This window comes from Loxodonta africana, chromosome 4 (genome assembly GCF_030014295.1).
Source record: "Loxodonta africana isolate mLoxAfr1 chromosome 4, mLoxAfr1.hap2, whole genome shotgun sequence".
Lineage (NCBI taxonomy): Eukaryota > Metazoa > Chordata > Mammalia > Proboscidea > Elephantidae > Loxodonta > Loxodonta africana.
Genome location: NC_087345.1, coordinates 11,832,695 through 11,976,873, shown reverse-complemented (window position 1 = coordinate 11,976,873; position 144,179 = coordinate 11,832,695). Strand labels below are relative to the sequence as shown.

The 144,179-nt window shown below is 41.6% G+C and overlaps 1 protein-coding gene and 2 non-coding genes across 4 annotated transcripts; all 3 read left to right on the top strand.

Annotated features, from left to right (window-relative positions):
- The first annotated feature begins 44,828 nt into the window (after positions 1-44,828).
- Positions 44,829-44,933, top strand: LOC111747612 (small nucleolar RNA SNORA76). Its single transcript, XR_002783595.1, has one exon. It is a non-coding gene; the product is annotated as a small nucleolar RNA SNORA76 (small nucleolar RNA).
- Positions 44,934-51,539: 6,606 nt separating this feature from the next.
- Positions 51,540-134,108, top strand: EP300 (E1A binding protein p300). Of its 2 annotated transcripts, XM_003419747.3 has the most exons (31): positions 51,540-52,163; positions 75,572-76,209; positions 85,964-86,143; positions 87,299-87,560; positions 88,341-88,454; positions 90,267-90,512; positions 99,686-99,779; positions 100,354-100,491; positions 102,460-102,577; positions 103,249-103,423; positions 106,702-106,779; positions 107,187-107,296; positions 108,967-109,104; positions 109,700-110,137; positions 111,380-111,559; positions 112,002-112,146; positions 113,158-113,276; positions 114,429-114,668; positions 115,343-115,431; positions 117,334-117,414; positions 119,560-119,616; positions 120,263-120,340; positions 121,967-122,034; positions 123,115-123,265; positions 123,380-123,526; positions 124,196-124,309; positions 125,516-125,681; positions 126,628-126,792; positions 127,993-128,154; positions 130,318-130,599; positions 130,808-134,108. In XM_003419747.3, the coding sequence occupies exons 1-31, from the start codon at positions 52,070-52,072 to the stop codon at positions 133,004-133,006; spliced, it is 7,266 nt and encodes a 2,421-aa protein (XP_003419795.2). In that variant the 5' UTR covers positions 51,540-52,069; the 3' UTR covers positions 133,007-134,108. The 2 variants fall into 2 exon arrangements, with proteins under 2 accessions (XP_003419795.2, XP_064139532.1); XM_064283462.1 differs by lacking the exons at positions 108,967-109,104; positions 109,700-110,137.
- On the top strand, positions 122,849-122,956 carry LOC111747609 (U6 spliceosomal RNA). Its single transcript, XR_002783592.1, has one exon. It is a non-coding gene; the product is annotated as a U6 spliceosomal RNA (small nuclear RNA).
- Positions 134,109-144,179: the final 10,071 nt, after the last annotated feature.

The window sequence follows — 144,179 nt, the reverse complement described above, 5'->3', positions numbered from 1 at the left end:
CAGTGATTAAATGCTCAGCTGCTAACTAAAAGGTCAAGGATTTGAACTCACCAGCTGCTCCACTGGAGAGAGATGTGACAGCCTGCTTCCGTAAAGATCCTCCCCCAGAAAAACCCGTTTTGGTCCTGTTAATTCTGACTTATAGCCACCCTATAGGACAGAGTAGAAATGCCCCATAGGGTTTCCAAGGAGCAGCTGGAGGATTTGAACAGCCGAACTCCTTGATTAGCAGCCAATCTCTTAACCATTGGGCCACCGGGGCTCCTCTGTAAAGATTACAGCCTTGGAAGCCCTGTGGGGCAGTTCTATTGTCTTTTAGGGTGGCTGTGAGTTGGAATCCATTCAGCTGCAGTGGGTTTGGTTGGGTGCTACGTTGCCTGTATGATCGTCATTTTGATGGCTGTCCATGAAGTGGAACCATTGTTGAATGATCTCTCCCAACTATGAATCAATAAAGTCATTTCTGATTCTCCCGTGTTGTAAATAATACCGTGATGGATATCTTTCTGCCAACAGCTTCTTCCTCCTTTGGGATCATTTCCACAGGCTATTTTTTTTTTATATTATATCTTCACAGCACAGTCCAGCGTCTGTGTCTCTCCTTGAGACACACAAAAGCAACCGTGGTTAGGAAATATGCATTATAGAGTTGTCTTTGCTTTAACCTACAATGTGGGAAGCCCCTTTCAGATCTGTCCCTGCCCATATCTGATGTCAATTCTGCTGTTTTATTACAAGGTAAAAAAAATCCTGCCTGGGCTGAATTCTGACATTGCTATACCTGGCTGAAGGTAATCAATTAAGGTCTGACTGGCTGTTCCCAAAGGGATGTAGCCTGGGACAAGCCCATAGACATCTTGGGCCGTAGAAATTCTTCCCTAATTGTTCTGGCCTGAAAATCAGGTTATTATGTAGTAGCTGTTACAATTTCTTTCCTTAAAAATTATTTTGTTTCTTGGGGTTTCTTTTTTTTCATCGTAAAACAGGTACTGCATTATAGAAAATTTCGTAACACAGTTGTTCGCTTTTTTGTGGGTATTTCATTTTAGTTTTCTTTTTTTCCTTTATGGATGTATTTTAGCTATTGAACATGATTGAAATCATATTGTATTGGTAATTTTAGAGTCTTCTTTTTTCACTAGCCATTATACAAGAACATTTTAACTTAGAAAATAAATGAATAGAAGCATTTTTCTAAAACAAGCTCTTATATACATACCAAAAAAATTCCAACTCATAGCAACCCTATAGGGCAGAGTAGAACGGCCCCACAGGGTTCCAAGGAGTGGCTGGTGGATTTGAACTGCTGACCTTTTGGTTAGCAGTCAAACAGTAAACCGCTGCACCACCAGGGCTCCGTAATGATTAGAACCAAAACCCACTACCATCGAGTTGATTCCCACTCAGCAACCCTATAGGACGGCGTAGAACTGCCCCGTACGGTTTCCAAGGAGCGCCCGGTGGATTCCAACTGCCGACCTTAATTACAGCTCCTTCACTTTCACTGCCATGCCTTTGACGGTGGTCTAGGGCTAAATGCATTCTTTTACAGTCTTATGCTACAGGAAAGGAAATAGTGCTGCTCTTATATTGCTGTTGAGGAGCAAGTCACACTAGAAGGTGTATCTTGATTTAGCTTTTAAAGTGCTTACAAATAAAAAGTTTGCATCAAATGAGTATACTGTTCCATCAACAATTTTAAATCAAGGGGAAGTTCCACAGAATGAAGATGGACCCCCGGTGGCTAGTGCATACACAATGTACACATATATGCGTACATGTTTGTGTGTACCCCACCTATCCACTAGCTACCTTTGCCGTTTGGTTTCCCCCTATTTCATAAGGCAAACATTTTCCTCCAATTTTTTTTCACATTAATTAATTAATTAATATTGTAGCGCAATGGTTAAGTGCTCAGCTGCTAACCGAAAGGTCAGTGGTTTGAACCCACCGGTGGCTCTGTGAGAGAAAAGACCTGGCGATCTGCTCCGTAAAGATTGTCGTCTTTAGGTGCTGTTGAGTCAATTCCAGCTCATAGTGACCCAGTGTACAACAGAACGAAACACAGCTCGGTCCTGCGCCATTCTCATAATCGTTGCTATGTTCGAACCCATGATTGAAGCCAGCGCGTCACTCCATCTTGGTGACGTAATCATTAAAGATTACAGCCTAGGAAACCCTATGGGGCAATTCTACTCCGTCCTGCAGGGTTGCTATGAGTCGGAATTGACTCGACAGCACACAACAACAGCAAATATATAGTAACAAAATATTTTTCATTTCTACAATCCACACATACAGTTCAGTGACATTCATAAGGCAAACATTTTAATTATGATGATTGAATATTTATAAATATTTTAAGAATATTTATTTGACATTAAAGTAAGATGCAATTTACAACAGCAATGTAAGGATTTAATATATTAAACAGAAGAGATTTGAAGAGTTTACTAATCAGGAATTATAACGCAACAGAAGGAAACTGAAAGCTAACAATTAGCCAACAGCTAATTACATGATAGTATATACACTCTTGACAGAATGCTAAGCAGCCATTACAAATAAGAATCATAAAGACCGTGTTGCAACATGAAAGAACACTTCTGCTGCTTTACGTGAAAAAGCAGAACTAGAAATTTCATGTACCCAACAATTGTTCAGCACAATGCCTAGCACCCAGGAAGTGCTCAATAAATGGTCGATACTATTATTCGTAAGTTGAAAAACCAATTGCCATCAAGTCGACTCCGACTCATACCAGCACCATGTGTGTCGGAGCAGAGCGCCGCTCCACAGGGTTTTCAACGGCTGAATTTTCAGAAGTAGGTCGCCAGGCCTTTCTTCTCAGGTTCTTCTGGGTGGACTCGAACCTCCAGCCTCTTTTGGATAGCAACCAAGCACGTTCACCGTTTACACTACCCAGGGACATGAAAATGGGTATGTCTGTGGAAAAGACCATCAAGAGACTGCACAAAAATTGCTGTGATCTTTGTGCTGAAGGGCTGCGGTTTTTCTTTGTATTTTTAACTAGAAAGTTGGAAAAGATGTAAAACCAACAACCCAATACAAAGGTGGAATAGAGAAATTGACAAAGGCTATGAAGAGACAGTTCTCATAAGTGAAAACACAAACAAGTCAAAGAAATGAACAAATGCTCAGTTTTCTTCATAATAAGAGAAAAAAAAAATTTTTTTTTAATAAGAGAAAGGCAGGTTATAATTACCCTGACTTGTCATTTTAAACCTATCAGATTGGCAAAGTTCAAGGAGTGTGATAACACACCGTGTTCCAAGAGCATAGGGAAACAGGAACTCTCATACCTTGCTCGTTAAAGTGTGAAACGGTACAATTTGTGGCTAGCTATTTGGCAATATTTACTACAGTTTAAAACACACGTGCCCTTGACCCACTGATTCCACTTGCAGGAATCTATCCCACCATCTACTTACGCCTATGCAAAGCAACATGAAAAAGCATATATACGGTGCATTGATGTAACAGCAAATGATTGGAAACGATCTAAATGTCCACTAGCAGAGGATTTGTTTAACTAGTCCATATAAAGTGGGTGGGACAGGAGCCAAACGTATTAAAATGAAGTCTTCAAGGTATGTCATTAAGTGACAGGAGCAAGGTGTGCAAGGTATACGGTATGTTCCCCTTCGTGTTAATAAGAACGTGTTTATTATGCATAGATTGTCTCTGGAAGGACGCACAGAAATCTCTACAGTGGCACCCGGGGCAGAGAGTGGGGAAGAATAGGGGGTAAGGATGGGGAGAAGATAGGACTCGGTGACTGAGGAACAACCAGAAAAAGGCTTCGCATTGCATACCTTTTCTGTATCTTTCAAATTTGTATCTTTTGCCCATATTCTCTATTCAAAAACTAACTAAATCAGGTGACATCCTTTAAAAAAAAAATTTTTTTAAATTTGTTTTTGGTAAAAGTTTATACAGAAAATTAGGTTCCCCTTTAACAATTTCTATCCATATTAATCAGTGACATTGGTTATGTTCTTCAAAATGTGTTCACATTCTCATTATTTCCATCCTGATTGTTCCATTTCCATTCATCTAGCTTCCCTGCCCCTGCCACCCCCTTACCATCTCATCTTTGCTTTAGGGTAAATGTTGACCATTGGTCTCATATAGATGATTGTTTAAAGGAGCACCGTACTCACGGGTGATATTGTTTATTTTATGAGCCAATCTGCTATTTAGCGAAAAGGTGACCTCTGGAAGTGGTTTCGGTTCAAAGTTTAAAGGGCATCTCAAGGCTATAGTCTCGGGGGTTCTTCTAGTGTCTACCACTCCTGTGAGTCTGGGCTTTTTTTTTTTTTTTAATTCGAGTTTGGTTGTACATTTTTCTCCCATTCTATCCGGGACTATCTATTGTGTCCTAGTCAGAATGGTTGGTAGTGGTAGCTGGGCACCATCTAGTTCTTCTGGTCTCAGGATAGAAGCCATGGTTCATGTAGGCTATTAGTCCTGTAGACTAGTTTCTTCTTCGAATCTTTGGTTTCCTTCTTTATCTTTTGGTCCAGATGATTAGAAACCGATAGTTGTATTTTAGATAGCTACTCACAAGCTTTTAAGATCCTAGATGCTAATCAGCAAGCTAGGATGTAGAACATAAACTTTATGAACTATGTTACACCAGTTGACTGTGTTGTCCCAAGTCTATGGACCTAAGCATTCAAACCCAGTAAACCAACCTCACGAGGTGTTTGGTTATGAAATGACATCCTTTTCATTTAAAAGAAGCAAAAATATAATCATCACTCTTTTAAAAATAAATAAAATCATGGCCCTGTAAAATTTTCTTAATCCAGTCTTTTGGAGGTCACCACACCTTGGTGGTGTAAATGGTTTTCACTTGCCTACTTAAAGGAAGGTTGGTGGCTCAAACCTACCCAACAGCTCCACAGAAGAAAGTCCTGGCCATCTGCTTCCATAAAGATTACAGACAAGAAAACCCTACAGAGGTCAGTCCTATTCTGTAACACATGGGGTTGTTATGAGTAGGGATTGACTCACTGGTAATAGATTTGATTTGCGTTTTGGGGGTGGTGTTGTTGTTAGGTACCATTGAGTCAATTCGGACTCATAGCAACCCTGTGTACAACAGAACGAAACACTGCCCAGTGCTGCACCATCCTCACAATCGTGAGACCCGTTGTTGTAGGCACTGTGTCAATCCATCTCGCTGAGGGTCTTCCTCTTTTTCACTGACCCTCTGCTTTACCAAGCTTGATGTCCTTCTCCAGGGACTGATCCCTCCTGACAACATGGGAGTAGAGCCAGGAGGATTTGAGTTGTCAGTCCTTGTTCTGTCTCTGACTCAAAGGGTGACCGTGGCTTCATCAGTACAGCCACAGAATTGGATAAGGTAATCCTTACAGTCCCTTTCACCCTATGAAAAAATTTAAAATTGTTTACAAAAAAAAATTATAAACATTAAAAACTTTTGTAAATTATTATTTTTATTTATATATATGTATGCATATATATTTATGCATATATACATATATACCCCTGTATTTTTACACAAATAACATGCACCTTCTAAGCTTGTTTGCCACTTGCACCCTACCCCCATGAGGCATTTTCATAAGCACCGCTATGGCAATTTTTTTTACATGTTTCTGTAAACACGCACGCACACACACACACACACACACACACACACATATATATATATATATATATATAGCAAAACCTGTGAGAGCTTGAACTCAATGGGACTGCCTTGTTTTTCGAGGTCTCCCAAATTTTCCGCCTTTGACAGGATGCAGTCACCGTTTTTCTATCGGTCTCTATTAAAAACAAAAACAACAAACAAATCATTGCCATCGAGTTTCATAGAACGGAGTAAAACTGCCCCATAGGGTTGCAAGGAGCAGCTGGTGGATTCAAACTGAGGCCCTTTTGGTTAGCAGCTGAGTTCTTAACCACTGTGCCACGAGGGCTCCACTCTCTATTTAGTGGAAAATATTCAAGTTTCCCTTCTCTGACAGGTTTCCACCTTACACCATTTCCAGCTTTTGCAGGTTTTACTGTATATATAGCTAACAAGGAGTTCCTGGTGAATAACACGAACACATCCAGGTAACCCTCACCTAGATGGAAGGTAGAAGACCACCACTTACCTCCCCAGCAGCCCCCTCCAGGCACTACCATGTCCCTGGGCAATCATTAGCCTGACTCTAAAGATCAGTTTTGCCAAGCACAACTAAAAGGAAATCACTCTCCCCCGAAAAACACAACAAATCATCCCAGCACCCTAATACAGTGGTTGCAGTTTTCTTCCAGCCTTTGTCGGATGTAAACACATACTGTGTGTCATTGCCATACACGTTCGTTTCCACACCCTGTTAATTTTTTTGCGGTTATGGACCCCCTAGCAAAATAATCACTGGTATTTGTCTCCTTTCTATTGCCTCTTAATATGTTAAAGGAAAATACCATTGCAGCCATTTCCAGAAAATCACATAGGAGCAAAATAAACACGTGAGCAAACTGCTTAGAATTTACTCTCATCAGATAAAGGAAAATCCGGCGCTGTCTTCTGGTATTCTGCAGCTCACATACCCTCTGAGTGTTTCCTATCTCTTGGCTGTGGTTTCCCTTGCCTTTGCCTGGTGGCTAGAAGGCTGTTGGCTGGCGCTGGCCAGGGGGCGGGCACACATGTGTTCTGAGCTTTACTGGGAGCAGTTGGATTAGCTCGCTTCCTGTTCATGTCAGTTTACGCAGCGGCAGCCAGCCGACAGCAAGATGGATGCAGGAGACGTGGGCTGCAGGCTGCAGAAAAAGTCGCCAGCCGTGCAGTGGGGTGGCTTGTCCCCACGACCCCGTAGTGTGTGAACTAGTGACTTTAATTTCTTACAATCTCTTCCAGTTTGCAGCTTGGCTTATACATTTAGCCTCCCCGTGGAGTTCCACATTTCTTCTGTTGTGAAGGGTGCAAAGATCTCTGGATTTAAGAAGAGTTTGTCCACAAAGAATACAAAGCCAGACACACAGGCTTCCCTCGGTGTGAACCGGCCGGGGTGGGGTTTCGGGGTGGGGGAGGGTTCTTGAGCCCCTGCCCCTGTACGTGTCCCTATTCCCACTGTGAGGCAGCCGCTGACCACACTGACCGCCTGTGTCGTTGGTGATTTATGGCCCTGTGAGGCCCAGCTGTTGGCCTTGAGCATAGCAGCTGCTCAAGGTTGAGCGACCCCTATGTGAGAGACAAGTCATGGGCCGCTCTGGTGCAGTTGCTTCCACTAGGGGTCAAGGCGGTGATCAAGTTGCCAGTCTGGAAGCCAGGAAAAGCTGGAGAACCCTCCCTCCCTAATGTCCACATCCACCTCCTCCGCTAAGGCCCGAAGGTCTGTTCTGTCTGAGGCCTTGGGTGGGACCTTAATGCCCGTCTGGCTGAGCTCAGGGGTTAGGAAGCCTGGCCCAATCCTGTGGGGACGTGCCTGTTGTCCAAGCTTCTCCCCATCTCAGGCTTCAGTGTAAGGGTCGAGAGAGGAAGGGAAAGCTCAGCTGTTTACCGAGGCCTCGCTGTGCGCCAGGCCCAATGCTCTTCTTGGCTTCTCTCATCTAACCCTTGCAACAAGCCAGAGCTCGCCTTTTCCAGGTAAGAAAATGGAGGTTCAGAGACGGTCAGGAAACTGAAAAGGATCACAGAGCTAGCTGCCTGTTTCTGGACCAGAGGTTTTTTTTTTTTTTTTCCATTTGCCAATTCGACAATTTTTATATGTACAATTCAGTGACATGAATTACATTCATCATGTTGTGCAAACATCACCAGCATTTGTTGCCAAAAGGAGCCAGAGTTCTTAAAAACGAAAGTGCCTACTGCGTGCCAGGCAGCTCGCATAGGCTGCAGCATTCAATCTCCCACAACCCTAAAAGGTCAGCCGTACATGCCTCACTTGTGAGTCACCCAGGCAGTGAGTGGCGGAGCTGACATTGTCCCCAGTGTGCCAAAGCCTGTGCTCTTTTTCCTACTTAGCCTACTCCACCCCTGCTGCCTGGGGAGATTTCAGTAGGACCCATTCGGGACAGCCTGGGTCTGCCCCTGCTTCCTGCAAGCACCTTCCTGCCCTCTCAGCTGCATTTCACACACTTGCCCTCTCCTCCTTCCAGAAGGATGCTCCTTTCTTGGCCTGGGCCACTACTCCATCTGGGTTTTTCTTACCCATTGTCGGCTCCTATCCAATCTCCTGCAAACCCTGGTGGTGTAGTGGTTAAGTGCTACGGCTAACTAAAAGGTCAGCAGTCCAAATCCACCAGGTGCTCCTTGGAAACTATGGGGCAGTTCTACTCTCTCCTATAGGGTCACTATGAGTCGGAATCGACTCGAAGGCAATGGAGTTGGTTTGTTTGTTTAATTGAATCTCCTTTTTCAGACCTCCCTTCTTTTCCTTTCCTCAGTGTGGAAGGGCCTGGGGGCTTGACTGAGGACCGTGTTACTTCCAAGCATCTTACCAGTGAGAGCTCACTCATACCCATCTGTGGCCCAGTAACTTCCAACTCCTCGTTTCTTCTGCTCCAGCCCTGCTCTAGAGAGAACACACCCAACTCTTCCCCTGGCAGTTTTTAAATGACTTTATCGAGATATAATTCACATACCATACTATTCACCCATTTAAAGTGTACAATTCAATGTGTTTTAATATATTCACAGTTGTGCAACCATCACCACGATCAATTTTAGAACACTTTTCATCACCCCAAAAAGAAACCCCGTTCCAGTTTGCAGTCACTTCCCATTTTCCCCCAACCTTCCCTTGGCCTTTGCAACCGCTAATCTACTTTCTGTCTTTGTAGATTTGCCTGTGTGGACTTTTCATATAAATGAAACCATACAACACACAGTCTTTGTGACTGGCTTCTTTCACTTAGCATGGTGTTCAAGGTTCATTCATATCGTAGCATGTATCGATACTTCATTCCTTTTTATAGCCAAACAATATTCCATTGTATGGATAGACCATATTTTATTAACCCATTCATCAATTGATGGGCAATTAGGTTGTTTCTACTTTTTTGGCTATTATGCGGCTACGAACGTCCCCACACAAGTCTCTGTGTGGACATTCATTTTCATTTCTCATTCCACCTAGGAGTGGAATTGCTGAGTCGTATGATAATTCTCATATGAGTCGGAATCAACTCGACGGCACTGGGTTTGGTTTTTTGGTTTTTTTGTGATAATTGTACATTTAACCCTCTGGGGACTGCACACTGTTTTCCAAAGCACTTGCACCATTCTACGTTCCCACTACCAGTGTATGAGGGTTCCAATTTCTCCAACATCCTTGCCAACACTTGTTACTGTCTGTCTTATTTCTTGTAGCCATTCTAGTGGTTATGAAGTGGTATCTCACGGTGGTTTTGATTTGCATTTCCGTAATGACTAGTGGGAAACCCTAGTGGCATAGTGGTTAAGTGCTGTGGCTGCAAACCAAAAGGTCAGCAGTTTGAATCCGCCAAGTGCTCCTTGGAAGCTCTATGGGGCAGTTCTACTCGCTATGAGTTGGAATCGACTCGACGGCAGCGGGTTTTTTTTTTTTTTAGTTTAATGACTAATGATGTTAAGCATCTTTTCACGTGCTTATTGGCCATTTATACATCTTTTTTGGAGAAATATCTGTTCAGATTCCTTGCTCATTTTAAAATTGGATTATTTGTCTTTTATTACTGAATTGTGGAAAGTTCTTTATATATTCTGGATATATGATTTACAAATATTTCCTCCCATTCTGTAGGTTGCCTTTTCACTTTCTTGACAGTATCCTTGAAACAGAAGTTTTAAATTTATTATATATGTATTTTTTCTTTTCACCTGTCGTAGTTTCTTTGTGCTGCTATAACAGAAAACCACAAGTGGGTGGCTTTAACAAACAAATTTATTTTCTCACAGTTTACTGTTACCCATTGCCATCGAGTCAATTCCGACCCATAGCAACCCTGTAGGACAGGGTAGAACTGCCCCATAGGGCTTCCAAGGAGCTGCTGGCAGATTTGAACTGGCAACCCTTTGCTTAGCAGCCGTGGCTTGCCGTCGCTCTTAGCCACTGTGCCACCAGGGCTCTTCCCACAGTTTAGGAAGCTAAAAGTCCAAATCCAGGTCGCTGCGTCTAGGAGAAGTCTTTTTCTTTCTGTTGGCTCTGGAGGTGAGTCCTTGTCTCCTTTCTGCTACTGTTTCTGGGTTCTTTGCTGATCTTCACGGGGGTGTATCTTCCCTACCATGATAGGGCCTCATTGACATAGCAAAGAAGACTCAAATAGGATTATATCCGTAAATATAAGATTAAGAATTTATAACATATTTTTGGGGGACACAATTCAATCCCTAACAGTCACTTATGCTCTTAGTGTCATATCTAAAACACCTTTGTCAAAATCAAGTTCATCACGATTTACTCCTATGTTTTCTTTTGAGTGCTTTATACTTTCATTTAGGTCTATAATCCATTTGGAATTAATTTTCATATATAGCATGAGGTAGGGGTCTAACTTCATTCTTTTTCCTGTGGATATCCAGTTGTCCAGCACCATTCATTAAAAAGACTATTCTTTCCCTCATTGAATTGTCTTGGCACCCTTAAAAAGAAGATCAATTGACCATTAAGGTACAGTGTATTTCTAGACTCTCTGTTCTATTCCATTGGTCTATATGTCTGTCCTTATAAAAAAAAAAAAAAAAAATTTATGCCAATATCATACAATCTTTTTTTTTTTGAGAATATACACAGCAAAACATACACCAATCCACCAGTTTTCTACATATACGATTCAGTGACATCGATTACATTCTTCAAGTTGTGCAACCATTCTCACCTTCCTTTTCTGAGTTGTTCCTCCCCCATAAACATAAACCCACTGCCCTCTAAGGTTCCTATCTCATCTTTCAAGTTGCCATTTTCACTTTGATCCCATATAGGTAATTCTTAAAGGAGCATAATGCTCAAGGCAGACATTTTTTAACTAGTTAAACTAAACTGTTGTTTAAGAAGGCTTCAGGAGATATATTTGGTTTAAGGTTTAAAGATTATTTCAGGGCAATAGTGTCAGGGCTTCATCCAGCCTCATGGCTCCAGAAAGTCCATGAGAATTTGAAATTCTGTTCTGCATTTTCTCCCTTTTGGTCAGGATTCTCCTACAGAAACTTTGATCAAAATGTTCAGTGATGGTAGCCAGGCATCATCCAGCTCTTCTGGTCTCATGGCCGAGGAATCCGCTTTCATGGAGGCAATTAGCCACATGTTCCATATCCTCCTTCTATTCCTGACTCTCCTTCCTCTGTTGCCCCGGGCAAATAGACACCAATTGTCTTGCCTTAGATGGCTGCTTGTAAGCTTCTAAGACCCCAGGCACTACGCAGGGAGCACGGAGGTAGAACAGAAGCACTAAATACATTATTAGGCCAATTACCTGGGATGTCCCATGACCCTAAACCTCCAAGCCAAGGAACCAAATTCTGTGAGGTTTGTGGTTGTACATAAGCAGTCTCAGCAGCTACTCTTTTGTTGTTGTTGCTGTAAATATATCTATCACACAGCTTTTGCTAATTCAACTTTTTACAGGTGTACAAGTTATTGACAGCAATTACGTTAATTGACTTGCAGCCTTACCCTTAATCAATGAGATTTTTCCATCACTGTTAACCTCCCTTCTCCCCGCCTGCCCCTTGCCCCTGATAACCACTAATAAATTTTGGTCTCTATTCCTTTGCCTTTTCTTGTCTTTTTATATAAGTGAGGTCATACAATGCTTGTCCTTTCGTGATTGATTTATTTCTCTCAGCATAATGTCTTCAAGCTTCTATTGTAGCATATACCATCTTGGTTACTGTAGCTTTGTCGCAGTAAGTTTTGAAATTGGGAAGTGTGAGTCCTCCAATTTTGTTCTTCTTATCCAAGATCATCTTTGCTATTCTGGGTCACTTGCATTTCTATTTCAATTATAAGATCAGCTTGTCAATTTTTTCGAAAAAGCATGTTGGAATTTTGGTAGTAGTTGTGTTGAATCTGTAGATCAATTTGGCACATATTGCCGTCTTAAAAATAGTAACTCTTCTGATTCATGAACAGGGGACATCATTCCATTTATTTAGATTTTTTAAAAATTTCTTTCAATGATGTAATTTTCAGTGTATAAGTCTTTAACTTCCTTGTTTAAATTTATTCCCAAGTATTTTATTTTTTTCTGATGCTATTGTAAAAGGAATTGTTTTCTTAATTTCATTTTTGGAATGTTCATCACAAGTGTATAGAAATATAGTGATTTTTGTACATTGATCTTGTGTCCTGTAACCTTGCTAAACTTTTTTATTAGTTCTAATAGTATATTTTTAGTGGATTCCTTAGAATTTTCTATATGCAAGATCATGTCCTCTGTAAATGTAGTTTTACCATATTTTTTGCAAATAAAGTGTCCCTTCAGCAACACCCTCCCCCAGGAGCTAATTTTTTTTCGCAGCAACCTGTAGAAGAGGGCTGGCAAGTGGCGCTTCTGAGGGTGCCCTGTGGGGGGGAGGGCTGGAGGGGGAAGGGCACGACTGGCAAACAAACGCAGGAGGCTCACACTATTTGCGTAAAAATACAGTAACTCTTCCTTTCTATTCTGGAGTCCTCTTATTTCTTTGTCTTGACCAATTGCCCCGGCTAAAACCTCCAATAAAATGTTAAATAGAAGTGGTGAGAGCAGACATCCTTTGTCTTCCTCCTGATCTTAGAGGAACAGCAGTCCATCTTTCACCATGAGGTATAAGGCTAGCTGTGTATTTTTTTGTAGATGCCCTTTATCAGGTGGAGGAAGTTCTATTCCTAGCTTGTTCAGTGTTTTTATCATGAAAGAGCGTTAGATTTTCACTCTAGTCTTCGTTTTTTCTTTCCTCCTTTCTTTGGGTTTAGTTTGATCTTTTTCTAGCTTCTAAAGGTGGAAGGATAGGTTATTAATTTAAGATCTTTTTTAATACAGGCATTTACAGTTATAAAGTTCCCTCTGACTAGTGCTTAAGGTACTGTGTAGGTTTTGGTCCTCGACATTTAAAAGGCAATGTTGTGAGGGGGTTAAGATCACAGACTCTAGTACTCACACTCACACTGCCAGGGTTGAAATTCAGCAGTGGTACTTATTTTAGCCTCAGTTTCCTCATCTGCAAAATGGGTATGATGGTAATAGTAATTGCCTCACAGAATTGTTGCAAGGGTTCTATGTATTAATATACATAAAGGACTGAGAATAATGCCTAGCAAATAAAAGCACTCAATAAATGTAGCTAATATTTTTTAAAAGTTTTATCGATGTATGAAAAAGGTCAGCAGTTCGAATTCACCAGCCACTCCTTGGAAACCCCATGAGGCAGTTCTACTTTAGGGTATCTCACTATGAGTCAGAATCGATCCAATGGGAACAGGTTTGGGTTTCGGTTTTTTCACATACCATACAGTTCATGGACTTAAGCTGGTTTTTAGCGATACTTACTTACATTATTACCGCTCCTGGCCCTCTTCATTTTTTCACCACAGATTCATTTTTCCATCTGGAATCATTTCCCTTCAGCTTGAATTAACTTTCTTTAGCATTTTTCTTAGTGTGTATTTGCTAGCAGTCAATTGTTTCAGCTTTTATCTGAAAGCATTTTATCTTTTTTTTCCTTCATTTTATCTTTATTTTACCTTCAAGTTTTTTTTAAAAAAATCTATTTGATTCTTTCTTTAATAATTTATTTTTTGTTGTTGCTGAGAATATACACAGCAAAACAGACACGAATTCAATAGTTTCTGCATGTATAATTCAATGACATTAATTACATTCTTCGAGTTGTGCAAACATTCTTACCCTCCTTTTCTTGAGATGTTTGTGGCTAGTATTATTTATTCAATGAATGTTAATACTGAGTCCCCACTATGCAGCAGGCTCTGTTTTAGGCAGTGGGGTCAGAGTGTTAAAGAAGACTAGGAAGATGATTATACTTTACATTATGTTACACCAGTAAACCAGTTGCCCTGGAGTCAATTCAAACTCATGGGATCCCATGTATGTCAGAGTGGCACTGTACTCCATAGGGCTTTCAAGGTCCCTTTACGTGAGTTCAAACTGCCAACCTTTCCACTGGTAGTTGAACACTGGGGACTCCTGTACATTCCGTTAGATATAAGGTAATTACATTAGATTATGTTATAGAAGACAATCTGCTCTACCAGAGACCAGCTGATCTAATCAATGCAACTACTCCATGACAGCAACGAGACTAGTGTTTGGTCAAACAACTGGGAACCATAACCAAGTGGACACATAAAATTAACTCTCCAGCACTGACATACAATAAACTGCACGTATTTAAGGTGTTCTTTTTGAGAAGTCTTAACATATGTATACACCCATAAAACAAATTAAGATAATGAACATATCCATCATCCTCAGCAAAGCTTCCTCATGTCCTGTTATAATCCGTCCCACCTGTCCTTCCCACCCCCTCCCCCACCAGGCAACCCCTGATCTATCTCCAACCCTATAGGTGAGTTTGCATTTTCTAGAATTGTATGTAAATGGAATCATATAGCATGTGCCTTTTGTCTGGCTTCTTTCACTCAATATAAATGTTTTGAGATTTATCCATGTTGTTTTGTGTCAGCAAGTTATTCCTTTTTATGGCCAATTAATATTTCATTGGATCTACCACAGTTTGTGTATCTACTTACCTGTTGACGTATATTTGGATTGTTTCCAGTTTGAGGTTTTTGCAAATATAGCTTCTGTGAACAGTCAATATTTGTTTGGACATATGATTTATTTCCCTTAGGTAAATACCTCAAACTTTTCTTTTTTTTTTTTCCACTTTGGAGCAAAAAACAGGGATTCTGTTAATAAGTATGTGTGACAAGAGTATAAACCAGGACTAACCCAGGCAAACTGGGATGTATGGTCCTCTTTCGTACACATAGGTATGTGAGGGGAATGTGGCAGAGAAAATTATTTGCTTCCCAGTGTATGTTCACCATTTCTTTCGTAAAAGTAAACCAAGCACATGGCCGCTCAGAATCAACCCATATTTACCAGGCTCTCTTGCAGCAAGGTGCAGCTATGGAACTAAGTTATGGCCATTGGGATGTCAAGGCAGGTGCAGCTGCAAGTGCAATGGGATGTAATGACAGGTACTGCTTCTGGGAAGGGTTTTTAAAGGGAGGGACATGCCGCCTTCTCCCATTTCCTCCTTCTGCAGGCTGGAATGGAAATCTGATGGCTCTGAGATCTTGAAGCATGAGGTAACTTGGGAAAGGAAGATGAACAGGGCAGAGGAAAAGGGTCTAAGGAGCTCCCTGGCACCAGCTGGGGTCCCTGATATCAGCCCCGGACCACACATTTAAGAACTTTTACTTAAGAAAGAAATTCTTGTTTAGTTTGTTTTGGGGTTTTCTAATCCTAATTCTTACAGGTGTTCTTAGTAGCTAGTCATTGATCATTTTAATGCCGTGCATGGCATAGTTGCATATCACTGATCTGGGAGCTGAGTTGTGCAAATCTAACCTGGTCTCTGGCCTTCTTCTCTTTGCTCAGGCCTAGACTATTGTGACTTTCCTCACCCTTCATACCTCCTCTCTCTCCTCAGCCTTTTGCTCCCCTATTCCATGGCAAACTAAGCCCCTCAGCATCGATGCTCAAAGCTCACTCTCTCCACCAGCTTGTTTTAGCCGGAATCCAGCTATCCTGTGAAAGCACCTTGTCCCCACAACCACAGAAGCAGTGGCTCCCGGTTCTCACACCTCCTCTGCCTTAGGCTCTAACACGGCAGCCTCTCTCTGCACATTAAAAACCAGTTGTCGCTGGGGTCTTAAAAGCTTGGGAGCAGCCATCTAAGATACAACTATTGGTCTCCAATCGTCCAGAGCAAAAGAGAAAGAAGGAAATCAAAGACTCAAAGAAGAAACTAGAATACAGGATATGACCCACAACCTCATCTACCCTGAGACCAGAACTAGATGGTACCCAGCTACCATTACCAACTGTCTAATCAGGGCCACAATAGATGGAAAAAATGGAAGAAGAATGTGAAAGAGAACCTCAAACTCCTAAAAAAAATAAATAAATAAAAATAAAACAGATTTACTGGACTAGTGGAGACTGGAGGACTTCCCGAGACTATTGCCCTGAGATACTCTTCAAACCTTGAACTGAAACAAACCCCTGAGGTCACCTTGTAGCTAAATAACAAATTGGCTCAAAAAATAATGAATATCACCCATTAAGTACTGGGCTCCTTTAAAAAAAAATCGCCTGTATGAGACCAAAGGGTCAACAATTACTTTAAAACAAAGTTGAGACTGTAAGGACCCAGAGAAACAAGATTAATGAAAACAGAAAAACCAGAACGGAAATAATGAGAACGTTCACACACTGTGAAGAATGTAACCAATGTCACTGAGCAATTTGTGTAGAAGTTGTTGAATGGGAACCTAAACTGCTGCGTAAACCTTCACCGAAAGCAACACAGTAACATAATATTAAAAAAAAAAAAAAATTTGGTCTCAACCCACCTGGAGCAAATGAGAATGAAGAACACCAAAGATACAAGGTTATTATGAGCTCAAGAGACAGAAAGGGCCGCATAAACCATAGACTACATCAGCCTGAGGCCAGAAGAACTAGATGGTGCCCGGCTACAACCGATGACTGTCCTGCCAGAGAACACAGCACAGAACCCCTGAGGGAGCAGGAGAGCAGTGGGATGCAGACCTCAAATTCCATAAAAAGACCAGACTTAATGGTCTGACTGAGACAAGAAGGACCCCAGAGATCATGGTCCCCAGACCTTCTGTTAGCCCAGGACAGGAACCATTCCCAAAGCCAACTCTTCGGACAGGGATTGGATTGGACTATGGGATAGAAAATGATACTGGTGAGGAGTGAGCTCCATGGATCAAGTAGACACATGAGACTATGTGGGCAGCTCCTGTCTGGATGGGAGATGAGAAGGCAGAGGGGGTCAGAAGCTGGCTGAATGGACACGAAAATAGAGGGTGGAGAGAAGGAGTGTGCTGTCTAATTAGGGGGAGAGCAACTAGATATATAAATTTTTGTATGAGAGACTGAATTGTAAACTTTCACTTAAAGCACAGTAAAAATTAAAAAAAAAATTAAAACAAAACAAAACAAAAAAGTTGCCATGGAGTCAGTGCCGACTCATGGCGACCCCATGTGTGTCAGAGGAGAACTGTACTGCATAAGGTTTTTAAGGGCTGATTTTTTCAAAGTAGACTGCCAGGCCTTTCTTTCAAGGAAGCTCTGGTGGACTCAAACCTCCAATCTTTAGGTTAGCAGCCGAGAACACTAACTGTACCGCCCAGGGACATCCCTTGCTCATTATTCACCATTATCGCCTCAGCCTCCACTTCTGAGGCCCAGGCTTTCTGCCTCATGTCATTTTCTCTCTGTCGTATTCACTGGGAATTTGGGCATCTGGCCCCCAGGCAGGGGCAGGCAGTGGGAGGTAGAGGGGCCTGTGAGCTGATGTGTTAACCATGGGTGCAGTCTAAACTCTCACTGTCATCATGGGGACGTCAGCACCTCCAAAAACTTAATCTCTAACACCCCGTCTAGTTTCCCCACTCTCCCACTCCCAATTTCAGAAGCGTTCAGCCGCGCCATTCCTTCACCCTGAATCTTTCTCCCGTTCTCTCTCCCTCACCTTGTTGTCTTTGTGAGCTGCCTTCCTTGGTCCCCGACTGAGGGCAACCCCATACACAGTGGAACGAAACACTGCCTGGTCCTGTACCATCCCCATGATCGGTTACAGGTCAGACCGTTGCGATCCACAGGGTTTTCATTGAATGACTTTTGGAAATACACCATCGGGTCTTTCTTCCAAGTCTGTTTTAGTCTGGAAGCTCTGCTGAAACCTGTTCAGCATCATAGCTAAGTGCAAAGCCTCCACTGACAGATGGCTGCACATGAGATGCATGGCTGGGAATGGAACGTTCGTCTCCTGCATAGAAGGCAAGAATTCTACCGCTGAACCGTCACAGCCCTCTCTCCTCACAATAGTCAGGCTATTTTTGCTCCCAGGCCTGGACCCCACAGTCAATCTTCTGAACTATTTATTCTCTCACCAGCATGACTAGCATCTTTAACTCCTTTGCGCTCCCTAACCCACTCTTCCTGCCTTCTCTAGGGCAGTAGTCAGCAAAGTTTTTCTGCAAAGGGCAAGCTAGTAAATATACTTTGCTGGCCTTTTTCCCCCTGTAGCAAGAAAGCCGTCATAGACAATAGGTAAGCAAACGGGGGTGGCTGTGTTCCAATCAAATTTTATTTAAAAAGCATGCTTCTCGCTAGATTTGGACATGTCTAGTTGCCTGACCCTTTCTCTAGAGCTTTGTTCCACGAGGCAGTCTTGACACCCTCCTGGTTTTTTAATTTCTTCCTCTATGCCAGTTTCTTCTCTGCATTCCACAAATAGGTTCAAGTCTCTGCCTCTGAATGGAAAAGTAGCTGGAAGGGGAGAGAGAGAGGGCAAGGGAACACCAAAGAGTTTGAGGCTGAATTTAAAGGAGCAGGCAGGGGACTGGAATAGTTTAGGATGAACCTGTACCAAGGCCACGTCCTTGCAATCATCAGACCTAAAGCATTAAAAGAATAAGAAACCAGCTGTTTTACCTATTCAAGTTGTTTCCAGGGCCACATAAGGGTACGTGCATCACGTAGGAGCCCTGATGGTACAGCGGTTAAACATTCAGCTGCTAACCGAAGGGTCAGTGGTTTGAACTGACCAGCCGCTCCATGGGAGAAAGATGTAGCAGTCTGCTTCTGTAAAGATTTACAGCCTTGGAAACACTATGGGGCAGTTCTGCTCTGTCCTCTAGAGTCACTATGAGTCAGAATCAACTCGACGGCAATGGGTTTGGATTTTTGATTTATCATGTAGGATTAGATTTGTCTGACAGAAATGGAAAATCCAAAAATAATGATAGCTTAAACAAGATAAGGGTTTTTCTGTTTTTCTTTTTCTCTTTCTGTAAATAAAAGCTCGGAGATACTCAGTTCATGGAAGAAATGGCACTCCACAATCTCAGGGACCCTGGTTCTTTCCATCTCTTTTGCTGGGTCATTCACACCCCCTGCTTCCAAGATCACCTATGGTACAAAGTGGCTGCTTAAATTCCAGCCACCACCTCTGTTTTCCAACTAGTAGGCAGAAAGCAGAGGTAAAGAGGTGAACATACGCCCTCTGTGGTAGGCAGCCTCTATTATGGCCCCCAGTGATCGCCACCTCCTGATATGCACATCCTTGTATAATCTCCTTTCCCTGAGTGTGGGCTGGACTTATTGATCCCCTTCCAATGAGTAGAATACAGGTGAAGTGATAGGATGTCACTTCCAATATTAGATCATAAAAAGACTGTGGCTTTGGCCTTGGGTGCTTTTTCTGGCATCGCCTCCTCTAGGGCATCTTTCCAGCTGCCGTGTTTTGAGGTAGCCCTTTCTTGAGGCTCATGTGAATGAGCTTGGAAATAGATCGTTTGAGGCCTGTCAATAGCCATGTAAATGAGCCCGGAAGTGAATCCTCCCTTAGTGAAGCCTTATGATGTCTGCAGCCCCAGTTGACACCTTGACCACAGCCTCATGAGAAAGAACTCCCCAGCTAAGTTGCTCCTGGATTCTTAACCTACGGAAACTGTGAGAAAGACATTTTTGTTGTTTCCTGCTACTTAGTTTTGGGTAACTTTTTTGCGACAATAGGTAACTAAAACACCTCCCTTTTACACTGACCAGAATTTGCCTTCACTGATCATACTACCACTGATTGGTCAAAATATAGTTCATAGTCACACCCAGTTGCAAGTGATAACGGGAAGCATAGTCTTAATGGGGAGGGGTGCAAGTGCCCAGCTAAAATTTTAGATTCTAAGGGGGTAAGGGATATTGGGAACGACCTACAGTTTCTGCTGATCCTTGGACCAATGACAGTGACCAGAGGAATGGCTTGAGATGATTAGCTTAGGCCTGAGTTTTGGAACTAATCACTGGCAAGAGGAATGAGCTTATCACGTTGGTTCAAACTAAACAGGATCAAATGTTGGAGCTGGGGATGGGATCAGATATTCAAGATTCTTGTGGGCTACATGGGGAAGGAACAAATACCTGAATAAAAATGAGGTTCTTTTAGGAAGGAGTTAAAAAACAGTTGCCATTGAGTTGATTCCAATTCATGGCAACCTCATATGTTGCAGAGCAAAACTGCACTCCATAGGGTTTTCAAGGTTGTGATGTTTTGGATCATGAGGCCTTTCTTTAGAGGAACATCTAGGTGGGTTTGAAATGCCAACCTTTCAGTTAGTAGTCATGTGCTTAACTGCACCACCCAGGAGGAAGTGGGACATAAAGGCAGGGAATTCAACCGACACTGTCTACTACAGGCTGGCTGTAGGGAGCGTCTTAGTTATCTAGTGCTGCTATAACAGAAATACCACAAGTGGGTGGCTTTAACAAACAGAAATTAATTTTCTCACAGTCTAGGAGGCTAGAAGTCAGAATTCAGGGATCCAGCTCTAGGGGAGGGCTTTCTCTCCCTCTTGGCTCTGGGGGAAGTCCTTATCTCTTTTCAGCTTCTGTTTCTTGGTTCCTTGGAGATCTTATGTGGTGTGGCATCTATCTTCCCCCATCTGTGCTAGATTGCAGCTTGCTTAATCTGCTCTTTTACATCTTAAAAGAGATTGATTTAAGACATACCCTACACTAATACACCTCACAACACATATTTTTGGGGGATACAATTCAATTCCTGACAGGAAGTGATGCCTTTCTTTCCTTCTCATGTTCCATGGTCTCCGTAGGAGATGAGGCAACAGAATCGATATCACGCTTTACCCGCCAACTTAGAATCTTTTCATCAGACTCAGACTCCACCCGAAGGTCAGGACTCACATATCCGGCTACCTGCTGCCATTGGCACATGGCACTTCCACGGGCCCGTCAGTCCCAAGGGCTTCATTAGCCATCTCCCAAAACCTTCACCTTCATTTTCTTCATTAACCCATTCAACAAACATTTCCTGAACATGTATACAGATGGCATATGAAGCCATGGATGTGGACGAGCCTGCCCAGGGCAAGAGTGTGGTATTAGAGGGTTAAGGACTACCTTGGGGAGTTTGGCATTTTAAAGGCAGAGGAGGAAGACTGGGAAAACAAGACTAAGAAAGAGTGGCAAGGGTCAAGGAGGTAAAGGCTCCCCTCCCTGGCGTGTACATCCTCCCTCATTCCCTTCTCTTTCACTTTTCCGGTTGTTCCGCCAGTCTCCTCTGTAAGCCCTTCCTCACTTTGAGTCCCATCTCTGCCCCTTCAGACTTTCCATCCCTCCTGGTGTGAGAGCAGTCCCAGCCCATTCCCATCTGGTGTCACATTTTAGCTGGGTGTCCATGGAACCTCCATATGCTTGGATGGTGTCTTAGTTACCTAGGGCTGCTATAACAGAAATACCACAAGAGAGTGGCTTTAGAGAACATAAATTAATTTTCTCCCAGTTCTGGAGGCTAGAAGTCCAAATCAGTGTCTTGGCTGTGTTGATTCCTTCTATAAGCCTTTCTCCTGGCTCTGGCATCTTCTGGTGAAGCTTAGAGTTCCTCTGATTGCAGACAAACTTCATATGTCCTCTGTCTTCCCCTATGTGTGTCTCTCTCTGTGTCTAATCTGCTGTTTTTATAACTCAGAAGTAATTAGAATTAGAACCCACACTACTCGAGTACGATCAAATTAACATAAAAAAAGAACACCTTATTTCCAAACAGGATTACATCCACAGGTATAGGGGTTAGTACTTCAACTCATATTTTAGGGGGCGGGGAGACACAATATAATCCATAACAAGCGTCTGCTAATTTCCAAGGAATATTGAGGAGGGGAGTGTCTTAGCTACCTGGTGCTGCTGTAACAGAAATACCACAAGTAGATGGCTTTAACAAAGAGAAATTTATTTCCTCATGTTAATGTAGGCTAAAGTCCAAATTCAGGGTGTCAGCTCCAGGGGAAGGCTTTCTCTCTCTGTCGGCCTTCTCATCTATCTTTCCCTGACTAGGAGCTTCTCCGTGCAGGCACCCCAAGTTCAAAGGACGCGCTCTACTCCTGGCACTGCTTTCTTGGTGGTATGAGGTCCCCCTTCTCTCTTTTATATCTCAGAAGAGATTGGTTTAAGACACTATTGAATCTTGTAGATCTCACCAATATAACTGCCACTAATCCATCTCATTACATCATAGTGATAGGATTTACAACACACAGGGAAATCGCATCAGATGACAAAATGTTAGACAATCATACAATACTGGGAATCGTGACCTAGCCAAGTTGACAGATTTTTGGGGGGGACACAATTCAATCCATGACAGGGAGTGAGCTCTGAACCTCTTACAGAGGTGTAAAATCTCAGGTATTTCCTCTTCAGTTTGATCTCTTTCTATTAGCAATTTCTGTAACTGTTTCTTTGCTTAGTTATCAAAGGGCAAACTTATTTTGCCATCATTAGAATTAATTTTCTTTCAACTCCACACTGTCTAATCAACATGAAGAAAACAGATTCCTCCTACTGACATGATTTTGACATGTCCCGTTCACTGAGAAAGGATAGAGTCCCTGGCCTTTTCATCCCAACAATGCATTTGCTTTCCTCTTAGGCATTTTTCATGAAAACAATGAAATGAAAATGCCCCCATCCAACTACCAGGGGAGGGTGGCAGCATTCTGAAGTAGATCTTCTCTGATCTCTAAATTTCTCCTCTAATCTGGGGAGAATTTGGTTCATTCTGCCATACTGTTTAAATCGGAAGAAGGGATAGTACAGTGCAGTGAATTACTTAATATGGCCCTGCTAGCCATATTCTTTGTGACTCCTACAGAATGTTTGGGTGGGACTATGCAAATAAGGTGCTTGTGGCCCACCAAGGGGAGTGGACATCTTGCTGCTAATGAAATAAGGTGTATGGAACCTGTGCTGGTTAAGGTTGTGTGTTAGCTTGGCTGGACCATGATTTCTAGAGGTTTGGCAGTTATGTAATGATGCAATTTGGCAGTTATGTAATGATGTAGTCATCCTCTATTTTTGTGGTCTGATGTAATTGTCCTCCGTTTTGTGATCTGATGTAGTTATCCCCCATTTTGTGGTGTGCTGTAAATCCTAGCCTCTATGTCTGTGGTTATGGTCCAATTTGGGAGTGAGTTGTCTGCTATATCAATAAGGCAGGGTTAGGGTGGGATGTATCTTGAGTCATCACCTTACTAGAGGATGTGACTCAAGTCACCACCCTTACCCCAGTCACCACACTTAACACCCTTATTCAAGTCACACCATTGTACCACCTTTCTCAAGTAAGGGGAGCTTCTTTGAGGTATGATCTGCATCCATCTATCTATCTGTCTGTCTACCTATCTATCTGTCTGTCTGTCTGTCTGTCTATCTATCTATCTATCTATCTACATATGAATGCTCTGGCAAAGCCCTGTCTCTTGTTCTGGAGCCTGCATCTGGCTCATCATCATCTGACCTCTGGCTCTTGGAACTTAAACTAGCAGCCTATTGTCCAGCCTGATTTGCCAGCTTCTGCAGCCTTGTGAGCCAGCAGCCTATTATCTGACCTGCTGATTTGGGTTTGTCAGCCTCTACAACCATGTGAGTGAAGAGAAGCCTCCAGCCTGATGCCCGATCCACGGATTTGGGGTTTGCCAGCCTCCACAATTGCATGAGCCATTTCCTTGGTGCTACGTGAGTTCTGTGAGATGTTGCAGCAAATTATAGAACCCAAAGATGGGAGAGTGAATACTGAGGGGAGGAGTAGTAGTTGATATTAGAGTTGATGGAGTGGTACAGCAGTTTGGGAAAACTGGAGTTTTGGCACATCTTTAACCTCTGCTTCATAGGAACCAGCTTTGTTCTGATCCTTCTAAAAGAAATTATTCATTTAGATAGGTACCGGAAACACATGAGTGTGTGGATTTGGCAGCAGAGATGTGAATGAGGTGTGTTCTGATGCCTTCTCTTTGCTCAATGAGCTAGGAAGTGAGGCCATTCATTGCGAGTAAGGGAGGAAGGAAGGCAAGAGAGTGGAGGGCTGAGCAAAGAGAAGGTTATAAGTAGTCTCATGGAGGACAGGAGAGAGAGCTGACCAAAGACGCTCGGTACCATTCCCAGCAGTGTTAAAGGTGGGTGTTGCAATGGATGACTGAATTTTAAGCTGTATCAGTTTGTCTAGGCACGTGACCTGCCTCTAGTGAACAACTGTCTGGGTGTGTTATGGATTGAATTGTGTCCCCCAAAATATCTTTTGGAACCTTAGCCCCTATACCTGTGGATGTAATCCCATCTAGGAATAGGATTTTCTTTGTTATGTTAACGAGGCCATATCAGTGTAGGATATGTATTAAGCCTAATGGCTTGAGATACAAAAAAAGAGTAGGTTAGACACAGAGAAGCAAGCACAAATGGGGGAAAGACAGATGCCATGTGGAAATGGCCAAGGAACTGGGGAATGCTGAGGTTGCAGAAGCTGAGACAAGGATTTCCCTCCCGTGGACAGAGAGTGCCTTTCCCTAGAGCCGGTGCCCTGAATTTGGACTTCTAACCTCCTAAAGTGTGAGGAAATAAATTTCTGCTTTTTAAAGCCACCCAGTTGTGGCATTTCTATTCTAGCAGCACTAGAAAACTAAGACAGGGTGCATGACAACTGCTTCCTCGCCTCTCTGGGCTAACAACATCATTGTCTACCTAGCTGGAAACCTCAATATCACATCTAGCCAGCCAGCCACTCAACCATCAACCTTGTAGATTCAACCACCTAAATTGTCCTCAAATCCATCCCTCTCGTTTTCTTTCACCTTGTAACAGCTTCTTCATTGTACCCTCTGCTTTTCTTCTCTTTCTCCATTTTCAGACATGCAAATTTGATTGTGTCACTCCCCTACTTAAAGCCCTCCAATGGCTCCCTATGATCTATGGGTTTCATTTTGAGTGCAGTGGGAAGCCATATAAAGATTTCAAGCACTGGAGTGACAATTTTTTATTTACATTAAAAAATATATTTTATTGTGTTTTTAGTGAAAATATACACAGGTAAAACATGCTTCCATTCAACACATCTAAGATATAACTATTGGTCTCCACAGGAGAAAGATGCAGCAGCCTGCTTCTGTAAAGATTTCAGCTTTGGAAATCCTATGGGGCAGTCGTACTCGGTCCTGTAGGGTCACTATGAGTTGGAATTGACTCGATGGCAATGGGTTTTTTGTTTTTTTCAGGACAATAGTCTTGGGGACTCCTCCAGCCTCAATGGGTCCAGTAAGTCTGGATTCTTTAAGAATGTGAAGCTCTTTTCCACATTTCTCTCCCTTTCTATCAGGATCTACCTGTTGTGTCTCTGATTAGAATGTTCAGTAGGTAGCCAGGCACCAACTAGTTCTTCTGGTCTCAAGGTAGAGGAGGCAGTGTTTCCTGGAGACTATTAGTCCTGTAGTCTGGTTCCTTCTCTGAGTCTTGGGTTTCCTTCTTTCTCTTCTGCTCCAGACAAATAGTTAGCCATATGTAAGCTTTTACGATCCCAGACACCACTCACTCACAAAACTAGGAGGTAGAATATAAACTTAAAAACTATATTATGCCAATTTGCTGGCTTCTTTCAGGAGACCATGACCCTAAATCCTCAAACCAATAAAACTAATCCTGTGAGGTGATTGCTTATGTCTAAGTAATATCAGCTTCTGTAGCCCCTTTTTTTATTTTGCTTTTATTTTTTGGTTGTTGCTGTTGTTCCAAAAATTATATATATATATATAACATAGCATTTGCCAATTCATCTTTTTTCTTATGTACAACTTAGTGGCATCAATTACATTAGTCAAGTTATGCAAACTTTACCCACATTTTGTGCCATCTTTCCCATCACCATAGATAAAAAGTGACTACTACCTAGAAAATTACTCCCCTTAACCCCTCCCCTCTGGTAACCACCAATGAACATTGATCTCTCTGTATTTACCTATTCTTGTCATTTCATAATGCTCAGTTTACATTTTAAAAGATCACTCTGGTTTTTGTGTGGAGAATGGATTTGAAAGAAGCCAAAGTAGAAGCAGGAAGAAATAGTGGCCTAGACCACATGGTAGAGGTAGGGATGGAGACAAGTGGATGGATTTGAGATGTATTTTAAAAATAGAGTTGGTAACATTTGCTGATGAATGGGATGTAGAGTGTATAGGAGAGAGGTGTCAAGAGAGACCCCTTACTTCTGAAGACTCCCTAATTCCTTGGCTTCTATAGCACTTAACCCTCCCTCATCCATTACTATGTCTTCTCAGTCTTTTTATTACTCCATATTCGTGGCCAACTTCTTTAATGATGGGGTTCTCCAAGGTCTACGATCTTCTTCTATTCCAATTTTATCAACTCTTCCTGGGGATGTTCATTACCTCTTATCTTCAACTCTTTTTTTTCTTTTTTAAAATTAATTTTTATTGTGCTTTAACTGAAAGTTTACAAATCAAGTCAGTCTCTCATACCAAAATTTATACACACCTTGCTATATATACACCCCTAATTGCTCTCCCCCTAATGAGACAGCACACTCCTTCCTTCCACTCTCTTTCCTCATGTCCATTCGGGCAGCTTCTGGCCCCCTCTGCCCTCTCATCTCCCCTCCAGACAGGAGATGCCAACACAGTCTCATGTACCTACCTGATCCAAGAAGCCCATTCTTCACCAGAATCACTTTCCATCCCATATTCCAGTGCAATCCCTGTCTGAAGAGTTGACCCTGGGAATGGTTCCTGTCTTGGGCTAACAGAAGGTCTGGGGACCATGACCTCCAGGGTCCTTCCAGTCCCAGTCTGACCATTAATTCTGGTCATTTTATGAGAATTTGGGGTCTGCATCCCACTGCTCTCCTGCTCCCTCAGGGGTTCTTTGTTGTGTTCCCTGTCAGGGCAGTCATTGCTTGTGGCCGGGCACCATCTAGTTCTTCTAGTCTCAGGCTGATGTAGTCTTTGGTTTATGTGGTCCTTTCTGTCTGTTAGGCTCATAGTTACCTTATGTCTTTGGTGTTCTTCATTCTTCCTTGCTCCAGGTGGGTTGAGGCCAATTGATGCATCTTAGATTTTTTGGAAGTAGATCACCAGGCCTTTCTTCTCAGGTGCCTCTGGGTAGATTAGAATCTCCTACCTTTCAGTCAACAGCTGAGCATGTTAACCAGTTGCACAACCCAGGAACTCTTCTTAACCTCCTTAAAAAAAAAACCTCCTTAGAGTTGTTTAAATCCGTAGGATTTTATCATGGCAGTACCACTTCCTTGGGTCTCTGTGAAGGTTGAACAATAAAATACACTGGGCAGGTGTTTTCAGAGTCCATCCTTACAAAATATTTGTTTTTAACTATTACAGTGATGCCTCTCTCTCCTCCCCCATCATGCAATCACTAAGTCTGTAGATTCTATGTTCTCAATATCTCTTGAATCTGTCCCACCCTTTCCATTCCCACTGCCATCCTCTGAATCTAGCCTCCCTGATGATTGCAGGAGCTTCCTAACTGATCCTCTTGATTCCATGCTTGGCCCCTTTCAATCCTTTCTCCACATTTTTGTTGTGGCTTTTCTGAAAACCAACTCGGCTCACGTCAGCTTCCGGCTGAGCTGAGCTTCTTTCAGTTCCTCAAATGAGCAAGTTCGGCTTTTCGTTTACAAATGCTGTTTCCTCTGCTAGGACCTCCCGTCCCTCATCTCTCTGAGCCACGTCCACAAGCTGCTCCCTTTTCTTTCCGCTCTCCATGTAAATGTCAGGCTGCCTGTCCCCCCTCCAAGATTCCATTAGGTGTCCCTCCTATGCGTCACTTTCCTCCAAAGCTGTCCCCCGTGGTAGTGCTCATCTCACTTCACTGCAGTGACTGTCCCCCACTAGATTGACAGCTCCATCAAGGCCAGGTCTCTGTCTGTTCTGTTCACCACCATTCCCATAGGCTGGGCCTATAGCAGGTGCTCAATACATTGTAAAATTAATTAATTAATTTACTTTTAATAGGTAATACATGCACATAGTAGAAAATCCAAAAGGTATAAAGGGGCGTAAGTAAAAAATAAGCTCTCTCCACCCTGGTAGCCCAACCACTCACTATAACTATTTCCTTGAGGATCCTTCCATCTATGCAAACATCAGCATATATACTACGGGTACGGTAGCATATTATATACAGTGTTTTATAACTGGCCGTTTTTTCACTTAATGTATCTTAGAAGATAGTCCTTTTCAGCTTATATATAATGAATATTTTAAAACTCTGCATAGTAGACCTTTGTCAAGATGTATTATAAAGAATTTAACCAGTCCTCAACCACTGGATATCTAAGTTGTTTTCGATCTTTTGTTGTTATAAGCAGTGTTGCTCTGGGTGTCTTTGAACTAGTCATTTCACACATAAGCAAGTATATCCCCAGGATAAATTCCTGGAAGTGAAATGACTGAGTCAAATCATACACGCATTTAGTAGTTTGTTAGATATGCCAAGCTGCTCTCCATAGTTCACCAGTTTACACTCCCATCTGTAATATGTGTGATTGCGTGCTCATTGCCGTGGAGTCGATTCTGACTCATAGTGATCCTGTACTACAGAGTAGAACTGCCCTATAGGGATTCCAAGGAGCGGCTGGTGGATTTGAACTGCTGACTTTTTGGTTAGCAGCCAAATCTTAACCACTATACCACCAGGGCTCCATCTGTAATATACTACTAGACATTCTTCACATGCTTGCCAATACAAAATTATCAAATCCCTTGGTCTTTGGCCAATCTGGTAGTGACAACAGGAATGCCATTGTAGTTTTGTCATATCTTTTTATAATTGAAGGTGAGCATCTTATCATATACTTATGATCCATTTGCAAAGTGAAAGGACAAATGCTAAAATGGGAAATGACAAATCATATCAATCAGACAAAGACAAACAAACTCACAGAAAACTGAACAAAAACATGAACTGGCACTTCACCAAAGAAGAAATCCACATGGGCAATAAGGGAAATAAAAATGAAAATGACAATAAGACACCATTACAGACTCATCAGAGTGGTTACAAGTAAGAAGTCTGTCAATATCAAATGTTGTTGATGACACAGAGCAACAAGAAGTCTCATACACTGCTGGCAGGAGTGTAAATTGGTAAAACTGCTCAGAAAAGGTTGGGCATTATCTGGAAAAACTGAAGACATGCACTCCTTCTATCCCTGCAATTCCACTCCCAGTGTATATACTTCTAGAGGAAGCCTTGCCCATGTGCACTAGGAGTTATATAAACGAATATTAAGATCAGAACTGTTTCTGATAGAACGAAAACTGGGAAACCTTAAATGCTCCCCCATAGTAGAATAGAGGAGCAAAAAAAATTGTAGTTTATTAACACAGTGGAAAGCCATATAACAATAAAATGAACAAACCACAGCTCTGTGCATCAACATGGTTGGATTGCATAAAAATAATGTTAAGCCAAATAAGGACGTTACTAAGGAATATGTGAAACTAAACCACTACCCAATGTCTGAGGATGTCTACACGGGAGGGAAGACTTCATCAGGAAGGTAAGGCAATGATACGAACTGGAGTCAACGTGGAGGTTACATCCACAGCGGAGCAAGGGCTATGTGATAGGAGAGGTGGACACGGTGGGAGGCTGTTAAGATACTGGCTATATTTTATTTGCTCACCTGGATGATGGTTACACACGTGTTGGTCTTGTCTTTAAACTGTACATATATATTTCAGGCACTCTGTGTATAATGTATTTTGCAATTAAAAAAAAAAAAAAACTAGCAAGAAAAGGTCCAGAACAGTAGATATATGATACAATTTAAATAAAAAGGAAAAAAGGAATGAAAATATAAAAAAATACATATATATTTGCTTGCTTACATCCGCATGGATTAGCTCTGGAAACATAAACACAAACATGGTAACAAAGATGGTCACTGGTGTGGAGCACTAGGTGACCAGGGGACAGGGTGGAAGGAAAAACAGGCCTTCTAAGTGTTAATTAATATATTATCTAATTTAAAATTTCTAAAACGGTTTTTTAATTTTTCTTCAAAAAAATGAAAATTTCTAAACAAAGAAGACTTTGTATTTCCTTTCCTGTGAACAGTTGTATTCGTTTTCTATTGTTGCATAACAAATTACCACAAATTAAGCAGCTTAAAACAACACATACATTTAATATCCTATAGTTTCTGTGGGCCAGGAGTCTGGGCACAGCTTACCAGCATCCTCTGCTCAGGGTCTCCTGGGCCCTGAGTAGTCTGCTAGCTAGACTGCTCTTTTATCTGGAGGTTTGAATGGGGAAAATCCACTTCCAGGCTCATTCATGTTGTTGGCAGAATTCATTTCCTTTGGCTATAGGACCAAGAACCTCTGGTACTGAAGGAAGAAGTTCAAGCTGCACTGAAGCACTGATGAAAAATAAGGCTCCATGAATTGTCGAAATACCAATTGAAATGCTTCAACAAACAAGCAGAAGGCTGGATACCCTTACTTGTCTATGTCAAGAAACTTGGAAGAGAGCTACCTGGCCTAATGACTGCAAAACATGCATACCAAAAAAAACCAAACCCAGTGCCGTCGAGTCGATTCTGACTCATAGCGACCCTATAGGACAAGTAGAACTGCCCCATAGAGTTTCCAAGGAGGGCCTGGAGGATTCAAATTGCCGACCCTTTGGCTAGCAGCCATAGCACTTAACCAGTACACCACCAGGGTTTCCAAAACATGCATATTTGTGTCCATTCCAAAGAAAGACGATTAAATTTTGAATGCAGAAAATATCAAACAATATCATAAGCTAGTAACATTTTGCTAAAGATAATTGAAAAAATGACTGTAGCTGCACATCAGCAGAGAACTGCCAGAAGTTCAAGCTGGATTAGAGGACACGGAAAAAGGGATATCATGCTTGATGGCAGATGAATCACGGCCAAGAGCAAAGAATACCAGAAAGATATTTACCTGCATTTTTTTTACTACACAAAAACCATGTGGATAATAACAAATTATGGACAGCATTATAAAGAGTATGAATTTCAGAACACTTAATTGTGCTTATGAGGAACCTGCCCATGAATTAAAAGGCAGTTGTTTGAACAGAACAAGGGGTCACTGAACGGTTTAAATTTGGCAAAAGTGTGGGGCAGTGTTATACTCCTTCAGCTTACTTATTCAAACTGTATGTTGAACAAATAATCGATGAAACTGGACTATGTGAAGAAGAATGCAGCATCAGGATTGAAGGAAGACTCATTAACAACCTGCAGTATGCAGATAATACAACTTTTCTTGCTGAAAGTGAAGAAAACTTGAAGCACTTCCTGACGAAGATCAAACACTACAGCCTTCAGTATGGATTATGCCTGAACATGAAAACAAAAACACAACTGAACCAATTAACAACATCATGATAAATGGAGAAAGTATTGAAGTTGTCAAGGACTTCATTTTACTCGGACCCACAATCAATGCCCATGGAAGCCGCAGTCGAGAAAGTAAACAACACATCGTATTGGACAAATCTGCTCCAAAAGACCTCTTTCAAGTGTTAAAAAGCAAAGATGCCAGTTTGAGGACTAAGGTGCATCTGAACCAAGCCTTGGTATCTTCAATTGCCTCATATGCATGCAAAAGCTGGACAATGAATAAGGAAGACGAAGAAGAATTGATGCATTTGAATTATAGAAGAAGAATTGATGCATTTGAATTATAGCATCGGCAAAGAATGTTGAATATAGTGTGGGCTACCAGAAGAAGGAACAAATCTGTCTTGGAAGAAGTACAGCCAGAATGCTCCTTAGAAGCAAGGATGGGGAAATTTGTCTCACTTACTTTGGACAGGTTATCAGGAGGGACCATTACCTGGAGGATATCATGTTTGATGAAGTAGAGGGTCATCGAACAAGAGTAAGACCCTCAAGGAGATGGATTTACAATGTCTGCAATAATGAGCTCAGACATAGCAATGATTGTGGGGATGGTGTGGGACTGGGCAACGTTTTGTTCTGTTGTATATAAGGCTATGAGTCGGAATCAATTCAACATTCAACGGCACCTAACAACAACCTTTAGGGTTTATTCACTACAAGTATCTACTGTTTATTTTTTCCAGGTTGTTTCATACTTTATTTTTTATCACAACTACTTTTTTTTTAAATTGTGTTTTAAGTGAAAGTTTAAAATTCAAGTCAGTTTCTCATAGAAAAACTTACACACACATTGTTATGTGACTCTAGTTGCTCTCCCTACAATGTGACAGCACACTCCTTCTCTCCACCCTGTATTTCCTGTGTCCATTCAACCAGCTCCTGTCCCCCTCTGCCTTCTCATCTCGCCTCCAGACAGGAGCTGCCCACATAGTCTCACGTGTCTACTTGAGCTAAGAAGCTCACTCCTCACCAGTATCATTTTATGTCTTATAGTCCAGTCTAATCTTTATCTAAAGAGTATCACACCTACTTTTGACAGTCCATTTTGACAGATATGTGGATAGAAATAATATCAACAATCAATGCAATTTCACTCATATGAATATTCTGGTGAATATGGAATATTCCAGTGAATGGACAGAAGGTGAGTAAGAATAGTTCTCAGGCTTTCTGTTCTATGGCCAGGCTAGGAAGGATCTATTGTTTCGAGGGAGGAGGGGTTGCCCAGTTTTCTATATTTTTCCTTAACCATTTACGAGAACTCTTATAGCATAAATAAATTAACCTTTTGTTTCCCACCTGAGGTGAAAATTCAATCCATTTTTGATAAATGGATAAATGGCACTGCTATGGATTGAACTGAGTCCCCCTAAAATATGTATCAACTTGGCTAGGCCCTGATTCCTAGTATTGTGTGGTTGTCCACCATTTTGGGATCTGATGTGATCTTCCTATGTGTTGTAAATCCTACCTCTATGATGTTAATGAGGCAGGATTAGAGGCAGTTATGTTAATGAGGCAGGACTCCATCTACAGAATAAGGTTGTATGTTGAGTCCATCTCTTTTGAGATATAAAAGAGAGAATTGAACAGAGAGAAGGGGACCTCCTACCACCAAAAATGAAGAACCAGGAGGGGAGTGCGTCCTCTGGACCTAAGGCCCCTGCACTGAGATGCTCCTAGATCAGGAAAAGATTAATGAAAAGGACCTTCCCCCAGAGCCGACAGAGAGAGAAAGCATTCTCCAGGAGCTGGGACCCTGAATTTGGACTTGGGTTCTGGGTAGCCTCCTAGACTACGAAAGAATAAACTTCTGTTTGTTAAAGCCATCCACTTGTGGTATTTCTGTTATAGCAGCACTAGATAACTAAGACCGACTCTGAATCTCCTACTGCTTCTTCTAAGCACTTTAGCTGCAGCAACAGTGACTTCATCAGGCTTCTGTAAAATCTGTTTTCCTTACCTGGAAAGCTGACCTGAGACAAAGTACAGAGTTTAACGGAGGTTTGAGGATGGAAGAGAATATTAATTTGGACTTGCTGTGAAACTGCTCTTACTCTAACTCATGCCAAGAGGAGTTAAAGAAGTCAGGAAAAGGAAAAACCTCCGATGAGGCTGCAGGTAGGAGGACAAACCCAAAAACCCATTGCCCTCTAGTTGATTACAACTCATAGCAACCCATCTTTATGTCTGTCAGTTTGTCACACTGTGGGGGCTTGTGTGTTGCTGTGATGCTGGAAGCTATGCCACCGGTATTCAGATACCAAGATGGTCACCCTTGGAGGACTGGTTTCAGCTGAGCTTCCCAACTAAGAAAGAATAGGAAGAAGGACCTGGAAGTCTACTTCTGAAAAGAATTAGCTGGTGAAAACCTCATGAATAGCAGCGGAACATTGTCTGATATAGTGCTGGAAGATGAGCCCCCCGGGGTTGGAAGGCACTCAAAAGATGACTGGGGGAGAGCTGTCTCCTCAAAGTAGAGTCGATCTGAATGATGTGCATGGAGTAGTCTTTGGGACCTTCATTTGCTGATGTGGCACCACTCAAAATGAGAAGAAACAGCTGCAAACATCCATTAATAATTGGAACTTGGAATGTACAAAGTATGAATCTGGGAAAATTGAAAATCATCAAAAATGAAATGGAACGCATGAACATCGATATCCTAGGCATTAGTGAGCTGAAATGAACTGGTATTGGCCATTCTGAATCAGGAAATCATATGGTCTACTAAGCTGGGAATGACAGCTTGAAGGGGGGTGGTGTTGCATTCATTGTCAGAAAGAACATTTCAAGATCTATCCTGACATACAACACTGTCAGTGATAGGATAATATCCATATGCCAACTACTAAGGCCAAAGATGAAGAAATAGAAGATGTTTATGGCTTCTGCAGTCTGAAATTGATTGAAAACGCAATCAAGATGCATTGATAATTACTGGCGATTGGAATGCGAATGTTGGAAACAAAGAAGAAGGATCGGTAGTTGGAAAATAGGTCCTTGGTGATAGAAAAAATGATGGAGCCCGAATCATAGAATTTTGCAAGACCAATGACTTCTTTATTGCAAATACCTTTTTTCAACGACACAAATGGTGACTATGCACATGGACCTCGCCAGATGGAATACACAAGAATCAAACCAACTACGTGTGTGGAAAGAGACGATGGAAAAGCTCAATATCACCAATTAGAAGTGGCCAGGGGCCGACTGTGGAACAGACCATTGATTGCTCCCATACGAGTTCAAGTTGAAACTGAAGAAAATCAGAGCAAGTCCACGAGAGGCAAAATACAACCTTGAGTATACCCCACCTGAATTTAGAGACCATCTCAAGAATAGATTTGACACATTGAATACTAACGGCCAAAGATCAGACGAGTTGTGGAATGACATCAAGAACATCATACATGAAGAAAGCAAGAGGTCATTGAAAAGACAGGAAAGAAAGAAAAGACCAGGATGGATGTCAGAGGTGACTCTGGAACTTGCTCTCAAAAGTTGAGCAGCGAGAGCAAAAGGAAGAAATGATGAAGTAAAAGAATTGAACAGAAGATTTCAAAGGGCAGCTCGAGAAGACAAAGTAAAGTATTATAATGACAGGTGCAAAGACCTGGAGATAGAAAATCATAAGGGAAGAACACACTCGGCATTTCTCAAGCTGAAAGAACTGAAAAAAAATTCAAGCCTCGAGTTGCAATAGTGAAAGTCTATGGGGAAAATATTAAATGACACAGGAAGCATCAAAAGAAGATGGGAAAGAATACACAGTCATTATACCAAAAAGAATCAGTCGACGTTCAACCATTTCAAGAGGTAGCATATGATCAGGAACCAATGGTACTGAAGGAAGAAGTCCAAGCTGCACTGAAGGCATTGGTGAAAAACAAGGCTCCAGGAATTGATGGATTATCTATTGAGATGTTTCAACAAATGGATGCAGCGCTGGAAGTGCTCACTCATCTATGCCAAGAAACATGGAAGACAGATTCCTGGCAAACTGATTGGAAAAGATCCATATTTATGCCTATTCCCAAGAAAGGTGATCCAACCGAATGTGGAAATTATCAATCAATATCATTAATATCACGTGTAAGCAAAATTTGTCTGAAGATCATTCAAAAATGGCTGCAGCAGTATATCCACAAGGAACTGCCAGAAATTTAGGCCGGTTTCAGAAGAGGATGTGAAACCAGGGATATCATTGCTTATGTCAGATGGATCCTGGCTGAAAGCAGAGAATACCAGAAGGATGTTTATCTGTATTTTATCGACTATGCAAAGGCATTCAACTGTGTGGATCACACCAAATTACAGACACCTTTGTGAAGAATGGGAATTCCAGAACACTTCATTGTGCTCATGAGGAACCTGTACATAGACCAAGAGGCAGTTGTTCAGAGAGAACAAGGGGATACTGAGTGGGTTAAAGTCAGGAGAGGTGTACATCAGGGTTGTATCCTTTCACCATAGTTATTCAATCTGTATGCTGAGCAAATAATCCAAGAAGCTAGACTATATGAAGAAGAACAGGGCATCAGGATTGGAGGAAAACTCATTAACAACCTCTCTAATGCAGATGACACAACCCTGCTTGCTGAAAGTGAGGAGGACTTGAAGCACTTACTAATGAAGATCAGAGACTACAGCCTTCAGTATGGATTGCACCTCAATGCAAAGAAAACAAAAATCCTCACAACTGGACCAATAAGCAACATCATGATAAACACAGAAAAAATTGAAGTTGTCAAGGATTTCATTTTACTTGGATCCACAATCAACACCCACGGAAGCAGCAGACAAGAAATCAAAAGACAGATTGCATTGGGCAAATCTGCTGCAAAGGACCTCTTTAAAGTGTTGAAAAACAAAGATGTCACCTTGAAGACTAAGGTGCACCTGACCCAAGCCATGATATTTTCAATCACATCATATGCATATGAAAGCTGGACAATGAATGAGGAAGGCTGAAGAAGAAGTGACACCTTTGAAGTTTGGTGTTGGTGAAGAATATTGAATATACCATGGACTGCCAAAAGAACGAACAAATCTGTCTTGGAAGAAGTACAACCAGAATGCTCCTTAGAAGCAAGGATGATGAGACTGTGTCTTACATACTTTGGACATGTTGTCAGGAGGGATCAGTCCCTGGAGAAGGACATCATGCTTGGCAGGGTACAGGGTCAGCAGAAAAGAGGAAGACCCTCAACGAGGTGGATTGACACAGTGGCTGCAACAATGGGCTCAAGTATAACAATGATTGTAAGGATGGCGCAGGACGGAGCATGTTTCATTCTGTTGTGCATGGGGTCGCTATGAGTCGGAACCGACTTGACGGCACCTAACAACAACAACACATCTTTATGGAAGCCGACTGCACAAGTTTTTCCCGTGGAGGGGCTGGTGGATATGGTGGATAGTTTCCATGGAGACACACTTGGATTTCTGTAGTATTGGCAGCCCATGTCGAGTGAGATGTTTGTTGGTTGGAGGATTTTGGAACTGTGGGTTCACTGCTTCATATGCCTCTCGTGACCTCAGCACAACTTAGGGCGATACCATACATTTAGCTGCCCAAAAAGCCACATCACCAGTGCCCATTGTCCAGATTCTGAGCTTTGTGGTGTTTGCTGTGCCAGCCCTGGCCACTCTCCCCTTACGGATGGTTGGACTGCAGCAGAACCAGGGAGTTGTTCAATTATGTTCACATGGGCTTCTTTTTTTTAACCAGACAACCACTCAGAATCATTCAAGACTCAGTTCCTATGCTGTCTCCTAGAGGAACATGAAAACTTCCAGGCCCAGAAAGTCGCGCCATAATCTATGTGTGAACCTGTGCTAGCATTCACACTACAGACTATTGTAGTTTATCCATGAGTATTTACACTTCTCTCTCTTTCACTAGATACTAAGACTCTCAAGGGCAGTGTCTGAGCTACCTACCTAGTACTGTGTAACAAAAATACCACAAGCGGTTGGTTTTAAAGAACAGAAATGAATTTTCTCACAGTTCCGAAACCCAAAAAAACCACACCCATTGCCGTCAAGTCAATTCTGACTTGTAGTGACCCTATAGGACAGGGTAGAACTGCTCCATAGGGTTTCCAAGAAGCGGCTGGTGGATTTGAACACCAGGACACCTCTCACGGTTCAGGAGGCTAGAAGTCCAAATACAGGCACCGGCTCTAGGGAAAGGTTCTCTCTGCCCTCTCTGGGGGGAAAATCCTTGCCTCAGCTTCTCTAGTCCTTGCATTCTTTGGTTCCTTAAGCTCCATCTCCATGTGGCATCTCTCTTTCCCCCATTTGTGCTTGTTTCTCTCTGTGTCTAATCTGCTCTTCTTTATCTTAAAAGTCATTAGGTTTAAGACACAGCCTACACTGATAACAGCCTCATTGACATAATAAAGAAAACCCTATTCCGAAATGGGATTACAACCACAGGTATAACCCCTTTGCTGTCCTCATCGATTTCTGAACTTATAGTGATACCATAGGACAGAGTAGAATGGTTTCTTTGGTTTTCTAGGCTGTAATCTTTACGAAAGCAGACTGCTACATCTTTCTCCCTTGGAGCAGCTGGTGAGTTCGAACTTCAGACCTTTCGGTTATCAGAAAAGCATTTAATCATTGCACCACCAGGACTCCCCTACCTGCTAAAACCAAAAAGCAAACCCACTGCCATCGAGTTGATTCCAACTCATAGCGACCCTAAAGCACAGAGTAGAACTGCCCCATAGGGTTTCCAAGGAGTGGCTGGTGGATTCAAAATGCTGACCTTTCGTTTAGCAACCGAGCTCTTAACCACTGCACCACCAGGGCTCCACCTGCTACCTAAAAAAAAAGAGCTACCTAGGAGTGAGTAAATATTCACTGGGCTGAACCAGATATCTGCATCCTCAGTGCCAGGGCCTGTGAGGGTACCCAGAAGATGCTCAGAGCATGTTTGTTAAATTAGGTTCTAGGAGAGAGGCTTCTCTCCAAGCCCTCTGCCCACCCTCCTCCTCTGGCAGGCTTGGATTAACACCGAGAGCCAATAGCTTGTCACATAGCAACAATAGTAAAGAATGAGCTGCTGCCACCGAACGGAATGGAGCAGACGCTTGCCTGCTGCAGAGAGCAGAGCTATTTTGAGATCCTTTTTGGGTAGAGTCACAGTCTGATAGGTCTACACATTGTGGCTATAGCTACCGCACACGGCATCAGCTTGGGGGTACAAGGCATGGAAAAAATGTCCTATTGGCATAGCAGTCTCTTTTGCCATCCTTTGGAGCACCCTTTTAGAATATAAAGGATCAAATTGTAGGTCACAATTTTTCTCACCTTGAAGTCAATCAGATTTTTGCTTACGGTATTACTATGTTATTATTCCACTGAGTTACTGTGCAGATGTGCTAATTTATAGATAAGATGACCATATATTCCAACCAAAAAGCAGGACCCAGGTTTCAGCCCAAGGAGCCCTGGTGGCACAACAGTTAAGTGCTCAGCTGCTAACCGAAAGGCTGGTGGTTTGAACCCACACAGGGAAAGACCTGGCGATCTGTTTCACAAAGATTACACCTTAGAAAACCCTATGGGGCAGTTCTACCCTGTCACATAGGGTTGCTATGAGTCAAAATCAACTGGACGGCACTTAACAACAACAACCAGTCTCAACCCAATTTCCCAGCTTGGAACACATGGTCCTCTGGTCTGGCCAGATCCTAGTTTTCCAGGATCCCGTGCTGCCTGGGCACCCTCACTTGCGTATGCTCCAGCCTTGGGGATGTCTCCAGGCTCCCACGTGGCAAGTGCTTCTGCTCACAAGTTGTCCAGCCATGTTTGCCTTGAGGGAACTCGGCCACTATCTCCGGTAACTATCTCTATGAGTTTCTCCCCAACTAGATAGTGTTCCAAAAGGACAAGAACAGTGTCTTCTTTCAATCCAGCACAGTGCCAAGCACAGAAAAAATGCTCAATAATGGTTGGTCTGGTGTATAAAGAGTGCAAATTGCTTGGTTACCTTAGGTTTCCCTGGCACAATTCCGTCCCAGTAGCTGGATGCCACACCTAAAAATGAAGGAAGTTGTAAGTTCTTGTGGTTGCTTTTCGTAGCTTGGGCTACAAAAGATAGTGTGTGTGTTTATGTATAGAATTTCCTCTTCATTTGTTCTTTCATTCGTCTATCCATTAATCCATTTCAATGATCACTTATTGACTATGAATTTTGTGCCAGTTCCTGTGCTAGGTACTAGGGACTTAAGGAAGACTAAGACCTGCTTCCTGCCCTAAGGACCCAAAGGTTCAGTAGTAAGAGGTTCCTGTACCTCAGTTTGGGGTCTAATTAAGGACATTTCACTTGCTTTAGACCCCCCCCAGGTTTCCAGATTGTTAACAAATGCAAACATTTATTTCCATTCCGGTGCAATTATGCAGAATCTGAGTCAAGTTATGCAAGATTCTAAGAGAGAAGGAGGTTGGGTGGCCACCCTAATGGATCTTACCATGTCTTTCTCAGGGCCAGAAAGTCCTTAGTATAGTAGAATAGATGAGATTGGGGTGGTCAAGGACGTCCATTCATTTGTTCAAGAAGTTTGAGTTGAGTCTCTACTATATGTCAGGTCCTGAGTTAGGGGCTGCGAAGGGAGAGACCTAGGTCTCAGTTGTCACAGGGAAAGGAAAACAAGGACCCAGGCAATTAAAACAGTGTAAAATAGGGTGTGATTCAGAAACACAGGGTTCTTGCCATAGGAGAGTAAAGCAGAAGGCATAACCAGGACTTGGGGCGATCAAGGAGGGTGTTTCAGTTACCCAGTGTTGCTGTAACATAAATACCACAAGTGGGTGGTTTTAAAGAATGAAAATTTGTTTTCCCACAGTTCTGGAGGCTAAAAGTTCAAATCGGGTCCTCGGCCATGTGGATTCCTCAGCGTTCCTTGGTTCCTTGGCTTGTGGACGATTCTTACATGGCTTCTGTCTTCTCCCATGCATGCCTGTCTCTGTATCTAATCTCTTCTTTCTATAACTCAGAAGTGATTAGTTTTAGAATCCAACCTGCTTGGGTATGATCTAATGAACATGACAAAGAAAACCCTATTTCCAAACAGAGTTACATCCACAGGTACAGGGGTTAGGATTCCAACACATATTTTGGGGTGACACGATTTAATCCATAACAGAGGGCATTACAGAAAAAAAGAAAGTCTGGAATTGGAAGGGTGGCTCAGAATTAGGTGGGTTAAAGGTGTGGGGGTGGTGAATATTTCAGGCAGAAGGAATATGTGTGTGAATGTCCCAAGGACAGAGAGCATGGTGCAAGCAGAACAGAAATAATTCCACTTGAGAAAAATGAGATACATAGGCAGGAGCCCTTTCCTGCACACGGAACATTATCCTAACAGCAGAGAGGAAAGATTGAAGGTTTAAAAAAAAAAAAACAATCCTTTTGGGTTCTGATTTCAAACATCCCAAAAATTTATCATGTAGAATGAAAGCTCCTCATAACACTCCTCTCACCACTTTAACAGTTTGGTGCATGTTCCCTCAGATTCTAATCTGTTATTATTAACTGTTTTTCTTGCTTTTAGGTGCCATCAGGCTGGTTCTGACTCACAGCAGCCCTATTTACAAAACAAAACACTGCTCAGTCCTGTGCCATCCTCACAATCTTTATTATGCTTGAGCCCATTGTTACAGCCACTATGTCAATCCATCTCCTTGAGGGTCTCACCCTCTGCTTTACTAAGCATTACGTCTTCTCCAGGCACTGATACGTCTGATAACATGTCTAAAATATGTGAGATGTAGTCTTGCCATCCTTGTTTCTAAGGGGCATTCTGGCTGTACTTATTCCAAGAGAGATTTGTTCCTTCTTCTGGCAGCCCGTGGTATATTCAATATTCTTCACCAACACCATAATTCAAAGGTGTCAATTCTTCGGTATTCCTTATTCATTGTCCAGCTTTTGCATGCATATGAGACAATTGAAAACACCATGACTTGGGTCAGGCGCACCTTAGTCTTCAAAGTGACATCTTTGGTTTTTAACACTTTAAAGTGGTCTTTTATAGCGGATTTGCCCAATGAAATATGTCGTTTGATTTCCTGACTGCTATTTCCATGGATGTTCATTGTGAATCCAAATAAAACAAAGTCCTTGACAACTTCAATATTTTCTCCACTTATTATGACATTGCTTATTGATCCAGTTGTGAGGATTTTTGTTTTCTTTAGGTTGAGGTGCAATCCATACTGAAGGCTGTAGTCTTTGATCTTCAAAAGTAAGGACTTCAAGTCCTCTTCACTTTCAGCAAGCAAGGTTGTGTCATCTGCATATCACAGCTTGTTAACAAGACTTCCTCTGATCCTGATGCTCCGTTCTTCTTCATATAGTCTAGCTTCTCGGATTATTTGCTCAGCATACAGATTGAATAAGAATGGTGAAAGGATACAACCCTAACACACACCTTTCCTGATTTTAAACCACAAAGTATCTCCTTCTGTGTGAACGACTGCCTCTTGATCTATGTACAGGTTCCTCATGAGCACAATTAAGTGTTCCAGAATTCCCATTCTTCACAATGGCAACCATAATTTGTTATGATCCATACAGTCGAATGTCTTTGCATAGCCAATAAAACGCAGGCAAATATCTTTCTGGTATTCTCTGCTTTCAGCCAGGATCCGTCTGACATCAGCAATGATATCCCTGGTTTCACGTCCTCTTCTGAATCCGGCTTGAATTTCTGGCTGTTCCCTGTCAATATTATGCTGTAGCCGCTTTTGAAAGATCTTCAGCGAAATTTTACTTGCATGTGATATTAATGATATTGTTCGATAATGTCTGCATTAGGTTGGATCACCTTTCTTGGGAATAGGCATAAATACAGATCTCTTCCAGTTGGTTGGCCAGGAAGCTGTCTTCCAAATTTCTTGGCACAGACAAGTCAGCACTTCCAGCACTGCATCCATTTCTTGAAACATCTCAATTGGTATTCTTTCAGTTCCTGGAGCCTTGTTTTTTATCAATGTCTTCAGCGCAGCTTGGACTTCTTTCTTCAGTACCATCAGTTCCTGATCATATGTTATCTCCTGAAATGGTTGAATCTCGAACGATTCTTTTTGGTATAGTGACTGTGTATTCCTTACATCTTCTTCTGATGCTTCCTATGTCGTTTAATATTTCCCCCTTAGAATCTTTCAATATTTCATTTCAAGGCTTGAATTTTTTGTTCAGTTCTTTCAGCTTGAGAAATTCCAAGCGTGTTCTTCCCTTTTGGTTTTCTATCTCCAGGTCTTTGCATGTGTCATTATAATACTTTACTTTGTCTTCTCGAGCCACCCTTTGAAATCTTCTGTTCAGCTCTTTGACTTCATCATTTCTTCCTTTTGCTTTAGCTACTCGACGTTCAACAGCAACTTTCAAAGTCTCTTCCTACACCCAATTTGGTCTTTTCTTTCTTTTTAATGACCTCTTGCTTTCTTCATGTATGATGTTCTTGATGTCATTACATAACTCGTCTGGTCATTAGTATTCAACGCGTCAGATCTGTTCTTGAGATAGTCAGGTGCTGTATACTCAAGGTCGTATTTTGGCTTTCGTGGACTTGTTAATTTTCTTCAGTTTCAACTTGAACTTGTATATGGCCTTATTCCAACTGATGATATCGAGATTTTCCATCGTCTCTTTCCACAGCTGTAATCGATTTGATTCCTGTGTATTCCATCTGGTGAGGTCCATGCATATAGTCACCATTTATGTTGTTGAAAAAAGGTATTTGCAATGAAGAACTTATTGGTTTTGCAGAATTCTATCATGCAATCTCCAGCATCATTTCTATCACCAAGGGCGTATTTTCCAACTACCAATCCTTCTTTGTTTCCAACTTTTGCATTCCAATCACCAGTGATTATCAATGCATCCCGATTGCACGTTCAATCTGTTTCAGACTGCAGAAGTTGGTAAAAATCTTCAATTTCTTCACCTTTGGCCTTAGTGGTTGGTGCATAAATTTGAATAATAGTCGTATTAACCGGTCTTCCTTGTAGACGTATGGATATTTTCCTATCACTGACAGCATTGTACTTCAGGATAAATCTTGAAATGTTCTTTTTGATGACGAATGCAACACCATTTCTCTTCAAGTTATCATTCCCAGCATAGTAGATGATCTGATTGTCTGATTCAAAATGGCCAATACCAGTCCATTTCAGCTCACTAATGCCTAGGATATCGATGTTTATGCGTTCCATTTCATTTTTAACGATTTCTAATTTTCCTAGAGTCATACTTCGTACATTCCAGGTTCTGATTAGTAATGGATGTTTGCAGCTGTTTCTTCTCATTTTGAGTGGTGCCACATCAGCAAATGAAGGTCCCGAAAGCTTGAGTCCATCCACATCATTAAGGCTGACGCTACTTTAAGGAGGCAGCTCTTCTTCAGTCATATTTTGAGTGCCTTCCAGTGTGGGGGGCTCATCTTCCAGCACTATATCAGACAATGTTCCACTGCTATTTATAACTTTTTCACTGGCTAATTTTTTTCAGAAGTAGACTGCCGGGTCCTTCTTCCCAGTCTGTCTTAGTCTGGAAGATCAGCTGAAACCTGTCTGCCATGGGTTACCCTGTCGGTATTTGAATACCAGTGGCATAGCTTCCAGCATCACAGCAACACACGAGCCCCCACAGTACAACAAACTGACAGACGAATGGGGGGTTTGCCACTACTAATCACTAATAAACTTTGGTCTCTAACTTGTTGTTGTTGTTAGGCGCCGCTGAGTCGGTTCCAACTCATAGTGACTCTACACACAATAGAATGGAACACTGCCCGCTCCTGGCCTGTAGACATTTTGTCTCTATACATTTGCCCATTCTAGGTATTTCATATTAGTGAGATCATAAAATATTTGTCCTTTTGTGATTGACTTATTTCGCTGAGCATGAGGCTTTCGAGTTCTGTCCATATTGTAGTTTGGATCAGACTTTGTTCATCCTTACAGCTGAGTACTATTCCATTGTATGGATACACTACATTTTGTTTATCCATTTATCCACCGATACGTACTTAGGTTGTTTCCACTTTTTGGCTATTGCAAATAGTGCTGCAGCGAGCATTGGTGTACATGTGTCTGCTCACGTTGTTGCTTTGAGGTCTCTCGGGTATATGCCTAGGAGTGGAATTGCTGAGTCATACGGTAGTTCTGAAGGCATCCTTAACCTACATTTAATGCCCTACAATTGATTAAATTTTAATTTGATTTGGTTACATATAATTTGAAAGCTTGAATATTGAAAGATTCTATGGACAAAACATTGAATTACAGCAGTAAGCATCAAAAGAAGATGGAAGACCCCACAGCGGTGCTGGGGGTTAAGCTGCAACACCAGAGCATGTGCTCTCAAATAACTGAAGCCGCCAATCCCCTGCAAGGTGGGTGGCCCTTTTAACCATGAGCAACACAATGGCTGGCAGTCCAAGCAGGTTACCTGGGGTGCGAAGTTGCCCGGGGGTTTGCGACTTAGGCCTCAACCCTCAAACCCAGAGCTGAAATGTCCTACAGAAACAGGTGGCTATAGTAGGCTTTGCTACCTATTGTGCCCTGTGTGTGTGCCCCTGACATTCCTCTGTTCTCCTTTCCCTAGAGAAGCAAAACCAGTGAAGCCCATGTGTACATATATAGATATGTTGTCGTTAGGTGCCATCAAGTTGATTCTGACTCATAGCGACCCTATGTACGACAGAATGAAACACTGCCTGGTCCTGCATCATTTTCATTACCATCCTTGCTTCTAAGGAGCATTCTGGTTGTACTTCTTCCACGACAGATATTTTTGTTCTTTTGGTAATGTATTCAATATTCTTCACCAACACCGTAATTCAAAGGTGTCAATTCTTCTTCAGTCTTCTTAATTTATTGTCCAGCTTTCCCATGCATATAAAGAGATTAAAAACACCATGGATTGGGTCAGGCACACCTTAGTCTCCAAGGTGACAACTTTGCTTTTTAACATAGAAATAGAGAGAGAGAGAGATTTAGCTCAAAGAAATGACTCACGTGGTTGTAGAGGCTGCTAAGTCCCAAGTTCGTGGATCAGGCATAAGGCTGCAGGCCTCTCCTGACTCATGTACCTGCAGGGGCTGAGGAACCCAAGATCGGCAGGTCAACAGCAGACCACTGGCTCACAGGCTGCAGAGGCTAACAAATCCCAAGATCGGCAGGTAAGTGTCAAGTCTCAAGAACCAGAGGTCAGATGATGACAAGCCAGATGCAGGATCTAGACTGAGAGCCTTGCTGGAATATCCATTTATATACTGGAGGCAGGCCACACCCCCAACAAAGCTCCCTTTCAATTGATTCACTGCTCACAGCAGATCTCATTATGGAGTTGATTACATCATTAGATAGCTGCCAAATTACACCATCACATAACTGCCAGACTACATCATAACTGCCAAACTACATCATAACTGCCAAACCACAAGGGCTTGCTACAACCTCACTGTCTGTCTGGAGCCGTCATCCTTTAACGGAGAAGAGAGACATGCAGTTTCAGTTAAACACTGTGTGGGATGGCCTTTGCTTGAAAGTGGGGTGGGGATGAGACTCAGGGCTTTGGCCTTGACCAGTTTCTTAGGGCCATGGGGTACTTGGCAGGAGGTGGTTTCGGTCTTGAGCTGCTTGATGAGTTTAACTCATCTGGCCAAGTTGTAGCCACAACCTATTTACAAAAACTACCATGCAGGACAAACTGCTTATTTGAATACTACGTCATGCAAGTGTTTAAAGCTTTGGGCCAATTAATCTACGTGGAGGTAGGGGGCTAGAAGAGTGGATAGAAGGTTCCAGCCCAGAGGAAGAGTGGGGGGAGGGAGGAATATGAATCAAACCAAGGAACACCATGACTTCCCCCCAAGAGACAGTCTCCAAGTGTTCCATGCTCACCGCTGTCCCGAAACACCAAACATTTTGCTTTTTAAGCTTAAAATGGCAGGTGAGCTTCCTTACTATAAAGGAGAACACTGGAAGTTTCCAGAAATTTAACGAAGCCTATATCAAGCTATGGGCTAAGAAGTGTGTGTGAAAAATTGTCTGAAGAATTTTGACTGCAATTCAGAGAAGGATTCTTCCAAGTTTAAAAGAGTGAGAAGCAACTCTCCAAAGACTTCTTTCAACCCTATAATTTTATTTTTTAAAAATGAAATAAAGGTCTTGGCAAAAAAAAAAAAAAAAAGATGGAAGGAATACACAGAGTCACTATGCCAAAAAGAATCAGTCAACATTCAACCATTTCAGGAGCTAGCGTATGATCAAGGACCACTGGTATTGAAGGAAGAAGTCCAAGCTGAACTGAAGGCATTGGGAAAAACAATGGGAAATACCACTTGAGATGTTTCAACAAACCAACATAGCACTAGAAGCACTCACTAGCTTCTGTCAAGAAATTTGGAAGACAGCTACTTGGCCAACTGACTGGAAGAGATCCATATTTGTGCCCCATTCCAAAGAAAGGTGATCCAACAGAATGCAGAAATTATTGAACAGTGTTTTTTTTTTATCGTTAATATCACACATAAGTAAAATTTTGCTGAAGATCATTCAAAAGCAGTTGCAACAGTACGTGGACAGGGAGCTGCCAGAACTTCAAACTGGATTCAGAAGAGGATGTAGAACCAGGGATATCACTGCTGATGTCAGATGGATCCTGACTGAAAGCAGAGAATACCAGAAGGATGCTTACCTGTGTTTTATTGATTATGCAAAGGCATTCGACTGTGTGGATCATAACAAATTTTGGATAATATTGGGAAGAATGGGAATTTCAGAACACTTAATTGTGCTCATGTGGAATCTGGATATAGACCAAAAGGCAGTTGTTTGAACAGAACAAGAGGATACTGTGTGGTTTGGGATCAGGAAAGCTGTGGTTAGGGTTGTATCATTTCACCATACTTATTCAATCTGTTATGCTGAGCAAATATATGATCCGAGAAGCTGGACTATATGAAGAAAAACAAGGCATCAGGATTGGAGGAAGACTCATTAAAGACCCGTGTATGCAGATGACACAACCTTGCTTGCTGAAAGTGAAGAGGACTTGAAGTACCTACTGATGAAGATCAAAGACTACAGCCTTCATTATGGATTACATCTCAACATAAAAAAAAAGAAAACAAAAATTCACACAACTGGACCAATAAGCATCATGATAAACAGAGAAAAGATTGAAGTTGTCAAGGATTTCATTTTACTTGGATCCATAATCAATGCCCATGGAAACAACAGTTGAGAAATCAAACGACATATTGCATTGGGCAAATCTGATGCAAAAGACCTCTTTAAAGTGTTAAAAACCAAGTTGTCACTTTGAAGACTAAGGTGCACTTGACACAAGCCATGATATTTTCAGTTGCCTTATACGCATGAGAAAGCTGGACAGTGAATAAGGAATATCGAAGAAGAAACGATGCCTTTGAATTATGGTGTTGGCAAAGGATATTGAATATAGCATGGACTGCAAGAACAGACAAGTCTGTCTCGGAAGAAGTAAAGCCAGAATGCTCCTTAGAAGCAAGGATACTGAGACTTTGTCTCACTTACTTTCGACATGCGGTCAGGAGTGACCAGTCCCTGGAAAAGGACATCATGTTTGGTAAAGTAGAGGGTAGTGAAAAAGAGGAAGCCCCTCAATGAGACGGATTGACACAGTGGCCGCAACAATGGGCCCACGCATAGCAAGGATTGAGAGGGTGGCGAAGGACCCGGTACTGTTTCATTTTATTGTACATATGGTTGCTGTAAGTCAGAACCAACTTGATGGCACCTAACAACGACAACATCAAATATATAATCCAGGGTGATGATTCAACTCTACTTTTTAAAAGACATCTAAAGTCTCATACTGATTGCATTCATGTGATCCTTATTTCCCCAGCCACTTCCAACATGGCTGACTTCAGGGTAAAGGGCCAGAGGAACAAATCCCAGGGAGAGAGGCAGCATTCATCCTAGTTCCCATGTAGAGAGGAGCCTTCCCTCCTGGCCAGGTCCGTGGCCCTTGACTCCTTCTTTTAGCAGAATTTTCTCCTGTGATATTACTCAGGTCTCCTTAAGCACGTTCTTGTACCCACTCACAGTTTGGCCAGGGCGACCAAACGTTTGAATGCTATTTAGACTCAAGTTGGATCCTCTGCAAAACTAGGCAAATCTTTTTCCTAAGGTCAGAAACTCTTCAAAAAACCAGGTGAATTCCCAAAGCCAACTCTTCAGACAGGGATTGGACTGGACTATAAGACAGAAAATGATACTGGTGGGGAGTGAGCTTCTTGGCTCAAGTAGACACATGAGACTATGTGGGCAGCTCCTCTCTAGGGAGGAGATGAGAAGGCAGAGGGGGACAGGAACTGGCTGAATGGACACAGGGAATACAGGGTAGGGAGGAGGAGTGTGCTGTCTCGTTAGGGGGAGAGCAGCTAGGAGTATATTAAAAAAAAAAAACAAAAACCAAACCCAGTGCCCTCCAGTAGATTCCGACTCACAGCAACCCCATAGGACAGAGTAGAACTGCCCCATAGAGTTTCTAAGGAGTGCCTGGCGGATCTGACCTGCCAACCCTTTGGTTAGCAGCCATAGCACTTAACCGCTACGCCACCAGGGTTTTCCAGGAGTATATAGCAAGGTGTATGTAAAATTTTGTATGAGAGACTGACTTGATTTGTAAACTTTCACTTAAAGCACAAAAAAAAATTAAAAACAAAACAAAACCAGGTGAGCCAAGTTTCCAGGCATCCACATTTTTCCTCTGTGCTCTTCACCATGAATGTGGGTTTAAACTGTTGAAAATAACCGAATCATTCCAGAAAGCCAGTTTTGACCTTACCCCTATATGTCGGATCCATCTGGAAACAACTTTAAGGTAAAGAGGATGCTATCCTTCTTCATTTGTCTGCTTTTCACTACAACTTGGGCGATTGAGGCCTGGATGTCACATCATAGAATTCATTCTTGTGGGGTAATGTGAGTTGCTCCCTTAGAATTTTCCTTCCTAGGTTCTTATTCATTTTCACCCTCATTCATTTAAAAATCAAACAAACAAAAACCACACACACACCAAAACAAAAGTAAACCGAATAGTATGAAAATGCCGACTAAAGAGCATGAAATTTGAAAGATTAGAAAAAGCTTTTAAGCATCATCTTGGTAGATAATGGTTTAGGGGTTCCCTTGAGGCCACTTACAAATCTTGCCGCTTCCTCAAGGACCAATTTCCCCAAGGTGAAACACGGCGACCCTGTATTGTGTAGGAATGTGAAACTGTGCGTGCATCCCTTGGCTGCAAAATTGTTCGGTCACACACACCACATTTTCTTTACTCATATTCACCCATTTCCCGCATCGTTCCATTACTACATTTTTGCTTTTTTATAGAATTGCATTATCTTTAAGACACTGCCTAAATCAAATGTGTTCTTTTATTAAGCTAGTCTTTTTTTTTTTTTTTTTAATTGGGAGTGGGTGGAAAGAAGTACCCCGAAACTTCCTCAGGTACCAGGCGTATTCAGAAAAATAACTTAAGATTCCGAGGAAGACTGTTGCCTAGTAGGGGCGTGTGGACACGTGCTGGAGAAGAAATGAATTTGCGTCTGGTCCTAAAACATCCTTTTACTGCTGTGATTTCTGCTGATTATCAATATAATATATCCTCGTTGCAAAAAAGAAGGAGGGGGGGATACAGAGAGAAAATGGAAAGCACCCCGCATCAGTGTGATTTTGGGATGTGAACTGCTCCCCTCCGGACAGGTGATGGAGGAGAGTGCGGACGCACTGGGTGTATGGCCCGGAATACCGGGTAGCAGGGTACGCTCTTGCTTGGTGGATTCAAGGGAGGTAAGGCCGACTGGCCGCTCACGGGCCCAGGGAGCAGGGCCATCCCCATGGGCGCTCCTATTAAGCCACCTGTGCGATGACTTGGCGCCTTCCCTGGCGTAACTCCTGGGCTCCGTCACTCCTGGTTCCCACCGGTTCCTACGCACAGACCCAACCCAGGCACCTTCCCCCGTAACTGTCCACCGACCGAAAATAGATTCCGAGTTCGCCCTCTTTCCCCCACCCCCCCCTTAAAATCCTCCCCTTTAAAGGGAGCCACCGGGTGACGCCGGGGGAGTTTGCGGAAGCGCCAAGCGCGTTGAGGCCCTGGGCGGGTCCCGTGATTGGAACTGACCCCGCCCCCGGCTCCTCTTCCCCCATTGTGTGAGCCTCTAGGGCCTAGGCCCCGCCCCTCGCCCCTCCCTCCCGGGCCCCGCCCCGCCCCTTTTTTCACCCCCTCCCTTGGCTCATTTCCGGCGCCGCTGCTACCGCTAGCCCGTAAGGAGGATTCGGCAGAGGGAAGAAACAACAGCCGCCATCTTGTTTGTGTGCTAGGCTAGGGGGGAGAGAGGGCGAGAGGGAGCGGGCGAGAGTGGGCAAGGAGGACGCCGGGCTGAGTGCGAGCTGCGGGAGCCAGAGAGTGCGGAAGGGAGCCGGGCCGGAGAGAGGCGACAGGGTCGAGACAGTGGCAGGGGGCCCGGGGCGCACGGCCTGGGCGACCCCTCGCCCCCTCCTGCCCGCACACACCCCCACCGCGGCCGGGAGCCGGGCCGGCGTCGACGCCTAGGGGGGACCATTACATAACCCCGCGCCCCGCGGCGCCTTCGCCCGCCGCCTAGGGCGGCCCGAGTGGAGCCTCGGGGGGCGGGCGCTCCCGGCCCCGGCCGTATTTATTTATTTTCCGCGGGAAGGGAGGGCAAAGGAGGCGAGCGCGGCGCGAGGAGAGGCCGCCTGCGCCGCCCTCCGGAGCGGGCCTCCTCGGTGGGTTCCGCGTCGGGGCGGGCGAGCGCCGCTGCTCGGCCCGGCCCCCTCGGCTCTCTGCGCCGGCGGCTCAGCGCCGGCGTCCTAGCTGCGCCTCCGCCGCCCGGCCGCCAGCGCCCGCCGCGCGATGTGAGGCGGTGGCGCCAGCCTGGCTCTCGGCTCGGGCGGGCTCTGTGCGGCCATTAGGGGCCGGTGCGGCGGCGGCGGCGGCGACGCGGAGCGCGGCGGCGGGAGGAGGGCTCGGAGGGTGGGGGCGCAGGCCCGGGAGGGGGCACCGGGAGGAGGTGAGTGTCTCGCGTCGCCTCCTCCTCTCCCCCCCTTTCGCCCCCGCCTCCTTGTGGCGATGAGAAGGAGGAGGACAGCGCCGAGGAGGAAGAGGCTGATGGCGGCGGCGCTCCGAGAGACCTCGGCGGGGCAGGGGCCGGCCGTGGCGGGCCGGGGACTGCGCCTGTAGAGCCGCGCGTTCTCGGGAGTCGGCCGCGGCGGACGCGCTCGGCGGCTTCGTGCTCTGCGCCTCCTGCGGGCTGGGCCCAGGCCCGGCCCCTCGCACTTGCCCCTACCTTTTCTGTCGAGTCCACATCCCTCTTCGGCCGCCGCGAGCCGGCGGAGAGAAAAAGGAACTTCCCCCACCCCTTCGGGTGCCGGCCGAGCCCCCCAGTCCCACCCCAGGGAGCGGGGCGGGGGCCCCGGGCCGAAGAAGAGATTTCCCGAGGATTCGCCTTTTCCTCGCTTGTATCTCCGAAAGAATTAAAAATGGCCGAGAATGTGGTGGAACCGGGGCCGCCTTCAGCCAAGCGGCCTAAACTCTCGTCCCCGGCCCTGTCGGCGTCGGCCAGCGACAGCACAGGTTAGTCTCGGGCCCGGCCTTCCCCGGCCCCTCGCACCTTTCTTCTTCCATCTTTGCTTCCTTTCTCTCTCGCCCTGGTAGCCTGCCTCTTGGCCCGAGTCCGTCGCAGAGGTATCTATCTGAATGAGCTGGTCGGAGGCGGCCGGGAGCCCTACCATTTTCTTTGCCTCCTAATCCATTCGTTGCAACACTCTGTGCTATCGATGTGTGTTCTGGAATTAGAGCTCGGAAGTGGGTGCTGTAGAGAAATGGCCTTTATTGTAGCGCCCATGCAGTTTTAGTTTGGGGAAATGCCAGCGCATTTGTGTGCAAGGGCTTTTTTTTTTTTTCCCCCGGATTTTAGTTTTAATTTTTTTTTTTTTGATGGTGTTAAATGAGAAATCGCGAATCCTTTCTCCTTGGTTGCACTCATTCTGTTTCCTCTACTTTCCACTCTTCAAGATTTCCTCTCCTTTGCAGAAAGATTTTCTGCGGAGGATTAGGGCGTGAAAAATCGTGGTTTCTTTTAATTTTTAATTTTTGTGTGTACGATTTTGGATTTTACGTTTAACGAGAGGTTTAACAAAAATTGGTCTGACCTACTATTCTTAGGGTTTTTTTGTTTTGTTTTTTCTTTTTGCTCTGAGAGTCAATATGGAGCGCAGTTCATTTTACATCTCCCATTTTTTTGTTGCGAGGCCAAAATGTCTGAAACTCTGGGTTTCCTCACTTGGGAGGAACAGAGATATTTTTGCAGTTTGTATTCACTTTCTCTTTTGGGGGGAAAGAAAAAAAATAAAGGATTTTGTGGAGTTATGTACCTGGAAATCAAGGGTAGAAGTTGAAAGAGTCCCAATCTGCAACAAACATGAACCGATTGTACAAAAGTGAAAAATGAGGTTTGGGCCTGGGGGCGGGGGGTTGTTCGTATTCTCTCTTTTTTTTTTTCAACCTTTTAAGCATATTCAGAGATTGAGATTTTAGTTTGAAAGCCCTGCAAATTCTTTACTCAGTTGTGAACTAGTCTTTTGTCGTGAGGATTCAGGAACACTTGTCTGCCCATCGCCCCGTTCTCTCCCTTCTCACAGCTAGTTTCGTGGTGCTGTCCTGATGGTCACCGGCCTTCCCGTTCACTGCCGTAGTTGTTTGAGATGCCAGGATAATGAAGAGGGAGAATGGCTGGCCATCTGACAGTCCACAAGATGTTCCCCTTACTACGGAGCATCTCTTTAAAAACTCCCCAGAACAGGCTCAACGTCATCCCTCCATCTGCCAGTGAGAATGCATAATGGAGTTAAATGTACCCTTTGAGTTTGTAGAGAACTTCCAGAGCATGTTTCTTACGAGGCTGCATTTCCAGGAGTGAAAATGTGAGGAAATGGCAAATGCTTTGAGTTTCTTTGCTCTTCGGAGAAAGATGCTATATGACAAGTTTAGGATAACCTGCAGTTTTGTTTTGTTTTTTAAGTAGGAATCATGCAGAGTTCCTTTACCTAAGGCTTGTAACATTGGCGCTGCATGAACTTTGTTCTGTTCTTATGCCCTGAAGTTTCTGTAGTCTTCAGGGATTTTTTTTTTTTTTAAGCCTCCCTCCCCCTGCCCCGAATTTTTATACGTACACACATACAGAGTTTCTCGTTGCAACTTACTAAAGTGTCATTTAGAAGGATTTTTTAGACCACCTTTAGACATATTTTCACATGTAGATTTTTGCGTTATCTCTTTAGTCATTTTCCATTTTTGTGTGATGTGGTCATGGATTTTACATTGGAGTTGGCTAAGTGACTTTGGGATAGTGTAGGGGTAAACTTTGCTTTATTTTCGATGAGTCCTGATTGAGCAGTTTAGTCTTGGAGTAAATGCAAGCCCCAAAAGGAAGGATGTGCTCTGATGTTCAAAACTTCTCTTCAGGTGCACTATTGCATTCTCCCTGCACTGTGTACTTGGACATGTACGTCTCACTCACCTGGCTAATACATAAAAACCCTTCTGTTACTTGGAATATGTAGGAGTTCTGAGTGTATGAAATGGCTTTTTTATTATAAAAAATTATTTTTGTAATAAGAAATAAACCCTTAACATTGAGACTAATTCAGTCACAATTAGCACTAACAGTTTATCTTAATGTTATTTATTTTTCTCTAAATTTCGTAGTGAGAGTTATTATTTTTCTCTGTTCTGAAGAATTCTGTTACAGGAATTCTTCAGGATACAAACCAGTTTGGGGTTTTTGTTGGGGGAGAGGTGACTAGAGAGACAATACTGTCCCTCCGTGAACTTATTTCAAGTCGGGCACTGTTACAGTTTTTTTTGTGTGTGTGTATACAGCAGTGTGTAGTAGTAAGTTTGCAGGCAACTTTTAATGGAGGTACTTCACTTTTTAAAACTCTAAATTTCAGACATACCTTCTACGTTTTGACTTTTGAGTTGTCACCTGGATTTTTCATAAATGTGAAAGAAAGCTGTTCTTTGGTACTGACTGTGGTTTTCATCTAGAACTGGTGAAAATAAGGCAAAAATCCTAGGCTCCAGAAACTTTTTTAAAGAACAATGAAGGCTTGCGATTTTTGAACCTTCTAAGAGTGTTGAACACGCCAGTTCTGTAGGAAAGAAAACTGGAATCCGGTTGGGCTGACATGCTAAAGGGTTACAAAACAAATCAGCGTTTAAATCCCAACTTCTGGTTAGGTACTGATGCAGAATAAAAATGATATTTAATACTTAAAGATTCTTCTAAGAAATTTCTAGGTTGAGTCAGATAGCTTGAATTAAGTTCGGGTGTTATGCTTTGGGATGGGGGAGGAAGAGAGACTTTAGGTTTTGCACCTATATGCTCCTGGTTCCACATTTACAGTTTAATTTGGTATGGTTAAGGCAAAACAAATTATTTGTTAAACGAAATAACTTTGTCCTACCCTTTCCACTCCAAAAGATGATAAAACCCATTTATTTGTAAAATTATTGACCAGAAGAGGTAGTAATAGGTAAGTCCTGGATTATCCTGTTCTTAATAACCTTGAGCGATAGAAACGAAAAGGATATTAACGTTACCTTAATTGTTCAGTGAACATGTTCTGTCACTGCTTGGCGAATGCTTCATGCCGTCCGCACTTAAAGAACAACTCCGGAAAGGTGGCTTACAGTGTTAGGGCCTGGCGTGTGAAGTAGGGAAAAGATCCTTCGGGTCTTGGTACAGTTTTGTGGCCCTACAACATGTCAGGATTGGCTTGGCTTTTATGCCTATTTTTATTTTTCATTTCAAAGGCACAGAGCAGAGAATAAAATGTACTTGGATTTTTAGTGGCAGGTTGACAACTAGATTAATATACACAGTAGAAAAGTGGCAAGAATTCTTAAATGTTAGTTATACTTTCTCGAGATACCATCGGATATTAGCGGTTCAGCAGCGTAACCAAAACGTTTTGGTTGGAGGCCACTCTTTTTTCAGCTCTTAAACCTGTGTGATACGGCATTTTAATCTTATTTCTCAGGTATGAGTGTTTACATTAATTCTGCTTCTAGAGTCTTTGAGATGTGGCTCCTTGGTTCAGTGAGGTATTGCTGGATCTCAGTATTAAATTGCAAAACATTTTACTGAGTGTCTTGAACTACTTGGGCCATTGCTTATTCTTGAGGACCCTGTGAGTTAATTTATAGGGCTTCAAGAGGATTATCTGCGGTAGGTGGTGAGGTAGAGTGACTTTTTTTACGTTGTAAATCGTGTATGTGTTGTAATTGGGGTGACGTCTTTTAGCTGGAGTTTAGACTGTATTGCAGAGTTCAGAAATGAGGTGGTGTGTCCATTGAATGGATGACGGAGAGAAGGGAGAAGAGGGTTCCTGTCTTGGTTGCCTTTTGTCGTTTTCTCTCAGTTTTACTCTACTTGTCTACCTCCTCTTTAGTATAAAAAGGGGGGAAAATGAAACAAGGAGTTGAAAATTAATGCTTAAGTGGTGTTTGTAAGGATATTAAGTGGTGAATAGGAAAGGAAAAAAGAGTGGGAAGAATGTTGCAGATACAAGTGGGAGTGTAAAATACTTCTTTCTGGCGTATTTATAAAAACAGTTCAGGACTTGTTCTTCCAATTCATACACCTAACAATGAAAAAATAAGACGTAATTCTTCTGTGTATTTGTCCAATTTTAGGATTTCTTCCATTGAGGATTTTTGAAATTGAATTTTTTGAATGTGGGAAACATTAGTAAAATTAATGGGCAAATGAAATTTATGTTATACCAAATGTAAAAATTTTAAAACGTTAATTTCCAAAAACCAAACCCATTGCCATCTAGTCAATTCTGACTCATAGCGACCCTATTATAGGACAGGGTAGAACTGCCCCATAGAGTTTCCAAAGAGCGGCTGGTGGGTTTGAACTGCCGACCTTTTGGTTAGCAGCCATAGCACTTAACCACCACACCACCAGGGTTTCCAACATTAACTTAGCAGGTGATTTTTTTTCACGTGATGGGTGGTAATTTTTTTTTCCTGAAATTGCTCAGTTCTATTCAGTATCGAACAAAGAGGTTTAAAAGAATAAGTAGTGATTACTGTCTTGAGGTATTTGCGTATGTGTATTTAATGTAGATCTTTTTTATTTCTTTTTAATGCCAGGAGGAGTAATTTAGTTAAAGTGTGAGAGAGAAGATAAAGTAGAAATTGCTGGGGGAAAGTGAGTGGTTAAGAGTATGAATTTTGGAGTCAGACTGTTCGAGGTTGTATCTCAGACCTGCCGTTGTTAACTGTGAACCTTGGGCCAGTTATTTTAGCCTGTCTCAGCTTCCTCACCTGTAGTATCTGTTTAAGGCTTTTGTAAGGCATACTGAGAATTCTCTTCATAAAATGCTTAGGATAGTGCCTGCTGCTGCGTAGTATGTGTTCATTAATAACTATTTTTAACATTACTGGTAAGTATACTGGAAGGAAAGCAGTCATCTGTTGTTGTTGCTGGAGTTTTTTTTTATGGGTAGGAGAGATGAAGAGAAAGCCGAGTGCATGAAGTTGAGAGAGTAAAGTTGAAAGTAAGGCTTATGGTGCAGAGTTAGCCTGTATACCAGCCATCTAAGCACAAAGTTTGGGGGTGAGTACAAAAGAATATGGGAGCAGAGATTAAAATAAGAATAAAAGTATTATATATACTGTCACGCAGGGTGTCTTGTATATGTAGCTGAGCAAGCAGGTAAGGCATGATGAGAAATCAGAAAGCAGATTGTTCTCATTGGAGGTGCTCAGAAAGAAGAATAGGAATAGCATTTTGCTAAATTTTGTAGTTGGATGCTATTTTTTCTATATTTTATTGCTTGCCTGCTCATAAAAGAACTTCTCTTATGAAGGAGGATGGAGGAAAGCAGGAGTAGTGCCAAAAAAAAAAAAAAAAGTTGCCGTCAGGTTGATTCCAACTTTTAGTGACCCAATAGGACAGAGTAGAACTGCCCCATAGGGTTTCCAGGGAGCAGCTGTTGGCTTCAAACTGCTGACCTTTTGGAACAAGCTCTTAAACACTGAGCCACCAGGGCTCCAGGAGTAGTGCAGTACCTTTCAAAACTTTTTTGACCACATCCAAGTAAGGACTACAGTTTATGTGTAGAACCAGAGACTGCACAAGTGAGCAAACAGTACCCACATTACTTATATGTACTCTGATATTTTCTATTGCAATTCATTTATTTTAAAGTGCTGGTTGTGACTTAATGTATTGATTTCATGAACCATCTCTGGCTTATGATCCACAGTTTGAAAAACACTGGCTTAGAGAGGAGTTGATAAGCTAGCAGCTGTCCTGTATTGGGCCAGTGTTTTCTGTATGCTAGGCACTTATCCTCAGTACAGGGAATACTCTGATAATCCAGACAGACGTCGCTTCCTTCCTAAAGTTTATAGATAAAGGGAGAAAATCGACATCCAACAAGTCTGGTGTAACCAGCACTGTAATTGGAAAATACAGTCAGTGTACAGGGGCATCTAATCTAGTGATTAGTTCTGGAGCCTGGCTTGAGGAATTGGAGTCTGATCTTGAGATCTGAAGGATAAGGGGGTTAGTAGAAGTGAGTCAAGGAATATGGCCTGTTCAGGGAACCTGTTAATTCCGTACAGCTGGGGAGATGGCAAGAAATATGACTATAAAGGAGAGCAAAGGGCCACTCATTCAGAACTGACATTGCTTTGGGGAGCTTAGACTTTCCACTTTAGGTGTTTTAAATGGATGAGGCAGCATTATACCTCAGTTGAAAGATCGAAGTGAAGACTAGGCTGGAAGGGAGCAGGAGAAATATGGCGGCCAGGAGACCAGTGAGATGGCTGTTTCAGGATTCCAGTTGAAGTGAGGGTGGCCTGGATTAGAAGAAAGAAGTGGAAAGATTTGAGGGAAAGTCTGTGATTGACAGAACTTGGTGATTGATTAGATCTTGGGTAGTAAGATGGGAGGCTGACTAGGTGACGATGCCATTCATTAAGATAGAGAACGTAGAAAAGAAGTGTTTTTTCTGTGTGTTGTTGGGGGGGGTGGCAATGAGCTAAATTTTAAGACATTTTAACCCCTTCGTAAGCCAGTTGTTTTTTCTTTTTTAATTTTTTATTCTATGTGTTTTCAGTAATGAAAGGCTTGCCGAATCATTGAGTTTGTTTGAATTTTTGGGAGGTGATAATGGTTTTTGTTTTATGTCTCATTCTGCAAATCACACTTGGAGCTCAGAGGTACATATTTGTACCAAATGAAAATTACCCCCCAAAAAAACTTTTTTCAAAATTCATGTTTTTCCTACCAAAAATGGAATGATTCAGCACCACCTCATACGATTCCCTGTAAAAACAGTAATTTCCGGCACACACCTGTGTTTTCCGGTTTAAACTGTTACATAGGGCCCTGCCTACCATCAGCACCATACTGTCAGTGGGACAGCAGCTTCCTGATGAAGCCCAGAGGCACAAAAAGTAAGTGGTAGCTGTATATACCACCAGTCCTGAAACAGTTAAAGTTGTGTGGGTCTCCTGAATGAAGTGTAGCCACTGTTTTCATTTGGTTTGCCTTTATCTCCTGTTAGCCAGCAAACATTGAAAACCTACCAGGTGTTAGGCACTTGGAATGTAAAAATGAATCAAGATACCCTTTCTCCTCTCAAAGCGTTTAGCATCTGGTGGGGTTGATTCACATGCACACACAATTCTCCTGTAAGGTACATTCTACCTGTATACTGATGTTCATTGCAGCACTGTTCACAATAGCCAAAAGGTAGAAACAGCCTAAAGTCCATCAGAAGATGAGTGGATAAACAGCGTGTGGTACATACACACAGTGGAATATTACTCAGCCATAAAGAGAAATGAAGTCCTGATGCAAACTACAACATGGATGAACTTTGAAAACATTATGCTGCGTGAAATAAGTTAGTGACAAAAGGTCATGTATTGAATGATATTACATATGTGAAATATCTAGAATAGGCAATTGTATAAAGATCAAAGTTAGTGGTTACCAGGTGCAGGTGGGGAGGGAGAGGGGAGGGAAGGTTCATCACTTAGGGGGACACTGAGCTTCTGCTAGGGGTGATAGAAAAATTTGGAAATGGTTAATGGTGACGGTTGAACAACATGATGAACATAATGTTACTGAATTGTACATGTATAAAATGTTAAAATGGCAAATGTTTTGTTACATGTATTGACTCCATTAAAAAGAATACTCTGATCAAAGTTTTAAAAATGTTCTGGATAATGGCAGAGGTTAGGCATTATCTCTGACAGGGTGGGCTTGGAGAATTGGGGAAAACTTCACAGAGAAAATGTGTATTCGAATGGGGCCCTGAAGGTAAATTTCCTTTTCTTAGAAGTAGGAAAGTTTGGAGGAGTATTTCGGGTGGAACAAATACAAGCAGTTGTCTAACGTAGCTGGAAGATAGACTGTGTGCCGGCGTGTTTTCCTGGGAGATAGATGGAAAAGGACGTTGGAGTCCTATTACAGAAATATGTAAATATCATTTGATGTTTATTTTATCAGGAGAAAGATTTTAGGAGCAGGAGAGTGACATGGTCAGAGGTAAAATTAATTCTGGGGTCGCTTTACAGGATCATTTACAGGGAGAGAACCTAAGTGACAGGAAGACCAGGAATGTGTCCTTTATCTCTTGAAATGAGCTTATCGTTCGCCTTAGAAGGAAGGTCCAGATTTTGTTTGCCAGTTGTCATAAATGTAGGAAATGTAAGAGCTGCCAACTGAGAAGCCATTCACACTCCCCTTTGCTCTTTACAGAGATGCAATTTTTAGGTTTTTTTTCTGGGATGTTATGATAGCTTCTCCATCTGGAATTACCTATAGGTATTTCCTTATACAAACGCTGGTCAAGCAAACAAATAGTAGTCTCACTGCAAAGCTTCTCACAAGATTGTTGCCACTGCCCTAAATCAAGATGTGCTCAGTAGTTGTTAAGTTGGCATGCAATTCAAGTTTAATATAAACATGTTGTTGAGCTCTGGTGGCATAGTGGTTGAGAGTTCGGCTGCTAACCAAAAGGTCGGCAGTTCGAATCTACCAGGTGCTCCTTGGAAACCCTGTGGGGCAGTTCTACTCTGTCCTGTGGAGTTGCTATAAGTTGAAATTGGCTCAACAGCAATGGGTTTGGTTATTGAGTTGATTCTTAAGGATTTTAAATAAATAAATGTCCCCATCTTGTAGTTAATTCCACACCAAGATGCATTACTATGCTAATAAGTGGATAAAGAACGAGGCAGTCAATGTAAAACCTCTAAAAGTGGGTCCCAGGTCACATTCATGATCTGTTATGACCCCCATCTCTTTAAATTTTGAGACCTAGCTTAAATGTGTTGGGGTTTAAGAATAAACTTCAAGCCAATGTCTTCCCAAAGTATAGGTCCACATTTTGAGTCATGATTGCAGGCAACGTTAAGAGTGCATATTTTGGGAAATTTACTTGCCTTTTTGCCCTTTGAATATATTAGATTTCAAAATTCAGCAGCTGCCAGCCTGCATAGCTTTGTGATGCTGAATAATTTAATATCGGTTATCATCTTCTATCCAGACTGGTATAAAACTCACAAGTTGTTTTCTAGTTGCTTTAGAAAGTTTTAGGAGTCTTACCTATCTGTCTGTCCAGCATGGGTATGTATTTTGTTTGTCCATCTTTCTCTCCTTGAAAGGTGGGGTTTTTCTATGATTAGATTAATTCTGCTCCATCTACAGAGTATTAAAATACTATTTTTAAAATAATCTACTGAATGGAGTTTAGGAAAGTTGTTTTAATCTGATATGCAAAATTGCCTCATTTTAAAGGCTGCAGTGTTTTAAAATTTCGTGTTTTTTTAAGCACTCTGAACAACTGAGTTAATAGAAGAGTAGGAGCATCCCAAGCTAATAAGAACAGATCTTTGTGGGATTAATAGTGTGGTGTGATGGATCCCTTTTATATGGTCTTGTAACTCCCACCAAATGATTAGGTGGGACTATGCAAATAAGATGCTTGTGGCCCACTGGCGGGATTGGACAGCGTGCTGATAATGCAAATAAGATCCATGGAACCCTAATGGGGGGATTGGTCAGGTTTGCTGTCCCGCTAGGCTTAAGGGAGAACCAATCCCAGAGCAGAGGGAGACCTCACTATGACCAAGAAGGAAGAGTTAGGAGTGGGATGCATCCTTTAAACCCAGGATCCCTGCACTGAAAACCACCTATACCCAGGAGACAGAGAGAGAGAGCACTGTAACATTGGAGACGGTGAGAAATGGTGACAAGCAGCAGCAGCAGGACCAGGAGATCAGCAGGAGAAAGCATGGTGGGCTTCCTGGCCTACACAAGGAGAAAGTTGAGCACTTTTAGGCAGGGGGCTTGCAGGCAGAGTGGGGTGCTTCTGGGTACTTGTTGGCGGAGCTAGGCTTGCTGACCCACTGAGCTAGATAGAGAGCTGAGTGCCTTTGGGCCGAAGCTTCCTGACAGAGTGGGATGCCTCTGGGCACTTCTCAGGGGAACTAAAGAGCTTTGTAAAATTTGCCCAAGCAGGGCAGAGGCTGGAGACCAAGGAGAGGCCTGCCTGTGGGCATGGCCAAGAAGCTGTCCTGACCAATGAACTGTATCTGGGTCGTTCCTAATCCTAAATTGTAACCTGTTACTTCCCTAATAAACCCCATAATCGTAAGTATTGCCTGTGAATTCTGTGTGGCCGTTGCAACCCAGCATCGAACCCAGTAGAGAAGAAGAGAGTGCCATGGGAGGGGCAGCTCGTGTCAGAATTGGTTAAAAAAGTTGGAGAGAAGAGCTGTGTCTGCCCTCAGCTTCATAAGACTCAGCCTTGCTTGGGCTGATGCTGATGGTGATTCTCGTCCTGTCCCGTCTCGTCTTGTCCCGTCCCCCCGCCCCCCGCCGAAGCTAGGAGGTGAGACAGCTCTGCCACATCATTTTTACAGATAGCTTCACAGTTAATTAGACCAAAATTAGAAGGGTTAAAGTGATGTAGATTTGTTTTTTAATCATCGTCTTTTTTTTTAAATCTCTAATCCCTAACCTGGACTAGGGCTCTGAGTGTTCTAATCTCTGCCCACCTCGTCAGCCTGAGCCTTCACTCACTTTGTGGCCCCTACTTTAAGTTTCTTTCAGTTGCTGAACTGCCCAGGCTTCTCCCCCATCTTTAGGTTGTTTGGGAACCCTGGTGGCATAGTGGTTAAGAGCTACAGCTGCTAACCAAAAGGTCAGCAGATTGAATCCACCAGGCGCTCCTTGGAAACCCTATGGGCCAGTTCTTCTCCATCCTGTAGGGATCGCTATGAGTTGGAATTGACTTGACGGCACTGGGTTTTGTTTTTTTTTTTTTTTTTTAAGGTTTTCCACACGTCCTGTCCCGTCTCTCTACTCTTCACCTGTGTAGCCTCCTACTTATCCTCTGACATCACCACTGGGTTAGATGAAAGAAATGAAGGTTTTGAGATCTGTGGATGCCTGTTCTTTTTAAAAGCATTTTAATGCTGCAGAGTAAGCTAGCCGAAGGGAAGAGAAGCAATGGGTGGATTTTGTCTTCTAAACGGATACTTGAGAATTGGCTCATTTTAAAATACGTTAATTAGTGTAGGTATTTTGCTTACTGGCCATACATAGTTCAAGAGCAGAACTGAGCTAATTTAACTTCAGATTACCTAAAGTATGAAAATAAGCCTATTTAGTCAACAAATAATGTTTGAGCATCCTCAGTGAAAAAACGTAACTAGAAGAGGTATTATTGTGCATTGGAACTTGATTTTGAACCAGAATCATTTCAACTTATATTTTGCATCCAGTTAAGTAACTGTTAAAAAAAAAAAAAGTTTCTTATTTATGCTCACAGTATAATATTTGAGATTACAGTGGTGATCGTCCTAAATTTGAAGGCTCTGCTTTCGTTATGTATTTTGTGGGGTAATACTTATCTAATTTCTCGTGTATCATGGAATTATCTTGATCTTTTGACTTTTAGAAAGGCTAAGTAAGCTGAGTATGTATTTTTAAAGGGATTATTTTGTTAAAATTGCTGTGAGGACCACAAGCAATATAGAAGACGTGAAGAGTGACCTACAGAATCAGCATGTAATAAAGTATGCTTTAACTCAGTACTTGTTTGCCATGTTTAATCTAAACTCAGTTGTTTTTGTTTAAATTGTCTCATTGCTAACACACAGTTCATTGGATAAACCTCATGTTCTGCTAAACTTTCAAATTAGATTTAAATCTGTTGGTCAGATTTTGCATCACTGTATTTGAACTGAATGTACACGTAGATGAAGAAACATTTTACGTGTACTCATACTCATTTTGCATGTGGGAACTTGTCAGTAAACTGTTTGCTTGGTAGAAGTGGCTGCTGCTGATGTTGATCGGTTGATATTTTAGGAACTAAATAGGAAACATCTTACTGGAGATGGTGTGAGTTGATTCATTTCAACAGTCATTTGTGATACTGTTTTGCAATATTTGTCATAGATTAGAGGTAATGGAATAAGTTTCAGGTTTTTAAATTTCTGATTGGAAGAAATGGGGGGATGTAAGCAAATTAAAAATCAAGAGCTTACCTTATTATCTAGAAAAAATACTCACTGTGTTTTACTTTCTTATCTCCTACTTCTCAGTCCACTGAAGTCTGGATTTTGCCCTTGCAACTCCACTGAAGCTGCCCTTACTCTGATTATTCGTTGTTGAGGGCTTTCGAGTCAATTTCAGCCCCCAGTGGCCCTGTAGGACACCGTAGGACTGCCACGTAGGGTTTCTTAGCCTGAAGTCTTCACAGGTGCAGATCACCAGAATTGAGGCAATGGAAGTTAGAATTTAGTGAGACTGAAGATAAGGGACTTGACACCAACTTATTTCAGGAAAACTCAGATAAAAGAATTTTAAATGAGAAAAACCTAATTATGTGGGACTCTATAAAGACAAATGTCCTACTAGTGACTGGAGTATCAGAACAGGGGGTATAACAGAAAATACAGAAAGAATTGTTGTAGATTTGTTAGTAGAGCGGCTGGTGGGTTCAAACCACCGACCTTTCATCTAGCAGCCAAGTGCTTAATGGTTGTGCCACCAGGACTCCTCCGATCCCTCGTTATCTCCTGTTAACCCACACTTAGTGGGCTCTCTCGGGAGCGTGGAGCACCAGTGACGGTTTCCTTCCTGGAACCTTTTAGTCTCCAGGTCAGTATTCCTGGGAGGATAAGGCTGAGGGTGTTGGGCTTCAGCATCCTTTGCTGGTTAAAATCCTTATAGATCACTGTCCCTTAAATACTAGTGTTACCTGTGGTCCCTTCTGTGGGTCTTTCTTGTTTTGCCTCATAAATACCATCTGGTCAGTTTTAACTCCTTCTGTGACTCATAATTCCTTTATGCAGACCTTCTCTTGATGCTCCAGAACTGTCATTAATGAGGTACCCACTGGACATCTCCACATAGGTATCCCAACAGTGACTTTTCTTTCATATCCTTATGTTTTCCTCTGCCTCTCTAGATAACCCCACCTCTATACCCTTTGGTTGTCCAAGCCAGAAACTTATATGTTGTCTTTGTCTTTTCTGTAACCCTCTTGTCTGCAGTCTGAGATGAATTCTTCAGATTGTGCTTTTTTGACACCTCTGCCCGGTTAGTACTTCATCTGTAATCTGTGTCTTTCATTATTTCTCCCGCAGTAGCCCCCTAAGCACTCTCCTGCACTCCAGACTTGTCCCTGTCCAACTCAGTCTTCATCCTGTTGACCCGAGCAGTCTCTGTTAAATGCAAGTTTGTTCCAGGGCTTCGAACCTATTCAGTCACAGCAGACAAAGCGAAACAGGGACAGACACAAAGTTTTACAGTTCGGCAGATTTGGCATGGTACCTGGAACAGGAAAAATTACAGGTCGAAACCCTAGGATGGAAGACTCAGAAGAGGTATAGGGAGCCGTTTCAGGAGCCCGACACGTGGGATTGGATTATTGGCAGAACTGTAGAAGAGTGATACACATTCTAAGTGGCATGGTTGGCTGCCATCTTTTGAGCGGGGCAGCGCTGCTTCAAACTGTGCTCAAAATCCAAGGGCAAGAGATTTGGTTGCAGTGGAACTTACATGCTGCCCTTGTTCTCTGAAAGAGAGATTGAGTTTCTAGCAGGGCTTTGACCTGTAATTTTTCCCATTTTGGCTGTCTTTCCAGTTCATGGTAATATTAAAAATCCAGGTCTATTGTGGTGATACTTCCTTAGCCATTACTGAACCAGGCAGAGCCAGTTTGAAGCCCTGGTTTGTCCATATCATAATTCTTCTTAAAAATCTTTCAGTAAATCAATTTTCTCCCCAGAATAAAAATCTAAACTATTATATTACGGAACCCTCTAGATTGTTTCTTGTATTTATTGAATTCATCTGAACTGATCTAATCCCTCTGCAGGTCAAGTTGAGAAGGGGGCCTGAGAAGGAGATTTGGAGCTTGATTTTCCGCCCCCTCCTTGAAGGAGAGGGAAGGAAGAACCTGAGGAGCTTAGTGATAAAGGCATAAAATTCAGGCTTGTTGGTGTTAAGGCCCTCAGCTCAGCGAGGATTTGTGGAAATTATGACACTTAATTTTTTTATTGTCTCTTCATACATATCGCTTTTTGTTTGGGGCCTACTTTTCTAGTTTTGGACCACTGGATTTCATTTACTGTTTATAATAAACTTCGGCTAAAGACATAATCTCATGTTTAAGTAACCTGTTTATAATATGCTGTTCAGTTCACTGCTTGTGAATCTGTTAGCACGTTTTTTTTCTGGGAAGCCCTTGCAGAAATATCTAACAGGAAAAGGATGGAAATTTGGTGACCAAAATAAAGTCCACATACTAGGTTTTTGCACTTTAGTACTCTAAACTGTACCAGTATAGAATTGACTAAGAGTTTGGGTAGTTTTTCTTACTCTGGAAATACTACTTTAATTTCTATTAAAAAAAAAAAATAGCAGTTTAAAATTTTCAGAAAAGTTATAGTAGTCACAGTCCTCATAATGTTCAATAATCTAAAAAAAACTGCTAAAAATGAAGTCTTGTAGGTTCCTCACATAGAAAGAACATTGGCCTGGGATCCAGGGGACTTTAATAGATTCCATATCCAAAAACAGAGTTGTATTATCTAGGGGAAGTCAGTGTTAGCTTCAGTTGCTGTATCTGTAAAGTGAAAGAATTAGTAGTTTTCAAACTTAGGCGCTTCCTGAGAGGGGTAAAGTGCCAAAGGTCTGAGGAAGATGAACTCTCATTCTCCCAGTTCCTCTTCACCCCATGCTGTTCTGCCTCCAGGTAAACTTGGGAACCATTGTACTAGATGATTTGGTAGGATTCTTTTCTCTGCCCCGTTTGGTTATAATAGAGTTCAGAAATCCTGATCAGACAACAGGACATAGAGGATTTAGGCATGTCACACTTGACAATAATGGCAATCCTCAAAAACAAAGAAGAAATTCTCCAATCTGTTGGATGATTGGCTCTGCTGAAAGCTACAGGGCTAACGAAATTGTGAGAGGAACCTATATCAGATGTGGATAGATTGTTAATGACATACACTGAGAATCAAACGAAAGAGCTAATTCCTCTCAGTACGTTGACGATCACTGCTAAGGCACAAAGCTTGTTTGAGATGCTTAAAGAAAAGGCATTTTGAGGTGAGTGCTGGCTCTGGGTGGTGCAAGCGCTTCAAACAACGTTTTTTGCTGTATAACGTGAAGGTGACTGATGACCGCTGATGGGAATGCAGCAGCAGAATTCGTCGAAAGCTTTCTTAGGCTGAGTTCTCTAGAGGAGCAAAACCAGTGAAGCGCGTACCTACACGTATATAGAGATTTACCTCAAGGAGGTGGCTCACGCATTTGTGGAGGCTGGTAGGTGGGTCAGGCGTCAGGCAGAAGGCTGCTGGTTCACAGTGTTGCAGGAACTGATGACTCCCAAGATACGCAGGGCAGAGAGAAAGCAGCTGGCTCGCGTCCCAAGAACCAGAGGTCAGAGGATTATGAGTCGGGTGCAGGATCCAGAGAGCTTTGCCAGAACATCCATAGCTATTAGATACAGGCCACACCCCCAAGGAAACTGATTGGCTTTCAGCTGATTGCTGCACACATCACAAAATGGAGGGTGATTACATAATATCTGCCAAACCACTGAGAATCGTGGCCTAGCCAGGTTGACAGCCTTAACCATCACTGTCCACCCATTATCAACTTGGCACCAGTACAAAGCTCCTTATAATCTCTAAATAAAGACAAAATATAGTCATACTTGCACCTAACATGATACAGCCATCACACGTACAACCAAAAACACACTGGTCCCGTTTATATCTTATATTTTATAATAAGTAATGGAATGAGGGAGGGAAGAAAAAGATTTGAGAGATGTATATGCATGCACACATACACATGGTCATAGCTGGTGTTTAGAACTACTTTCTTCTGCCACCCATTACGTTTTCTCTTCGCCCTCAGCAAGCACCTCAGCTAGTCGTGGTTCTTTGCCTGGTGGGGTGACCCAAACCCTCAAAACTGAAGGGTTATGGCCATTAGTTGTCATATCAGAATTGGGTTGCTATAGTTTTCCATTGGCTTTAATTACAGGGCATCGTAGTAGTAACAGACGTCCTGAGGGATCTCCTGTAGTCTAGGCATACTCTTCTTTACGTCCGTTATGTAATATCAGTCCGATTTCCTCCTGGTAATCAGTATCATTCACACCAGCCAATACGTTAAACTGCCTTCTTTGCCTAGTGATCCAAAGGCATGAGAAGCCCAAAGTGGCCTGGTAGCGTTCTCAATTCCCAGTTCAATAGAATCAGTGTCGTGTAATTGGCGTCAGTTCAGAGCCTGTGTAGTAATCTCCAAAAAGTCCGATTATTTCTTTTCCCCCAATGAGCAGTCACTCTGATAAAAGGCCGTAGATCTCTTTGGGGAAGGATGGGAGAAAGATTAACAGTATAAATTTTTGACAGTGTAGCTGGGTCCTTCCTCAAGGGGACTTGTCCTTCCCTTCATTCAAGGGGTTGTAGGTCTGTAACTGGCTCAAGTCTGGGGATTGATTGAGGGGCCATGACCGTTCTGACAATTCTAGGTAGACTGCCATTCACTTGAATTCTCCTGCTTGTACAGATCAAGTAAATACTTGGTAGATTTCCTACGTATTTCGCTCCTAGGGACAACGTGACCAAGTAGTCAACACCGTAAGTCCACACGAGTCAGACTATTCGATTACTGCTTTGAACCTGCTTTCCATTACAGCAACCATATGCACCTTGTCCTTGGCAATTAAGTGCCAACACTTAACCCTCCCACCAGGAGATCCAATCAGCCACATTGTAGTTAACCCAAAAACCAAACCCACTACTGTCGAGTCAGTTCCGATTCTTAACGACCCCATAGGTTTTCCAAGGCTGTAAATGTCTGCGGAAGCAGGCTGCCACATCTTTCTCCTGCAAAGCTGCTGGTGGTTTCAAACCACTGACCTTTCAGTTAGCAGTCAGTCGCTTTAACTACTGCACTACCAGGGCTCCTTCCATTATAGTTAGGTGTTTTGATTCAGTCAGAGCAGTTCCAACTGTCAAATCTGACTTACATAAAATTGCAATCACAGTAGTCTTCAGGGGTACTGGGGCTTCCTTCACCAATTTGTTCCTCACCGTTGTGAAGATATGTCCTCTGGGCACTCTGTGGATGGATGTCTGGGTCCAACCTAATAAATCCACTCTTAACATACCAATTTTGGTTAGCCTTTGGATACTTCTACAGTATACCAAGGCAGGTCTGGCATTTCAGCTTGATTAGTATAGTCCACTGCTTAATCCATGTTTCAGCACACCAACCAAATAAACTGTTAGATCCTTTTCTGACCTCTCGCGTTGAAACATTGAATGAAGAATCTGTGCTGGCTCATGTCTGAAGAACCAGAGGTCAGAGGTTGACGAGTTGGATGCAAGATCCAGAAAGAGCTTTGTGGTAACATCCATAGATATAGGATGCAGGCCACACCCCCAAGGTAGCTGATTGTCTTTCAACTCATTGGCTGTACACATCAGATCACAAAATGGAGGATAATTACATATATGTGCCGAACCACTGAGAATTACGGCCTAGCCGTGACTGACACACAACCATCACAAAACGTCAGATAAATTGTTAGGTGCCATCATAGTGACCCTATCATACACAACGGAATGAAACACTCGCTGGTGCTGTACCATCATCACAATTGTTGGTTTGTTTTGAACCCATTGTTGCAGCCCCTGTATCATTCCATCTCATTGAGGGTCTTCCTCTTTTTTACTGATCCCTCTACCTTACCAAGCCTGATGTCCGTCTCCAGGGACTGGTCCCTCCTCATAACATGTCCAAAGTAAGCAAGATGAAGTCTCACTGTCCACGCTTCTAATGAGAATTCTGACTTCTTCTAAGACAAATTTGTTCATTCTTCTGGCAGTGCATGGTGTATCTGATCATTTGTGCCAACACCACAGTTCAAAATTCTTCGGTCTTCCTTATTCATTGTCCAGCTTTCACATCCGTATGAGGCTATTGAAAATAACAGTGGCTTGGGTCAGGCACACCTTAGTCCTCCAAGTGACGTATTTGCTTTTGAAAACTTTAATGAGACACTTTGGAGCAGATTTGCCCAGTGCAGTGTTTGATTTGAGTGCTGCTTTCGTGGCATTCGTGGTGGATCCAAGTAGAATGGAATCCTCGAGAACTTCGATATTTTGTCCATTATCATGGAACTAATTGTAGAGGGAGGTTATATGTTCCCACTAATTTTTAATATGGACAAAACTTCCTCATTCTGAAAGCGAGTGCCTGAAAGGACCTTCATCCGTGATATGGTGTTCACACAATGTCCAAATCACAACGTATTTCACAGAACGTATTGTGGATGTTGGAAACCCTGGTGGCGTAGTGGTTAAGTGCTGTGGCTGCTAACCCAATGGTTGGCAGTTCAGATCCGCCAGGCGCTCCTTGGAAACTCTATGGGGCAGTTCTACTCTGTCCTGTAGGGTCGCTATGAGTCAGAATTGACTTGACGGCACTGGATTTGGTTTTTGGTTATGGTTTATTGTGGATGTTAAGTGACGTGTGACTATGTATAATTATAGAATAGCTGTAAGTACTTTTAATTACATTCGGCAAATCTGCAAAAGACCTCTGTAAAGTGTTAAAAAGCAAAGATGTCACTTTGAAGACTAAGGTGCGCCTAACCCAAGCAAGCCATGACATTTTCAACGTCCTCATACGCATGCAAAAGCTGGACAATGAATAAGAAAGACCAAAGAAGAATTGACACCTTTGAATTATGGTGTCAGCAAAGACTATTGAATATACCATGGACTGCTGGAAGAATGAACAAATCTGTCTTGGAAAGAATTACAACCAGAATGCTCCTTATAGGAGATGTTATCATCAGGGAGCGGTCCCTTGAGAAGGACATCATGTTCACTAAAGTAGAAGGTCAGCAAAAAAGAGAAAGACCCTCGAGGAGATGAATTGACACAGTGGCTGCAACACTGGGCTCAAGCAAAACAGCGATTGTGGTGATGGTGCGGGGCAGGGCAGTGTTCCGTTTTGTTGTACGTAGATAGGGTTTCTATGAGTTGGTACCAACTCTTTGGTGCTTAGTAATTCATTCCAGTATTTATTTAGTGTACATAATACATAATAAGTCTCTGTGCTAGGTGCTACAGGAAATGTAAACACCTATTAAACAAGACCCTAAGCCTCAAGCTGTTTATAATCTGGTAAAGAAATAAGATGGATTCAACCTATTAAGTAGGTACTTTCCTATAATACAGAGGTAGAAACTGGGTTTTTCTTTGTATGCTTTAGAATTGTCTTGTTTCTTGGAAAAACTCTATTAGGATTTTGATTGGCATTGCATTGACTCTGTAGACTAACCTTGAAGAGTTGGTATCTTTACGTAGTATTGAGGATTTCTAACCAGGTGTTTGGGAGATTATTCTATTTATTTAGATAGTCTTTAAAGTTTTATAATTTATACCCATTTTATAATTCTACGGTGTCACAACTTTTTGTAATCATAAGTTACATTTAAAAAATTATTTCTAACCATTTTTTCGTGTACAGAAACAGTTTACTTTTTTTATATTTGTTGCCTATCCAGTCATTTTGCTAAACTGTCACTATTTTCAATAATATGCATGAATTTTCTATGTTGACAGTTAAATCATCAACAGTAAATACTGTTTCTTCCTTTCTGGTCACTTTACTTGTAATTTTTCTTGTATTGTTGCCCTAGCTAAAAACCCAGTATAATATTGAATAGAAGTCGGTGTCGTGGGTATCTTTGTCTTATTCTGATAATTAAAGAGACTACTTTTAATTATGGTCTATTATGCATATTTGCTGTTTTTAGGTTTTGGAAGAAGCCTTTTATCAACTTAAGCTTCCTTTTAGATTATGGTTTTGTTTGTTTTTGAATTATAATTGGGTATCAAAATTTATCAAATGCTTTTCTTACAGCCAATGAGTCTTTTTTTTTTTTTTCCTTTGTTAATATGATGAGATGTTTTGGTGTTGAAATCCCCCTTTCCTAGGGGGATTCCTGGAATTATTCCAGTTTATGATGCTGCATTTTAAAGACACTGATGAATTTGACTTGCTCTCTTTTTTTTTTTTTTTTTTTTTTAAGGATTCTTCTGTGCTCATGAATGATTGGCCTGTGATTTTCTTTCCTTGTACTGGCGATGTGTGATTTTTAAAGTATTATTTTTTTCTTCCTAGAAATGGTTGTATGAGATTGAATTGCCTTTTCCTTGAAAGTTTGATAGGACATGCCTGTAAAACCATCTAGACCTGGTGTTTTCTTTATGGAAAGATTAACCAATGGCTCCTTTTCTTTCATAGTAGTAGGATTATTCAGGCTTTCTATGTTTCCTTCTTTTAAACATTTTTAAATGAAAACTTTCAATTTGGTAGAGAAACTAGTTTAAAGAACTCCCATATACTCATCACATAGTTTCAAGTTGCCAGTATTTTGTCCCCATGAGTGTTGTTTCACCAGAAGGACTTCACTAGGCATCTCTCAGTAAAAAAGATTTATTTTTAACATAGTTATTACTGTCTTTATCCTGTTCAACAAAATTAATAATTTCTTAATACGGTCTACTACCAAGTCCATGTTGCTATCCTAATTCTCTTTCAAAAATTTGTTTTTATGGTTGGTTTGTTTGAATCAGGATCTAATCAGAGTCCATATAAGGACATTATAGTACATCTGGTTGTTGAATCTCTTATTTGATAACAGCTCCCTCCTCTTTTTTTTTTTTTTTCCTCCTTTTATAAAAGACATTGATTTGTTGGAGAAAGGCCATTAAAATGTTGTGGGGGAGAGTAATTGGGAGTGTGTAGCAAGGTGTATATGGGTTTTTGTGTGAGAGACTGACTTGATTTGTAAACTTTCATTTAAAGCACAATAAAAATTATTTTTTAAAAATGTGGGACATTTATCTTGTATAATTTCTTTTTTATTAAGGTTTGGTGAGTATTTTCCCAGGAATTTGTTCATTTTTGTCTGTATTCAAATTTTTGGCTTAAAGTCTATCTTCAATTAATTATATCTAGTATTTTTTTCTTAACTTCCCAGAAGCTTATCTTTTATTACTCTGGTCAAAGAACCAACTTAGGTTTTATGGATAGCCTCTCTATTGTATCTGTTTTCTCTCTCCTTGAGAATTGCTTTCATCTTTGATCATCTTTCTGTTCTTTTTCTAACATATTTACTTGCTTGTTATTTTTAGCTTCATTTTCTAATGTAAGCCTCTAAGTGATGAAATGTAGTTTTTTTTTTTTCTGTGAGATGTAGTATTGTTATTATTACTCAGTTTCTTTTGTGACTTCCTCATTAATCACTTGTGTGTAGGTATGTTATTTAAATTTCTAAATGGGGGCAGATTATTTTTTTCCTATATATTCGATAATAAGAATATGCTGATGATGGGATATATTCTTGGATATTCCAAGAGGAACAGGGAATGCAAAATTGCACATAAAATATCCCAGTTTTGTAAATTAGGAGGAAATAATGAAAATATATCACATTGTTAAGCAATTGTCTTTGAGTAGTGGGGTAACAGGTGAATTTTTTATTTAAAACTTCCCTTATATTCCCAAACTATTTGTAATACATATTTTTATGATGGAGGGGCTGATATTTTTCAAAAGGAAAGAGGAAATTATTCTATAAAAGTCTAGACTCTAAATTATGTTGAGAGCAGTCAAGCATGACCAGATGCTTACTGTGTTGGGCATTAGGCAAGGAGTTGGTATGTACAGTGGTAAGACAAGCTTCTTCCCAAAAATTGCAATCTGGGTGCCCAAGTGGAGTGAGGAGTGGTGGTGAGGAAGAGCTCGCAGAGGTAGGGAGACAGGCACACACAGGTAATTTCAGTTCCATGATAGAATGGTACAAAAACACAGGCAGGCCATTTAGAGGAGAAGGAGTCGTACCTCTTTACCCAAGAAACGAAGATTAATAGGTCCAAGTTCAGGTAGTCCCCAACTTTAAACGGGGTTCTATTCCGAAGACTCTGAGGTCAGTTGGTTTTGATATAAGTCAAATCCCTCTTTTTTTTTTTTTTTTCTTTATTACCAGTATTTTTATAATCCAGTCTGTATTTGCCTTTGGGGGTTGGAAACATTATGTATAAACTTACAGTTACGATGACACCAGCTGCAACGTTATAGTAGTACGTATTACTAAGACTTAAAAAAAAAAAAAAAAGGTTGTAAGTACAGTTCATTATAATTCTCACATGTCATAAGTTGGGGACTACCTGTAGATCATTATTAAAGCAGGTATTTTGTTCTGGACTGTTTTTTAATAGCATAATCAGCTGTAGGTTCAAGTAAATATAACTGTTAATAGCCAGATTGCCTTTTGTAATGTGAAACTGCTTGGAGAATTAAAATGATAGAAAACTCAAACTCCTCAATCCGTATCATAGGTTCATACAGTGGTTTTTAATACGGGGCAGTTTTCCCCTCCATGGGATGTTTGGCAGTGTCTGGAGACGTTTTTGGTGTCACAATTGGAGTAGGAATGCTACTGCCATCTTAGAAACCAGGGGTGTGCTAAGTATCTTAGAATGCACAGGACAGCCTGTCCTCCCCCCACATCAAAGAATTACCTACCCAAAGTGTCAGCAGTGCTGAGGTTGAGAAATCTTGGTTTAACCTATAATTAGCATGTAATTTTATGTAGCAGCAACAATGCCCCCTTTTTGGTGGCTGGGAGTGGCTTGTATGTTGTTGAAGAAGCCAGAGGCGTGGTTTTGTACCCTGTTCTGGCTAGCTGTTGGTTAATGAAGAAAAACTGTTCTGTTGCAGGCTGTGGGTCATTTGAGAACAGCTTCATTCAGTAGAGGGCCTACTTGTGGCAGGCACTGTGATAGGAGCTGGTATAGAATGGTGGGCAGCCCTGTACAGTGACACTCAAACAGAATGTTCTACACATGATGGGTCGTTCGTATCACTTTTTCATGTAGTATAATATCGTAAATACTTTGTTTTCCATTTCCATTCTTAGTTTATGTATAGACAAGTTCTTTTTAACCTCTTCTAAAGAGCTTTTTTTTTAAAGAGCTTTAGAATACTATATAGCTTAGTTGTATGTCTATTTTTCATGACTATCAGTACACACTTGCAACAACCCATTTGTAATGGGCATTGTACTAAGATTTGATCCTTTTTTCCCATGGTCTTACCTTAGGTGCAGTTTCTTAAGTGTTTAAACCTGTTGGTCTAGCTGAATACTCCCAAACATGTGTTTTATATTATTACATAAGAAACAATACAAATAATAAATACATAGTATTCCATGGAGTGTGGATATGATTTCTAGCTGCTCATCAAGAACAAAATACAGAACAGTTTCTAATTTTGGTTTGTTCAAGCTTTAAACTTAATCTTTCTTCTTTGCTTTTAGATTTTGGCTCTCTGTTTGACTTGGAGCATGACTTACCAGATGAATTAATCAACTCTACAGAATTGGGACTAACCAATGGTGGTGAAATTAGTCAGCTTCAGACAAGTCTTGGCATGGTACAAGATGCAGCCTCTAAACATAAACAGCTGTCAGAATTGCTGCGGTCTGGTAGTTCCCCTAACCTCAACATGGGGGTTGGTGGCCCAGGCCAAGGCATGGCCAGCCAGCCCCAGCAGAACAGTCCTGGATTGGGTTTGATAAATAGCATGGTCAAAAGCCCAATGGCACAGGCAGGCTTGACTTCTCCCAACATGGGGATAAGCACCAGTGGACCAAATCAAGGTCCCACGCAGTCCGCAACAGGTATGATGAACAGTCCAGTAAATCAGCCTGCCATGGGAATGAACACAGGGATGAATGCTGGCATGAATCCTGGGATGTTGGCCGCAGGCAGTGGACAGGGGATGATGCCTAATCAAGTCATGAACGGTTCGATTGGAGCAGGTCGGGGGCGACCTAATATGCAGTACCCAAACCCAGGAATGGGAAACGCTGGCAGCTTACTGACTGAGCCACTGCAGCAGGGCTCTCCCCAGATGGGAGGACAAGCAGGATTGAGAGGCCCCCAGCCTCTTAAGGTAAGGACAGCCTTGATTTATGTGTATTAGCATGCTTTTGAGGGTCCCATGATGGTGGGAGGGCTTGAGGTCAGTTGTTCATTTATTTTTTTACTGTTCAAGTTTAATCTTCTCAGATGGTGGAGCATTTCGCACATATTATATACAAGGGATCTACTGTGTTGTCACAGCTTTTAAGAAGCCCTTATTCGATGGCACTGGGTATATCAGTTTTAAGTAAAACATTTACTTTACAACTGACAGGTATTCTGTAACTTCACAGGTTGTTCCAAATGATTGCTAGCTAATTCCTGTACTCACTGGCACAAGTACCGGAATATTTTCATCTCACTCCTAAACCCATTGTAGCCTTCACAGGCTCTTATAAAAATATCGTGTTAAGATATCTGGCATGACACTGTCTCCAGAAACACATTGTATGTTCCCACTGCTTGGGATATCCCTGGTCTTTAAGAGATTTCTTTCCATAAGAGGTTTAGTAAATGCTATTTTTATTTTTATTAGTGAATGGAAATTAAGGTACATTCATTTACAGTGAAACTTCAGCCAGCATTCCGTGTGTTTCAGATTAATCAGATTTTGGCCATTGTTTGAAAGGCTTTTATTTTAAAAATCCTACTAGCTTAGCTTTATTAAGTAAGCAGATATTAAATATATATTTTGAAAACCTTTTAATCTCTTAAATATGTGCTCTGTATAAATAATTAAAACTTAATTAGCACACATACATTTGTCTTTATTCCTCCATATTTTCCCTATGTACTCCTTCATAAAATGGGATCATACTATAGTTGCCAGTGCCTGGCATGTAGTTACTTAATAAATTTTTATTGAATGAAAGAGATGGCTTCACCAGGAAGGTGGTATTGGAGATGGGCCGTAAAGATGGGTATGGTAGCATTTTCACAAGGGTTCAGGAGCAAGCTTTCTCTATAAATCTAGGCAGGCATTAGGAGTTCTGTGTTCCTGAGACTCTTGATGGTAAGAGAGAGTTCAAGAATGAATTTAAGACATAGGAGGAATCAGGGTTGGGGGCACTGAGGTCACATGTGGCTATTTGAAAGCCCTTCAACGGTTTTTTGCTGTTCAGTAAAAAATACTGACTAGTGCTTGATACATCTTAACTTAGGAAGGGGTTCTATTTAGCATCCCTTCTCTGTAGAATTTCCTTTTCTGGCACTTTTATGTTGCTGTATCAGTGTGGTTTATTTTAGAATATTTGGAGTGAGAACCACAAATAAGACAGCCAAATGTTAAGTACCTCTTCTGAGTTCTAAGAACATAGCAGTGAAGAGAAAAAAATCCCTGTCCTCCTGATGTCTGTATTCTTGGGAGAGGGGGAGGTGACAGACAGACAATGCTCATTTATTCATTCATCAAGTGTTTACTGAGCCCTAGCTTTGGTGCTGAAGATGGAGCAGTCAGTGAGCTCCTGCGCTTATGGAACTTACTTTCTAGTGTGCATATAAGATATAAATTTACATTATCCCAGGTAAGGGCGCTAAAGAAAAATAAAGTAAGGAAGAAGGCTCGTTGGAAGAATGCCTAGACAGGGTGGGACTCTGTTCTGTTTATAATCTAAACCACAGATTTTTTTTTTTTAATTAATTTTTATTGTGCTTTAAGTGAAAGTTTACATATCAAGTCAGTCTCTCATACAAAAATGTATACGCACCTTGCTATATACTCCTAATTGCTCTCCCCCTGATGAGACAGCATACTCCCTCCCTCCACTCTGTCCTCGTGTCCATTCAGGCAGCTTCTGGCCCCCCCTGCCTTCTCATCTCCCCTCCAGACAGCCAGTGTCAACACAGTCTCATGTGTCTGCTTGATCCAAGAAGCCGTTCTTCACCAGTAACATTTTCCATCCCATATCCCAGTCCAATCCTGTCTGAAGAGTTGGCCCTGGCAATGGTTCCTGTCTTGGGCCAACAGAAGTTCTGGGGACCATGACCTCCAGGGTACTTCTGGTCCCAGTCTAACCATTGAGTCTGGCCTTTTTACAAGAATTTGGGGTCTGCATCCCACTGTTCTCCTGCTCCCTCAGGGGTTCTCTGTTGTGTTGCCTGTCAGGGCAGTTATCGTTGTGGCCGGGCACCACCTAGTTCTTCTGGTCTCAGGCTGATGTAGTCTCCGTAAACCACAAACTTTTTGCGCTAACAGTATTTCAAGGACTGGGTATATAACAGTGAACAAAACAGGAAAAAAAGATCCCTGTCTTCATGGAGCTTATATTTTGGTGAGAGGGGAGAATTTAAATATAAAAATTTTATTATCAAATTGATCATTTCTCTTTTAAATGAATCCCATCTACATTGTGTATTTACAAATTCATACTTGTAAAGCCTTGTAGAACAAGAACAGCTCTGTAAGTCTTTAATAAATATTGTTTAAGTTACAGAGATTTAAGGTGATACGTCTGTGTGATATGCAAAAAAGTACTTTTATAAACAACTAATTTTCTCTCTGTGGTAGAAAAAGCAAGTCATATTTTCCTATGGAAAACGTAAATAAAAAATTCAAGTCAGTGTTCAAATTGTTGGCCAGTAGTTGCACTTCCACTGTACCAGGTTCTAAAATTATCTGGTACAATTAATTATATTTCTTCCAAAACTTCTAAGAGAGTTAGATGATATTTAAAAGTCAAAAATTAAAAACAAGGAAGTTTTCAGTGAGACTTGATGACTTGAATCCTGCTGGCAAATGGTATTGGCTTTTGTACGTAGTTTTTTTTGTGGACGAATCTTTGTTTTAGGATATGCAGGCAGGTTGTGCCATTATGCTGTGGAAGTCTTCCAAAGGCCTGACTAACAGTGGTCTATGGGAAGAAACTTGGATTTCACCTCCTTTTACCCTCATCTTTCATTTTTAGTAAGCACAAAATAATGAAGGCCAAAATAAAAACTGTCTTAAAGTTGCTTCTTTTTGATCAGTTGAGGAGGATACAGTAGAAGGCAGGCTAGTGCGCTGATGTTGAACTGTATCACCCGGGCTAGGTCGGAGCTGTACCGCAGCCTGCCTTCTCTGTGGCTGTGTGCTGTGACTGCCTGCTAATCAGTGCACTCTGAACTTGACAAGGCAACGTGTCTACCCTGCAAAAGTGCTGCTGACAAAAGAAAGAATTTTTGAAAATCCATTTCCTAATTGGTTCCTTTTAGCAGTTGATTCTATAAAGATTACAGCCTTGGAAACTCTGTGTGGCACTTCTACTTACTGTGTGCATTAGAGTTGCTGTAAGTCAAGATCGACTCAACAGCAGTGGCTTTTTTGTTTGCTTTAGGTACTTTAAGTGGGGGAGGACAGTAAAGTGAACTAGTAAAAGCATCATAGTTAATTGTGTGAACTGTGGAGCTCTACACCTGGGTTCAAAATGGACTCAATCCACTTTAATAGTAGCTACATTACATTGCCAAGTTGTTAGCAGGATCTGTTTTCCTTTATGTGGAACAGACTTATAATAGTAGGAAGTAACCTACCTCATAGGATTGTAGGAGAGCTAAACGAGTGTATATAAGTTCTTAGTAGCACATAGTGTTTATTATTAGGATAGTAGTAGCCATCAAGGGCTTATTATTGCTGTTTCCATTATGTGATGTCTTTAAACATTTTTTTAGGGAGGAAAGTTTAAATCTACGTTACAGAGTTAGTTGAAATCTTCAAAAGTATAGTTCTCAGCTGTAATGGGGAAGGTGAACAACACCCCGTGAGCAGCAGTTGGCTGGAGGATTATGGGGATGCATGAGTCGGAATCGACTCAACGGCATTGGTTTTTTTTTTTTTTTTTTTTACTAGTAGAGACTTCAGTTGGATTAATACTGTATAAATGTCACGGAAGGTTTTACCTTGTTTGGTGGAACTAATGCATTTCTACTCAAGAAGTGTTACCCTGGGGTGTTCTTGAAAGAAAATTTTCTTCTCGGAAGGAACTGGTTTATAATTAAGGAGACAAGATTCAGAATATTATTAAGTAACAATATCAGACCATATAACTGTACCTAAATTATTTTTAGGCTCTAAATATCAAGAAGATTCTGGATATTAATAGGTATTTAATATGCATCAGGGCCATTAATTGTAACAACACCCTGTGAGGATCCCTGGTGGGCAATAGTTAAGAGCTTGGCTGCTAACCAAAAAGTCAGCAATTAGAATTCACCAGCTGTTCCTTGGGAACACTGTGGGGCAGCTCTGCTCTGTCCTATAGGGTCACTGTGAGTCAAAATCAACTCGATGGCACCCGGTTTGGTTTTGCCCGTATGAATAGATTTATTCCCATTACACAGGTGAGGGAACAGGCTCGGAGATAAAGACAGTAACAGTGGAGCTGACATTAGAACTCTCGACTTTGACTTAAAAGCCCGTGAGATTAATCACTACAGTATAATGCCATTCTAAACCTACTAGCTAAAAACAGATACGAGGTTTTCATGGTTGATGCAACAGCGGACACCTCCCAACTTGTAACCTTATATACGAGCAATCATTGCTAGACTGAGACCTGTGTGAGTGGAAGCCAAGCTTGTTTCTATAATGCTGTCCATAATCCCGCATTACTGACCCCTGGCCTTTTGCAAAACACAACCCTGGAGCATCTTTGCATATCACTTTTCAGTTCTCCTTGCTCTGTAGTCCTAGATCTGGGGAAAAATAAAACAAATCTTAACCCCCTTCCCTAATTCTGGCTGCCTCACATACTGTAAAGAGGTGTGTGTTACCCACATCCAGATAGGTTCATAACCAAAATTTCATATAATTTGTGACTGATGAAATTTAAAATAAAAATAAAAAACTTCTGAACCTCACTCATTCAAATGAGTATTGGCCTTTGCATTAATATCCCTTTTTTTTTTTTTTCTGGAGGCGGTCAGAATGCTAATGGTGCTGGCACAGTTTTGGAGCACCTTTAAAGTTAACATCATCCTCATCTGTTTGTGATGGATTTTGCCATCTGTTCTCATAGAGTATCTAGCCTGTGCAGCTTTAAATTAAGAGAGTGATGACTGCCCTGTCTGTGTCCCTGTTTTAGAAGAGAGCCTGAGTGGCCTTGGACAGGAAGGAAGGACTAGTTAGGGCACCATCAAGTGTAAGCTGGCGTGGGGAGGAGAATTGATGTTGGGGGAAGGCTCTTGAATGCCGTGTTCTATGAGTTTAAATAGAAGGATCTCATGCTCACATTTACAATTTGGACAGGTGTGGTTTTAGGTGCGGCACACCAGTTTAAGAGGACAGGCACTAATGAGGTAATGCAGCCAGAAACTAAGGTGATGGTGTAGGAATACAGTAAAGGGAATGAATTGAAAAATAGGATTTGATGTTGTAGATTCTGAGAGATCACTTGTTCATCATCGTATCTACAGTACTGAACACAGTACCTGGAGTATTACGTGGGTACAGATACATAACGTTGACATTTGTCTAATCTAAGATCACTTGTTCATCGTCGTATCCGCAGTACTTAACACAGTACCCAGAGTATTACATGGATACAGATACATAACATGGACATTTGTCTAATCCAAGATCACTTGTTGAGCATCGTATCCACAGTACTGAACACAGGACCCAGAGTATTACATGGGTACAGATATATAACGTGGACATTTGTCTAATCCAGTAGAAATGTCTGAAAATAGTTCTGTTTTTATTCCTTAGTAAAACCTGGAGTCACACATACATTGGTTTATATTACTGTGGTACCAGCAAGTCTTATTAAGGCTTGCAGGGACTTTTGTCCCACATGTTAAATGTTCCTAAATTGTTATATATATTTTTCCTGTTTATTTGTCAGTGATTGTCACTATCATGTGTTTTTTGTGTTCCCGTTCCCTAAATTTCTGCTTTGAATGTATTGGGAGTTTAGAAGCAACCTGTAGAGTCAGATTTTTAAAAAAGAAAAGTGATTCCCTACAGGCCCTTTCTGAGATTCCGTAGTGAAGTCCTTTACATCTAATTTTTGTCTTAGATGCCTAGGGCTGTTTGCAGCTTCCTGGTCCTCTGCATTTTTAGTTTAGGTGAATATCTGTATCGTTGTGGTCCAGGTAGGTATTTGGACATCAGCAGCACATTAGCTGTGAAGAGAGCACAATCAAGTAACTTTAACCACAGTCTAGCAGAAATTAGTATACTCCCTTCCTATTATATTTGGTGGGCAAGGGGGCAGAGGGGGCCTGTGAGGCAGAAGGGGTAGCAACGGGGAGATTGGTTGTGTTTCACTTTCTAACTCTGGCAGCAGACCTCTGAGGGAGACTAAAAAACAAAAGCCTGAGAGTCTTTGTTGGTCAGGATGACCAGAAGTGTCAGGAATGAATTACTGCCAGCTTGACCAGCCAGCCGTCAGTACAGTCTTTGTTTATGTAAGAGTTTTTAGGTAATTGAGGAACCCCACAAGGTCAGGACTGGTTGAAATTCAGTTAGTCTGGGCGAGGCAGGGTCCATGTGAATAAACATGAACTGATAGATTCTGTGCTTATTAAGAAGAGGTATCAAGGCAGGTTGCAAGTTCCAGCATTTGATTTACTCAAATAGTGGTCTCTTAAAAGCATAATTTATTAACTATTGGGCTTTTTTTTTGTATCATGCGGATTCTATGATAAAGTGGATTTCATATCCTTTGTTTTGAATTTCAATCACATGTTAATAGAAAACACAATGAAGTGAATGTAACTCCCCTAAGTGTTGTTGTTAGGTGCTCTCAGTCAGTTTTTCAACTCACAGCAACCCCACGTGTTAACAGAGGAGAACTGCCCTATAGGGTTTTCTCGGCTGTAATCTTTATGGGAGCAGATCACCAGGTCTTTGTCCCTCGAAGCCGCTGGGGGAGTTTGAACTACCAGCCTTCCCGTTAGCAGTGTAGGCTGTGCATGTTATTGGAACCATATTAGCATAAATACTAGTACTTCAACTGTAGCAGCAGCAGCACTTGCAGCCACATTGAAAACTACCAAAAGCAGCCTGAACTTAGAGTGAACCTGTTTCTGTATTTGATTGTTCCCGAGATTGTCGTGGCCAGATTCACTTAGGAAATTCCAGTTATTGGAAATTGAATCAACAAGTTTTTTACTCTGGATGCTTCCCATTTGGGCAGCCCATTCTTCTGTGCCTTCATCCAGACTTGCCACCTGCCTCCGTCTCACTCCCCAGTTGTCTTTGGAGCATTTAGGCAATTTACTTAACTTCTCTGAAGCTCTGAGCGCATCTAGGAAGGGAAATACAAGTGTTCTGTAACTTTTTTTTTTTTTTTTTTTTTTGCCTTTCCACTACAGGCAAATCTTTGAGCTGATAAAAGATTCGTATTCATATTGATTTGGAAGGTATAGATAATGTATAAGATTTAAAGAACTGACTTTTATTTCCTGAGGCTCTTACTTATTTTTTGGCTTTTAGATAGTTTCTGTTTTCCTGAATCAGTGAGCTATGGTATTGATCAAGCTTAGGGTGTCTAGATGTTGAGGCTTCAGAGGGAAATGAACTGTGGTTTTTGCCCTTTTGTGCATGGTCTGGAATAGAAGAGGCACACATTTAAACAGATTGTCACCCATGCTGTATTATAAACAAAGGCATGAACACTTGTGGCAGGGTGCAAAAAGAGCTCTTTAATGCCCAACAGAGTAGAAAGCTGCCTCACAGAGGTGGTAACATTTGGGAAATGTATCTTAAAGGATGACTAGAATCTGCAGCTGCTTCTTAATTATAGGTTGTACCAGCTAAGCAAACAACACAAAATGAAAATTAAATTGCCTCAAAACCAACAGAGCCCCGTTCTGCTCATAAACTTGGGGTCGCCACAAGCTGCAGGCAACTCAGCACCACTGGTTTTGGTTTTACCAATTTAGTGTTTTATTTCTTTATAGGTTAGCCTCAAGGAGTCAAATAGGAAAGGAAGTGTGCCACCACTTATTTTAGGGCAAAGGAAAAGCTTAAGGCAAATGCTGGAGACTCAAGCATGATGCTCCCAGTTTCATAAGTAATGAGTTTAAGAGGTAGTAGGATACTCTGAAGGAGCCCTGGTGGCACAATGGTTAAGCACTTGAATGCTAACTGAAAGGTCGGTCAGTGGTTCAAACCCACCAGCTGTTCCACGGAAGAAACGTGTGGCAGTCAGCTTCCATGAAGACTGTAGTCTTGGAAACCCTATGAGGCAGTTCTACTCTGTTCTATTGGGTCACTTTGATTCGTGATCAACTTGAAGGCAGTGGGGCGGGAAGATACCCTGGAGAAATAATTAGACCTCATGAAGGCCCTAGTATACTGTGTTTGTTCCCTTATGAATAGAAAGAGGCAAAGACAGAAGGTAAGGAAACCTCTTGGAGGCAGTCTACACAAGCAGTGATAAGGGGCTTGAATTAAGACAGTGACAGTGAGAATGGACACATGGGAAGGATTTTAGGGAGTATGTGTGTATGCTAGATGCAGTATTTGAAGTATCCTTTGACAGGACTGAATCTGGCAAAGAGGATTGTACCTGGCAGAGAGAGGGGTGGAATCCACCTAATGTGACTGCTGTTAAGTGAGCACTAGCGGTGACTTCCTCAGTTTCCATTCGGAGTGCTTGCCTTGTGTTTCTAGTAGGTGATGACTGACTTTTAGTTGGGATCCTATGGGGAAGAATAGAATTGAAGGGAGTACTTCTAATTTTATATTTAAGGTATAAAGGTGACCCCAGTTTGAATTATTCAAATATTTATTTTGGGTGATTTTTTAAAATGATTGTAACAGTAAATTTCATCATTGTTATCAGTAAAACATTTGACCTTTGAATAATTAATACTGTCCTTTTCGTTAATCATTAATACAGTATGATTGCCCTAATGGGCTTTAATAAATACAGCAGAAAAGAAACTACTTTTTAAAGTACGTAGGGTCACAAACTCAAACTATTTTAAGGGCGAAGCAGGTAACTTAATGAATAGCTAGGCTTAAGACCACAAGGAATTCTGTAAATTCTGGAGTTTGCATGTTTCATACATCTAAAGGATTCAGGTTCACAAGGCTTAAAAAAAAAAATACACCATTGGGCCACTAAGTAAAAAAGGATCTGTCTCCCACACCACCTGTTCGCTGCCTTTTTTATAAACAAAATGCTATATGATGCATTTGAATGCTTTGAACATGTCAAACTATAATTTATTTAGGGGTTAGATGGTTTATTAAGTTGAATTGAATTTATGAAATCATAGTTAATTTGAACATTAAATGAAAGTACATAAACATAGTGTCATGTGTGACTTGATGGAAGTAGCACATCTTGTTTAGTAGTTTAATGAAAATGCTGATAAATTTTTCTAAAACACCTTTATCTCAAATATTTACAGAAAATAGCTCTAAATTTATTGTACCTCAGGCCCCTAAATTTTGATTTTGAAAATGTGATTATTTTCATGAGCATACTTTCATGCAGCCTGTTTTATAATAAGCAGAGAAAATTTTCTTTATAAAAAGACTCAATACAGTATTCTGTATCATATAGTTGTTAGGAGGTTTGATTCCCAGCTCTGCCATTTATAAGCTGTGCAGTCTTGGGCAAGTTACTTAACACCATGGTGTCTCAGTTTCTCTTGTTTTTATAGCTCTTATCTCCTAGGGCTGTAAAAATTAAAAGAGTTAATACACAGGTAAATGCTAAGACATACAGGAAGCATTCAAATAAATGTGTACTTTTTTTTTTAATTGTCTTTTTAAGTTGGAAAGGGAATGATAATGTTGTCCATTAAGATGTGAGAGGGAACTTCATTTCTCTTCTGTTTGTTACTCTTAGATGGGGATGATGAGCAACCCCCCTACTCCTTACGGTTCGCCATATACTCAGAATTCTGGACAGCAGATTGGAGCCAGTGGCCTTGGTCTCCAGATTCAGACAAAGACTGTACTACCAAATACCTTATCTCCATTTGCAGTGGACAAAAAGGCAGTTCCTGGTGGAGGAATGCCCAACATGGTGGGTAGCAATCTGTTACAAACTTCTCTTAACAAAAGAATTATATTAAACTTTTCATGCCTTCTGTTATACACAGAGTATATTTTTTTTTACTATACACATAAGGTTTATACACACTAGAAACCTAAGTAAATGTGTAATGGACAACCCTTGTGAGCAGGGAGGCAGTGTTGTTTTGTTCCTTGTGGTATTGATCAGCGAGGGTGCTGATCCAAATAGGAGCAAGTGAGGCTGCTACAGGGACGTTTCAGGGACCTGCCATCTATCTAGCAGATTCTGCTTGTGAGCACTTGGGTAGGATAGGAAAAGTGAGGTCTTTCCCTTCTTGGCCAAAGGACTCTGGCAAAGGATCCCAACTCTCGATGACCATATCTACTGATTTGTATTTGATATTACTGCACACTCGAAAGGTTTTAAACTATTGTTGTAAACTGATTTTTGCCATGGAGAAATTTCAGAAGCTTCTAACATTGCTTTTTTTTTTTTTTTAAAAAGCAAAACCATTTCTAGTTACAAATGTGTTAAGTAGTCTGCACTCAACTTTGGAAAAAATTGCCTGTGATGATTTTCTCTCTCTCCTCTCACGTGTTTAAGTTTCTTGTTGTATGGTCATTGAATGCCTGCATTCCAGATGGTCTGCTAAGTACTGGAGATAACAGAGATGGATAAAACATGGCATCCCTGTCACGGAAAATAATATTAAATATTTGTTTTTTTATTGGGAAAACAAAATTTCTTCCTGAGATTACAAAAACTAATTTTTTATCCAACCGAGAGGCCCCTGCTGAGTCTACCAAGAAGCTTTCCATTCTTTAACACCTAGTGTGGATAGGCTCTTCTCTGTGAGTCCTGCTCTGCTCCTTCTCTCCCACCAGAGGTGGCTGTGTCCTTATCTTTGCTCCTGCTCTCTGTTCATTTACATACTGGTGTTGTAGTAATTTATTGTTTTCTCACTGTATTGAAGTGCTTGATGGTAGGAGCCATACTTTGTCTTTGAATCCCCTGTGTCAAAAAAGGAAAAAAAAAAAAGCCTGGCATATGTAGTCTGTCGCCCATAAAGGCTTTAACTGAAAATGTCCAGGTCCCTGTTTTATTAAAGAGAGAGCACACTGTGACACCTAACACTGAATGTGTCTTTATTGTTACACCCCTAAGGGCCAACAGCAGGCTCCACAGGTCCAGCAGCCAGCCCTGGTGACTCCAGTAGCCCAAGGGATGGGCTCTGGAGCACACACGGCTGATCCGGAGAAGCGCAAGCTCATCCAGCAGCAGCTGGTTCTCCTGTTGCACGCTCACAAGTGCCAGCGCCGGGAGCAGGCTAATGGGGAAGTGAAGCAGTGCAACCTTCCCCACTGCCGCACCATGAAGAATGTCCTCAACCACATGACCCACTGCCAGTCAGGCAAGTCCTGCCAAGGTGAGTGGGCTCCCAGGGTTGGTGTACGTGGTAGATAATGTTTCTAGATAAAAATACAGTCAGAGAGAAAAGAGGAAATTTGATCACGTCGATTTCGAGATCCCATTTTTTAATAGGATCTTTGTGTTTAAAAAAACCAAAAACCCATTGCCATCGAGTCAGTTCTAACTTGTAGTAACCCTATAAGACAGTACAGCTGCCCCCACAGGGTTTCCAAGCGGCTGGTGGATTCAAACTGCTGCCCTTCTGATTAGCAGCTGAGCTTTTAACCTCTGCGCCATCAGGGCTCCTACTAGGGCATGAAAAAGTCAGGGGTCTTCCCTTTGGTGATGACCCTCATTGACTTTGATTGACCCCAGCATAGCATACTTTAAATACTGTTGAAGATTTGCTGTCATAACGGCAAATACTAAACAGTGTTACCAAATCTAATACAATTTTTGTATTTACAGAGTCATTAAAAATCTTTTTATAGGCATGTGTAGTCATAATACTGGTTTCGAATATCTTAGAATAAAGTAGGTTGTACAGCATACTGTTTAAAAATTCAGGCTCTGCGGCCAGGCTACTGGGTAGCTGTACGACTTTGTGTATATTCTTTAACCATTTTTTGCCCATTTTCTTCACTGTAGAATGTATTAATAGGAGCTACCCTAGAGGGTTGTTAAGAAGATGAGATAAATGAGTACATCTGTAGCATTCACTAAGTGCTCAATAAGTGCTAGCTGTTATGAATATTTATTAATATAAAGATATAACCTGCACTTCTCTTCTCTTCAGTGGCACATTGTGCATCTTCTCGCCAGATCATCTCACACTGGAAGAACTGTACAAGGCATGATTGTCCTGTGTGTCTTCCTCTCAAAAATGCTGGGGATAAGAGACATCAACAGTGTAAGTGAGGAAATCTTTGAAGCTTTATACCAAAATGATTTTTGGAATTTCACCAGTGTGATTCGATGGGATTTTTGAAGTACTTTCTGATTATGGGAGGTTCCTATTACTGCCTGATACGGTCACACTGTGTTGACAGAATGTTTTTTCCTTTCCGTTAATCTACGTCCCATTACCTCGTATCAATGCATGAATTGAACTGCTGGTTAGCTAAAAGAAGATCCAGAAACTTTTAGTATTCATGCTTATTAAAACACAGTTTGTCAGATTCTTTCTTTCTGCCTAGTCACATTGGAAATGTTTCATTTTTAAATCCGTGCAGGCTAAGCTGCTTCCCCCCATTATTTGCCACATTCTAATTAAAACATAAAAAGATGGGTATGGAAGGTATGGTGGTTATACTATTGCGAAGTATTAATAGAAGGAGATAAAGCACTGCTGTACCTGCTCTGGAATCACAGGTCCCTACCCAGTGGTATTAGACAGGAGAACTGAAGGAGTGGTGCAGAGGTTTTCAGATGATGTCATGACCTTCAATATTCGATGAAGTGAATTTAGTTAGGTTACTGGATATAAAAAAAATCAGTGATTTTCTTACGTATAGAAAAAAAAGGTGGGAGAAACTACCCATTTAAAATAGCAACCAAAAAAGTGATAAATAGGAAACTTCATTACTAAATGAGCTTTCTAGGAAACTCCATATATTACTGAATGACTACAAAAACAGATTGATTAAATGGAAGAATAAATGCCAAGATCTGGATGAGCAGGCTTGATACTGTTTTAAAAGTCAGTTTTATACACTCTCAATGAGATTATTTAGGGAAGTTAATAAAGTGATCTTGAAGTTCACCTGGAAGGACAAATCTGTGCGAATATCCAGGAAAACATATAATAAGGAGTATAATAAGGTAGTTTTCCCCTACTGAATTTAAAGGCATAAAAATTACACAAGTTTGATACCTGCGGGAAAGTACCCAGGTTAGTAAAAGAGAATAGAAAAATTCAGAAGCATTCCAGTGTGTGCACACAGAATTTATTGCCTGCAAAAGGCCGTAATTGAAATTAGTGAGAAGACTGAAAAGCCTTACAAGAACCAGGCAGATAAGCTGGTTTCTCTAAGGCTCCTACGACGATAGGGAACTTAATGCTCCATTTTAAAAACTTAAAAATTGTTGCTTCAGCATCAGGCGAGGTACTGTTCTCTCTGTGACCTAAGTATTTAGATAGTTTGAAATTATTTTAATAAGAAAAAAATGGAGGTCATTTTTATAATCCTGGAATGGACAAGAGTAATATAAAGAGATGGTTTTAGAAGTACAGCTACCACGTCTCCTCTCTGGAAACAAACTATTAAGCAGGGTTGGAAGAGAAATTTGGAAGTGTATGTGCAGCATGCAGAAAAGAGATTCTTAATAAAGAAATCATAAGTGGCCAGTAGAAAATGGAGGATAGTTGAAACAACCCCAAAAACACAGCAATGTTCACTTTTAAGAAATAAGATACCATTTCTCCTGTCGTGTTGGCTAAAATGATAGTACTGCTGTTGACATTTGTATGACCCTTAGACCCTCATACCCTTTTGGTGGGAACACTGGTGCAGCTTTTCCTGGCAGTGATCCCCCTTGATCCATCAGCTCTGCATCTAGAAATTTTTCCAAGTAAATAATGGGAGACAGGATACATGTACTGAGATGTTTCATAATCACATGAATGATAATTCTGTGTTTTTTTTTTTGAGATTCATTCATACACTTTGGTCTTTCCTGTCGCTGTCTTTAATGTTGGAATACCATTTCTTTTGTCTTCTAGCAATTTTGACCGGAGCAGCTGTTGGACTTGCAAATGCAGGTTCTCTAGGGGTGGGGCAGCAGTCTGCCCCCAGCCTAAGCACTGTCAGTCAGATCGACCCCAGCTCTATAGAGCGAGCCTATGCAGCCCTTGGACTGCCCTACCAAGTCACCCAGATGCCAGCACAAGCCCAGGTGCAAGCGAAGGGTCAGCAGAGCCAGCAGTCTGGGCAGTCTCCCCAAGGCATGCGCCCCGTGAGCAACATGAGTAAGTTTGCATGCTCCTAGTAACAGGCGTGGCATTGCTCGTGTGTGTAAGTGCTCTTTCCAAATGCAGTACTCACTCCTTAACTTAGTTTAAGGTTAGTTTCTCTTGCTTTGTTTCTGTCTACTTGATGGATTTTTGAAATTTTTAGTTACAGCATAAAAGGCCCTTTTTAAGTCATCTACCAGAGTACCTGCTAATAGTTTATATTCTCCGGATCACTTTATGCAGATATTTGGCTATATTTGCAGGTATGGGATCACATACATTATTCTTTAACAGGGTAGGCGTTTTTTCTCTCGTAATACTCAATGTCTCCTTTTGTATAGTACTTCGTTGTATATAATAATCGCTTGCAGGTCGACATTTAGGTTTCCAGGTTGTTTTTGTTTTTTTTCCCCTGCTTTAAACCCCACAACAGAAACGTCCCTTGTTTTGGTTTAAAATGTGCAGAAATGAGTGTGTTATCGTTAATACTGCTTTTCAGATACCTGGCGGGGAGTCCCTTTTGAAATAGTTTTTGAATGCACTTGTTTGCCTTATCTCTTCTTGTGGTGTGACTGGGAGGGGAGGGGGAGAGAGAGAGGTTTTCTAATATCCTGACTTTTTTATTTTGGGCATATTTGTTTCTCTAATTGTATATGATAAAATGGGAGAACTTTGCTCTATGATTATTGCTTTGCTACCAGGAAGTTGAACATTAAAAAAAATTTTTTTAATAGTTACATATCCACTGCTAATGAGTCTGCAGCCTTTGATACCTTGCCTTTTATTATGAAATCATGTATTCTTGATGGTGAAGTTTTGCTTAGCTAGAAAGTAGTCTGATTCTGAATAATCTACTGTGTATTTTCCTATGATACCCGTTTTCACCCTACTGTTGGTATTCACAGTAGGCTTTGGTTTCTGACCATTACTGTTTGATCTTAAACGAGGGAATAAAATTGGGCACACTGCCCTTAACAAAATGTAATCTTACTAGTTTTTGTTGTTTTTAATTTGTAAGATTACAGGTAATTTTACATATCCAGTATGGAACAGTCATTCTACTGTCCAGAAATAAACATAGTTAAAATTATCTCACCCTTCAGGTTACGGTCTCTGTGTCTGAGATGTCTCAGTTATGCTTCATATACTGTTTTATAACTTGCTTTTTATTTTGAGCATTTTTACGTATAAGTGGAGGTCCACATCATTCTTGATAATTACATAATACTAATCTTCTGAGAGTCCCTGGGGGCCACGGACGGTGAAGTGCTTGACTACTAGCCGAAAGGTTGGCAGTTCAAACCCACCCAGAGGTACCTAAGAGGACAGGCCTGGCACTCTGCCTCCAAAAGGTCATGGCCTCGAAGCCCCTGTGGAGCAGTTGTGCCCTGCACACATGGGGGTCGCCATGAGTTGGAATCTACTTGAGGGCAACTAACAACAGATCTTTTACAGTAAGATTTTTATCATAACTCACTAAATACTTGGAAGGATAGATCAGTTTATTCTATAATTTTTTAAATTGCTTCTTTAATTTTTATAAAAAGAAATCATATAGTTTTTCAAATGTTTTAGTACAGCAAATTTACTTTTTTCTCTTTCTCTTCCGTAGTGTGTTCTGTTGCACCCATTTTTACCATTTCTACTTCTTGTATTGACAGTCCAGGCATTCTTCTTCCTTTTTTTTTTTTTAACTAATACTGTAAAAGTATTTGAAATCTAATGATTAGTTTTTTAGCACAGCTTGAGCCACATACTGTAATATTTTAATGATACTATTTTTATAAACAGTGCTCAACAAAGACTGTTCTCTCAAAGTTAAAATTCTGAGAGTGGAAAAGCAGACCCTTTGAGCCCCACCAGTTTGTTTTGATTTTTAATAATTTGGATCCAAGATGCCAGTGGTGGTGTTAGGTGCCATTGAGTAGATTTTGACTCATAGCAGCCTTATGTGTAACAGAATGAAACACTGCCCAGTCCTGTGCCATCCTCAAAACTGTTGTTATGCTTCAGCCCATTGTTGCAACCACTGTATCAGTACATCTCGTTGAAGGTCTTCCTCTTTTTCCCTAACCCTCTACTTTACCAAGCGTGATGTCCTTCTCCAGGGACTGGTCCCTCCTGATAACATGTCCAAAATACATGAGACAAAGTCTCCCCATCCTTGCTTCTAAGGAGCATTCTGCCTGTACTTCTTCCAAACAGATCTGTTTGGTCTCCTGGTAGTCCGTATTCTCTGCCAGCACCATAATTCAAAGGCATCAGTTCTTCTGCAGTCTTCCTTATTCATTGTCCAGCTTTTGCATGCATATGAGACAATTGAAAATATCATGGCTTGGGTCAGGTGCACCTTAGTCCTCAAAGTGACATCTTTGCTTTTTAGCACTTTTTAAAGAGGTCTTTTGCAGCAAAAGACCCACAGTGGAATGCATCGTTTGATTGCCTGACTGCTACTTCCCTGGATAGTGTCAGGGAATTTCTGATTTCTTCCAGTCAGCTTTGTAAGTCAAATTTTGCAGTCATTACTGAGACTATTTTAGCAGTGTTAGCACTCTGTCAGACTGGTTCTTTAATATACCTTAGAGTCTTCATTCCTGCCTTTTTGGTGTTCACTGCTTGATCAGTTGATTTCATTCCTGAAAGCGTTCTCAAAAAGGGATCATTTCTTGTTTTTAACTAGTCAGGAACTTAGATAAATTTTTCTTAAATTTCTGTGCCCTGTACCCATAAACCATTTTGTGTTTTTCACTATTCAGTGACAAGAAGTGTTAACTTGCTAAGTAATCATATGACCACTTTCTCTGAAAAACTGGACCAGGAGGTGGAATGAGGAGAGAACCTGCCTTTGCGGGGTTGTTTTTAGCTCTTCTGTATTAAAAGTACATGCAAAAGAGTGAGGAACAGAAAGATGGACCTGGGGTCTTCCTTTTTCCCCCTTTTCTTTTATATCCTTTGATTTGGACTTCAGATGGTTCTTTCTCTCCCTTTCCATGTTACACAGAGTGCCTCTTGCCTCTTTCTTTGTGTTTAGGATCTTGTCCCAATGCAGTTGTCTACTCCTGGCCTGAGTTTTTGTTTTTAGAATTGGGTATTTCCCATTCATCTTTCAGACTAATGTGTATAGTTCCTTTTCCTCTCCTTTTATAGTATCTGTGTATGTACATTTGTATATACCCACAAAATTATTTGGACATTAGCTTCTTGAGATTTCTTTTTTTCCCCTTTCTTAGTGTGTTTATTTTAGGGTCAGGATTAAGATTAATCAAATTTTCATCTCTCTCTCAGTTTTCAGTGAGCCAAAAACCTCTAGAATACTTCATTCATTTCTTCTGCTGTTAGAGCCCCCTTCCCCTTTTTTTAAATTATTGTGAAAATATGCATAACAAAAACACTCAACCTCATCAGTTTCTACATGTACAATTCAGTGACACTGATGACATCCTTCAAGTTGAGCAGCCATTTTCACCATCCTTTTCCAAATCCTTCCACCACCTTTAACATAAACTTGGTGCCCCCCCCCCGCTACCCCCACCACCACCACCCCCAGTAAAAACTCCTTTTTTCCCCCCTTCCTCCCACCCTTGGTAACCACTGATAGTCTTTGGTTTATATGTTTGCATGTTGCATATAAATGAGATCGTATAGTAGATCCCATCTTGGTCTCTAGTTTTGAAAACTAAGTATGACAACATGCTCTACTTCCCAGCGTAGAGTTCCTGTTTACCAAAGAAAACCCAGATAGGCAAAGGCTACTTACGCTGTATTTTTCCTTTTATACCAGAACCCTTTTTAATAATGAGTGCTATATGTTCATGTTGTGTGGAAGGTGTCACTTTGTATTTTCATTTTCTTATGAATTCCCTGAAGCCTGTATAAATAAAGGAAATAATCAAAATGGAGTCACCGTGACTGAGTCTTTAAAGGGTTTTAAACTTCTATAAAAAAGCACTTATTGCATATTATAAACAAGTGACTGCTTTTTCACATCACAACAAAATCTTAAGCAATTTATTTTAACCAAAATTTTATATTTTTTGCTAATGTTTATATCAGAGCTTTTTGACTATAAATGCCTTTTTCAAGTTTTTTAAGTGATTCCTTAAATCTTCTGTCTTTATTAGAATTTTATAATGGAATTTACTGGGATGATAATAATTTTATATTCTTACAGTTGATGATGGTCATAAATATGGCCCTGGAGTTTCAGCTTGATCTTAACCTAGTACCATATTCTTGGAAAAAGTAAAGAAATATACGCAATTGTTAAAACCCAAATAAGTACTGATAAATCTGTTTTCTTACCGTTTTCATGTCTCTTACGAGTTTGAAATACTAGACAAAGCTGTTCTCATTCACCAACTACCTTTATTTTAGGATGGCACTTGGGGGTCAGTCGTGATCTGGTAGGCTAAATTCATGAATGAGACCATGTTTTGTCCTTAATGGTGTAAGATTTTTATCTCATCTGTAAACAAAAGCAGTATACTTCGATTTATTTGGCAACCTATAATGTTTAGCTTGGATGTTAACCTACTAGTAATTGTGGAGACAAGATTCAAACCTCACTAATTGGATCACAGAGAACATGCCCCTACCCAGTGTGTGTGGAACCTTGAAACATCACAGGGCTTAAAGATAGGACTCTGACTTCTTTACGCCTTTTATCGCCAACATATACCATCTTGATCATCTCCTAGTAGGAGCTCAGAAAAGGCACATTCGCTGAACTCACACAGAAAGGCAGAGCTGGAGCAGAAATCAGTGCCTTTCAGCCGATAACGCATCTGACGCTGGAGCCAGTGGTGGTTCAGTGGTGGATTCTCACCTTCCATGTGGGAGACCTGGGCTCCATTCCCAGCCAGTGGACCTCATGCACAGCCACCACCTGTCGGTGGAAGCTTGCATGTTGGTTGATGTGATGCTGAAAAGGTTTCCGTGGAGCTTCCAGACTGAGAAGGGATAGCAGGAAAGACCTGGGAAACGAGTGCTTAGTTGTGTCACGTCTCACTCAATCACTTACGGTATTCTTGGGGGTCCTGCCAAGAGCATGGATTGGGTATCTAGTTAAAAATCTAAGACAAAAACTTTGTTTAGGAAATTAGAACCATAAAAAAGTATCCCTCCAACAGAAACTTAAAATCTTCTAGGTTTTTCCATCGTACTTGCCACAGGTCTAAGGTAAAGGTAAGAATTTAGTAACTACTTTTCCATGTTTAAATCTGAGTACAATTTTTTCCCCTAGATTTCTTTTGAAATTTTCAAACCTATATTAAAGTTAGAATAGTCCAGTAGCACTATATATTGTATTCTTTACCTAGACTCACTAATTTTTAGTATTTTTGCCACATTTGCTTTGTTTTTATGTAAACCTGAGACATCCTGACACTTCTGTTTCAGCGTATGTCTCTTGAAGAAAAGGACATTGTTTTCCATAACCACAATACCAGTATCACACCTGAGAAATTCAACATTTAGTTTAATAATTAGATCCAGGTGAAACATTTTGGGGACAAATATGTCATAAATGGTGGTGTGAATGTGATCAGTGTTACTTTCAATATAAAAAATTCTTGGGACTCTTTTTTTGCCTTTAAGTAGCCTTTATAGTATCTTAGTTTTCTTTTTATTGCCGACCTTCAAATTATTGATTAACTTACTCTCTTACAGCCATCTTATGAAAATTCTGGAACTGTTAATACCAAGAACTTGCCTCTTGGCTTCGTTTTGTATGCTCTCGTTTGATGTAGCTGTAATCTCTAGTTGATGCTCCTAGACTGTCAGCTCTTTATAAAGAAAAAATTTATGTTTATGAGTCTGTGTCATCTTATCTTTACCTGAGGAATACAGTACAGGTTTCCCCTGCTATCCAAAAGCAGGATGTCCCTGTGAAACCTTTCATAAACCGAATGGCATAAAGCAGAGAAGCAGTTTTCATTAATTTATATGAGAAAAATTTTTTAGAATTCCCAGACCCAAAAAAATAACATACCAAATAATACCAAGTAACATACAAAGCCTAAAATAATACTAGCATATAGTGAAAGCAGCAATGATGTAAGTACACAGCCTAGGTAGGAATCATGTCTATACAGTATAGCATCACTTCCCAGAATCAGGAATCTAGTGAGCACACTGGGAGGTTGGGAGGTGGTGGTAGTAGCCTAGCTGGCAGTGGCACACGTGCCTGGGTTGAAGGGCCAGGATTCGAATTCCTCAGAAGAGTCCATTATATTAACCGTATGTGCCAGGGCGTCTTAGTTGTCCTAGGGCTGCTATAATAGAAGTACCACGAGTGCGTGGCTTTAACAAAGAGACATCTATTCTCTCACAGTCTAGGAGGCTAGAAGTCCTAATTCGGGGTGCCAGCTCCAGGGGAAGGCTTTCCTCTCTCTGTCAGCTCTGGGGGAAGGTCCTTGTCATCAAATAGTCCCTTGATCTAGGACTTTCTCAGCACAGCGGCCCCTGACCCAAAGGACACACTATTCTCCTGACTATTGTTACTTGGTGGTATGAGGTCCCCATGTCTCTCTTGCTTCTGTCTTTTATATCTCAAAAGAGATGGACCCAAGATTTAACCTAATCTTGTAGATTGAGTGCTGCCTTAGAATCAACTCGACGGCACTGGGTTTTTTTCATTAACATAATATAACTGCCCATGATCCCACTTCTTTAACATCGTACAGGTAGAATTTGTAACACATAGGAAAATCACATCAGATGACAAAATGGTGGACAGTCACACAATACTGGGAATCATGGCCTTGTCAAGTTGGCATACAATTTGAGGGAACACAGTTCAATCCATAACACGAGGGATGAGCCCTACAGTTAGAGACACCACGCTTGCTCCTGGCGGGTGGAGGGATGTGCGCACAACCTCTTTAACAGCTTCCAATTCTTGCCCTTTTTTGTAAAAGCAAAATTCCTCTTCGGTTTTCTTTCGGTTATTGAAAACAGGTACTAATGTAGGTCTTCCGTAAAAGCTAAGTGGGGTAAAGCGAACTTCCGTAAAGCGGGGGTTACCTGCACTGGGTAACTGGATAAAGAGCCCAAGTGAACATGTATAGTCACACTTCGTTGGGAAAGTACATACACAGTTCCAGTTTGGAATTGCAGGTGTGTCTCCCACTGCGGCAGAACTGGCTGTAGTGCTGGAACGTCTCACAGGTTACGCATTTTAGGTACCTGCGATGGTCAGGGGCAGTTGAGCAAATGGTAAGCAGCATTCATTCAGTTGTGCGATGTGCTGAAAAAACGGCCGTCTGTGGTCCTTACTCTGTAACATCATCTAGTTGGACTGAGCAGGCAGATTAAGTAGACAATGCTACAGTTTCTCCTGACTTAGGTTACAAAGATTTGGTAGCAGGGAGAGGAAGAGGGAATCCTTTCTGGGGCTTAGAATTCATTTTTAGGTATTTTATTTCAAAATTAGAGCTTTATTAATGTAAGCACTCAGTGACCACGTTCTTAATCTTCTAGTTCCTGTTGAATTCAGGTATTCCATAAGTTACGATTTTACTGGTATGAGGTCTCTTCTAAAGCTTTGACAAAAGTGTAGTTTCACTAGTTTTTGGTGTCATTAATTCTGGTTTTTTTTTTTTTTTTTTTTTTCATTTCCTCCTGAGCAAGTCTGGCAGTGCCAGCCATGTCTGATTTCCTACATTCTTGAACTCCCAAGTGAAAGCTCACTCTTGTGGTCTTAGATGCTAGCCTGTGTAGGGATGGTCCTCAAGTTATGATCGTGCTGTCGGTGGCAATCATACGCTGAATAGGAAACGGACCTGGAGACTTGGGCGAGAATGTTTTGCTGTGTTTTCATGTGCCATCAGAAGGCAGTAAGAGAAGCAAGTTCACATATAGTGCACTCACTTTTTTATTTACCTCATTGCACTGTTTTCTCTGCCATCAATAAAACAAATCTATGTTAAGGGTGCATAATTTTTCTAAAAAGGACTTTGTCCATATAGAATGTTTGCAGAGACAGAATTGTGGACGACATAGTTTTATTTCAAAGGGGCCACTTCCAGCAACTCCAGAGAGCTGGCCTGCTGCCTTCAGAAGAGAAGTGCTGCCTAAGCATTCAGGGAGTATGGATGAAGTCAGCCACCGTATTCTTCATTAAACATTGCTGAAAAATGTGCACGTTATTTGCATTTTGGTAGGAACATGTTCTGTTAACTAAAATAAGGTGTATATTAGTAGACTTGGGTATCAAAAAGGTTTTTAACCACATGAAAGTTTGGTTTAGTGTTAATATTGCTGCTGGTTGTTTGTAGTTTTAAAGATACAGCATTTATTAAAATTGTTAATTGAAGAAGCAATGCTGCACATAGAATTATTCAAACCATTTAGGAGTGTTCAATAGAAAATATTTCCCTCTCAACCCAAACACTGCCTCTCACCCCCTGCTCTAGGGCACCGTACTTAGTTTCCTTATGCCCTTGCGTAAATTTTCTGTGCTTATAAAAGCATAGGCACATGTACAGTTCGAATCCCTGGATTGTTTGTTTCCAGTGTTAGTTGTATGTGTCTCTGTATACATATGTGAGTATAACTGTAAAACAAATGATCAGAAGTGGAGATTTTTAGTGAAAGAATACATGTACGGTTTTTTGTTTCTGTTTGTTTTTGGGTCGTTGTTAAAAAAAAAAGTTAAGCAGGTGCCAAATAGCTCTCCCAAGAGTTTGTTTTAGTTTACACACTGATGAATTTTGGTTGAAATGTTTTTTTTCCTGTATTGTTCTCATTCAGTACGTGGTATTCTCAAACTTTAAAAGTATTGACAGTTTAAGACATGAAAAGTATATTTGAAGTTCTGCTTTAACTGTTGCGTTCATGTTTTGTGGTGGTCCGGCTGTCATGCTCTCCTCTGTGGGTGGCCGGTGCCTCTCCTGCCAGTTTCCGTCCTGCCTGGCAGATCCGGGAGGGTACTTGTGTGTTAACCTTCACATGTGTGTTGCTTGTTATATTGCTGGTGGTATTTGTGTTGCTGATTTCTTTTCTGACTTGTCATCTGTCTCTTGACTTATAGATGTTGTCCTTGACGGCGTCAGAGTTTTGGGTCCTGACTTTGAAAGGATAAAAATTTTGTGTAACATTTTCTTCTAGTATTTTTATAGCTTTTCCTTTTTCTTTGTTATCGGTATTTAAAATATTCTCTTTTTTTTTTTTGTATTGTTTTGACTTAGGTGCTAGTCCCATGGGAGTAAATGGCGGTGTAGGGGTTCAAACACCCAGTCTTCTTCCTGACTCGATGTTGCATTCAGCCATAAATTCTCAAAAGTAAGTTTTATCTTGGGTTGGCCCTGTCACATTTCAAATATTTGTTAGAATTCCATATTTGAGTCCTTTATTTACTTTCCATGATTTGGAGGTATTCTTGATGACTGCAGGCAAACAGCCTGTTGGGGTCCCTCCTTTGGGCATTCCACAGCCTTAATTTGAAATTGTATCAGTTATCTAGGGTAACTTACGCTTTCCCAAATACAGTAGGAAGTTGTAAGGTTGCAGCTGCTTAAGCAATAAGTCTGCTCTCTCCCGTTACCTAAGGAGTTCCCTAGATGAGCTGTATCAAAGTTTTAGCTTAGACCTAATTTATAACACACAAGTCTTCATCCTCCCCTCCACATAGAGTTGCTGGAGGTTTATGTCTTACCCTTGCACAAGTACAAACACATACACACTTTTTATAAATGTGGTCACATGCTTTTCTCACCCAGACTTCTTTGCGTAAATAGATTCCTCAGACTGTATTGGCTCCAGTGCGCACTAATCACTGTCAGCTGTACTTAAACAAGATCTTCTTTCGCCTACTCTTCCTCACTGACCTATTTTATGATTCCTTTTTTTTATAAAGCCCAATGATGAATGAAAATGCCAGTGTGGCTCCTCTGGGTCCTATGCCAACAGCAGCTCAACCATCCAGCACTGGAATTCGGAAACAGTGGCATGAAGATATCACTCAGGATCTCCGAAATCATCTTGTTCACAAACTGTAAGATGTGGGCTCGTTTTATTGATAAAGAGTTAAATCATATGAGCACTCTTTCACTCTGCCGGCCGCTTAACCACCAGAGGCATGTTACTGATTTTTCCCGTAGCCTGGTCCTTGGTGGCAACATTTCTGTTCCTGTTGCGTTCTTGCTTCCCATTCTCTGCCTCTTGTCGCTCAGTTTTTCTCTTCACCATCACTTTAGGAGTCTTTCAGCTTTAACAGGGTGTAAAATATTATCTCTTCCTAGTGCCAGGCACATAATTAGTAATCAGTATGTTGTTTAAATATTGTTCATTTCAGTGCCACTGTCTTTGTAAAACTCGTATTTTACAAGGAAGACCATAGGCATCAGCTCATTAAAAATGTTGGCAGTGGCAGCATTCTTTTCTGTTATTCCTGATAAAGCTTTTATTATGTTGACAAGTTAAATCAGGTATGGTGATCTGTAGTCCTCCAAATGTGCATATGCCAAGAGTTTGTGAAAACACCTTCTGTACTACATTGTAGAGTTGGTGTGTGCCAGGCACTTTGCCTCGTAGATACTGTCTTATTTAATAAAAAGAATTCTTGTCAGATAAAGAAGAAGGAACTACATAGAGTGGCAGAATTTAATTGGACCCAAGATCAGAAAGATAGAGCTTGGATCATTTGATGGTAGAGCTTAATTTTCTGAACAACGTGTAGCGTGTGCCACTTGGGGAAGGCAGTTTTTACTTCCCCTCCACTTAACAGAGGGGCCGCTTTTATTCCGTCCATGCTCATTATTGGCGTGGAACCATGTGACCTAACTTTTAGCTTCTTAATTCATTTTTGTTACATTCTAAAATGTTAGCACTAAATAATAGAATTTGACGACGAAACTCAGAGATTTTAATGAAACGAATTAATAAAGAATAACCAAAACAAAGTATTACTTTTGTGATAAAGTGGTCAGAAATTTTTATTTAATATACAAAGAGATTTGATTATTTGGGATTGATCATATGATTAACTTTAAAAGTTTATTATAAGCTTGTGAATTTTCTACCAACTTAAGTAATCTTCTAAACTTCAATTTCTGCCTTCCCCATCTGGTTCCATAACACACTATGTAACTGAACATGAGTTGTCCAGATAAAATTAGTGGCTGAAAATCACATTTGTCAACTTTAAGAAACTCTAGTCTAGTGGCCACAATTTTGAAAGACGTTGCTAGAGAGTGAAACACTTTTAATATAGCAGAATCATTATGCATTTTGCCTCCTCCGGTTTAAAGTTCTAGATCTTTTAAGATTTTGTAGTGTTCGTTAGGATGTATTTAACTTAGCTGAGGAAATGCAGAGAGTAGAAAGAATTGAAGGCTGTTGCTATTTGGTGCCATGACAAAGGTTAGGTCTCCTCACTTCCTTTATGGAAATATTAGCACAGTATAATCTTTCGCTGTACATTTGGAGGGACGGGCACCAGCGAGTATTATTATGGAGTAATTTCTTATATTTTGATCAGCAAAACCCCGTCTTCAATGCAAGGAGACAATTTTATTTCAGTTAGTATTTTTTTCTGTTTCGGCATACCTCCCTCTACCCAATTTTTTTCTTTTATCTAATACGTCTTATTGTATAAAAATGAGAAAATACCAATGTTTTAGTTTTTTAATATAATAAAAAATAAATTGTACTTAGAGTATACTATTATACTTTCGTATAATGTAATTAAAAGTTTAGTAGGAGTCCTAAGTACTCAGCTACTAACCAGAAGGTCAATGGTTAGAACCCTCCTGCAGTTCTGTGAGAGAAAAGACCTGGTGATCGGCTCCGGTAAAGATTACAGCCTAGGAAACCCTGTGGAGCAATTACTCTGCCCTGTATAGGACCAGTAAGAGTCAGAATCGACTCAATGGCACACAACAATGAAAAGTTTAAAGAATTGTATGTTTCCATGATGTGAGTGAAAAGCTGATATTATAGCGATAGTTTTTTCTATTCCCAGTGTTCAAGCCATATTTCCTACTCCGGATCCTGCTGCTTTAAAAGACAGGCGGATGGAAAACTTAGTTGCTTATGCCCGGAAAGTAGAAGGGGACATGTATGAATCTGCAAATAATCGAGTGAGCATCAGCATTTTCTTATCTATATACAGTCAGAAGTGGACCTGTTCTGGTTGTTTAAATTTGTCCTGTTCTTTAACATTTATAAGTAATACTGTGTTTCAGAAAAGGGACCTTTTAGCTGTCCTGTCTTATTCTTCACTGACATCCAGTCAAGATAAGAAAGCAGTTGTCTTAAAGCGTGTGTCACCAAGTATCTTAGACTTGTCCTCTTAATAATGCAGTGTGCTCATGTAGCACTTTATCTTGGTTGTCCTTCTGTCAGCCTAGAAACCAGCCCTGTGCTGTTTTCACTAGTGTGTGGTGAATCAGCTGCCCAGCACATCTCAAGTAATAGTCCCACTTCTCACCATCAGTTGAATTTTCTTTTTTAAATTGGCTCTTAAAAATGTAGCATACTGTCTGTATCCTGTAAATTGCCAGGATGTACTTAGTAAACCTGCTTTGAGAAGTCATGCTTTATTGTGTAGGTTCATAATAAAGCTACCAGTCGCACGATCATTCCAAACATGAGCCATACTTGTAATGATTTAAGAAGGTAGATTAGATTTTTCCACTTTGAGTTTCTGCTTTCCTCTTTTAAGCTAATTTTCTATTCTTAGTTTGTTTTTTCTGTTACCTGGTGGTAGTTTCTCTTTTTCCTCCTCTCTTATTTTACTTCAAAAATGTAGGCAGAATATTATCACCTGCTAGCTGAAAAGATCTATAAAATCCAGAAAGAACTAGAAGAAAAACGAAGGACTAGACTACAGAAGCAGAGCATGCTACCTAATGCTGCCGGCATGGTACCAGTTTCCATGAATCCAGGGCCTAACATGGGACAGCCGCAGCCAGGAATGACTTCTAGTAAGTGCTTTATGATTTATTCTCTCAAAGAATTCCATAGACTTTTACTAACTTTGTTCTGAGACCCTGGCTTTCATGGGCACTCATTGACTTGGATATTAATAGGCTGACCAGATTCAGAGGCTCTACAGAGGCTTTCCTTCTTCCTACACACAGTTGTTGCTTACGTTGCAGCTCTTCTTTACACAGTCTGTCCCAAGGCTAAAGACTATTTAGTTTTTTAGAAGTATACTTTAAAATTATATCTTGACAGCTTTGACATCTCAGTTTTCTCAGCTGGATGAAGTAAACAGATAAGGATTATTATGCATGACCTAATTCATTCTTGACTTACTGGGTTCCAAGCAGTGGAATCTGGAGTGGGCACACAACAATGAGCAAGAACACAGGGTACTGAAATGCTGTGAGAAAGGCTATGATGAAGGCTAGGGCACGGAAAGCTGTTTACCGATAGGAAGTGCCAGCAGATACCAGCTCTTAGGTCATCAGTGGATTCTAGATAGGCTGATCCCCTCAGCCCTCGCTGTAGTAAAATGGGGAACCATTGGTGGTCCCTGGCCTTCAGCAGCCTCATTTGTTAATTTTAGTGTGCCAAACAGATAACTATTTTCTAATTGGGTCACGAGGTGAGAACAACTAGGAAGAGCAACAGCACTCCTGGCAGAGAGAACAGCATATATGGAGGCCCACTGCTAAGGGAGCACACAAGTATTTTTCGAGTGTAGTTAAGAGTAGGTGGGCAAGAGACAGGGCCGCATGAACCAGAGACTACATCATCCTGAGACCAGAAGAACTAGATGGTGCCCAGCTACAACCGATGACTGCCCTGACAGGGAACACAACAGAGAACCTCTGAGGGAGCAGTGGGATGCAGACCCCAAATTCCCATAAAAAGACCAGACTTAATGGTCTGACTGAGACTAGAAGGACCCCAGTGGTAATGGCCCCAGACCTTTTGTTGGCCTAGGACAGGAACCATTCCCGAAGCCAACTCTTTAGACAGGGATTGGACTGGACAATGGGTTGGAGAGGGATACTGGTGAGGAGTGAGCTGCTTGGATCAGGTGGACACTTGAGACTATGTTGGCATCTCCTGCCTGCAGGGGAGATGAGAGGGTGAGAGGCTGGCAAAATGGACACGAAAAGAGAGAGTGGAGGGAAGGAGTGGGCTGTCTCATTAGGGGGAGAGTAATTGGGAGTATGTAGCAAGGTATATATAAGCTTTTGTGTGAGAGACTGACTTGATTTGTAAACTTCCGCTTAAAGCACACACACACAAAAAAAGTGGGCAAAGAAATGTGCAGAAATGAGAAAGTCAAGTCTAGAATTGGGGAAATGGCTTCAGTGCTGATATTTTGAACTAGGGTATAGAGATAAGTGAACACATTTGAGATAGATGAATTTGGTAGAATTAACTTGGTTCCAGGTGAAATTTGAGTCAAGTATGTATTCTGTCAGATACTAAATTATATTCTTATGTTAGTGTAAAACAGTGTGGTACTGATGTAGGCAGGAACAAACAAATACTAGCGGAACTCGGTAGCCTGAAGTATACACGTTGGCCTTTAGCTTGTACTCACAGAATGAGATCCCATGGGGTTACAGTGAGTTGAAGATCCACTTGATGGCATCTGGCAACACCATATCCCATACACAGAAATTAATCATAGACGAGCCGAGAGTTTTAAAAACAAGAGCATTACACAGAAAACTAAGGAAATATGAAATTCAAGATACCAATCTCCTTAAAATAAAAAACATTGCAGAAGAAAAACCAGGAAAGGATATGAAGGAAGAAGTAGCAAAATCAGTATGAGATATCTGTTAAATAAATGTAAAGATATCTGGAACTTGTGCAAAAAAATTAAGACCTTTTTAATTTTTTTATGTTTTTTGGTTTTTAGGAATTTAATTCCAGGTAGTAATGGTACAATTGCACGAAAGTATTTATAGTAGCATAATTTATACTATTGAGACATTTGAAACATCCTAAAAGTTTTCCAGTATTGCATTGCAAAAGCAACCATATATCTGTACATTAGAATAATGTCATCAAGGCGCCCTTAGTGTGTTCCGTTTATACCCAGTGGTAGAAAAACTGACCAGACCTAGGCAAGCATCAGAACCCTTGACTTAGAGGTAAAGGGGAGGGTGTGGCTGAGAAAGTGACAGTCCCACCTACACTATTGAGCACACACACCCAGATAGGGCTGCCCCTGTTCGCAGGTAAATTTTTGAATACAAGGGAAAGTCATAATCAGCGTACTAGAAAATGCATTTGAAGAATTACTGCAGAAAACAGAAAAATTTTGAAAGAAAAAATTTCCACACAAAAGGAATGGAAAGACAACAGGGGATAAGAAAGGAGCTGGGAGTACTGTTGTCATCATTGTTGTTAGGTTCCATTAAGTTGGTTCCGACTCATAGCAACCCAGCGTACAGCAGAACAAAATACTGCCCGGTCCTGCACCACCCTCACAGTCGTTGCTATGTTTGAGCCCATTATTGCAGCCACCATGCTGACTAAGCTTAAAAACCATATTAGCAACAAAAAATATGAGATTATATGCAAGATTTAAAAAGCTGTAAAATAAAGTGGAAAAGAACAAAAATCCAGTCAGTACACAGATAATAACTATGAAAAGCAGCTTTTTGAGAGAACCAACAGCCTAACAATGTAGGTGCTGTTAGTCCTGTTTTACTGCTGAAGAGCTGAGGTGTAGAGAGTGTAACTTGTCCATGATCTCACGGTGAAGTGGTAGAGCCAAGATTCAAACCTGGAGCTGCCTCCACAGCCTTCTCCAACACATTAGGATATGATGACTAAAACAAAATTACAATTAAAAAAGTTTTAAGTAGTAAGAGTATATTTCTCTTGAATATTTTCGTGAAATAAGCTGAATCGACCAGTCAGAAATGTGTTCTGCAGAAGCATCCAGAAATAAAACCAAACCATTAAAAAATAAATAAATAAATTTGGCAGGTAGTGGCTTCATTTTCATGCTTAGGTTTTACATTCTCTTCCTGGGAACACTGTGAAAGGACTCTGGTTCCTAAGGAATGTACTAAGGTCACACTATTTGGAGGTATCTTTTTTATATTTCTGAAGTTAACATTTTCTTCAAGTTCCTGTGTAATGTAGTGCTCTATTCTTTTGAGAATCAGGCTGAATTTTCGCAGATCCTGTTAAAAGATCTTTGGTGGGGCTTTTTGTTTTTGTTTTAAAGAGAAGGGCAGCTGGGTCCTAAATGCTTTTCTAACCCTCTTTTCTATTCTAGATGGTCCTTTACCTGACCCGACTATGATCCGTGGCAGTGTGCCAAACCAGATGATGCCTCGGATAACTCCACAACCTGGTAAGCAATGAAAGAAATCCTGTGCCCTACCACAGTTCTTTCAAGAGGGTCTGTGGTGTACTACAACATTATGGCTGCCCCCTAGTTGCTGTTTTACGCAATCACCCACTTGAGAAGCCAGAAAGCCTCTTCGAGTTGGAGCTCAGGGAGGAATAGATGATAAAGAGGAGGCTGATGGGCAGGTCAGGAGGCACATAACAGTAAATGATCAAGCATCCACTTAGGAACATTTGGCCTAGATGGAATTTACTGACGAGTGTTACCTTTGATTAAGAAGCCCTATGTGAATTAACAGTGCCCTTCGCTCATCCATTGTGATAAAATGGTTTTGAATCAGAAAAAACTCTTCCCTTTATTCTCTAATTCCATGGGGGTGTTGAGATCTAATATTGTGTACCTGTTCACAGGTTTAAATCAATTTGGCCAGATGAGTATGGCCCAGCCCCCAATCGGCCCCCGGCAAACCTCTCCCCTTCAGCACCATGGACAGTTGGCGCAGCCTGCAGCTCTCAACCCGGTCAGTTTAACTTCTCTGGGTAATCTGTTTAGCCTTTATCTGATGGTATAAACATTTAAAATATCTTTTTTCTTTGTTCCTACTTCATAAAAATTCTCACGTTTGTTTAGTGAGCTCTAAGTGACTTATCGACGACCTGATTGTTTCTGCAATTCTGTTGTACTTGACCCTTAATGTAGACAAAGCAAATGCTTTGCTTGTGTTTGGGAGATAAGAATAGGTATTTAAAAGAAGTGGAGAAAACTAAGTTGTATACCATGATTAAGTAGTGAATGCTAAACAATCCTTAATTTTTTCAACCTAGAAATTTGGTGTTTAGGAATTTATTCTAAGAAATAATCGAGATATTATAAGGAATAGTGTGAAAAGGAATAGTGTGAAAAAATTCACTTGGAGGATTTTGTACTGTATCCTCTGTACTGAAAAAGTGGTCATGTCCTGAATGTAATTAGAAGATTCATTATGACAAAATTATGGTACATCTGTAAATCAGGATGTTGTATAGGCAATAATTTAATAATTTATGTAATGGCATGAAAGCTGTTTGTGGCTTTAAAGGGAAAAGCAGGTTTCTAAAGAATATATCCTATAGAATCCAGTACAATTGAGACCTCTGATAAACCTATGACTTGTTAATCCGTATAAAATAAACACTAAAAGAAAGATTTACATCTCAAGCACTGTTCATAGTTTAAAAATCATAGTACTAGAGAGCTGATCAAAACCAGCCAGCCCCCTGCCCTTGGGGTCTCACTATTTTGTAGCCTGCAGACTTTGACTCAGTCACCTCTCTTCCCTAATGTTTGACTTCCCCAAACCCAGAAGCTCCCCACACAGCGAACTGCCTTTTGCACAGGAATGGAGGGGCAGCTACCTGGTTCCAGAGACTGTGAGGAGGGCCTCTCAGCATCATCCATCTGGCTCTCCTTGTTGGTCCCAACCCTTACTCTATCACAGTTAACTGGTGCCTCCAATTTTTGAGCCTTTTTGGGATTATCCAGCGTTACTTCTTGTTATCAATCTGTCGTATTTAATGAGGAATCCTAGTTGTCATTTTAATCTGTAGACAAATGATTTTCTTAGATTATAAAGTTTTTAGCCTTTGATATGCCACATTTCTTTCCTTTATTAAAAAGCTTGGTTTGTCTAGGGCAGTTGTAGAAATGAAATGTAGCAATCTTTAGAGCGTTTGTGGACCATGTATGCTACCAGGTTTGGCTGTATCCTGGAAGATTTTGTGTGTACCCCCTCTGGAGTCTTGCGTTTTGTGCTGTAACAATAGCACCAACATGACCAAAGAGCTCATGACACTGATTCACTCTCCTGACTTGACAGGGTATGCACATAAACAGCCTCTGTGTCTTAGCAGAGTTCCAGGTGCATTTGTGTACCAACAGAATTGGCACTTGTCTTTGCCTACTTGTTATTTCTTGGGAGGAGGCTTAGGTAAGCTATGAGGCTGTTTCCCATTGTCTTGGCAGGAAAGTCAATTGTTCTATCACTTTCTTCTTTCCTCAACTTTTCCCCCCACCCTTCATCTATTGTCCTCTCTTCCCTTCTCTGCTCACTGAGCCCAACAATAGGCCAGGCCAAAGCAGTTGGGTGATTCTCATTGTAGAATAACAGTGTGATGACGTGGTTTGGTGCTGTTTGTTTTTTTTTTTTTGCAGCCTATGGGCTATGGGCCCCGTATGCAGCAGCCTTCCAGCCAGAGCCAGTTCCTTCCCCAAACTCCGTTCTCAGCACAGGGAATGAATGTATCGAATATGCCTTTGGGGCAGTCCAGCGGTCAAGCACCAGTGTCTCAAGTATGTCTTGGAAGTGGATTTTTTACTTTTTCGTGGTTTTTGAAACTTGTCTTGACCCAGGTTTTTACAGGGAAGTGTGACAGCAAATAGTGGATGATAGCAGTTGATTTTTTTGAAATAACAGTTATGGATTTACGGTATTCTGAACATGCAGAGATTACTCTGTGGCATAACAGTAGTGTGAATTGTTACAAACTAGGAAATAGGCTTAATTGATGGTTTTCACTGTTCTTTAAGTAGCAAATGTCCTTTTTATAAATGAAATCTTAGTGAGGACTGCAATGTAAAGGAAAGAGAGAAGTGTAAAGTCTAAAAAGCTTAGGAAATTTCCAGAAGATTAAGTCCTTACCTCTCCCATGGCCCTGCAGTGGATGAGGTTGTCCGGCTAAATGGCTTGACGTCTGCTTTGTTCAGTTCTATGTTGACTGTGTTATCCAAAGATAGGCCTCCGGTAACAAGATTTTTGAGACATTTTGGAATGGGGCATTGCCAGTTTCTGTTTGATCACTTTGTATCCTAAATGCACATAACCTACATGTGTGAAACATCTTTACTGTTCTGAATTGACACCTTGTTTTGTTTTTCATTTTAACAGGCACAAATGTCCAGTTCTTCCTGCCCAGTGAACTCCCCTATCATGCCTCCAGGTTCTCAAGGGAGTCACATTCACTGCCCCACTCTCCCTCAACCAGCCCTGCATCAAAATTCACCATCTCCTGTACCAAGTCGTACCCCGACCCCTCACCACACACCTCCAAGCATAGGGGCTCAGCAGCCACCACCAGCAGCGATTCCAGCCCCTGTTCCTACTCCTCCAGCCATGCCACCTGGGCCACAGTCCCAGGCTCTCCATCCCCCTCCAAGGCAGACGCCTACCCCACCAACAACGCAACTTCCTCCCCAAGTGCAGCCTTCACTTCCTGCTGCTCCTTCAGCTGACCAGGCCCAGCAGCAGCCACTCTCACAGCAGAGTACAGCAGCCTCTGTTCCCACCCCAACGGCACCATTGCTGCCTCCACAGCCTGCAACTCCAGTAAGCAGAGATTGAGGTCTAGGTGGAATCATTGAAACTATAGAGTTCTATGACTTCTGTGCTGTTTCTGCTCTCTTGTTTCATTTCCTTTTGTTGTCTCACCAGTTATACTGGAATCTCTTTTTGGTTAAAGGGACTTGCTTTTCCCTTTTTTCTTCCTGTACCTAGCACAGAAGGAACTCAGAGGTACTTGTTTAGGTCTGACTTTGACCATGGTATGTTTCATGCTGTATTGAGACCTGTAGGAAAGTCTCTTTCTGCTTATTTCGTGTATCGCTTAGTGCGCTCCATGTCTTTGACATAAATTTCAAGAATCTTTTTTAAACGGTGTGAGCTCTAGTACTCAGAGTAATGAAAAAATCATGTGGCATTGAGTCCCTGTGGCCCTGTGTTAGGAAATCATGATCTACGATGAGGGGGTTGTGGGCTTGAAACAATTTATAGCTTCCTTGTGTGAGGTTGGTTATGTATATAGCAGAAATCAAAACTCTCAACTAATAGTTGAATCCTTGCTAATAGAACTCTATGTGTCAAAGCTTAGAACTTTTTCCTTGATCATTAATGCTGATATTTTAGTTCTCAGTCATGTTGGTAAACTGGGAAGTCCTGTGAGTCACAGCCACCTCATAAAATACTGTTCACTGGCAACTGGTTTGTCCTAGCCTCTGAAGGGCGGAGTGCAGAATGATATTCACCTTGTTTTATTCTATGTAGGCTAGTTTTTCTGAAAATACTAACTTCTCATCACTGAAAGGCGTAGGAAAAAAAATTACCAGTTAGTGTTGCATCCTCAATAAGTGCAAAGGAAGTACCCATTAGAACGTGATGGTTCAGTTCATTGTATTATTCTCTCTCCTTTTCTGTACGTTTGAAACTTTCCCTAATGAAAAGTTAAAGAAGATGGCCAGCCACCCTTATTTTTTTCCCTTCCATTTCTGTGTGAGTAGGAGCTCCCAGAGGAACCCCCAGCCCTCACACATGGCCCCAGAGTAGTGGTTACTCAAGAAACTTTTGCTGGCTGCCTCGCACAGTTAGCCAGCATCTGCAAGTCCTTCAGCTTCCTGTTCCTAAGCATAATTTAATAAAAAGGGGTCAAGTAGACAGAATAAGTGAAAGCATCATAAAGGGAAATAATGATACTGGCATAGAAATAGGTGGTTAATCCTACCATCCTGTTCTGCATCTTAAATTCTAGTTGTATAATTAGCCAACTTGTGGTGTGTTTTTCTGCCTCTTGTCCAGCTTTCCCAGCCAGCTGTAAGCGTTGATGGGCAGGCATCAAACCCTCCATCCACTAGTAGCACCGAAGTGAATTCTCAGACCATTCCTGAGAAGCAGCCTTCACAGGAAGTGAAAATGGAGGCCAAAATGGAAGTGGATCAACCAGAACCAGCAGATACTCAGCCAGAGGATATTCCAGAGGTAAGAGTAGGACAGTTATTTCGACTTGGCTAGGACCTCAGTCTGTTGTTGTTAGTTACTGTTGAGTAGGTTCCAATTCATGGTGACCCATGTGTTACGGAGGGAAAATACTCCATAGGGTTTTCTTGGCTGGTAGCCTTAATGGAAGCAGATCACCAAGCCTTTTCTTCCACAATATTGTAGGTGGGTTTGAACCACCAATCTTTAGCAGTCAAGCACAAACGATTTACACTACTGAGGGACCTCGGAACCTCGGTATAGAAACTCAGTTTTTTAAAAAAATCAATATTTTGGTAATTAGGGCTCATTTAATTGGTTCCTACGTCAGACAGGGTCTTCAGATACGTCCACAGGGGAGAATAGTGAATAAAATAATGGTGGTACTCTTGCTGCTTCCCAGTTGGGTCTTGGAAGTCCTAAAAAGTCCTGCTTTGCCCTTTAGACTAAAACAGAAGACTGTAAAGTGGAACCTACAGAAACTGATGAGAGAGGCACTGAATTAAAAACTGAAATGAAAGAAGAGGAAGACCAGCCAAGTACCTCAGCCACCCAATCATCTCCAGCTCCAGGACAGTCAAAGAAGAAGAGTAAGTCTTTTATGCTCTGTATTCCTGGAGATGGGAAAAAACTAAATGCCTGGAGTAGAATGGGATCGGGCGTCAGAAACTGGCCTTAATGGGATTTCATTAAGCTTGGAGCCCTGGGCCTGGCCTTTGCATTATTATTAATGTTGGAAAAGAAATTTTTTTTCCTTTAGGTATGTTGACCTGCTGCAACCACTGGGTCAGTCGTACCATCACGTACCATCATTTCTTCAGGTTGGGTGGGTGGTAGGTAGGTGGTTAGCAACCTCTGGAAGTTACCTCTTTCTAGAAGAGAGAAATTGTTCAATAATATTCTTGACTAAAATGCTGCATATTATAGCAATAATAGTAACGCTTACCGTTCAATTACTGTGTGCCAAGCAATCTACCATGTATCTGCATTGTCTTATTGAATAACTTCATAAGAGCTCTATTATGTTATTGTTCCTGGAGTACAGGCAGGAAAATGAAGGCTTAGCAGGGTTACTCAGGCAAACTGATTCGGAGTCTCTGCTCTGAACCGTTCTGCTAGAAAGCAGTGGATCAAGTTGAGCAAGCAGAAATCTGTATACTAACTCATGTATAGGAGTAGAATGTCTTGAAGCTATCCAAAAAAAAAAAAAAAACCAACCCCGTTGTCATCAAGTGGGTTCCGATCCATAGTTACTCTATCGGACAGAGTAGAACTGCCCTGTACGGTTTCCAAGGACGGCTGGGGGATTCAAACTGCTGACCTTTTGGTTAACAGCTATAGCACTTAACCACTGCACCACCGGGGCTCACTTACAGCTAGTCATCCCTTAAGCGGCACAGTTAAGATATCTCAAGGTCTGCTGTTACGTGGGCGCCACCTGGGCGGGTAGCACTTCTCCCCTTCCAGGTGTTAGAAATGTGCCCCTGGTGGTAGTTCATGGGGACAGTTTGTGTTTTGTGATTCTTGAAGTGCTTTTAGAGGATCAACCTGAATGTTTTTCTTTTGTTTAATTCATACTAATTTCAAATATACTCTTAAAGTTTTCAAACCAGAAGAATTACGACAGGCACTGATGCCGACACTGGAGGCACTTTACCGGCAGGACCCAGAATCCCTTCCCTTTCGTCAACCTGTGGACCCTCAGCTTCTGGGGATCCCGGTAAGTATGGGGTGGTGCTTCTGGGCTGGTTGATTGGTTGGTTGGTTTTAATGTAACAGCTTTATTGAGATGTAATTCACATACCACAAAATTTACCAATTTAAAGTGTACATGCAGCTCAGTGGTTTTAGTATAGTCATAAAGTTGTTCACCCATCACCACAAACAGTTTTAGAAAAATTTCATTACCCCGAAAAGAAACTCTATACCGGATAGCAGCCACTCCCCACTTTCTCCTAAAACCCCCTCCTCTGCCATCCCTAGGCAACCACTAATCTCTTCCTGACCCTGCATTTGCCTATTGTGGGCATTCATATAAATGGAATCATACAGTATATGACCTTTTGTGTCTGGCCTCTTTCACATACCTTGTTTTCAAGGTTCATCCGTGTTGTAGCACGAATCAATACCTCATTCATGTTCATAGCCAAATGATATTCATTCCATTGTATGAATATTCTGTTTTGTTGGGTATATCCTAGGAGTGGAATTGCTGGGTCATATGGTTTCTCATTTATTTTTATCATTTGCGTAGCAGTAGATCATGACGGAAAAGATGGACCCAAGTCAGCTTTGTCTGGTGTGTAAAGGCAACTTTTTTAAAGTTGCCTTTACACACCAGACCGGTCAGGTTTAACTTGAAGATATAAAGTGGTTATTGAATAAGGTGGCCAAAACTCTTCAGAGAAGAGTGCTTCCATGGGTGAAAATAATTTAGGAACTTTTTTTCCTGTTCTTCTGTCTGACTAGATGGATCACTGAAGCAAGTTCTGTGCACTGTTTCCTCATTTGTAGGCCCTTTCTAGTATGAAAATTTTTAAGGGTCTTTGCCTTCTTGGTATTTGACCTAATGTCACATACACCACAGTGACACCTCTGGAGTAACCTCGTAGACCGTCAGCCTGCTGTCTGGAAATTCTGCAGTAGCTCTAGTGGATACTTCTGTTAGTTACTCTCCGCTCTCTGAGCAGCTTCAGTATCTGTGTATGCTAACAACTGGAAAAAGTGTGCACACCAGCTAACTGGGAACATGGACAGCTCAAAGACTCGACGTGATCTGGAGTATTAGTGATGATAATAGGATGACACTCCAGCTGCCTTAAATATACTGGGACTCTTCGGTGATGTTGTTTGGTGTCACTTGTCTTTCTAGGATTACTTTGATATTGTGAAGAGCCCCATGGATCTGTCTACCATCAAAAGAAAGTTAGACACTGGACAGTATCAAGAGCCATGGCAATACGTGGATGACATTTGGCTTATGTTCAATAATGCTTGGTTATATAATCGGAAGACATCACGGGTGTACAAATACTGCTCCAAGCTGTCTGAGGTCTTTGAACAAGAAATTGACCCAGTCATGCAAAGCCTTGGATATTGTTGTGGCAGAAAGGTAAGAGATTTTCAGACCCGCCTTTTAACTTTTTAGGGCACCTAGCCTGTAGCAGCTAGGTTAAGAGAGTGCGCTGCTTCTGACTCTGACAGGGTTTTTCTCGTACTGCATCGTTTGTACCAACTTGCACCTGCCACGGTAATACCTGTTTGCATCCCTGCACTTTCTGTAGAGATGCTTTTTGCATAGATGTTAATCGTATTGAAAACTCGACCAGTTAGAACACTGAATCACTAGACTGTAATCTAAAGTAGGGACTTTATCATACTCATCTGTGTGTGCACGTTGTCTGGAATGTGCTGGCTTTTTTGTGTGTATAAATTCACATTGTTGAGCTCCCCGTGTCCTGTTGAGTTCTGCGGTAAGTTATGGAGGGGTATGACTGCTAAGCCTGTCTCAGGGTGGTGAAATAAAATAGTATTATTGACTAAATAGTATGCTTAAAAATTGTTAAAATGGCAATTTTGCTATTATAGATATTTTACCACATTTTTTAAAACTTAAAAAAAAAAAAACTTGAATGGTTTTAGTTCTATGAACTACTTTGGAACTGAAATAGCCCCGTTCTGATTAACATATATGAGGACGAAGACATTACTGACTTTTGTTTCTGATTTGCCAGTGTTGTAGGCCTTCAGGCCTCTGTGCTATTTAACAAATGGTTTCTTTTGCAGTTGGAGTTCTCTCCACAGACACTCTGTTGCTACGGCAAGCAATTATGCACAATCCCTCGTGATGCCACTTACTACAGCTACCAGAACAGGTAAGCACAGCCATGTGTGGACACGTGTCCCATGTCTAGGCACAGCATGCAGATGGACCAGCGCAGATGCAGTCATGGTTCACATGTAACTTGCTTGAAACAGCTGTACCACACAAGTTCCGTTCTCTGCTTTCTGCCTTTGTTTGCAGAATTATAAACTTCCCTAACACAAAGTAGCCTTGTGTCAGGTGTCTTGGCCCTTATTTCTGTAAGGGAGGAACCCAAGGCTTTCTGAGTTGGTGGCAGAGGTAGGACTATGTCCCAGGCCCCACTTCTCTTTCCGTCATTTTGTTATATATAGCTCACCACTGCCTCAGACAAAACCAAGAAGATTTTCAAACTAATTAGTCTTTCTGCTTGCCCGTGAAATAGTTGGTGGCTTGTCTCCTTGCCCAAAAACTACCCAGAAAATGTGAAACTCAAGCTTGTTAGCCCAATATACCTTTTTGGAAATACTTCCTTTCTGTGTGGCCTAACCCTAAGTAGTTCTTCTGGGAGTGTATGAAAACAGGACTGCATAGGTTTTGCCTTGCATCTGGTAAGCAAGTAAAAAGGAGAAACTCAAATACCTACAAAGATTGGCATCTGGCAGGATGGTAGGGGCTCTAATAAACTAGCCAATTCTGTCTTACTTTCCCCTGCCCAGTCAACTGCTGTAGTCACATAAATCCCATTCACTAATCCATCATGACAGTCACGGTTTGCCCCGTTTTCAGTAATCAGCCCCCAGTGTAGCTTGCAACTGTACTCTTTATTTGGGGCTTTGATACAGTCATAGCAAGGCCAGGCAGTTTATTTCTTTAATGATTCCGAGCCTGTGGTGTTGGTTTTTACTGAACTTGTGTGCTACAGATGTATTTTCTAGCCTTTTTTTTTTTTTTTTCTAGTCACTTAAACTTTTTTTTTAATTTACAAAAAGTTAGGTGCACTCTTAATGCTTTATAGTCATTAGAATCCATGGTTTCTTACTCAGTGAAATCTGGGAAAGGTAAGACTCAAGTTGTTGGCAACACCTTATGTTCAGAAAAGTAGTAACAGCTGGCGTGAAGGTTTCCTCATATTATAGTCTTGGGATTTGTACTATCAAATCGGTACAAGTATTCTTTGTACCGAGGTATGTGTGATCCGTGCACCTGCCCCTACCACAGCCTTTCTCTGCCTGTGCCGATCGGCAGCTCTAGGCAGTATTTCTTTAACTGCTTGTGCAGGCTTTTCCATGAAAGACATTTTTTTACCGATATGGCTTCCTTGAGTTTGATTGGTGACTTGCAATCCCCAGTTGTTTTTAGATGATCATTTCCTGCTACCGCATCCATAGTGGATTTTTTTTCTTCTTTTTTATGTTTTTGGAAGTGGGGAGATCTGTGTGATTGCTAGGATTAGGTGGTGGCCAGAGTGGCAGTTCTCCCCTACCAGTATATTATCCCTCTTATTCCTTTTGACCATTTGTACCAAGTAGCATTCATTACTGAAATGAAAGGGTGTGGGTCTGTGTAAGTGGAACTTTTTTTATTTGCTGTAATCATTTGCAACTTGTGATCCCATTTGAGATATTTAATGCTAATCTGTTGCTTTGCCTTGGCTTTCTGCTTTGTGTTGTCCTGTCTTGCTTTTATGTTTTTTGTTGTCCTGCAATCCCTCATTTCTTTGTTTGTTTTGTGTTTTTTTTTTTCTCCCTCATGCTTGTCGTTGTCTGCACTTGGCTTTGATTGCAAAAAAAAAAAAAAAAAAAACTGTGGGGCCCATAAATCTGCATCATTGAATGTCCTTGTCGCCGTTGATGACCTGCTCTCTGCTCCCGTCCCCCTCCTTGGCCTGCTGTGATTGGTGGCTTCGTTGCTTGGCTTTGGCTGTGTTGTGTGAACGGAACAGTTCACCCCAGTATGGCCTTCTTGCCGACAGGTATCATTTCTGTGAGAAGTGTTTCAATGAAATCCAAGGGGAGAGCGTTTCTTTGGGGGATGACCCTTCCCAGCCTCAAACGTAAGTAACTGCATTGTTTTGAAAAGTGCTGAATTATTTCTCAGTTTGCCGTCAGGTGATGATGTTCAGGTTTCTAAGGAAGAAATCATCTGATCCAAAGCTACATTGTCCAGTATGTTGGCCATTAGCCACATATGACCATTTATAGATTAAAATTACATAAAATTAAAAATTGTTCCTCAATTGCAAAGCCTCGCTTCAAGTGCTGTGCAATAGTCAAGTGTGCCTAGTAGCTACCATATTGGGAAACGCAAATAGAGAACTTCCCGTTAGATAGCACTGATCTAGGGAATACATCAGCCTTGGACAGCCATCTTACAGGTAGTGAAGGTATTTCTTTTATAAGGAAACGATCAGCTTATCTTTTAAAAACTGAAAGGTTAATGCAAGGAAACTTCACTATTAACTGTTTTGAGTTTAAGGGGAGTTAAACTAATCACCACCTTACGGCCTTCTAGTAGGTGAACAGAGCACTTAAATCATTTTAATAATTAAGTAAATTTAACAACATGTAAGATTAGACGTTTATTAAAGTGACTTATTAGAGACTCATTTAGTTTTTTGGCATCCCAGAAGCTCATATTGTTGGGTAAATCTGTCAAGGAAAATTTTCAAACATAGCCTGAGCTGCCTGATAGTACTTCAGATCTCTAAGATTCAGTTAGATGCCAAGAGACTGTATTTCCTTCTTCCTAACCAGACTTGGATTGTTTTGTTACGAAGGAAAGAACTGTTGAGTGTAGTTTTAATATTTTTCAGGTTCATATTTTCTGGTTTATGCTATAATAAACAGAAGCTGTTCAGAACGTTACTTAAGAGTAAAAGTGGAATGATGGAATTGTCATGTCACTGGTAAAAACAGCTTCGGAGAAAAATTGGTTAATTTCTAAATTGGGTTTTAAAGTTGTACTTTCCTTTCGATCACTATTGAAATAAAATACAGTAGAGTCTGGGAGAGTAGATACTGAGAACCCTTGAGCCTTAGGGGAGACATCTGACCCTTGGCTAAAGCAGGGAAGTCAACTCTAGTATAGGTTTTCCTAATGTAGGAAGGGCGGTCAGCCTTACAGTTGAAACTGTACCGTGGCCTGCCACGTGCTCTCAACTTGAGGATGGGGCATGTCTGTAGAGTACAGAAAGCTCCCCCTGACTGAGCGGTTCTGCAGTGGGCATGAGATTCTGCATTTCTAACAAGCCCCCAGATCCTTCTGGTGCTGCTGGTCTTCAGACCACACTTTACCTTCAGCCATTCAGGAAAATGCCATTATCAGTGTAGCTGTTGACATGTCCTCATTTTGTTGGGAGGAGTCACAGTAGTCAAAAGTGAGCCCTCTCTACGTGAAGTTGAGCCTAGATAGAGAATGAGAAGACTGTCCGTTTCTTTCCCTTATGTAGTGAGGCTGTGAGTGGTGTGCTATGTTAGGTTTCAGGATGGGAGGCCATGTGAAATTTTTAAAAATAAGTACTATGAAATACAGAATTTTTACCCTTCAAAATTACCTTTTTTGGGGAACGATAAGAAACCTAAAATACATGTTCTTAATGTTGAAGTTTTCTATTGATAAAAAAAGTACTTGACTAGACTGTCTTTCAAGGAGTATTACGTTTAAGTAGCGGTTTACCTCCAACTATAAGTAACATCTTTGGTAGCTCAGTCTAGAAACATTAAAACTATAAAAAGGTGTAAGTACCTAATACCAAGAGTAACCAAAAAAAAAAAAAAAAGTACTGCCATCGAGTTGATTCCTACTCATAGCGACCCTGTAGGACAGAGTAGAACTGTCCCGTAGAGTTTCCAAGGAGCCCCTGGGAGATTCAAACTTCGGACCGTTTGGTTAGCAGTAGCACTTAACCACTACGCCACGAGGGTTTCCAATACGAAGAGTAGTAGGCAAGATTTTAAAAAATGAAAGAAAGAACCAGTATTCTAGTTCTTCCGAGTTCTCCGTTTTCTGTAAGGGGAGATAGGTTTCCTATAAAGTCCTTTCTGAAACACAAGCATTTTGTGTTAGCCAAGAATCCCCTTGTTGATGTATATTCGTAAGAGGATTTAAATAATCCATTTGAAGCCTTAGATTTGTTGCCTTTGGTTTAAGCATCTTTCTGTATCACATTTTCTCATTGTGTCTTTCTTCTCTCCTGTAGTACAATAAATAAAGAACAGTTTTCCAAGAGAAAAAATGACACACTGGATCCTGAACTGTAAGTAGTTGTAGAATCTGTACTTCGGTTTCTTTCCTTCTCACTCTGCTAGTTTGTGTGGTTGGTCAGACGATTCTATGCTCGTGGGCTAAATCTTCACAACCCTAAAGTAGCTGGTAAAAATGTGGAAAACGTGAAGGTACTAGGGCTGTTCGCCTGTATTACAGTTAATATGCATTTCACTAAATTGAATAATGTTTTGGTGTGTTATAGGCCCAAATGCAGCACCAAACAACTTCTGCTTTGCTATATCAGCACATTGCTAAAGAGCACCAGGAAGTCTGATCCCTACATTTTCCTAGCGCGGGGTTTCTAGGGAGGCTGTTCACAGCAAGGAGCACTGAGATATGTGCCATATTCTAGGTGTTCTAAAGATGTGACTGGATGGATGGTGGCATCTGGAAGTTGTAGCAGCAGTGATCTCTCACTCCTCCCTGCCTTTCTGCAGTCACATTGCAAATGCTCACATTTAATGACCGAACTTAATTGGTTTTGAAATTTGCTCTGTCTGTAACAGCGAAGAGATTTTAAAAAACAAACATCGTGTCAACTCCTTGACTGTCTTTTGAGTTGTCTGAAGTCAGGGGACATACTGGAGGTTAGTTACAAGTCTGGTGATTAATCTGCCAATGGGCTTGCATTCCAGGTTTGTCGAATGTACTGAGTGTGGAAGGAAGATGCATCAGATTTGTGTCCTTCATCACGAGGTCATCTGGCCAACTGGGTGAGGCTCCCAAGCAGTATTTTCTCTAGGATTTTCCTTATCACTTAGTTTTTCCTTCTTTGCCAAGACTATCGTATCTTCAAAGTTGCTGTCTTTAAAAATTGGTTCTATAGGCTAAAACAAAAAAAACAAAGCCATTGTTGATTAAAAAAAAATAATTAAAATTCAGTTTGAAAACATTATATATCCTAGAAATCAAGATAAAAATAGACCTTGCCTTGTTTTAATCCACATACATATATTGCATTCTGCTTTTTTTCTTTGTGGCATGTAATGTTGGCTTTTGCAGCAGATCTTCTTAATTTTTAATGAGTACATGACAACACTGACGTAATTAATGGGCTTGTTTGCTTTTTAAATTGTTTTGTAGTTAAGATTTATCAAGAAATCTTAATACCTGGAAACTGGTAAGCAGGTGTTAGATGCAGTTAAATTTACCAGATTTTGAATGTCATTTATACTGCAGTAGAAAAATGAGAAGACACAGAGATAAGGAAGGGGTGGGGGCACCTCTTTTCCTACTACCGAGAAAACATCATGTCGTGAATGGAATATTAAGTGATGACCTTGGTGAAGGTCTGATTTTTACACTTTTTTAAGGGAGATAAGTTACGTGGCTGTAGTCAAAGCATAATTGTCGACGCAAGGCAGCAGAGTTACGTAAAAATGACTAGATACAGACTTTAATGAACAAGCTGTTCTTGGACTCTAAGCTGTGTTTCTGAATATTCACCACATACTTGTCCAAGCTGCAGGTATCAGCAGCTTGGATAGCAACGGGTGGATTTTTTGGTCCGCTGTGACACCAATTTACTGCTATGGGCTGCTCCTCACTCTCCAGGAATGGGTTGATCCCAGCTCTGTTCCGAAGGAAGGTGGGAGCTGGGCATGAAGTGACTCCCCGTAGAATGAGAACTCCACACTGCCCTCTGCTGTTCACGGACTCACTGTTGACGTGGGTTTGGAGGTTATAGAAAAGCCATTGCCATCGAGTAGATTCCAACTCATAGAGATCCTATAGGACAGAGTAGAACTGCCCCATAGGGTTTCCAGGGAGTGCCTGGTGGATTCAAACTGCAGACCTTTTCGTTAGCAGCCAAGCTCTTAACCACTGCGCCATCAGGGCTCTATTTTAACAAATTTCCAGAAAATAACACTGAGGAAAATTGCAGTAGGTGACATTTAGTGGCTGCTTAGTATTTTCACTCTGGTTTGTCTTTAAATGTGCTTTTTAAATGAACTTAAGAGGAGTCAGCTGGTTGGAGATAATCTTTTTTATTCCTGTATTAATCTTGCTTTTTTAAAATTTGAAATAATAATATTTGCATCTTATTATTTGTCCTAAAGTACCCCGTTTCAATTTACAGCCCTTGACCCTCTTTTTACGCATATTCCGTTTGTTTCTTCTGTTTTTTATATTTCTTCATAGCTCTGCCTGTTTTTCAGTTAAATTAATCTTTTTCAAAAAGCTTTTTATTTTGGTTGCATTTATTTTTCATTATATATTTAGAAATATTTCTTCTAGGTTGTCTTTTTGAATTTTAATATTATTCAGAAAATAGGTTTTGTTGTGTAAAATACTTTAAATGCTTCTTTGCTTAAACAGAGTCTTGGTTTATGTTTTAGATTTGTCTGTGATGGCTGTTTAAAGAAAACTGGACGAACTAGAAAAGAAAATAAGTTTTCTGCTAAAAGTAAGTTTTATTCTTCCAAGTAAATCTTAGCAAAACTTAACCGAGTTAAGAAACGGTTCAAAGCGATGAATTCCTTTGCTTCACCCTTACGTAAAATTGCTTAACTAGAGTAAAAATCAAATTATTCTACAATGTATTTAAAGTTGAACCATAATGTATTTTTTGGTGTGAAAATAATTCATTAGACCTGAGAAAAAGAAAAATGTCTAAGGAACAGGATTTGTAAGATGAAAGATGTGTTTTTTTTTGAGTCCTGCATTTCTCCTTATTTGGGGCATTTTCTGGTGTGGGCCAGATGTGCCATTCCTTGAGTGACTCCCTCAGTATTGTCCATACCATCCTGCTTTAGACCTTATGTGATCTTTTCAATTTTGGGGGGTGGGGGTCAAATTTTATTGTACAAGCAGTTGATATCAGTAATCTTATTATAGTATTTGGTTTAATTGGTTTTGTAGATGCCTTTGCAGTATGTGGAAACCCTGGTGTCATAGTCATTAAGTGCTATGGCTGCTAACCAAAGGGTCAGCACTTTGCCCCTTGGAAACTCTATGGGGCAGTTCTGCTCTGTCCTGTAGGGTCGAATGAGTCGGAATCGACTCGACAGCACTAGGGTTGGTTTTGGTTTGGCTGCAGTATGTGGCCTACAAATTGCTTCCTGTAATATTTTTTAGAATGTCCAACATTTGTTATTTTAAAATATTATTGGAATGTAGGCATTTGTTGCTTTTATTTCCTTTAACTCTTCCAAAAATTGGAAGTTTTTCAAGATAAAAACTTAGAGAAAATGAAATTTAAAAATTATCGATTACCATGCATGTTTCCGCAGCACATATACTGAAGTTGGGTTGATACAGAGAAGATGAATTAGCATGGCACCTCTACAAACGCGATAACGCAAATGTGGGAAGTGTACCACTTTTTTTTTTTTTTTTTAAGTATTAATTATCTTGCAGACTTTTTAGAAATCCAGCAGGTTATCCTGTTTTTATTGGAAAGAGAGAAATGACGTTTGAGATTGAGCCTTAACACTGTCGATGATAAGTTTGTACCCCAGTAACTGCTGAGCTTTTATGTTCCTAGGGCTGCCATCCACCAGGCTTGGCACCTTTCTGGAGAATCGTGTGAATGACTTCCTGCGGCGACAGAATCACCCTGAGTCAGGGGAAGTCACTGTTCGGGTTGTTCATGCTTCTGACAAAACTGTGGAAGTCAAACCGGGCATGAAAGCAAGGTATCCACTAGTCATCTCCCCTTTCTTCTCCTGGGTCCACAGTTGCTCACAGGGTTGGTGATTCCAGTATGAGTGAGATGCGTTGTGGTTTTCCATCCACTCTCCACCTCACAGGTTTGTAGATAGTGGAGAGATGGCCGAGTCCTTCCCATATCGAACCAAGGCCCTCTTTGCCTTTGAGGAAATCGATGGTGTCGACTTGTGCTTCTTTGGCATGCATGTTCAAGAGTATGGCTCGGACTGCCCTCCACCCAATCAGAGGTACGACTGACTCAGATTCCTGTGGCTGCCTTCTGATCTGGCTCGATTTTCAAGTTGTAATATGTGAAAAAGCTTAATGGGCAAAGAAGTGTTGGGCGTGCTTGGTTTGGAAATCTCACGTGTCCATGTGATAAATAGAATTGTCTGTAGTGTTGACATATCTGAACGGAAACTGGGAAAACAGTTGCTGCTCAGTTTTTGCTCTTCTGTAGTAACAGTTATTACTGTTACGAACATGAGATTTGAATAGCAGCCTGAAATTGGGAATGGGAGGCAAACTCCTACTTTTCAGAAAATGGGCTTAAAATCTAGACTACGTTAAATAGCTGAGAGAACGTTGTACAGATGGGGTAGACTATGGTTTAGAATTTGTCTCCAAAATAGTGTAAGACCAGAGTAAGAATGCTGCCAGAGGACATTTGCATCAACGAATACTGACTGATAAACTGTGTGCCAGGCACTGCTAGGTACTAAAAATGTAACAAAGAAGCAGACTTACTGACTTCCCAGAAGGGTTCATAGTTTAGTCATTTACCTAACCATAACACTGTATGACGAGCATTACAAATCGTGAGGTGAGCAGAGAACCCAGAAGAGAGGAAATACGTTTTTAGTCACATAAATAAGAACTCACTATATGACTTGGTTTTTCTTCTCCCTTTGGTATAGGAGAGTATACATATCTTATCTAGATAGTGTTCATTTCTTCCGTCCTAAATGCTTGAGGACTGCAGTGTATCATGAAATTCTAATTGGATATTTAGAATACGTCAAGAAATTAGGGTAAGTATATTGATAATAAATGCCATTTTTCAAAACCATTAGTGTGGTATTGTAGTGAGACATAGGTTAAAACATGCCAATATATAAACCTTTGCTAATCTGAAGGCCTGTTTTTCTCACCTTGGTTTTTTATCTAGGAGAACTGTAACCTCAGCTTTGTTAATGTTGTCAATAGGAAAGAAATGGGCACTTGGACCACAGCTGGGCCCCTACCCTTAAAAGGCCTTTATGTTCTTGGTACCAGATGAATTTTAACTTGTTCAACTAAGCGTTTGGGGACAATTTGATTGGAACGTTTTGTTGCTCATTTGAGGGCCACGGCCTTAAACTACATTTGGTGCTTTCACACCTGGATGTCAAGACCAAAAACACGCCCAGCTCTGGAACTAGAAAGATTAGACTACACCCACTCCTCACTTATTGGCATGATTAGGTTACAAAGACCAGGTCATTATGCAAAAATCAGCATTATGCAAAAATGGAGGGTGACCATATCAGATCACAAAATGGAGGGTGGCTACATTATTATTAACTAATTGTCAAATTACATCATCACAATACTGCCAAACCACTGAGACTCATGGCCCAGCCAAGTTGGCACATAACCTTAGCCATCACAGTCAACATTACTCTCGCCTCACATCTCAGGGCTCGTTATTGCCAGATGTACATCATTAATGCACAGAATAGTCAGATAGTAGGTTTTTTCACTGTTGTCCTAAATGCAAAATGTCAGATAACAAGATAGTAAGTGAGGAGTAGGTATAGTTCCTTACCTTTAAGGTATGTATGTCCTTGAGAATATCTCCCACCTCACCTTCTAGGTTATTCCTCTTAAGAATTTGCATTTTGTTTAACTCGCCTGTTAAATTGGGTCCATTATTCCTTTGCATTGTATCCTTCATTTGGTCTTAAAGTGCAAATTTGGTATTTTTAGATCGAGAGGTCAGTCATCACTTCTACGTCTGAAATTCACAACATTCCTCCATAACCTCCAAAAAGAAGTAGCCAGTGTGAGCGCCATTATTAGTGCTGTGGGTTGTGTGTACTCTGGCCTTCTGATCTGCAGCTGGGTTGTATACTTTGTGTTATCATTGGAGAAATCATAGGTTTCTATATTGGCTCCACCTCGTGGTTTTAAAAATAGCATTCTTTCCAAAATGGATGATCTTTTTTCTTGAATATTCCTTTTCTTTGTGTTGGTAGGTATACAACAGGGCATATCTGGGCGTGTCCCCCAAGTGAGGGAGACGACTATATCTTCCATTGCCATCCTCCTGACCAGAAGATACCCAAACCCAAGCGACTGCAGGAGTGGTACAAAAAGATGCTTGACAAGGCCGTGTCAGAGCGTATTGTCCATGACTATAAGGTCAGTTGGTGCCTGGAAATAGACTGATAAAATTGGACATCTACGAGTCTTGCTGCTTTGTATTGTCTCATTTAAATGCTGTAACAAAAACCATACATTTTTCTCTAAGTCATTTGTAAAATTATGCTGGTATGTTATTTTGTCTGATTTTTAAGATGAAGTATATATGACAAAAAAGTTTAACAACTGTTAAATCCAGTCAGTTAAGTATATCAGTGTTCATCGTTCTCTTTATTTTTCCGTATATTTTAAATTTTTCAAGGTAAGAAAAACCAGGCTTTTAAAAACTTAGAGATCAACATACCCGTTTAAGGATGTGAGTAACTGAAACTATATTCTTAATAGCCATGTTAGTTTAAAACTTTATAGGATATCTCATGATACGAACTTGAACTACTGAAAGTCTCATGTTTTACTCATGGGGAGGAAAAAATCCACTGGATCCATTTTTCTCAAACAGCCCTGCAAATCCTTCTGTAGCCATACAGTTTCCAGTGGCCGTAGTCCAGGTTGCCTTGAACATAGTTTTCCGTGAAAGTTGCTGAAATTTCAAGGATGGGGGTGCGGAGGGGTTGCTGTATAGCACACTCCTGCCCTGAGGAGTAGCGAAGGCTGCAGTGTGTGTGGTGCTATGTCGCCCTCTGATGTCCTCCTAGCAGGCAGATTTGCCACCTGGTTATGCAGAAGCAGATAACCTCCCTGTCCTGGTGGGTAGAGGAAGAGAAGACCAGAAGTTACTGACTTTAAACAGACCTTTTCACGGTTTATGACACTGAATGTCCTCCTGGGTATGCAGTTGAGGAATAAGATACTCTCCCAGCTTTGGGAAGGCATGTTTAATCCTTCCATGTTTCCTGTGTGTTCAGTTACTGTGGCTACTTCTGTGTGATCCATGCTGTGGGGAAGAAAAAACAAGTTCCTTATTTGTATGTGGGTATTTTTACAGGATATTTTTAAACAAGCTACTGAAGATCGATTAACAAGTGCCAAGGAATTGCCTTACTTTGAGGGTGATTTCTGGCCCAATGTGCTGGAAGAGAGCATTAAAGAACTGGAACAGGAAGAAGAAGAGAGAAAGCGAGAAGAAAACACCAGCAACGAAAGCACAGACGTAAGGGCATTGCATTTTCCTTTCAGCTAACCTTGGTTTTGCTGTATAATCCAGAAATGAGCTTGATTAAACTTGCAGCTTGTTCTTAGGTGGGAAAGAGCTTTTTCAGGTGGGCTAAGATAGAAAGTATTACAGTTCTGTTTCAGTGGTTTTAAACCTTTTTTAGCCCCAGACCCCTGTTAAAAAGTTGATTTGTTGGACAGAAACTCTGAAAAACTGATTGAAGATGACCTATGTAGAGCAGATTGGCAAACTACTTTCTGTAAAGGACCAGATTGTAAATATTTTAGGCCTTGCAGGCTATATACTGTCTCCAGCATGTGCGGGGCCGGGGTGGGGGGAGTGGGAGCAAAGTATGAAAACCACACTTAGCACACTAAAACAGACCTGGGCCAGAGTTTGCCAGCCCCTGTCTAGAACCTGGCTGGGTAGCAGATTGTCTGAGGACCTTTTCCTGCTCAGTTATTTCCCCACAGCGTCTCTCGAATTGTTCCCGTCCTGTCGTGTCTGGCCAGGTAGTGGTGTGCGTGCCGAAGTTGCCCCTTAAGTACTCTGTTAAACAATGCTTTGTGGCCTGATAGTTTAAAATTTCATTGACTAAATGGTTTTCAGGGTTTTTTTTTTGTTTTTTTTTTTAAATAGCTAAAAGGTTGCCATCGACAGGATACAGTAGAACTACCCCATAGGGTTTCCAAGGAGCGGCTGGTGGATTCAAACTGTTAACCTTTTCGTTAGCAGCCAAGCTCTTAACCACTGTGCCATCAGGGCTCCTCTTTAATAGTAGGGCATAAAATTTGAGAATGTGGGTGGAAGGAGACAAAGCCCAGGTCTTCTGGTGCCCCAGTTCCATCCACTACCCGTCACTCCCACGCAGTCCTTGTTCCCTGTGTCCAAAGCTGGGGTCCGCTCACCGGAGGGGTCTATAAACTGAAGACTCTTCCAGTCAAGAAAGGTGAAGGGGCAGCCCTTGCCTTAATAAAGAGTCTCACTGCAGGGGTTCTTTATGGGGGAAAATTAGACAAAAACATTAGTTTTGAGCTATTATTAGAAATAATTTAAAAGAAGAGAGGACGAATGAAGAGAGCAGCTAGTAAGACCTAAGATTATGGGCTCTAGATTTGAAGAAGGGAGAATATTTGCACCTTCAGTATTGTTTCCATGAAAACTTAACATTTCTTGTCCTCTTTGTGCTACCTGCAGGTGACAAAGGGAGACAGCAAAAATGCCAAAAAAAAGAATAATAAGAAAACTAGCAAAAACAAGAGCAGCCTGAGTAGGGGCAACAAGAAGAAGCCCGGCATGCCTAATGTGTCCAATGACCTCTCCCAGAAACTGTACGCCACCATGGAGAAGCACAAAGAGGTAAGATGCGGCCCCAGGAGTGAACACAAATGTAGGGTAGGGCTTTTAGACACTTCCTACCAAACCATTTAAAATTCAAAAGGAAGAAATCATTTGACTGGTAAGAAGGAAGCAATGAGGATGGTGAGAGTTGGGGTGGTAAGGACAAGAAATGTTACGGGTTCTTTGGTAGCTGTTTTAAGTCTGCATGATGTTGGATTGTGGTGTCTCAGTAATAAAAAAAAAAAAAAAAAATAGTTACTAACAATTCATAGTTATAGGTATTTCAAATATTAATTAAAGCCACAGTTGGGAAGGGCCCTTGGAGTTTATTGTAATGGGCTTGGCTTTAGATTGTGGACACACAGTCTGATTTGTTTATCTGAAGATGATGCGTGCACTAGGCACTGTTAGGATCTGGAATCTGCAGTTGTTGGTGTAGGTTGTAAATTCAGGTATCGATTTGGCTATACTGTGATACAGGGTAGAATCAGCTGTGATGGTTGTCATTGGAGGAGGTGCCCTAGAGGCCCTAGAAAAGGAGAGCTGTTCCTTGTTCTTCCACTTAGAGAAATGAGGGACCACCCGATGGGATGGGTTGTTACAGGCATTCCTCTTCGTAAGATTCCATGCTTTCCCACAATGCTCTTCTCTTACTATGTGAGTGGTTTCTTAGACTCACAGTCTCAAACGCAGTATTAACAAGGTCAGACACAAGACACAGTCATTGACTTCCAGCATCAGTTGGAGAGGTCTCTGCTCAGTGTGTGCTCTCTTGTCTTATGTTCTTTTTCTAGAAATATATCTTATCCCAAAGATAAGGCAAGCATTGCCACCCAAACACATCATAAGTGTTTCTGCCAGCTCGCAGACATTTTCACAGTCTGTACAACTGGTAGGATAGAGAGTAGGCAGGACAGCAGTTTCTCACAAGTTCCTAATTTCTTGAGGTGGTGTTTTTTGTTTTATTTTTATGTAGTTGTATATCAATAAGTTTCAAATACATGTATAATACCAGCTTTCTGTTACAGTCTTTATACTAATAGATACGGAAATTAATGGTTGTTAGCGAGTTTTCAAACTGCCATGAACAGAAATTTTACTGTTTCAGCAGCAAGGACTAAGGAAGTTTTTGTTTTTATCCCTCCCCCACGGCCTTTTTTTTTTTTTTTCTCCTCAGTGGTCATATTTATGTAAGTACAACAGTACTCATTTACTAAATTAGTATGCATAAAATTGATAGGTACATGATCAGTGAAATGTGCATTTAAAATTACAATTGTATTACATTCAATTTCTGTCATAACAAAAGTATTCTAAATCTTTAAGAAAACACACACAGTCGTTCTGAACACAGTTATATTGCCATCTTAAACAACTACCACTGAATTAGAAGCAGGGATCAGAATTTCTCAGTAATCTAATTTTCTAACTCCAGGAAGAAGATGGGCTTTTGTGTTCACAATTTTTTACAAACCCTAACTTTTCCACCAATGTTTTCTTTTAAAGTTGCAAAACTATGGAAATTTGCACAGAGAACCCCTGTACCCTTTGTGTAGAGCAGCTACTGTTTTACCGTATTTTCTCCGTTTCTGTAATCCCAGCACGTGCCTGCACAGTCACACTACAGTTTTCCACTGGGCAACTTCCTAGTGCTGCACTGGCATCTAATCTAAGGGCTGTACCTTCTGTTAAGTTGCCACGTCTCTAGTCTTCTTCCATTTCACAGAGCTCCCAGCCTTGTTCCCCTTCATGGCGTGGGCGTTGTGTTGAAGAGTCACAGTTGGTTTTGCAGAACACCTCTCAATTTAAACTTGTCTGATTTGTGTCCTTGTGATTAGATTGAGGTTAAACCATGGATTACATCTGAAGATATACTTCTTAGGCAGAGTGTCTGCTATACATGTGCTGTACCTGAGCTAGACCATTTGAAGGAATTCTTGAATAAGGTAGAGAGGATTACAAGATGAAAATTATAGGTCCGCTGTAGTCTGTCTCAAAGAACAGACCAGGATGTGTGAAGCAGAAGGGGGGAGGGGTCAGTCCTGTCATGGTGCTGTCTTGTAGAACTGACTTGAGACATCACCAGTCTCAGTGTGGTCCAGCCTGCTCACCTGTCCACTGTTGATGACCCAGTGTGTGGTGCCCTAGTGCCGAGTCACGACCAGATGTTCTGTTTTGCAGGTCTTCTTTGTGATCCGTCTCATTGCTGGCCCTGCTGCCAACTCCTTGCCTCCCATCGTGGATCCTGACCCCCTCATCCCCTGTGATCTGATGGATGGCCGCGATGCTTTTCTCACTCTTGCAAGGGACAAGCACCTGGAGTTCTCTTCCCTGCGGAGAGCCCAGTGGTCCACCATGTGCATGCTGGTGGAGCTGCACACGCAGAGCCAGGACCGCTTCGTGTACACCTGCAACGAGTGCAAGCACCACGTGGAGACACGCTGGCACTGCACCGTCTGTGAGGTAGGCACCTGGGTGTGGAAGGAGAGCGATGCCAGCATCAGGTGTGAGCTAGGCCCGTGGGGCCGACCTGGCCTCACTTTCAAGTAGTGGAGCTGAAGAGACTAGTTTCTGTTCTGTAAAAGGTGGCTTTTGGCCCAAACAGAACATCTAAAATGCTTTTGATTGACTTGCATCTTGGAGGGTTTACCCGTGCTGTGTTTTGTTCCAGGACTATGACCTGTGTATCACCTGCTATAACACTAAGAACCACGACCACAAAATGGAGAAACTAGGTCTCGGCTTAGATGATGAGAGCAGCAACCAGCAGGCTGCGGCCACCCAGAGCCCAGGAGACTCTCGCCGCCTGAGCATCCAGCGCTGCATCCAGTCTCTGGTCCACGCCTGCCAGTGCCGCAATGCCAACTGCTCCCTGCCCTCTTGCCAGAAGATGAAGCGGGTTGTGCAGCACACCAAGGGCTGCAAACGAAAAACCAATGGCGGGTGCCCCATCTGCAAGCAGCTCATTGCCCTCTGCTGCTACCATGCCAAGCACTGCCAGGAGAACAAGTGCCCGGTGCCATTCTGCCTGAACATCAAGCAGAAGCTCCGGCAGCAGCAGCTGCAGCACCGCCTCCAGCAGGCCCAGATGCTCCGCAGAAGGATGGCCAGCATGCAGCGGACTGGTGTGGTGGGCCAGCAACAGGGTCTGCCCTCCCCAACGCCTGCCACTCCAACCACCCCGACTGGCCAACAGCCAGCCACCCCACAGACCCCCCAGCCCCAGCCCACCTCTCAGCCCCAGCCCACTCCTCCCAACAGCATGCCTCCCTACTTGCCCAGAACTCAAACTGCTGGCCCCGTGTCCCAGGGCAAGGCAGCAGGCCAGGTGACCCCTCCGACCCCCCCTCAGACTGCTCAGCCACCCCTTCCTGGGCCCCCGCCTGCAGCAGTGGAGATGGCAATGCAGATTCAGAGGGCAGCCGAGACGCAGCGCCAGATGGCCCACGTGCAAATTTTTCAAAGGCCAATCCAGCACCAGATGACTCAGATGGCCCCCATGGGTATAAACCCACCCCCCATGGCCAGAGGTCCCGGTGGGCATTTGGAGCCAGGGATGGGGCCCACAGGCATCCAGCAGCAGACACCCTGGGCCCAAGGAGGATTGCCTCAGCCCCAGCAACTACAGTCTGGGATGCCAAGGCCAGCCATGATGTCAGTGGCCCAGCATGGTCAGCCCTTGAACATGGCTCCCCAACCTGGATTGGGCCAGGTAGGTGTGAGCCCACTCAAACCAGGCACTGTGTCTCAACAAGCCTTACAGAACCTTCTGCGGACTCTCAGGTCTCCCAGCTCTCCCCTACAGCAGCAGCAGGTGCTTAGTATCCTTCATGCCAACCCCCAGCTGTTGGCTGCGTTCATCAAGCAGCGGGCTGCCAAGTATGCCAACTCAAACCCACCACCCCTCCCTGGGCAGCCGGGCATGCCCCAGAGCCAGCCAGGGCTGCAGCCACCTACCATGCCAGGCCAGCAGGGGGTCCACTCCAACCCAGCCATGCAGAACATGAACCCCATGCAGGCAGGTGTCCAGAGGGCTGGTCTGCCCCAGCAGCAGCCGCCGCAGCAGCTTCAGCCCCCCATGGGAGGAATGAGCCCCCAGGCGCAGCAGCTGAACATGAATCACAACGCCATGCCTTCACAGTTCCGAGACATCTTGAGACGACAGCAGATGATGCAGCAGCAGCAGCAGCAGGGGGCAGGGCCAGGAATAGGCCCGGGGATGGCCAACCATAGCCAGTTCCAGCAGCCGCAGGGAGTCGGCTATCCCCCGCAGCAGCAGCAGCAGCAGCAGCAGCAGCAGCGGATGCAGCATCACATGCAACAGATGCAGCAAGGGAGCATGGGACAGATGGGCCAGCTTCCCCCAGCCTTGGGCGCCGAGCCCGGAGCCAGCCTGCAGGCCTACCAGCAGCGGCTCCTGCAGCAGCAGATGGGGTCCCCTGCTCAGCCCAACCCCATGAGCCCCCAACAGCACATGCTCCCAAACCAGGCCCAGTCCCCGCACCTACAAGGCCAGCAGATTCCTTCTTCTCTCTCCAATCAAGTGCGCTCCCCCCAGCCTGTCCCTTCTCCACGACCACAGTCCCAGCCCCCTCACTCCAGCCCTTCCCCAAGGATGCAGCCTCAGCCTTCTCCACACCACGTGTCCCCACAGACCAGCTCCCCACACCCCGGACTGGTAGCTGCCCAGGCCAACCCCATGGAGCAAGGGCATTTTGCCAGCCCGGACCAGAATTCAATGCTTTCTCAGCTCTCTAGCAATCCAGGCATGGCAAACCTCCATGGTGCAAGCGCCACGGACCTGGGACTCAGCACCGAGAACTCAGACTTGAATTCAAACCTCTCACAGAGTACACTAGACATACACTAGAGACACCTTGTAGTATTTTGGGAGCAAAAAAATTATTTTCTCTTAACAAGACTTTTTGTACTGAAAACAATTTTTTTGAATCTTTCTTAGCCTAAAAGACAATTTTCCTTGGAACACATAAGAACTGTGCAGTAGCCGTTTGTGGTTAAAAGCAAACATGCAAGATGAACCTGAGGGATGATAGAATACAAAGAATCTATTTTTGTTATGGCTGGTGACCGCCAGTCCTGTTTTCCCTTGTGTGTGTGGTTCACGTGTGCACTGGGAGGGGGCTGAGGTCTGTGACGCCAGCCACATGCTCCTGCCTTGCACCTCCAATAGGTTTTATTATTTTTTTTAAATTAATGAAAATATGTAATATTAATAGTTATTATTTACTGGTGCAGATGGTTGACATTTTTCCCTATTTTCCTCACTTTGTGGAAGAGTTAAAAAAAAAAAAAAAAACCATTTCTTAAACCAGAGGACAAAAGGGGTTAATGTTACTTTAAAATTACATTCTATATAAATATATAAATATATATAAATATATATTAAAATACCAATTTTTTTTTCTCTGGGTGCAAAGATGTTCATTCTTTTAAAAATGTAAGAAAACAAAAAAACTCCCCCTTCCTCCCCTGAAGTCAACTTTTGTGCTCCAGAAAATTTTCTATTCTGTAAGTCTGAGCGTAAAACTTCAAGTATTAAAATAATTTGTACATGTAGAGAGGCAAATGACTTTTTCAAAATATACAGGGGCAGCTGCCAAATTGATGTACTATATATTGTGGTTTCTGTTTCTTGAAAGAATTTTTTTCGTTATTTTTACATCTAACAAAGGAAAAAATTAAAAAGAGGGTAAGAAACGATTCCAGTGGGATGATTTTAACATGCAAAATGTCCCTGGGGTTTCTTCTTTGCTTGCTTTCTTCCTCCTTACCTGCCCCCGCCCACACACACACTTTCTGTAAAACTTGAAAATAGAAAGCAAAAACCCTCAACTGTTGTAAATCATGCAATTAAAGTTGATTACTTATAAATATGAACTTTGGATCACTGTATAGACTGTTAAATTTGATTTCTTATTACCTATTGTTAAATAAACTGTGTGAGACAGACACCCTGACTTCGTTTCGCTTTTTGCCACAAAGTGCAGGGAAAAACTGTAGTACAGACACCAGCTAAATGTCATGGTTAAATTGATATTTGCCTTTAAGCACCTTCTCCCAAAGTCCCATAAGGATGACCTCAAGGTCTTCACTCATTCATTTTATGAATATTAGGACCTAAGAGGGATTGAGTTTGTCTAAAACACAAGTAACTCCTTAAAAGCCAGTTCTTGAAGCTTCAGTAACAATACATGTTTCCTCTGTTACAAACCTAGAGGTCAGCTGGGGGAATCACCTTAGGTTGTAGGAAAGGAAAACATGGAAATAAAACCTGGAAGGCTGAGAGGGATTACCACAATGAGTGGGGTACTATGCTAGGTGTTAAAAGGAATGGAGAGGTTACTGGCCCTCTCTCCAACTGAATTACATTGGCTACCAGCAAGTTAAAAAATTTGGAAAATGCTGTACTAAGATGCTTTGGCCTTAGTTGGCAGCTCTTGTTTTTGTCATGGAAGCTTTACACGAACCACATAACGACTCTGCTAAAGGCTAAAGAAGATCCAGGGACGATTTCTCCTCCCAAGTAACTTGACTTCAACTCCTGTTTGTTCTTTCTGTTGTTACATTGTCTTACATAATGGTAGCCATTCTCTAAATCTGAAGTAAACTTGTGTGCTCAGCATTTATCAGAGCCAGCCCCAGAAAATGAGTCGCGCGTTCCCCCATCTTGAGTCTGTGATTTAGCAGATATAAAACCAAACCCGTTGCTGTCAAGTCGATTCTGACTCAGTGACCCTGTAGGACAGAGTAGAACTGCCCCGTAGGGTTTCCAAGGAGCAGCTGGTGGATTCAAACTGCTGACCTTTTGGTTAGCAGCCAAGCTATTAACCACAGTGCCACCGGGGCTCCGATTAAGCAGATGGAGCACCTCTATTCTGTACCAGGCCGATAGCACACTGAAAAGGATACAACCTCCCTCAAGCTAGGTAGCTTGAGGTCTAGAAAAGAATAGCGTGATGCTTGAATAGAAAGTGTTACAGTGATGTAAGCAAGGAACAGAGGGTGTAGGGAAAGACTGGCTGGTGGAAATTGGGAACCTTTCTGGAAAGGACAGATTAAGCTGGATCTTGAAAGGCCGATGAATGGGGAAAATTGGAGAGAGTTGGGGAAGAAGTTCGGCCTGGAAGAGCGAAAGAAGAATCAGATCCTGTTGGCAAACGGCTTCAAGTTCATTTAACTGAAACCAGATTACAGGAGGTAGCGAATACCTGTGGCAAAAAAGACCCTAGGCCTACGGGTCAGGATTGATCTGAGCCCCCAAAAGGGAAATCCTGAGAATTCTACCCCATTTCCAAGCAGTAAATTCCCAGCTTTCATAGCTCTAACCCCTTTGGCTAAAGCCAGCTGGGCTGGGGTGTTAGACCAGCAGATTTTAAAATGGGGGCAGAAATCATCAAATGAGAAAAAAAGATAGCTGCCCTTTCTATCTATCTAGCAGTGCTAGGGAGGGAGAGAATATGGATTAATCCACTCTGAAATACAGGAAGCCAGTTTCAACTTTTCTGTATATTTATTTCCACAACGAAAGGTTGGAAAGAAACTAAGCCACAAGTCTCCAACAGGGCTATTTCTAACACATCAACCTAAGAACTGGACCCAGTGAGGGCTACCAGTATTCCAGGTGCTTTCATTTACTTAATTTATTGAATCCTCAAGAGAATCCCCATTTAGCAAATGAGAAAACAGCCTCGGGTGAAATGAAGATCACAGAGCCAGTAAAAGGCTTACCAAGAAGTCAAAAGTCTATTGGACTCCAAAGCTTCTTCCCTCTGCTCCATAGCCTCTATCTCCTTTTCTGACCTCTCAAGCTGAAATTCTGAATGAAGGATCTGTGCTTAGTGGGCCCACCCGTATCAATAAACTCAGACTGATCTAACTTTTTGTTCCTTGCACCATTATCCCACACCTTTAATAGCCATCCCCACGTGTATTCCCCAGGTTTGTTTGTATATACTAGAAAAGTCAAGCAGTTCTTTTGGAGTGTAGCATACCTCCTCCTGGGTCACACTTTGGGGCTCACTGAGACTTCGATTACAGGTCTAGAAGCAAAAATGGCTGGTGGGGGTGGGTCCTGGGAACATTCAGTAATATCTTTTAAGGCATCTGCCTCAAGCAATGCCTAAGGCAACTCCCCTGGTGCCACTCCAGGTGACAGCTCAGCTGCAGGCACAGCTGGGTCAATCTCATCAAATGGGGGTAGAGGGATAATGGTTTTCCTGGAGACGGTGGCTTAGCAGACAAAGATGGAGTAATCTCTTCAGATGGGAGGGATAGTGCTGTTGGCAGGAGTGATTCAGCAGAATTTAGGGGTCCAGTGTCCCCAGCTTCCTGATTATCTACCCATATGTCCCCGTCCCAAGTTTCGGCATCCCATTTCTTCCCAATCACTGCCCTCACTTGAGACACCATTCAAAGTTGGGAATCCAACTGGCGTTGTAATTCAGCCACTCTTACGATAGGACTCTGGGTTTGGTTTTTTGCAATAACAGCTCTGTTACTCCAAAAAATAAGGCTTTCTTTCAGGGCACAATTGGCCACTTTCAGGTCTTTATGTGGTGCTTCAGCTTTGACTCTGAAGGCCTGAGCTCATCTCTTTCTTTTTCCACTTTGTTTAGCAAAAGTAGGACCAACCAGCCAGCTTCCTTATATTTCCCATTCTAACAAAATTGTACAAAAGTATCCAATATGCCATCACCTGGATCCTTTATCTCACAAATATTTAATCTATTGGTGGTGATATTTTGCTTATTTCTATTCCCACTTCACACCATGAATTAGCAGTGCCCTCTTTATTACCAGAGGCACAGTCATCAGCGCCTTTAAGGCTAGCCGGATTTGAGAACCAATTTAGAAAACTCATCCTTACAATATTGTTTCTCCAGAACCATGACCAGTACCAAATGTCTTAGCGGGGTTCTCTAGAGAAGCAAGTCTCAAACCTGTGGTTTAGGCATCGGGCCAGAGGCTTCTCCTGACTCATGTGGTTGAATGGGCTGATGAATCCCAGAACTGACAGGTCAGATGGCAGGCTGCTGGCTCAAGTCCCAAGAACTAGAAGTCAGATGGTGATGAGCCAGATGCAGGATCCAGAGTGAGAGCAAATTTTTTCAAGAGCATCCATACATAATTGGATGTCGGTCACACCCTCAAGGAAACTCCCCTTATATCAGATACTTGAGTGAGTCAGTGACTTGAGTAAGGGTGTTTTCAGCCACACCCTTTAGTAAGCGTGTGACTCAAGATACATCCTACACTAACCCTGCCTCATTAACATATAGAGGTTTAGGATTTAAAATAAAATGGAGGATAATTACACAACACCACAAAATAAAGGGCAATTACATGAGATCACAAAATGGAAGACAATTACACAATACTGGGAATTACAGTCTAGCCAAATTAACATATGACATTAACCATCAGATACGCAAATGTCAAATAAAAGGTAACTGAAGTGGCTGTATTAACACCAGAAAGTAAACTTTAGAACAAAGAATATCATCAGGGATACAGGAGGACATTTTTTCATGATAAACAGAATGTAACAATCCTAAATATAAATGCCAATATATCTGACAATTTATATGAAATGGAAATGTGAATAGCCTTAGGTCTATTAAAGACATTGAATTCGTAACGTAAAATATTCCCACAAAGAAAACTCCAGACCAGATAATTTCACTGATGAATTCTATCAAACATATAAGAAATAATATCGATTATATACAAATTCTTTCAGAAAACAGAAGAGGGAACACTTCTCCACTCGTTTTATGAAACCAACATTACCCTGACACTAAAAACAAAGCAAGTGTAAGAAAAGAAAACCAAAGACTTTCATGAACATAGACACAAATATCCTAAACAAAATATTAGCAAATCAAGTCCAGCAATATATAAAAAGGATAATACGGCCAAGTGGAATTTATATCAAGAATTCAAAGTTAGTTTGATATTAGTCAATCAGTCTAATTAACATATTAACAGAATAAGGGAGACAAAAATATGATCATCTCAATAGATACCCCTATTCATGATAAGAATCCTCAGCAAACTGGGAATAGAAGTAAACTTCCCCAGCCTGAAATGGGCATCTACAAAAACCCACAGCTAACATCACACATAACGATGAAAGAGTGAGTGCTGATGCAGTCCAAGATGGCAGAGTAGTCAGAAGCTTCACAACATCCGTCTTAAAACAAAGACTCAAGAAAACAAACGAATCAGATATTGATGACAACTTTGGAATACTAAGCATCAAAGACAAGGCTGAAGCATTGGACTAAGTGCCTAGCAGAAGGAGAGACAGTAAGAAAACAGCAGACATGGAGAATTATGGCTCGCCAGCACCCTGCTACCTGAAACTACACAGCACGGCCATATTGAGACAAAGCAAGCAACATTCCCTACCAAAACCCCATCACCTGGTGCAGCCAAGCAGGAGCAACTCTGCACTCAAGTCCAGAGCCAGGAAGGAGGGCTTCTCATCCTGCAAAAGTTAAGCACACATACCACACTCACTGTGCCCAACCCAGCCCCCCTGTGTCAGAGACCCTTGGGCCTGTGGGGCTACCCCACCCTCCTCACCCATTCCCCCCTCCCCACACATGATTACAACCCAGGAGCAACCACCACTGCCCCGTCCCCTAAGCCGGGAGTCCACAAACTAGAGGCGCCCACCCCTTTGCTCAGCTGCTGACACTGCGGGGCCTATGGTCCTGCAGCACCTCCTACAGCGCCCGCGGTGACCCCATGCCCTCCAGCCACTTGCATGGGAGTCTGTGGTCCTACAGCAACTCCTGCAGCACAGAAGTCTGCCTCCCACTCCATACAGCCACCTGTGCCAGGGCCCTGAGGGCCAGTGAAGCCTCCCACTCCTTCCAACCACCCACACTGGGGGCCCACAGTCCTAAACAGTGCCAGCAGTGCCTCCCGCTTCCTCCAACCACCTGAAGTGGGAGTCTGAGGACTCGCTGCACAGCCTCCCCCACAATGAACTCTAGTAGACAGGTCACACCTTCCAGCTGGGCACCTGTGGACAGGTGACATCCCCCCCTGCCTTGTCCCCACAGCACCCCTGCGACAGGAAGCTTTTGCCCACACCAAACACCCCTGTGCACCCCTGTCTACTCGGGAGAATCAGTCAGAGTTTCCGCACCACCTACCCAGTGACTGATGACCCAGGAATCCTTGCCTCAACCACCTCGCAATCGGCAGAGTGCACACACAACACCCAACCCAGCAACCAGGGAGAATGCCCCCTGCACCCACAGCCAGGTGATCGGGCAGAAAGGTACGTCACTTGACCAGAAACACCAGCTACATCCTCAGCAGCCCCACAAGACCAGTGAACAGAGACCCGTGCTCACACACCCAACTGATGCCCTGCCCACCCGTAGACAGGAGGCGAGCACTTTGATGTGACCAGATTAACGCCAGAGTAGTACACACGCCCAGCCTACTTCAAAACAAAACCAAAATTAAGGATACAGCAAACAAATACACAATAAATAAATATAATAACTTCTTGATGCCTCAAAGACAATAGACAATATCAAATCACATAAAGAAACAGGACAAGATGGCTCCAGCAAGAGACCAAAATAAAGAACCAGAAAACCTTTCAGAGAAAGAAATGACAATGGGACTACGTGATGAGGAATTCAAAAGACTGATATACAGGGGTCTCCAGGAAGTTAAGGAAAACACAGACAAAACCAAGAAAAATAGACAAAATCAAAGAAAACATGGACAAAGCAATAGAATAATGCAGGAAAACAATACAAGAACAAAACAACAAAATAAACAATTAGAAACCATACAAAAACAGCAACTAGAAATCCAAAAGATTAACAATAAAATTTCAGAAATAGGCAACTCAATAGACAGATATAGGAGAATTGAAACAATGGAAGACCAAAACTGTGAATTTGAAGACAAATCCCTTGATACCAATTGGAGGAAAAATAAAAAAAAAAGAATGAAAAAAGCCTAAGAATTATGTGGGACACTATGAAGAGGAAAAATTTGCATGTGATCGGGATTCCTGAACAAGAGGAGGCAATGGAAAACAGAGAATTGTTGAAGATTTCTCGGCAGAAAACTTCCCTAATATCATGAAAGATGAGAAAATATCCATCCAAGAAGCTCAACAAACTCCATACAAGATAGACCTCAAAATAAAGTCACCAAGACACATCATAATTAAACTTGCCAAAACCAAAGACAAAGAAAGAATTCAGAGAGCAGCTTGGGAAAAACAAAGACTCAGCTACAAAGGGGAACCAATAAGACTAAGCTCTGGTTCCCAGCAGAAACCTAAAACCATGAAAGGAAAACTTACCAACCAAGAATTATATATCCAGCAAAACTGTCTCTCAAATATGATGGTAAAATTAGGACATTTCCAGATAAAAAGAAATTAAGAGAATTTGTAAAAACCAGACCAAATTTACAAGAAATATTAAAGGGAGTCTTTCGGATAGAGAACCAACAACATTAGACAACAAGCTGAGATTAGGACACAGGAAAGCATCAGCCAGATACCAACCCAGATAAATAATTCTAAAAAATAAAACAAAGCTAAAAGACTGAAAACAGGGAACCAGAGACGTCAATTTGTAAATGATGGCAACATCAAAAAACAAAAGAGAGGGTATAAACAGTGTAGTTATGGAACTTTCATATGGAGAGAAGGTTAAAGTGATTTCAATAAATAAAAGACTGATTTAAACTTAGGAGGAGCCCTGGTGGCACAGTGGTTAAGAGCTCAGCTGCTAACCAAAAAGTCAGCAGTTCAAATCCACCCGCTACTCCTTGGAAACTCTATGCGACAGTTCTACTCTGTCCGAAAGGGTCGCTACGAGTTAGAATCGACTTGATGGCAACGGATTTGGTTTTTCATTTTTTAAACTTAGGAAGATAAACGTAAATTTCAAGGTAATCAAAAAGTTAACAAACCTATGTATCAAAATAAAAAAGAAGAAAAACAAAGATTCAGTAAACACAAAGCAAGCCTTAACACAATCCAAAACACTGAAATAGTACAAGTATTTTCTGTAATCACATAACCATAAAAGTAAAAATCAATAACAGGAAAAGCAAGTGGGAAAAAAAATCAAATATATGGAAACTGAACACCACCTTGCTTAAAAACCACTGAGTGACAGAAGAAATTAAAGATGGAAAAAAAATTCCTAGAATCAAATCAGAACGGAAACACATATTACCAAAACTTTTGAGACACGGCAAAAGCAGTGCTCAGAGGTCACTTTTATAGCAATAAACACACACATCAAAAAAGAAGGGACAAAATCAAAACATTAACCCTACAACTTGTACAAATAGAGAACAGCAAAAGAAGCCCACAATCACCAGAAGGGAATAATAAACATTAGAGCAGAAATAAATGAAATAGAGAAGAGAAAAACAACAGAAAGAGTCAACAAGACCAGAAGTTGGCTCTTTGAAAGGACCAACGAAACCAACAAACCACTGGCCATATTGACAAAAGAAAAGCAGGAGAGGAAGCAGATCACCAGAATAAGAAATGAGATGGGTGACATTACAACAGAACCAACTGAAATAAAAAGTATGCTCTTGAACGTTGAAGAGCTAAAGCAAGAGACAGAAAAGATGAAGTAAAAGAGCTGAACAAAAGATTTCAAAGGGTGGCTCGAGAAGACAAAATTAGGTATAATAATGACATGTGCAAAGACCTGGAGACAGAAAACCAAAAGGGAAGAACATAGTTGGCATTTCTCAAGCTGAAAGAACTGATGAAAAATTTCAAGCCTCAAGCTGCAACAGTGAAGGATTCCACAGGGAAAATATTAAACAACACAAGAAGCATCAGAAGAAGATGGAAGGAATACACAGAGTTACTATACCAAAAAGAACTGGCCAACGTTCAATCATTTCAGGAGGCATATCATCAGGAACCAGTGGTACTGAAGAAAGAAGTCCAAGCTGCACCGAAGGCACTGGCAAAAAACAAGGCTCAAGGAATTGACGAAATACCAATTGAGATGTTTCAACAAACAGATGCAGTGCGGGAAGTGCTCACTCCTCTATGCCAAGAAATTTGGAAGATAGCTACCTGGCCAACTGACTGGAAGAGATCCATATTTATACCTATTCCCAAGGGAAATGATCCAAATGAACACACATATTATCAAGCAATATCATTAATATCACATGCAAGTAAATTTTGCTGAAGATAAGTCCAAAGTGGGTGCAGCGGTATATCGACAGGGAACTGCCAGAAATTCAAGCGGGATTTAGAAGAGGATGTGGAACCAGGGATATCATTGCTGATGTCAGATGGATCCTGGCTGAAAGCAGAGAACACGAGAAAGATGTTTACCTGTGTTTAATTGACTGTGCAAAGGCATTCGGCTGTGGTGATCATAACAAACTATGGATAACGCTGCGATGGACGGGAATTCCGGACACTTAACTGTGCTCAGGAGGAACCTGTACGTACATTAAGAGTCAGTCATTTGAACAGAACAAGGGGATACTGTGTGGTTTAAAGTCAGGAAAGGTGTGCATCAGGGTTGTATCCTTTCACCATACCTATTCAACCTGTATGTTGTGCAAATAACCAAGAAGCTGGACTATATGAAGAAGAACGGGGCATCAGGATTAGAGGAAGAGTCATTAACAACCTGTGTTATGCAGATGACACAGCCTTGCTTGCTGAGAGTGAAATGGACTTGAAGCACTTACTGATGAAGAATGAAGATCACAGCCCTCAGTATGGATTACACCTCAACATAAAAAAAACAAAAACTGTCACACCTGGGCCAATAAGCAACATCATGATAAACGGAGAAAAGATGAACTTACCAAGGATTTCATTTTACTTGGATCCACAATCAACACCCATGGAAGCAGCAGTCAAGAAATCAAAAGATACATTTGTTGTAAATTGAATTGTGTTTCCCAAAAATATGTGTCAACCTGGTTAGGCCATTATTTCCAGTATTGTGTGGTTGTCCTCCATTTTGTGATTGATGTAATTTCCTGTGTGTTGTAAATCTTAATCTCTACCTGGGGTTAATGAGGCAAAATTAGATTATGTTAAAGAAGATTATGGTGGGATGTAACACCCTTACTTGCGTTGCATTCCTGTTCCAATATAAAGAGAGTTTCCCTGGGATGTGACCTGCATCACCTTTCACCTCACAAGGGATAAAAGGAAAGGAAACAGAACGGACAGTGGGGGACCTCATAGCACCAAGCACATAGTGCCAGGAGAAGAGCATGTCCTTTGGACCCAGGGTCCTTGCACTGAGAAGCTCCTAGTCCGGAGGAAGACTGATGACAAGGACCTTCCTCCTGAGCCAACATAGAGAGAAAGCCTTACCCTAGAGCTGACACCCTGAATTTGGACTTCTAGCCTACTAGGCTGTGAGAGAATAAATTTCTCTTTGTTAAAGCCAACCGCTTGTGGTATTTCTGTTACAGCAGCCCAGGATGACTAAGACAGTTGGAGAGGTTGCATAGAGACTGCAACTCTTATACACTGTAGGTGGGAATGCAAAATGGTACAACCACTATGAAAAATGGTATGGCACTTCCTTAAAAAGCTAGAAATAAAACGTTTCATAACATGGAGGAACCTGGAAGGCATTATGCTGAGTGAAATTAGTCAGATACAAAAGGACAACTATTGTATAAGACCACTATTGTAAGATCTTGAGAAATAGTTTAAACTGAGAAGAACGCATTCTTTTGTGGTTACGAGAGGGGGAAGGGATGGAGGGTGGGAGAGGGTTATTTACTGATTAGATAAGAACGACTTTAGGTGAAGGGAAGGATAACACTCAATACAGGCAAGGTCAGCTCAACTGGACTGGACCAAAAGCAAAGAAGTTTCCTGGATAAACTGAATGCTTCGAAGGTCAGCGGAGCAAGGGCGGGGGTTTGGGGACTATGGCTTCAGGGGACATCTAAGTCAATTGGCAAAATAAAATCTATTAAGAAAACATTCTGCATCCCACTTTGAAGTGTGGCGT

What these genes read in the sequence shown, in the direction of transcription:
- EP300 (XM_003419747.3), top strand. Translation starts at nt 52,070, where the DNA reads ATGGCCGAGAATGTGGTGGAACCGGGGCCGCCTTCAGCCAAGCGGCCT. An exon ending in GCAGCCAGGAATGACTTCTA is followed by an intron (nt 103,424 to 106,701) that starts GTAAGTGCTTTA and finishes TTTCTATTCTAG; the next exon opens with ATGGTCCTTTACCTGACCCG. An exon ending in TGCCCTCCACCCAATCAGAG is followed by an intron (nt 123,527 to 124,195) that starts GTACGACTGACT and finishes CCTTTGGTATAG; the next exon opens with GAGAGTATACATATCTTATC.